Source organism: Callithrix jacchus, chromosome 6 (assembly GCF_049354715.1).
Source record: "Callithrix jacchus isolate 240 chromosome 6, calJac240_pri, whole genome shotgun sequence".
NCBI lineage: Eukaryota > Metazoa > Chordata > Mammalia > Primates > Cebidae > Callithrix > Callithrix jacchus.
The window spans coordinates 158,356,642-158,500,820 of NC_133507.1; the positions used below are offsets into that span (position 1 = coordinate 158,356,642).

At 44.2% G+C, this 144,179-nt stretch overlaps 1 protein-coding gene, 2 long non-coding RNA genes and 1 pseudogene across 3 annotated transcripts; 2 read left to right on the forward strand and 2 right to left on the reverse strand.

Annotated features, from left to right (window-relative positions):
- Window positions 1–32,116: 32,116 nt before the first annotated feature.
- LOC108592309 (uncharacterized) lies at window positions 32,117–33,990 on the reverse strand. The gene is made up of 4 exons (XR_001912411.4): window positions 33,497–33,990; window positions 32,957–33,077; window positions 32,615–32,699; window positions 32,117–32,232 (listed from the first exon to the last, which is right to left on the reverse strand). It is a non-coding gene; the product is annotated as an uncharacterized LOC108592309 (long non-coding RNA).
- Window positions 33,991–34,120: 130 nt separating this feature from the next.
- On the forward strand, window positions 34,121–46,769 carry COPS8 (COP9 signalosome subunit 8). Its single transcript, XM_002749955.7, has 8 exons — window positions 34,121–34,262; window positions 34,892–34,962; window positions 36,340–36,388; window positions 37,895–38,027; window positions 42,130–42,237; window positions 43,575–43,637; window positions 44,892–44,939; window positions 45,729–46,769. The coding sequence occupies exons 1-8, from the start codon at window positions 34,185–34,187 to the stop codon at window positions 45,806–45,808; spliced, it is 630 nt and encodes a 209-aa protein (XP_002750001.1). The 5' UTR covers window positions 34,121–34,184; the 3' UTR covers window positions 45,809–46,769.
- A 217-nt stretch (window positions 46,770–46,986) lies between these two features.
- Window positions 46,987–85,025, forward strand: LOC144576838 (uncharacterized). Its single transcript, XR_013519425.1, has 3 exons — window positions 46,987–47,123; window positions 57,262–57,352; window positions 84,786–85,025. It is a non-coding gene; the product is annotated as an uncharacterized LOC144576838 (long non-coding RNA).
- Window positions 85,026–86,408: 1,383 nt separating this feature from the next.
- Window positions 86,409–87,663, reverse strand: LOC100408410 (SH2/SH3 adapter protein NCK1 pseudogene; annotated as a pseudogene).
- Window positions 87,664–144,179: the final 56,516 nt, after the last annotated feature.

The following is a 144,179-nucleotide window of genomic DNA, read 5'->3' on the forward strand; positions in this document are numbered from 1 at the left end:
CAAGTTCATCATGTAATTGGTTATATGACAAAATGTTAACATTTTGGAAATACTGGGCTAAATAAGTTACAGTATTTAAATTAATTTAGCCTGTTACTTTACTTAAAGTTACTATGTGGCTTACATTATATTTCTGTAAGATGGAATTTCTCCTCATTCCCATATCTTCATATGCTCTGTATCTCTATGAGCTTAAACGTATAGAGTCCCTGCTCTCAACCTCAGCCTTCTTCCCCTGTAATCTCCCTAGAACAGTCGGGTACAAGTTGGCTGAGAAAAAGTGAGGCTAGAGGTGAGGGCGGTGCATGCAATCACAGTGGGGATATGAGGTGGACGAATGGACTTGTCTTCTCAGCCAACTTTTCGTTCCCTTCACTCCCTCATCGCTGGTAGGAAGAGGATCTTCAGTAACACAGAGTCAGGAAAGGGAGACTTTGCAAGCGGAATGTAACATCATCATCATGAAATGTGTGGTCCACCCCAGGTGACTCATCTTAAAGATCCTGAAGGGCTAGAACATCTGCTTGACTTCTAGATCATTCCCCTGATGATCCCAGGGACGAGTGGTCTCCTTCTTCGTGCTCTGTGAGAACCTCTGGTCCCAGAAGGTAGCTGGGAGTGATCCATGCCTGGGAAGCTCTGGAAGGAATGTGGGAACCAGTGAGAAGAGGGAGGAGGATGGGGCAGAAGGGACATGTAGGCGGTGGCCTGGTTCCGGCTGCCTGGGGTGAGCTGGATGAGGCACGGATCTCAACAGTGTGCACCATCTTCCAGCCTCTGTGTACGTCTGCGATTGTGCCTGTCTAGAAGCGGTGGATATAATAATGTGTCTGGCGATGGATATAGTAAGTACAGCTCAGTGCCTTCATTATAACTCTGACCCCTAAAATAGGAACTTAATTGACGCTTCCCCCAGTCTTAGCCAAAAGACAGCTGTCCAACAGCATTAGGTAATGCTTTAGAATAAACTTGGCTAGGTATTTTCTTAGCTCAGTTTATAGTTTGATTCTCACAGCTTTTTGTGGAGACCAACCCATTGCCAATGTCCACTTTCGCTTTTCCAGTAACAATGATAGCGGCTGGAGTGTGTAACGCTCACAAAAGACTGTCAAAATGAGACTAGGCCGCTAATTAAGCCATACCATGTCCATCCCATTAAGCTGAAAAATCAAGAAGCAGGAAAACTGGTTCTTATTATATGAGCTGGGAGCACAGCGACTGCTGGAATGGCACGGAATGAGGCGCACATGGCCAGCCAAGGCTTGCTTCCGCCAGACTTTTCCCCCTATGGTCAGAAAAGAAAGGGACCAAAAGCCTTAGAGATGAAATAATCCATTTTTTAAAAATCCAGATCACTGGCAGGGAGATTATATTATAACCCAAAAGAGTAGTTAACAGCTTAGGGTCTTTGTTTATGGAACCTCATGGAGTCATGTGACAGGATGGGAATGTATTCATTGGAGATGCATTCCAATGGGTCAGCTTCATGCCTAGGTGTTGTGGTGTGTGTGGGTCCTTGGACATGGCTTAATTAACAGTGCTGGCAGTGGGGAGGCCACCTGCATCTGTGCTCAGCCTGGAGTACAACCTAGGAGAACCTGCCCAGCTTGTTTTCTGGGGGCTGGGCAGCCTGCAGAGGGAAGGGGCTATTGGAGATTTGGCAAGCAGAAGGAGATTGCTGCAGACCACTGTGGGGGCAGCACTGGTTGACCCCGAAGTGGATAACACGAAGCCCAGCTCAGCCCCTACCCAGAGGGGGCGGCAGGGGCTGTGAGCGCAGGTAAGCCAGCATACTCTGCCTCCTGTCACTCTCAATCCCATCCCTGGGAGGTATCAATTCTGGAGGTGCTCAAAGTTCTGTCTACAGGAGGAGCAGAGGGGCAATAAGACCCCAGTCCTCAGTGGTTGGGGGCTCCCTCATAAACTTCATCACAGCAGAGGCAGCAGCACATAGGGAGGGAGCACAGACTCTCCACGCCCCCAGCAGTGTTGACCGGCGACCCCACGGATGAAAGGCAGGCACTGTGACATGGTAGGAAAGCCAAACCATGCGATGCTCTTAAAACATCTTAGAGGTACAAAACAACATACATTCCTTCTTTAAGAGTAAAACACAAAAATCATCTGTAATCCCATCACACAGAGAGAACCACTGATAAGAAGTTTTATGAAACACATCAATTTACTTTATATTTACTGTTTTTCACCTGTTATTTTCATTTCAGGTTATTATTCTATGCCTTTGGGTATTTTTCAATATTACCTATTTAATAGAAGTATAATGCTCATTTTCAGATATGCATAAATCCATCTCTCTATTGTTTAGATTTGAAGCTTATTTCATATTAAAATATATCTATGTGTATATATACATGCTTGTATATATGTATTTACCTTGATGTCAGCAGATTTCATTGCCAAAAAGAATTCCTTTTATATTATTTTTCATGATTTCCTTCTCCCATTGCTTATGACATTCCAAATGGTTGTGGATAGGTTTGCCTCTATGTCCTCACCCAAATCTCATGTTTGTTACGAATCTCATGAATTGTAATCCCAGTGTTGTGGGGGGCCCGGTGGGAGGTGACTGACTCATGGAGCCATTCTCATGAATGGCTTAGCACCATCCCCCTTGGTTCTGTATAGGGATGGAATGTTCACGAGATCTGGTTGTATAAAATGTGTAGGCTGGGAGTGGTGGCTCACACCTGGCTACTCCAGGCCCACCCAGCTTCCACTCTCTCAGGCATTTTCCTGATGAAATTCTTGCCTACTCGATCATTTCTTTGCACTGCATCTTAGGGGACCTTGGGTAAAGCTACCCGATTCCCACTTCTCACCAGATCTCCCCTGTGGATTGCTGTTCTGCAGGAGGTGTCTTGCCTCAACTCTTCCGCTGTCTCGGCTGCAGGGCACTGGGAGCCATCAATGCATGGGACACATCCCGGTTCCCAGGCTGCTGGAATGTGAGGGCGCCTCCCTTCTTCACCTGCATGGTGACTCCTGAGGCCACATTCCCGGGGTCTTCAGCAGCCCCTCCTCCCAGTTTCTATGAAGGTGCATCTTGACTGAGGTGTAGAAGATCGAGAAGTGAGCTGGCTGAGAGCAAAGACACGTAGTTGATAGAAATGAGAAGAAAGTCGTTCTGCTCAACTCACAGAAGCATCCAAGCAATGGAGTGTGGGCGCTGCCGAGTTCCCCTGGAGCACAGGCACAGGTGTCTCCAGCAGGGGCCAGGGAGGTGGGTGATGAAAAATGAGAACACATGGACACAGAAAGGGGAGTACTAAACACTGGGGTCTATTGGGGGGAAAAGGGGAGGGCCAGTGGGAGGGGGAGGTGGGGAGGGATAGCCTGGGGAGAAATGCCAAATGTGGGTGAAGGGGAGAAGAAAAGCAAAGCACACTGCCATGTGTGTACCTACGCAACTGTCTTGCATGCTCTGCTCATGTACCCCAAAACCTATAATCCAATAAAAAATTAAAAAAAAAAAAACACAAATAAGAACAAAACTTTGTGTAGGCATTCTCTGTGCTGGGAAACAAACGGAGGTCCCTGCATTTCACACTGAGGCCATTGTCTGGTATCGGGTCCTTTTGTTCCTCTTGGGCGTCCCTTCTTCCCAGCGTCTGCCTTGGGGAAAGGCCATTGTCTCAGTTTTCTTCCTGCGTTATTTTCACCTTCAACTGTGGAAAGGTAGAACGACTACACAGGGGGCTTCCTCCAGATGACATGTGAAGTAATAGCCATGGGAAACTAACTCCATCTGAAATGTTAATTTCTGCCGAGGGTTAATATTTTAAGTGGAATCCAGGAGCCCACATAAAGCGAAGCCCAGCTCAGTGGTGGAGCATCTGTAGGAGTCATCTACAGGAGGCAAGCATTTTCCATTTCCTGCCTAAAAACAGAAATCTTTTCCCTGCAGATTTTGTCAAGGTGTTCTGCAGGTAGTTGCACTTTATACTGGGAAACTTATAATAATGTGAACTATGTTTATTTTTAAATGCTGAATGATGTGGCAGTGTAGCTGAAATCGTGCATTTGGAGGCTGAACTGTAAGCCATTCTTGAAAGGAAGACAGTTCTCTGCAATAAGCATCTTGATCTTGAAACACTTGAAGAGCAGAAACAGAGCAGATAGTGCAGGTAAGAGTGGGAACAAGAGCAGCAAAAGAAAATGAGCAAACCATACTGGGAAAGCAACCCTTGGCCAGCCCCGCCAGCTATGAGCCATGTGCCAGGTGGAGTCACGGGAGAAGCTCTGGGCCTGCCCTGCCTGCCACATTCTGGCCTCACTCCCAAGCTGTCCCTGAGGGCTGCACCCCAGAATCCAAGGATATAAGGAGTGTGGTTTTGAGCCCTGCTCTGGTGAGGAAGGGACTGGCAGACTCTCAGGTCATGCTGAGGCTGTTCTCTTTTGCTGTTTCACCCATGTGTGTTTTGTGTGCATGTTGAAGGGAGCAAACCGTATGTCACTCATAAAACATGGGTTTAGTTCTTCAGAACAAATCCTTTTGGAGTTCTTACAAAGCTCCAAGTTATCCAGAAGCCCCAGGGACCAAACGCACATTTTCATTGGAACTGTGATGCCCAGATGGGGCAGTCCTGGAGATGGAGCTCATGGAAGGTGGTCTCGAAATGGTGGGTGGAGCAGGGAGGATGCCGGGCAGGGATCACTTGGCTCAGCCTGGCCAGGAGAGGCGGGCAGGATTCAGTAAGGATATCTCAGACTGCACTGAAATTATTATGCACATTCACACACAAACAACACACCAAGAGACATAAGACGGGGGAAAAAACTATGATAATTTGCTGTTCATGTGAGTTGCCACAGGTATACAAAACACTCTTGCATACAAAATTCGCAAGGCCTGGGCTCCTTCCCAGCGCACCTCTGCTCCCCACTCCGGGCTTCGCCTTGTGTGCTCACAGCAGTGCGCTGGGCAGGGTGAGCCCCACATCACTCTCAGCACCTGAAGGGGAGCTGCTTGTCTTGGCAGGACCTTGAGAGTTAATGACGCATGTAATAGTGTGTGGGGAAAGTGAGAGACAATGGAGGATGGTGTGCTACAAAAAAGCAAAACTATATGTTACAGAAATAGAATAATTTTTGCATAAAACTGAAATCCTCCCTATCCTGAGAACATCAGGACTAGGACAAAATCATAGGGTCACATCCTGAAGGACACCCTGCCCAACTCTGTTTTACCCCTCTCAGTACTCTGGGGTGGGAGTATCTATCTAGGAAGTCACCTATCACAGGGCATTTGTGTGTGTGTACGTGCTCATGTGTGTGCATGCCTGTGTGTGTTCATTAGTGTTTGCAGTCACTGCGAAGACACTCACTGTTTTGAACCAGACTTCCCAGTAATGCAGGACGAGATTGCCTGAAACTAACTAGAAATACCATAAAAACGGAAATGGGAAAGAATGTCCAGGACAGCCTCAAATGTCTTTGTCCATACTGCTGTTTTTGTAAATCTGGGGTGAATAAAAAGCTGCCACTCCACGGGTTTTAAGTGGTCCTGGAATTCTTTTGTGGTGAGCACCACCTTGTGGTCTGCCCTTTTCATTTTCCTGAGAACACTGTCAGGGTCTGGAGCTTGCTGCAACCTGGTTATCAGACTTGGGCTGGCCTCTCCTCGCCAGCATCCCACGCCTGCTCCATCTAGCCTCCTTCCCATCCTACCAGACCGTTCCCACTCCAGGGCTCAGACCCATCTCAGGCCTGCCCCAGTAATATCGTACCACTTTCTGGAATTACGACTGAACATTAAGTTGCTGGCCTGAGCCCAGGGCCCAGGTGTCTCATTAGGGCTGCTGTGCCTCCCACACGGTCTCTCTGGGGACACCCCCGGGAGACCATTCCCTACACAGTGCCCACCCACACTGCCCTTCCATATGCCCATTTTGCTCAAAACCTCTCTCTCCCCACTCCTACACCCCGCTTTGGCAACTTGCTGGGATTTTTTGGCATAACGTAGTGGATCCAGCCAATCCCCAGAACAGGAACCTTCCCAGTAGCATGCCACCCCTAGTCTCCAATCACAGTCGACTTCAACCACAAACCCCTGGAGAAAGTGCCCCCCCCCCCAGCCGCCGGGAAACTCCACATCCCTCCACATTACGACCCATCCTGCACTCTGGGCAGTACAGGTGTCTCAGCAAAGGCCACTGTGGATGCTGGCATAGCTCCACGTTGGAAAACCTCATGGAGTGCCATGATAAGCCCTGCTTCAGGCAGAGCTGGGGTGTCATCCCAGAAGGGAACGTCAGATGGAAAGCACAGTCAGAGAACAAGACAGGGAAATGGAGGAAGGAACGAGAACGAGGTGGCTCCATGCACCAGGTACAGTTAGGCACTTGGGCTGATCATGTTTAATTCATTCTCATAATAACTCTTTGGGAACTATTATTTTTCCCATTGTACAGGTGAGGATACTGAGGCTCAAAGAGGTTGAAAATGTGCCTTTTTATCTTGAATTTCCCTCACATGATCAGCTTGCTGTAGATACTCAAGTTCTACTAGCTTCTAACTCCTCCCACGTAAAGCAGCAGCCAAACTGCCCCGCCAAGGCCCCCTTTGGGGGGGCATCTCTGGGCACCTTTCCTTGAGCTCTCTTTGTTACCACCTGCTGGTCACAGAGCCAAGGAGGGCTGCATCCCCTCCACCATGGCTGCCAACGCCCTCTGCGAGAACATTCAGGGCCGACTCCCGAGGACCCAGGGTGTTGAGCACCTGTCCCTGAAGTGACTAGCTGCGCTCCATACCGAGGTAGGCAAAACGCCCTGTCCCCCACTGGGCATCATAGCTGGGAACCTGGGCACACTTGAAAACCGCTCCATCACGCTCTGTCCACAGCCCCCTCTCTACAGGGCTCAGGCTATGGGGCCACTTTGAGGCAGACACAGCTTTCCTCTGTGCCCTGTGTGAGTCTTCGCTTGCTGTAACTCATTGCCACAAACATTGTGGCGGAAAACAGCGCACGTTTATGATCTGTTCTGCAGGTCGGTAGTTTGGCACAGAACTCACTGGACTAAACTCTAAGTATTGGCAGGCTGCGTTCCTTCCTGGCGCTCTGGGGAGGGCCCATCCCCGCTCAGTTAGGCTGCTGACTGAACTCAGTTCCCTCTGTTGTAAAACCGAGGTCCACCCCGTCTTGCCGGTTTAGCTGTCATCTGAAGTTTAGAGCCCACCCCTTTCCTTAGCTTGTGGCCCCTCCCTTCTTCCTCCAGGCAGGCACCTGTGGGTCATGCTTTCTCTCTTCACGTCTCTCTGAACCCGCCTTTCACCTCTTCTTTTACTTTTAAGGGTTTGTGTGGTTGGACGGGGCCATATGGAGAATCCAGGATAATCTTCCTATTTTAAGGTCAACTGATTAGAAAACTTAATTCCTTCTGCAACCTTAATTCTCCTTTGCATGTAGGGTAACATGATGACAGACTCTAGGATTTGGACGTAAACATTTGGTGGGGCAGGGGTGTGCATTACGTTCTTTCACACCCCGTTTGTCCCCGGGATCCCATGGATAAGGTCAGCTCCTACCCACAGACACCTGCATCCTGGCTAGGTCCAGCCCTGCAGCTCCTCGCCATGGTAAGTGCCACCCCAGATAGCCTCAAATGGGGTTTGAATACAGGTCAGTGTTGACCTGCAGCCATCTCACAAGTGACATCCACAGAAAACAAGTGAATAACAAGTGAGATAAACAGGGAGTTTTTCCAGAGCGCTGTGGACCCCAAGAGCACATGGGCACAGAGTCTCTGGTTCTTAGAAACATCACTAAAATCCAACTCTCTGGGATGACAGAGAGCCTGTCCTCCCTGCCTATTTTACAGAAAGCAGATATTCTCCCTTGCTCAGTCCGTCTCCCCTGCTACTCTCCCCAAAGCTCTATCATGTCCCAATTTACCTCCAGACAGTCCCTGCGCACCGTGAGGCTCTCTCCCGTCAGCTGCCCTCCTCTCAGGCAGACACAAGATTCTGTGGGGTGGAGGCTGCTAAACAAGGCACCCCTTGCCCAAGGCAGTCAGTTTTCCTGGGACCCAGGGAATGGTCAGAGACAACACCAAATAGGGTGGACGGAGGGCAGTACTGATGATGGAAGTCAGGGGTGTGGGCTGGAAGGCTTGGAAACTAGGGAGACAGTGGCAGGCATTCTGGGGTATAGCACACACCAGGATCAGGAAGCTGAAGGACCAGGAAGCGGGGGTGGGGGGTGAGAAGGAAATAAGAAGGGAGAGGGTTAGGAAGAGGGTGGCCCTGGGTGAGTCTCCAGGACAAGAGTTGCTATCTGCTGCTGCCTTTAGCTTAGCAGAGTAAAAGAAAGGCAGAGGAGCTCTTTACATCACTTACAGGGCTGCATGGGGAGGGGAGGGGAGGTCGCCGCAGGGTGCAAACCACATTTTCCACAAAACAGGTTTGGCCACCCTCAAACTCTCAGGTGACTCCAGTGCTGAGAAGCCCACATTCATAGGCTGGGGTATATACAGTGGCCATCAAGACTCAAGGCCGATCACCATAATCAGGTATGGAGAATGATGTATCAAAAATGGTTGAAGAGAAGAGATTAGCATCAGAGATATGTTGCAAAAGCTTTGTAGACACAATAATACAACCAATCAGAGGGCAGTATGTTTTTGGGATCAGTGCTAGTGTGAAGACTGGGGCCAAATAGTGAGTTTAGCAGATCCTGAATTATGATTTTTAAAAAGCTTTGAAGTAAGTAAGATACATGTCAGAGTATAAGGGTGTGGGCAGGGAAATGTCTGGCGGATTTGTTGGTCATGAACTGCAACAGGAGAATCCTGTGAGATCGAGGAGGGTCTTAGTAGGGGCTGAACTCCATGGACACTGTAGGCTCCTATAAAAACGGAGTTCAGGGATGCGGGCCGCAGGGTGCATGGGGGTCAAGAAGTTTGAAGTAAATCTGACAGAGACACTCCCACCACTACAGAGCTAATAACCCCAAGTCTGTGGGCCTAAATTATTCCTCAGCTCTGAGACTTTGCTTACACACAGTAGTCAGGCAGCCAAGATCCTGTTCATACCTGACCAGCCGGCGGAGAAGACAGCAGAGGAAGGCTTTGCATGGCAACCTCCAATGGACTAGTGTTCTTTTTTTTTTTTTTTTTTTTTTTTGAGATGGAGTTTTCGCTCTTGTTACCCAGGCTGGAGTGCAATGGCGCGATCTCGGCTCACCGCAACCTCCGCCCCCTGGGTTCAGGCAATTCTCCTGCCTCAGCCTCCTGAGTAGCTGGGATTACAGGCACATGCCACCATGCCCAGCTAATTTTTTGTATCTTTAGTAGAGACGGGGTTTCACCATTTTGACCAGGATGGTCTCGATCTCTTGACCTCGTGATCCACCCTCCTCGGCCTCCCAAAGTGCTGGGATTACAGGCTTGAGCCACCGTAGTGTTCTGTTTCATTTTGTTTGAGAGAGAGTCTTGCTCTGTCACCCAAGCTGCAGTGCAGTGGTGCAATCTCAGCTCACTACAACCTCTGCCTCCTGGTGGTTCTCCTGCCTCGGCCTCCCACGCAGCTGGGATTACAGACATGTACCACCCACACCCCACTAATTTTCATGCTTTTGGTAGAGACGGGGTTTTGCCTTGTTGGCGAGGCTGGTCTCAAGCTCCTGGCCTCATGTGATCCACCCACCTCGGCCTCCCAAAGTGCTGGGGTTACAAGTGTGAGGCCCTGCGCCTAGCCTTCAACCAATTAGTTTTGAAGAACTCTCAGGACGTGCAATCCGCTGGAAGGGATTACTGATGTCATTAGGGGCCTCCCTGAAACGCCATGCAATGGCGGCATGGCACACACTGACCCCGGCTGAGCCCACAGTGGCCAGTTGCTTTGGCTTAGCTTCTGTTTAGATGGGAAGCAGCTCCCCATGTCTCTTGGCTGAAGGTTCTCCTGGTAGCTGACCGGGACCCCTGTGGGGATAAACAAAGCTGACACCTCAGCACCCGAATCCACACAGTTAAGCTCCGCTGATCCTGGGATAAAAGTAGACAGAGTGGGAGAGAGGACTACTTTGTTTAATTTCCCAGTGTCCTCTGATTGACTTAATGAAAACATTCTGATGTTAAGCTCCCAGAAAAGGATTTTCAGTGCTGAACTTCAGCTGGGTATACCACCTACATCCTGTGCTCTGTGTTCACAAACACAGAGCACATTCACGTCTCATCTGTCTTTCCCTGCCCCTCCTTCCACGTGAGAGCAGCCACTTGTGACCCTGTCCATTTAAAACAATATGATCACAGGCCTGGGGCTCCAGGCACTGGACGCACAAGAGAGAAAGATGTGATAAATAACATTTAAAGCACTGCAAAGTTTGATTTTCATGTCTAATATCTGCCCCTAGAGATTCTGCTAAATGTCTTTTTTCCCTCTTCATAAATTCTTATGATAACAACTTTATTTGGGAATTAATCCAGATTCCCATTATTCATTGAATCACATTTTCTCAGCATGTAAGTTCCTCCCTCGTTGTAAGTTACAAAGCCTTGAGAGCTACATTAACTCTTTCTGGCCGCTGGGATGACAGGAAGGTAATGCTAGCCCTCCTGTTTCAGATTTGTATCTGAAAAGCATTCATGCAGTTTTAAAGGGTTTCCAAATTAAAACCAGGGTGAAAATTGACCACTTGGAGAATTCTATTTATACTATTATATTATGGGATGCTTTAAATACATTGCACCCAGCCTACTGCCATTGGCTCTAATATACGGAACAGGCATCCCTCTTGCAGTAGCATTGTGGAATGGTTAAGCACCCAAACTCTGACGTCAAAATCCTGACTCCATCCCTCACTAGCTGTGTGACCTCAGGTAAGTTACATAACCCCTCTGGGCCTTGGACTCCTCATTTGTAAAGTGGAGAAAATAGCACCCATTTATGGGGCTGCCGTAAGGATGAAGTAATACGGTGCAAGAGGAGCTGAGACTGCTGCTTGGCAAACAGTGAACATTTGCTGAGCGCTTGCTGTGCACCTGGCACTGTTCTAAGTTCTTTTCATGTATTAATTCACTGAACTCGCTCAGTAGCTTGGAGGCTGGACATCATTATCCCTACTTCAGGCAGTGACCACTCCACAAATGTCAGTCATTGTCCGCTGACCTTGACGCCTACAACGCATTCACGTTGAAACCATCCACACTTCAGTTGGGAAAGCACCCCCTCCCTCTCCCCCCCCACCCATCCCCCACCCAGCCTCTAGGCCCAGGGATTCTGGGCAGGGTCCATTACATGACCTGGGTCTAAGCCAATCAGAGCATCTCACTGGCGTCACCACAGTGATTGGTCCATGTGGGCACACGACACCGCCGGGGCCAGGACTCCTCGGAAAGAGCCCGTCCCTCCGTCCTGCTGGGCTAGCCTGAGAAGATGTGAGGCTGGCGCTGTCACAGCACTGGGCGGAGGGCCTGTCTGGGAGGGGCCAATCTCGAGGAAACTGCGTCAGCAATAGACAAGCAGACACCAGCTCTGTGACGTCACGTGAGCCCACGCAGGAAGCCCACCTGCAGCCGGGACCCACTCTGCTTCGCTACTTGTACCCACCGACTCCCTTTGGGTTAAGGCAGTTTCGTTGGGATTCCTGGCATATGAGACAGATCGAGTCCTAACAGCTACTGAAATGTAGAAAATATACAATGTATCTCGGAGAATGATGCTCTTTCCTTCCTTCCCAAGCATCGGGGCTTCTCAGGGAAGCACTGGGGTGTAAGCTTCAGCCCCAAAATGCATCCCCACACTTTTCTCCCTCCAGTCGGAGCAGAGACCACTGGGGCCTGTTGGCAGCTGGGTGGAGCCGATGTCTTCAAGGCCAGGCTAATGCCTCACCGACCTCTCGGCTCCTTCCAGCTCCACTGGCAGAAAGAAGGGGGATTAGAGTACCAGCGTGAGGAGAGGCAGGGTGCAGAGTTATTGCCTAATGAGTGTGGACTTACTGTTTGGGTGATTTTTAAAAAGTGTGGAAATAGTAGTGATGGTTACACAACTTTGTGAGTGCTGCTAAAAATGACTCTTAGAACTTAAAAATGGTTAAAATGGAAAATTTTATAGTATATACATTTTACCATAACAAAACACTTTAAAGTTTTCTTTAAAATTCTTTTTAAAACTTTAAAAAGTTTAAAAATAACACAAATAATAAGAACAAAAAAAAAAGCTTGGCTGGGCGCAGTGGCTCACACCTGTAATCAGCACTTTGGGAGGCCAAGGTGGGTGGATCATCTGAGGTTACAAGTTTGAGACCAGCCCGGCCAACATGGTGAAACCTTGTGTTTACGAAAAATACAAAAATTAGCCAGATGTGGTGGCACGTGCCTGTAATCCCAGCTACTCGGGAGGCTGAGGCAGGAGAATTGCCTGAACCCAGGAGGCGGAGGTTGCAGTGAGCCGAGATCGCGCCATTGCACTCCAGCCTGGGTAACAAGAGAGAAACTCTGTCTCAAAAAAAAAAAAGCTGTACTGATGACAAGCTGTGGGCCTCTGGATGAGTCTCATACCTGATCTGGGCCTCATTTCTTCATCTTTACAGGGCAATAATAGAACCTACCACATCCAGACTTTCATGATGGGCAAGGGATCCCAAGGCCCAGCCCGCAGTTACCACTCTAAACAGTAATGCCCAGAGCAGCCCCAGAGCCTTGGTCCCCACAGTCAAGGCCTGGGAGGTCACCTGGAGTGACTGCAAACGCCGGGGCCAAGCTCCCCAGGGTAGCCACACAGACTCCCGCCTGCAGCACAGGCCCCTCCACGTCCTCTGCCTCTCCTGCCCACTGTGATCTGTGAGCCAGTGGAAGGAGGTCTGAGCTTGTCCCAGGCCACTAGCCCAACTGCAGGCCCTGCCTCCGAATCACCTTCTCAGTCACCCAGTCTCTGCATCATGTCCTTCCCACCTCTAGCTGTTGTATTAACAGTCATCTAGGCTGGCATGTGTGTGGGTGGACCACAGGATTTGCTAGGGGGTATATCAGGATAGTTATTTACAGCAAAGATCTGCTCAGAGACTGTTGCAAAGTTAAGTAGCTCTGAAAGGAAGTTATTATGTTTGTTTTTACAAACATAATAACTTCTTTTGGGCAAATGGGACAGTGTTTTGCTATCCACCCAAATTACGTCACCAATGATGGAACTCTTCAAAGAATTCAAATCATGTGGAATGTTCCCAGAGCCTTCTGGGAAGGAAGACTAAGTGTAGGTACCTTGACTGCACAGGATGGAGGGCTGGGTGTCATAGAGCCCTCCAGAGGGCCTCAGGACAGAACCTCAGCAGATGGTGGCAGCCGAAGACTCAGGCCAGTTCTCAGATTGACCAGACACCTCCCACCAGTCCATTCCTGCCTGTGGATGGCCCCCTGAGAACCAACTTCCGACCAGAAGGACACTGTGGGCGGTACAGGATGGGAATGAAGGACTTACAGGATCTTAACAGCCCCTCCACATTCCTCCGCCCTTACCAAGAGTCACAGGCTTTTTTGTCTTCCCTCAGGATTAGACTTGTCAAACAGACATAATGTCAATGTCCTTGACCATGGTACCTCCAAGACATTCTTGGATGAGTTGGGGCTCAGAAGACGGTACCCCATTATATGGCACTTTGGTATGCTGAGGGGTTTTGAGTTAAAGGAAATGAAAATGCCTCAGAAATAGCTTTAGAACTAAGGTCTCTTTCCAGTCTCCTTTCAACCCCGTCTAGTGTATCTGATCCACTTTCTTTCCTGAAGCACCAGGAGGGACTGTTTCTGAAATTTCTCTAAGTTTTGCCACTGCTCCTGGACAGAAATGTAATTGTCTTAAGACACCCATCCTAGGAACATCATCAAACAACCAGGAAAGATTACCTACTGGAGAAGAGAAGAGACTGGGAATCATCATCCTGCCAGACACACTTTTCACCTGTTCTTCTGAGGATAGCTCCAAGAAATTACCCAGCAGACTTTATCTGCAGTTCTGCCCCTCACCCTCCTGCCCCCTGCCCCAGAACTCAGAGGTACTTGGTCCCAGGCTATTATCTATTCTTTGAGCTCACTCATTTTCCTTAGAAATCATTTACTACCCCTCTAAAATTTCCTGCAGTCTCCCACTTCCCTGTCCCCTATGAAGAGGCTATATAAGCCTCAACCACCTGGACCTTCTTTGGGTCTCATGCTTGTAGGACTCCCACGGCCAGATGCACATTGAAAAATGTGTAAGCCATTTTTCTCCTATGAATCTGTCTATTGTCGGACATTCCAGTGAAACTTCAGAAACGGTGGAAGGAAAGCTTTCTCTCCACCCTACAGATGCACTGGCCATATTCAATATCTTTCCTCATCTTTCATATAATATCTGAGACAGGAGGTAGAAGCTGTTGGTCCCCTTATAGACTAGTTTTCTTAAAGAACTCAATTCACTTCCACATTCTTCTGGGCAAAGTAAAATGCAAGGTGGGCTCAGGCTGGTGATATGATTAGCAGCACGTGCACAGGGTGCCATCTTTGGACTCGGTTTTTCACAGCTGATGATGACATTGTTCACTCCTTTTTAAAGCCATATAGCACTGTATTGAGAGAATGTGCCGTGGTTCAACCAAGCTTCTATGTCTCAGCATTTAGGCTGTTTTCAATTACATGTGATGCCTTAGTGCATAAGACTGTGAATGCTATTTTTTATAGAGGTTTGTTGGGCCAAAGGGTAAATGTATTTGTTACCTGAGGCTGCCATAACAGAGTGCCACAAACTTTGTGGTTAAAAATAACAGAAACTTGTTCCCTCATAGCCCTGGAGGCTAGAATTCCAAAATCAAGGAGTCAGCCAGGTTGTAGTCTCCAGGAGGTTTCCAGGGAGGAATGCTTCCTTGCCAGTTGAAGTTTCTGGTGTTGCCAGCAAGCCCTGGCATTCCTTGGCTTGTAGCCGCATGACTCCATCCTCTGCCCCGTCATCCCATGAACATCTCCCTGTGTGTCTGCATCTGTTCCGCATGGCTCCATCCTCTGTCCCGTCATCCCATGAACATCTCCCTGTGTGTCTGCGTCTGTTCCGCATGGCTCCATCCTCTGCCCCGTCATCCCATGAACATCTCCCTGTGTGTCTGCGTCTGTTCCGCATGGCTCCATCCTCTGCCCCGTCATCCCATGAACATCTCCCTGTGTGTCTGCGTCTGTTCCGCATGGCTCCATCCTCTGCCCCGTCATCCCATGAACATCTCCCTGTGTGTCTGCGTCTGTTCCGCATGGCTCCATCCTCTGCCCCGTCATCCCATGAACATCTCCCTGTGTGTCTGCGTCTGTTCCGCATGGCTCCATCCTCTGCCCCGTCATCCCATGAACATCTCCCTGTGTGTCTGCGTCTGTTCCGCATGGCTCCATCCTCTGTCCCGTCATCCCATGAACATCTCCCTGTGTGCCTGCGTCTGTTCCGGATGGCTCCATCCTCTGCCCCGTCATCCCATGAACATCTCCCTGTGTGCCTGTGTCTATTCTTCAATTCTTACAACACCACCAGGCATATTGGGCTTAAGATACACCCTAATTCAGTATGACCTCATCTTAACTTGATCAACTCTGCGATGACCCTATAACTAAATGAAGTTACATTCCCAGGTTCCAGGTGAGCATAAGTTTGGGGGGTAAACATTCACCTCTTACAGGATATGCATGCATATGGTGGTTATATGGTGTCAAGTTCCCCTTCTTGGAATCATACCATGTTGTTCCCCCCTCAAGGACTAAGGGAGCGGCTCTGTTCCTGCAGCCACAGCAATGCAGCATGTGGTCGAGCTTTTGAATTTCTGCCAAAATGATACGTGAAAACCAGTATCTCTGTTTTTTATTTTTTGTTTTTGGATACAGTTGAGCATTTTTTCTTATGTATTCATTTGTACATTGGCAGGGGAGCATCTGTTCAGATGTTTGCCCATCTTTCTAGTGGGTTTTTGGTCTGTTTTCCTCAATTTCTTATATAGAATTTGTATGGGATTTCTATTAATCCGTTTCTGTTGTCCATTTTTATGTGTCATTTCCTTGACCGTTTAGAAAGAGTCATGGCTCACACAAGCTTGTGTGACTCCACAGAGCCTCCTCTGCTGTGTTATCTCTGTGGTGTGTTTTAAAAACACGGCAATTTGGCTTCAGAAGTTTCCTGGCTATGTTTCCGTCTTCCAGCCATATCTGGACCTTCTCCTGTTTCTCAACTGCCCCTTTTCTTCAAACTGTTTATTCCACCCCTAGACATTTCTTCTGGGCATGGGGCCCTGTCCTGGAAGAAACCCCTGGTAGGTGATTTTGATGGTCAACAGGGCCTTGACAGCCCTGGTCCCTTCAACTTCAGCAGTGACGGCTGCAATCACTGCTCCTGAAGCTGGCAATGCCCCTCCCAGCTTCAGCTGCTGTGCTCAAGTCATCTTTCTGTGCTTTACGGTGAAAACTTTTTGGCTATCTTGGGGTTCTCCCAGTCTCAGTCCTGTTGCTTTCTTATGTTAATTTCTTGCACACACATGCAAATCTACAAGTCTTCGGGCTGTTAATGGTTTATTCCCATGTGCTTATATTTTGATGTTCCTAAGAATGCCTTTTGACCTAGCTTTATTATTTATGTCACCCATGGCTTTCTGATTCCACATCTAGTTTTCTGTCTGTTCTTACGGGGGAATTCAGAGAAATTCAAAAACTGCACTATCATCAGGATGGTGGTTCCTCGCTTGTCTTTCCGCAATCTCTAATAAATCTTTATTTATTAGTGAAATTAACCCAGTGTCTCTGATATATATTGCAGCTACTTTCCACTATGTTTTTAAAAACAGTAGTTATGTCATTTTTTTCGTATATATAGGTGCTATGGTTTGAATATTTGTCCTCTTCAAAATCATATTGAAACTTAATCCCTAATGTGGCAGTATTGAAAGGTGGGGCCTCTAAGACTGGGTCATTAAGGCTCTTCCCTCTTAAAGAGATTGATCCATTCATGGATTAATGGGTTAATGGTGACTCTACAAGAAGAGGAAAAAGCTGAGTTAGTGCACTCAGCCCCCTCACCATGTGATGTCCTGCCCCCACCTGGGCCTCTGCAAAGTCCCCGAAAGCAAGAAGGCCCTCATAAGATGCAGCCCCATGACCTGCAGCCACAGCAATGCAGCCTGTGGCTGTAAGAAATAAATTCCTTTTCTTTAAAACTACCCAGTTTCAGGTATTCTGCTATAGGCAACAGAAAATGAACTAAGACAACAGGTTTCTCTGCGATGTTTATACGTCCTTTTTTGTTCATTTTATCTTTCTTGGCATCTCATCTGGATTTCGAGTCGTAATGAAAAAGCTTTTCCCCATAGGTGGATTCACTCATGTTGCCTCCAAGTGCTTGTTTGATTTTATGTTTTACATTTATATTTCTAATTCATTTAGAGTTTACGGTGTACCATGTGAGATGTTTATTTAATAGTCTCTGTCATTTATCAAAAAGCTAATCATTTTCCAGCACTTGAAATGTCAGCTTTGTCAATATTAAATCTCCACATGTACCTGAGTTATTTCTAGAGTTTCTATTCTGTTCCATTGATGTGTCTATCTAGTCATGCACAAATAACAAGGTTTATTTTTAAAATATTTTCATTTTAAAACATTCATTATGAAATATTAAAAGACATTCAAAATGGTTCAAAGAGTAAGATAATGATGACCCATGTACCTATGTACCTATCACCTAGTTTAGGGAAAAATTAATTACCACCACAGCTGAAACCTTGGTAAACCCAAACTAAAATTCTAAGCCCCCGCAACTGACTGAAATTGAATCCCCCCTCAGCTAAGGGCATTCCAAAGGAAACCTGAATAACTATTTCAGGCCATAATGGGAAGGGGGATTCAGACATGCCAAATTATACCCTCCTCCCTTTGGAATTCAGGCACAACTCACCAGCATTAACATTAAAACTGGAATGTTAATATGGACAAAACAAGCTCTTTGTAGCAATAGGATAACCTGACTCTAGTATAGCGTCACATGACAGCAGGCACTGAAAAAAATTAAAGTGTATAGGTTGTAGTGAGCTGAGATCGTGCCACTGGCACTCCAGCTTGGTGATGGAGCGAGACTTCCTCTCTCCCTCTGAGGTTCTTTGACGTATTTTTAATAGCCCTGGAAAGCTGTTTCTTGTGAGGAAAATCTGCATTCTATACAGAATCATCTCCCCATTTAGATCTTTTCCTGACCCAGGAGAGAATTAACTAACAGTTGGCACCTTTTAAGGCCTAAAAAGAGACATGTACCATCTATTCTACATAATAAGAACCTTGGTCTCCACAGCCCCTTATCTTAACCTGGACACTCTTTTCTATTGATTCCAGGTCTTTTGATAATATAATAACTTGATCAATTGCCAATCAGAAAATCTTTTAATGCATCTATGACCTGTAACCACACCCCCACCATGCTTTGCTGGGGTAGCTGCAATATATATAAGAGAAATATATATTTGTCCCATCTTTGCAGACCAAACCAATGTACTGATTGATGTCTTATGTTCCTCTGAACTGTATAAAACGCAATCACTCTGGGCCAATGTTCTTAGGACCACCTGGGGCTGTGTCATGGGTCATGATCCTCTCATTCAGCTCAGAATAAATCTCTTCAAATATTTTACAGAGTGTGACTCTTTTTCATCAGCACCATTTTGTATAGCCTTCCCCCAGTAATATCAGCAGACATCCTGCTGGGAGAAGGGTACAATGAATCCCACCGACAGCTGTATGAGTGATATTAGAATGGGATACCTCCCCAGTCGAGCCTTGAGATGAGACCACAGCCCAGACAACACCTTAATCACAGCCTCGTGAGTGACCCTGACAGAGAGAACACGGCTAAACTAAACAAAGATTCCTGAGCCACAAAAAGCATGAGATGACAGATGTCTGTTATATTAATCTGCTAAGTTTGGGGATTATTTGTTATGCCATCTTAATTGATATAGAAACAGACCTGTGAATTTTAGAAAACCCCAAGAGAACTAAAGGAATTCCTCAAGGCAATATGGTTCACTCTAGTGCGAGGGCTGAATGTATTTGCTGCTGTATCCCAGCTCTTAGTGAAGTGTCTGGCACACAGTAGGTACTTAACAAGAAAATGGCTCCTGGAAAAAGAAAAACAGACATGAGTGAGGATGAGCAGATCTTGGAACAGCGAAGTCGGCAGAGTGAATGCCAGTGTGGAGGCTGTCTGAAATTGAAAGGGGTATCAGGGAGAACATGGATTCACTGTGTGTCCTCAGGCATTCTGCTCTGACTGGGTATAAAGCCATTTCCAGGCTGCCTCTGGCAGATCCCCAGGAGTTTGGACATAACTGGAGAGAACACTCATTGGAGCTGTGGAGCCTCCTCAATCTGTGCAATGCTGCTGAGAACATGAGCTTTGGATTCAGAGAGCCCTGAGTTTCAATCCCTGAGAGTTGTGTGACCTTAGAGTAGTTATCTGACTTCTCTGAACCTTGATTCTTCATTTGGTATCATGAGTACTGAAAGTGAATCAAATGAGGTAGCTTAATGAATGGTCATTCAAAGCCATCCAGATCCACTTTAAAAAGCATCCTCAACTCTTATCAGATAGGCGTCTCCCAAGACATGCAACAGCCTCAAGCCGGTTCCTGTTGGCCCCTCCTATGGCCATGGTCTTCTATAAAGGCCAGGGACTCAGTACCCCTGGGGCTCACAGACCCCTTTGAGAAGGCCATGAACACTGGGGAAAGTTATGATGAACAAAAAGTATCTTTCCCCAGGAAGCTGTAGCAGAAGCCCCTGCTTTGGACTGCGTTTCTGCAGGGACTGGACTGTGCTCCCTGCAGGACCCCCTTCCCAGTGCAAAGACCTAGGAGTTTCCAGGGAAAAGCTTTCCTGACACCTCCCACTTCCACTCTCCCAGGAACTTCATTGAGTTTTCCCATGGATGCTTCGGGCTGATCTCAACATTTCCCCCCGCCTCACGGACAAGGACCAGGTCCATTCAGCTTGGACCACCTGATTCAGGATGGAGCCAAGAAGGGGCTGCTGCCCGAGGAAGCCTGCCAAGACTTAGACAAGCATACAGCACGTGGAAAGGGACTCCCCGAAAGCACCCTTAAAGGGATTGCCACTTTTTTAAAAAATGGGGAAAAGGAAAAATAAAGAGAGGAAGTAAAGTTATGCCCACCCCAAGGCCAGTCTGCATTCTTTCAGCGAGGGGTAAATTAAGGCTCCTGCACGGTGCCACAGCGCCCCCTGGTGGGAAAGACTCAGATTGCACCCAAGGTCTCCAGACTTGCCTGGCTTGACCCTCTCAACTCTACTTCGGAGGGAAGAACATTGGAAATTATTTCCCAAGACTGCATTCCCTCTGGAAAAGGTAAGTACAATGCTTGATTTCCACTATTAAAGGTAAAAAAGACATGTTTTAAAACCCTGTGTGAATAAGGTTATGGGACATCATCCCAACCTAGCATCCCTGTAATTAACAAAAATCACATTTGCCCACGTCCTGAGCCAAGAATAATCTAACGCAATGCTTAAGAGAGCCTTACCTTGCAGCCTGGCTGTTAGCTGTAGTTTTACAGGTGCAGGCATGGGCTCGGAGAGGGACTACAGGCTTGCCCAAGGTCACACTGTCAGTGCCAGGATTCTCAAGCCCGGGCTCTCAAACGCACCTCTATAAACTGCACAGGAAAAACATGACCACCTCTGCTGGTTCCCTCAAAATACATGACTATGTTTTTTTTTAATGCCTAACATTGTTATGTTTATTTCTCACTGGATATTGGCTTTCCATTAAGCACCCCAAAGCCTCATTTCTAGGACAGTATAAGTCACCCCTTTGAGAAGCTTCATTGATCACATACTGTTTTCAAGGTGGCTGGGCTAGGCACTGTGGGAAGAGTCCACTGGTGGGAGGCTCGCATTAGCCTAAGGTGACTTTGGTGACTCTGACATAAGGCTATGCTGAGATGCTCTGAGCTTTGAAATCAATGTGGGTCACAAGTATAAAGCCTGGATTAGGCTTGGTGGGGGGATGTCACTGTGACACAGACGGGCTTGGGTGCAACGTGTACTAGGCCTTGGAGACCCCTGAGTAAACAGAAGGCAGGAGAGGGGAGGTGACTCTGACATAAGGCTATGCTGAGATGCTCTGAGCTTTGAAATCAATGTGGGTCACAAGTATAAAGCCTGGATTAGGCTTGGTGGGGGGATGTCACTGTGACACAGACGGGCTTGGGTGCAACGTGTACTAGGCCTTGGAGACCCTGAGTAAACAGAAGGCAGGAGAGGGGAGAAACAGGCAATGCTCAGGATTAGGGCTCCTGATCAAGCAAACAGGACGTGGCAACCACGAGAAATCTGGGGCAAATAGTTTGGCAGCAGCCTTCATTTTAGCACAGAGAGGCTGACAGATTTTCCCTTGCACACCCACTCTGATCTTTTGGTAGGAGCAGGCTGAAGTTCTTTGTTGGGAGGACTCTGAACTCCCAGGCTCCATGGGAAAGTCAGCTGTGATTGATTAGTGATATCTGCCATGGTCAGCATCTGGGGCAGTAGCAGGATTCAAGCCTTGAATTTGCAGTTTCTGCTTCCAAGAGAGCCGCCTGCACACAAGAAAACTATGCCAAAAGGCTGGGTATGGAGGAAATGACCTAACCCAACAGGAGAAAATCTGAAAGAACGAGATAAAAGTACTAGATCCTGAACCCAGTGGGAATGGATAGGGTTCTAGGAGATTCTGTAGGTGTGTGGAAGACGTAAGGAAGTACTGCAGGACAGAATACAGATGTCTCTGGCAGACATACCAGAGATCCTGGGGAGGGCCGCTATAAGGAGAAGGGGACTCCTTGGGGTCAGCATGCTGTCCTGCCTGCAGTTCTGGTGCAGTTCCAAAACTGAGGTCTGGGAGAGCAGCATCTGAACGTGCTTTTGTCCTCTTCGTCAGAATTGTCATGGGAGCTGAAAGCATCAGCCCATCTGACATAGTGTGGATCTGTGTTGGACCAACTCTGGTGTCTGATTGTGATCCCCAGTGTTGGAAGTGGGGCCTAGTTGGAGGTAGCTGGATCACAGGGGCGGATTTCTCATGAATGGTTTGGTACCTTTGCCTTGGTGGTATTCTCATGGCAGTGAGTGAGTTCTCCTGAGATCTGGCTGTTTAAAAGTGTGTGGCAGCTCCCCACTCTCTTGCTCCTGCTCCCACCATGAGAAACGCCTGTTCCCCCTTTGCCTTCCACCATGATTGCAAGTTTCCTGAGGCTACCCCAGAAGCCGAGCAGATGCCAGCATCATGCTTCCTGCACAGCCCGTAGAACCATGAGCCAATTAAACCTCTTTTTAAACTAAATCATCCAGTCTCTGGTATGTCTTTATAGCCGTGAGAACAGACTTATACAACATCCTATTGCTTGAGTCCTAGAAGGCAAAAGGAAATGAGCAAGGGTGGATGGAAAACAAGGAAAGTAAAAGCAAGGTGAGGTCCTGTTCTCAGGGAATAAATTAAAGAAAAGTGAGCACACTAGTATTCATTCAGCAAGCATTTATGGAAGTCCTGCTATGTGCAGTGTTCATAATACAACAAGCTTCATGGGGCTCACAGAATTAAAATACAACTGGAAATCAAAAGCATAATACCTGTTCTATATTTCCACTCACGCCATTAGCCATGACACATTCCTGAGTGTCCTTATTCAGGAAACAGCTAGTGAGCGTGAGAGCGGCCTTCAGTGATGTCATTGGAAGCCGCCCTGCTCTAGAAACGCTCCTGCTTTGCTCTCGGGTCTCTCTGTGCCTGCGCTCTGCCTCCATGCTTTATTTATAACCCCTTTGCCTCCACCACTGCCATCATTTTTTGCAGCTTTTCTTTATTCCTCCAAACTCTCCCTAACATGTATCTGCCCTTAGCCCCAGGGCCCTTCTGAAGTTTTGCAAAAATGTTCTCTTTTATTATTCACTTGCGAACACAAGCATTAGTAAAAAGGAGGAGGAAAAAAGAAAGCCAAGTGTCCTATTTTTAAAGTTTGAATTGCTACAGTTGTCTAAGATTAGAAGAACAAAATCTTCATTGATTTGTTAATATTGTAAGGAAATACTTCCACCCGTAATCCGGGTCTTCAAGCTTACTGTCATGTTCATTTCCATGTTCCCTTTCCACATTTCCCCATAAATCGAGTCTGGATTATTATACAGAATGACCAAGAGATATACACAATATTATTTTCGTGTTTTTTCAAAGTTATTGCAGAAAGACTATTTTTACATAGAATTGATATTTATGAATGTAATAGCCCCAACACATTCCCTTCAGTTGACTGACGATGGCACGTTTAACCATTCACCTATTAGGCATTTAGGTCTCTTCAAGGGGTTTAGCTATTGTACTTTATGCTGCGGCCCCAGTTTTAGCTATAGCTTCTTTCCTCTTTTTAATGACTTACCAGAGACAGAGCACTAAGTTCAAGGCTAAGACTGTTTCATTGCCCCTGTGTATTGCTACCTGGCTTTGGGATGACGTTGTCAAAAGATCCATTGGAAAATTCACTGGTCATGGACATAAATGTCCAATGCAGTGGTCCAATGGCAGCACCCCCCAAACTCCAGTTCCTCCAGAAGACAACTCATCAGAGTTAGTAATCTCCTCTACTCTGCTGAGAGTTCAATGCCTCAGATAGGGTAAGGATAGGATGCATATAATAAAAATAATGCATCCTATTCTTACCCTATCTGTTCTTCTCACCCCAGTGGCCCCTGCTCAAAGAGGCAGCACATGCTCTGGGGCAGGACTGGTTTCCACCCTAAGCAGAAAGCCCAGGACTCCTGGAACAAGAAGGGCTGGCTCAGGGCCGGACTATTCCTGCAGCTGCTTCCCAGCAATTCTGACACAGGCCCTTGTTGGCAGAGCCACTGTCATCGCTTGGGGGCCATCCTCTAACCTCAAGTCCTGCTGCCTCCAGCCAGGTGAACCACTGGAAATCTTTCTCACTGATACCCATGAACTCCCCACCTCTTGCCTGCCTGCCCGGGCTCCAAACCTGACACACTTCACAGCTGCAAGTGATCTGTGTTTAGTTTCTTCTTGCAGGTTTGGCAGGGGATAATGTCACATTCATCTCTCTTTAGGTGACCTTCCTGCATGGGGCATTCGGGGGTGGGTAACACATGCTCTCCAGCACAGAGGCCACTCTACCATCACTGGGGCCCCAACGCCATCACCAGACTAGGTGTGCTGAGTGTCTTCCATTTGTCCCTCCCATCCACTCTCCATGCCCACTCCCCATTGTGCCTCAGAAGGCCAGCTGCATGAGCAACTGCTGTAGACTCCCTTCCCCACTGCTTCCAGTTGGGTCAGCCAATGGGAAGCCCCGGCAGGAGATCAGAGGGAGAGAGGAGAGGAAGGTCCTCTGAGTATTGACTCCTCACTCCCTCCCTGTCTGGCTGGCCCCTCAATGAAAGATCTGAGTCCCGGCCAAGCAGTCTTTGCTAGGCTCTACTAAATCTTCCCTCCATTTGTCTCGGAACAATTCACCCACTGAAAGCTTACAATTCAGTGGTTTTTAGTACATTCACAGAGTTGTACAAACACCACCACAATGGAAGTTTAAAATGATTTCATCACTTTGGGAGGCCAAGGCGAGTAGACTGCCTGAGCTCAGAGTTTGAGACCAACATGGCAAAACCCTCTCTCTACTAAAAATGCAAAAAATTAGCTGGCCATGGTGGTGTGCACCTGTAATCACAGCTACTTGGGAGGCTGAGTCATGCAAAACACTTGAACTTGGGAGGCGGAGGTTGCAGTGAGCAGAGATCACAGCACTGCACTCCAACCCGGGTGACAGAGTGAGACTCTTGTCTCAAAAAAAAAAAATTCGTCACGCCAAAAAGAAACCCCAGATCCATTAGCAGTAGTTTCCTATTTCCCCAAACATCCCTAGCTATGGCAACCATCAATCTGCTTCTCTCTGTGGACTTGCTATTCTAGACACTTCATGTAAATAAAATCATACAATATGTATTTTGTGCATCTGTCTTCTTTCACTTAATATGTGTTTTCAAGATTTAACTATAGTGTAGCATGTATCATCACTGTATTCCTCGTTATGGGTGAATAATATTTTGCTGTATGGATATACCACGTTTTATTTACTCATTTGTCAGTTGATGAATATTTGGATTTTTTCTTCTTTTTGGCCACTGTGAATAAAGCTTGCTATGAACATTGACGTACAAGTGTTTGTGGGAATACATGTTTTCCTTTCCCTTGGAATAAAAGGGAATATACCTACCTTGGAATATACCTACATAATATACCCACGAGTGGACTGCTACAGCATATGGCAACTCTACTGAGACTTGTGAGGAGCTGCCAGACTGTTTTCCAAAGCAGCAGCATGGTATAGTCCTTCCACAGTGCCTAAGGGCTCCAGCTTGTCCACATCCTCACCAACACTTGTTGTTAGCTGTCCTTATTATAACCAGCCGAGTAGGTGTGAAGTGCTATCACACTGTGGTTTTGATTGCATTTGCCTGATGACTAATGGCGTAGAACATCTTTTCATGTGCGTCTTGGACATCGGTCTACTTTGGAGAGATGTCTGAGCAAATCCTTGCTCCATCTTAGTAGCAGGTTATTTGCCTTTTTGTTTTTCAGTTTTAAGAGTTATCAGTATATTTTAAATTCCAGTCTTTTATCTGTCATGTCACCTGTAAAAATATTCTTACATTCCTTGATCCTTTCCACTTTTCGATGGTATCACTTTTCCATTTTGATGACATCCAGTGTGTCTATTTTTTCTTTTGTTCCTTGTGCTTTCAGTGTCATATCTAAGAAGTCAGTGCCTGATGCCTGGACATGAAGATTTATCCTGTTTTTCCTAAAACTATTGTAGTCTTAGGTCTTACACTTATGTCTTTGATCTATTTTGAGTTAATTTTTGCAGGTGGTGTGAGATAGAGATCCAACTTCATTTTTTTTGCGTGTGGATATGCCGTCATCCACCATCATTTGTTGAAAAGACTATTCTTTCCTCCATTGAATGGTCTTGATACCCTGGTTGAAAATCAACTGTCACTGCAAGGGCTCATTTCTGGACCCTCAATTCTATTCCATTGATCTTTATGTCCATTCTTATTATCCATTTGCCAAAATGTCTACCCAATATTTATGATTGCCACTTAATAGGTTTTGATATCAGAAAGTATGAGTTCTCATATTTCTTTGTTTTCACATTGTTTTGGGGTGTTCTGTGCTCCTTAAGTTTTTATATGAATTTTAGGAACACGCTACCAATTTTAGTATGCAGTCATACTATCAAGTCCTCCAACGCATGAACAAGAGACGTCTTCCATTTATCTAGGTCTTTAATTTCCTTTAACAATGTAGTTTTCTGAGTTTAAGTTTTACATTTCCTTTATCATATTTATTTCTGAATATTTTATTCTTTTTCATACTATTACAGGTGATATGGTTTGACTGTGTCCCCACCCAAATCTCATGCTGCGTTATAGTTCCCATAATCCCCACATGTCATGGGAGGGACCCAGTGGGAGGTAATTGAATCATGGAAGCAGTTACCTCCACGCTGTTCTTGTGATAGTGAGTTCTGAAGGTAACCGATGGTTTTTTGTTTGTTTTTTGAGACAGACTCTTGCTCTGTTGCCGAGGCTGGAGTGCAGTGGCACGATCTCAGTTCACTGCAACTTCTGCCTCCCAGGTTCAAGCGATGCTGGTGCCTCAGCCTCCCGAGTAGCTGGGACTACCACCACAACCAGCTAAGTTTTTTGTATTTTTTTAGTAGAAATGGGGTTTTGCCATGTTGGCCAGGCTGTTCTCAAACTCCTGACCTCAGGTGATCCACCAGCCTCTGCCTCCTGAAATGCTGGGATTACAGGCGTGAGCCACTGTGCCTGGCCATCTGATGGTTTATAAGGCAGTTTTCCCTGCTCTTCCTAGCCGTCTCTTTCCTGCTGCTGTGTGAAGGTCTGTGCTTCCTTGTCACCTTCTGCCGTGATGGCAAGTTTCCTGAGCCCCCCCATCCCCAAGCTGTGCAGAAGAACTCAGTCAATTAAACCTCTTTCCTTTATAAATTACCTAGTCTCGGCAGTTCTTTATATTAATAGTAGCGTGAGAACAGGTTAATACAACATGTGAAACTGTTTCTTTATTTGGTTTATTCATAGCTAAGGTACAGAAATAAAACTGATATTTGCATGTTGATTTTGTATCCTGTAACCTAACTGGACCCAATACTACGTCAATCAAGGACAATGACCAAGGCAAGTCTCAATCATCTTAGGACGTTTATTTGCCAAAGGTAAAGATGTGCCTGGGAAACAGGTCTATGCCTTTCTCAAGAGATGATTTTGAGAGCTTCAATATTTAAAGAAGAAAGGGTAAGATACTGAGAAACGTACAATTTTCATGTGAGAGGGAGGTAGAGAAAAAGAGTCATTCATGTCTTTGGCTTTGTGAATATGCATTTTTACTTAAGATAATGTAGACGATACGGCAGAGGAAACAATCAGATATGCACTTGTCTCAGGTGGGCAGAGGGATAGCTTTGAGTTCGGTCCTACGTCCCCGCAACTGCAAAGATAAGCTATCAATTTACATCACCATGACAAATTTTAACAGAAATGTTTTAGGGTAAAGATCTTGGGACCCACAGGGGAGGTGTGTAGCTTTTCATCTTTGTAGCCACCTAATTTAGGAACCAAAATGGGAGGCAGGCTTGCATGACCCAGTTCCCAGCCTGACTTTTCCCTTTGGCTTAGTAAGTTTGGGATCCCAAGATTTATTTTCCTTTCAGTTACTTCTACTTGTTTTTTGGTGGATGTCTTACATATAACATCATGCCATCTTTAACAGATACAGCTTTACTATTTCATTTCCAATCTGAATACTTTTCATTTATTTTTCTTGCTTAATTGCCCTGGCTAGAACCTGTAGTACACTGTTGAATAAAAATGGCAAAAGTAGACATTCTTGTCTTTCCTGATCATAGAGAAAAGCCATCAGTCTCTGACCATTAAATGTAATGTTAACTGTAGGTTTTACATAGATGTCTGCTATCAGTTTGAAGATGTTCTGTTATCTCCCTAGTTGATTGCTTTTATTATAAAAGGATGTTGGATTTTGTTTTATATATGTATTCTGCATCTATTGAGATGAATGTGTGTTCTGATCATTTATTCTGCTGATATGGCTTATTACATTGATTGTTGGATGCTAGAGCCATACTACTCTGGCACATGGCAGGTGTGGTAGCCTCTGGTCCTCTCAGCTTTTCTACTGGACACAGAAAATATGTTTACCTACCCCAGCAAGCAAGCTGGAGTGAGGGCAACTAGGAACTCTGTAGTCCAGGCCCGTTATGCCTAGCAATAGTCTCCATCCATGAGTGGGAACTTGGTGGAAAAAGGGAGCCTCCTGACTCTTGGCCACACTTATCTGGAATTTAGCCTTAAACCTGGAGTTGGAGTGGGTGAGAAATGCTTGCATCCTTCTCTTTCTTGTGAGACACTTTATCCCTTGTTTGAGAGAGGAAGGGAGAGCGAGCCCCATCTTGCTGACCTCATCCACCCACAGTGGAACTTCTATCAAGTTGAGCTAGGTATGTATGGGGAGGGAAGGAGCAGGTTATGGCTGAAATGCCACACACTCTCTCTGTTCTTACCAAGTTGTGATAGATTTTCTTGAATAAATTTTTTTCATTTGTTACATGCCTTTAAGACAATTTCCAGAAACTTTTAAGTTGTCTTAAAAATCATTTTCACCAACTACAGTTGTTTCAGTGGGGAGTGTGTCCACAGAAGTGGGATTCCCCTTCGTGTACTTTTTAAACTCTAGGGGTGGTAATGATGTCACACTATTGTGAGCCCTGGGGTGCTATCCTTTGTAGTTTTCCAATATCTTGCCAATTCCTTTGCAAATAGCCATTTTATTAAAATTTTCCTCAAACTGCCCAATCTGAGTGATATGGTTTGGCTCATCTTGAATTGTAATCCCCACATGTCAAGGGAGGAAGGTGACTGGATCGTAGGGACGGTTTCCTCCATGCTGTTCTTATGATAGTGAGTGAGTTCTCATGAGGTCTGATGGTCTTATTAAGTGTTTGAGAATTCCTCCTTCACTCTTCTCTCACCTGCCTCCATGCAAGATGTGCCTGCTTTCCCTTCTGCCATGATTGTAAGTTTCCTGAGGCCTCCTCAGCCAGGCAGAATTGAGTTAATCAAACATCTTTCCTTGACAAACTGATAAACTACCCAATCTTGGGTATTTCTTTATAGCAATGTGAAAACAGATGAATACACTGAGCATTCCATATATTTCTTGCTGTAATCCAGACTGACACAATGGGAGTATTCTGAGCATGGAGGTGACCAGGGCTGATCATCTGTTCTCCTCTCCCACCATTTGTCAACACTGGCCAACTAATTCACACCCCAGAGCTTCAAGAGCAGGTTCACTGGCCAAAGAGCCCCATGAAGGGCGATGGGCCACTTGATGAACACTTGCTGTGGTTTCTTTATGACATGAATCAGACTGATCACGTGGCCCTAGACCCAGTTATGAAAACTGTGATCCTGAAGCAAATGGACAACCAGTGTGAATCTGGTGGGAGAGGTCTTATTCATAATAAATGACTCTATAGTTCCCAGGAGAAAGTGGAGCAGACCACTTTGACAGGGTAGAAAATAGGACCAAAAAACATGAAATGTCAGTTTTGAGTTACCCATTGTGCTAGTCCAGTTCTGCATTAAAGAAATATTTGAGACTAGGTAATTTATGGAGAAAACTTTTTTTTTTTACAGATTTATTTTTAAAAAATGAAAACAAAGGTTAAAAAAGTCTGTCACGTCCAACCCTGCCCAGGGGTGTGGGTGGGGAATAGAATAAGCTCAGAAAGGTGCCTACCCCCTCCCTGCAAAGGACATGGCAGGTCAGAGGCAGACCCTCGCCCTTCCTGCCCTGTCTCCTCCGCAGGTAGCTCAAATTGCTGCTAGGAAGTTTTATAGAAAAAGAAGTGTGGGCGTGGAAGGCCGAGAGCTGCCTTCTTCACATCAACAGAAACTCTGGCTGTTCTCTCCCCTTAGAAGTTCTCCAGGCCCTACCACCGGGAGAACCCGGGTGGATGGGCAGGCAGGCCAGGAGGATCAGCCCTCTGGGCTACGTGGCCCAGCCTACTGCAGCTTTCTTAATGCTCTTTGTGAACCAGGAGGGCAGTCAGACTTGCTTCTTCCCAGTCTTGGCTCCTGATTCTGTTGGCTGTACAGGAAGCATAATGCTGGCATCTGCTTCTGGTGAAGCCTCAGTAAGTTTCAATTATGGTGGAAGGTGAAGGGAGCATAGACATGTTACATGGCAAGACAGGGAATAAGACAGAGAGGAGATACCCTGCTCTTTCAAACAGCCAGATGTCACGTGAACTGCCAGAGTGAAAAGTCACCGTCACAAAGTGGGTGGCACTAAGCCATCCATGAGAGATCCATCCCCATGATCCAATCACCTCCCACAAGGCCCCCCTTCCAACACTGGGAATCACATTTCGACACGAGGTTTGGAGGAGACAAACATCCAAACTGCAGCAGCCATTCTGGTACACTTTCCAGTCTCCTCAGTCACTGTGCTTCTCCCAGAGAAGAGTCATGGAAAAGGTGCAGAAGGGGAAAACCAGGGGTGGTAACGGGTCTGAGAAGCCCATCCTCCAGCCTCTGAAGTGCATGCTTCCCTTCAGCACGCTGACCCCATCCTCATTACAAAAGCAGTGAGAAACGCAGCCCTTCCCACTCCAGCACCAGCATCTCCAGGTCCTCTGGCTGCCTCTCTTTGACTACCTTGCTTCTTCCCAGTCTTGATCTCTCTTCTGAGTCGCACGTCCAGAGACGACAGCATTTTACACCACTATAATGTGAAAGCTTTGGCAGGTGCTTTGGGCTTCTAAGAGGCGGCTGCCCTTTACTGTACCCCTTCTCTTCTCTCACTGTCGAAAGTCTGGGGGAAAAGGTGGTTCCAGCACAGTAGAGTGACAACCCAAAACTGAATATCAACCATCACAGCCCTGAAGACGCTTCAGTGCTTCACTGCCACCTGCAGTTCCTGGTGTGCAAGCCACGGTCTCACCTCAGACCCCAACTGCTCCCAGAGACTCCTCTCTGCCTCCCAAGGACTCTCTTCCTACTCTCTCTGGCACCCAGCCTCCAAATCCCAAATTCCTATACTGGTCTTCTAAGGAACAGCTTGGTCCTTAAATGACACCCCAACTCTACCTCTAACCTGCAATATGTATTGAAAGCCTCACTGGGATTTCCTAATCAGCGAAGAGCCACCTTTGTAGGTTTCCACCTCTTAGAGGCCCAAAGCACCTGCCAAAGCTTTCACATTATAGTTTTTCCTTTAAATGATCAAATTGTCAAAGAATTGAGTATTTCTTTGACCCCAAAGGGTTAGAGACTATTATCACAAGTGTCAAAATCTTGATCCTCGTGGTTCTGTCAAATGATCTTAGAATCACACTGCCCTCAGTCCTTCTCTTCCTTGCAGCTGTGGATCAAACTTTGTTGCTTTATTCCTCCAAAATATCTCTAGTTCTGCTAACTATGGATGTCAGCGGCCTTTCCCAGCCCACTGGCTCAAATGTTATCTCCTTATGTGCCCGTCTATTTAATGTTGGCAATTCCTTGAAGAACATCGTAGTGTTTTCTTCTTTACATTCCATTGAGGGAGTTACTAAACAATCATTTCCACACAGAAATGTTGTGGATTATGCAAAAATAATCAAGGACAGCTGTTTCTGTCTTGAAATGTTTGATAATTCTATAAACTTGTGGTTTGTAACTGAGGTCCATTAAGACAACGAAGCATGGCCAGGGAAGCAGGCCTCTCTGTGTGGCCACTGATTCTCCATAAAGCACCCACAATGCACTGCGCACACTGAATTCCCCGCGGACCCCTGATGCTGGGAGGCCACCAAGACTCAAAGTGAGCACAAGGCGCTCATGCTGTATCTACAACTGAGTGAACTGAGTGCTTACATCCCTGAAGGGCCGCGCTTTTCCCCTTAGAGCCTAAACTTGCTTTGAAGGCAGAAAGGCGGCAATGGTGTCTTAAGAAACAAAAAGGAACCATGCTGTATTAGTCAGGGTTCTCTAGAGGAGTTTATTAAGTATAAACTTACATGATCACAAGTCCCACAATAGCCAGTCTTCAAGCTGAGGAGAAAGGAGAGCCAGTCCCAGTACCAAAACTGAAGACCTTGGAGTCCGATGTTCAAGGGCAGGAAGCATTCAGCCAGGGAGGGGAGAAAGATGTAGGCTGGGAGGCTAGGCCAGTCTCTCTTTTCACATTTTTCCTGCCTGCTTTATATTCTAGCACTGGCAGCTGATTAGACGGTGCCCACCCAGATTAAGGGTAAATCTGCCTCCCCGCCCACTGCTCAAATGCTAATCTTCTTTGGCAACACCCTGACAGACACCCAGGATCAATACTTTGCATCTTTCAATCCAATCAAGCCGCCACTCGGTATCAGCCGTCACACATATCATACATTTTCTTATTCATGCCCTTCTTTACATGAGACACCTGATTACGGCAAAAGGCCAGTCCACAGTTCTGCCTTCAGTCCTTCCTTACTCACCAGTGAGCCCCGGGCCGAGAGTGGAAGAACTTGTGCATATGAAACAAGTTCCCTTTGTGCAGCATTTGTTTTTACCAGCATGGTTCTGGGAAACACAAAATACACATGCATGTATAATCTACGAAGTACAAGTAGCGTAACTTCTGGGATTCCACAAATGAGTTCGGTGCACTTAGAATTTAAAACTGGCATTTCGCAACACAAAGATGGATGGTAAAATTCATGCTAACAATTTAAATCTAAATTTTTCTTTACTTAGAAAGATATTAAATAACACATAAAAACACTACGAAAAGTTAAGAGAGAACTGAGAACCAAGAGAAAGCGTTCTATTTTTATTACCTTCACGGCACCTTCCCTGTTTTCTGAACAAGGAGCTCTGCACTTTGAGCTTGCCTGGGCCCCACAGATTATGCAGCCAGCCTTGCAACAGGGAACACATCAGAGCCTTTTTCCTGGGGGTCTAGTGAGGGATGTAAAAAACAAATATGTCAATAAATAATATACAATATAATGTTCGCTAACCATCAGTGGTGTGCTAAACTAAAGAGGCCAGGATGGCTACAGCAGGCCAGAGGGGAGCTGGGAATTAGATACAAATGGGCCCTGGATGTTAGGGGGGTTGTGCAGAAGGGTCTGCACATCCAGATCTGCTCTAAGTTTCAGGAAAGTTAAAAGAAAAAAATCCCTCTGGCTGAGGTTCCTAGAATAGCCTGGAAGGAGGTCCCAACTGGAGAAGCGTGGCTCCGAGGGGGCGCGCAGGGCGAGCCCGGGCGGGCGCTGCCTAACGAGCAGGTTTGGGGAGACTGAAACCTTAGATTCTACGTTTTTAAGCTTGTCTCCTCAAAGTGGGGAACTCAGGAACGTCTCGTGAGCACCTACTGTGTGCAGGGCACGGTGCAGAGCCCTAGGGTAACTGACTTGACCAGGACAGCCGAACAGCTGCAGGATCCGTGGTGTTCCTCAGCACTTTGGGAGGCCGAGGCGGATGGATCACGAGGTGAAGAGATCGAGACCATCCTGGACAACATGGTGAAACCCCGTCTCTACTCAAAATACAAAAAATTAGCTGGGCATGGTGGCGCGTGCCTGTAATCCCAGCTACTCGGGAGGCTGAGGCAGGAGAATTGTCTGAACCCAGGAGGCGGAGGTTGCGGTAAGCCGAGATCGCACCATTGCACTCCAGCCTCGGTAACAAGAGCGAAACTCCGTCTCAAAAAAAAAAAAAAAAATGAGTTACTGTTGCTGTTATTTGTTTTCTATGTACTGGATGTCTTCATGACGAATCCTCAGTGGTGCAACAAACGCCTCACTGCCCGCGACCGTCGCGCATTCTGAGCCCAGCTTCCGGCGCAGCCAGCCAGGTCCTCCAAGACACCGAGAGAGCCGGCCAGAGCGGCGACGCCCCATCCCGGCCGCGGCGACGTCTGACGGCGCCCCGGAACTGACGGTCTGTGTACGCAGGGGAGCTCGGTGGCAAAGGCGGCTTTAAACGTCATCGCGGGCGCGACGCCCGAGGGACAGTCTGGGGTTTGGCTGTCCGGAAGGTGCGGCGAGACCGGCCGGGAAGATGCCAGTGGCGGTGATGGCGGAAAGTGCCTTCAGTTTTAAAAAGTTGCTGGATCAGTGCGAGAACCAGGAGCTCGAGGTAGCCCTTTGCGTTGCGCTGGGAGAAACTGCGGAGTTTTTCTTAGGCCCGGGGCGGCACCAGTTTCCAGGGTAACGAGGTCTGAGTCTCCCGGGGCGGGCGCGGGAGGTGGACTGGTGGAGCCCTGTCAGTCGCGGCGTGCTCCGAACTCGCCGGGACCTTTTCGTTATTTGTCTTCAGCTTGTGAGCCCGAAAACCCTGTGCGTCTTTGCTCCAGCACCTACCGCAGCTTTGGTGATTCTGTGTCCCTCAGTCATTCAGGACGCTTGATGTAATAGGCAGAATCAGAATACTTTAGGAATCTGTTGAATTTGTTTTTTATAATAGTAAGATCATTTAAATGGGAACTGGAGAACTGGGGAAGAGGATCCACTTACATATTCTTGAATGTATAAAGAAACTGAGGCCCAAAGGGAAATAAAATTGATGACGAATATAAACCATACTCAGGATTTTCGTGTTTGATACTTCTCTAAGCTGTTTCTAAATCTGTAATAGGACTATAAGATTCCTTATAATCTTAGACTTAAACGGCTTTTTAAAATAGCATTAATAAAATATTATCTTTTAAATGTAAGTTAATGGGAAAATGAGGTTTTAAAAAAAATTTTTTTTTTTTTAACTTCTAGGCCCCTGGAGGAATTGCTACACCCCCAGTGTATGGTCAGCTTCTAGCTTTATATTTGCTTCATAATGACATGTAAGTACGTTCACCCTAAGAGCAACAGCTTTCTCAAAGTTATATGGAAATATTTCTGCACTGAAGTAGTACCACTAAAACATAGGCAGAATGAGCTACCTCTTTTATTATAATAACTGTTACATCTATTTCCTATTGAATCATAGCTTAATGAATTATTATTAGGTCGTCGTCTTACATACACTTTCTAGAAAACATTTCCATTTATTATGAGAAACTATGTCAGTAAATTCCTTTCATTTAACCTTTTTGTCTTTTTAAAAACACTTTTATGACCTCTATTTACTTAACTTCATATATAATCAGTAGAACAAAAGAAGTGGAAAGAGAAGATGGCAACCAAGAAGAATTCATTACAAACACGTATGAGATTTCCTGAAAGTTTTTTTTTTTTAATTATTCTTAATTCATGTTCACATGGAAAAGTCAGAAAGCGTAGCTATGCTAGGCTGGGCCTGGTGCCACATGCCTGTAATCCCAGCACTCTTAGAGGTGGAGGAAAGTGAATGGCTTGAGTTCAGGAGTTTGAGACCAGGCTGGGGACTATGTGATGAAACCCTGTCTTTCCTAAAAATACAAAAAATTAGCTGGGTGTGGTTGCACATGCCTCTAATCCCAGCTACGTGGTAGGCTGAGGTGGGGAGAATCACCTGAGCCCAGAAGGTCGAGGCTGCAGTGAGTTGAGATTGTGCCACTGCATTCCAGCCTGGGCAACCAAAGTGAAACCCTATCTCAAAAAGAAGGTGTAACTGTACAAAACGTCTCCTATAGTTCTGTGACTCACCGATGATTCCCGATAAACTTTTATTTTAAATTCCTCCCAAAAACCTTTCTTTTATATCTTTTTAGAAACTAAATTGAACTTTTTGTTACACATTTATCTTTGCTTTTTTGTAAAACTGTAATTATATGGTTGTGGTAGTTCAAGCCTCGAAACCCTTAAAAACTCCTTCCTCAGAAGCTCTGCACTCACTGGTAGGAGGGGCCATAAGAGGGAGAGAAGTGTTGTGTGCCATGCTTCCTGTCAGGGAACTTAGAGCCTTGATAGCACATGAATTTGTTTACTTTTATAGCTGAATAAATTATTTGAGCAGTTCCGTAGGTCTTTGTGTTTTTAGTGTGCTGTTGCCTTAATTTGGGATGTGGATTATTTAAATTCACTAGAAATGGCAAAATATTTTGGTAAAAATATTTCATGTCCTTTTTTTCTGGAAAACCACTATTGTTTCCCCAGAACAAATTCATATAAAACTAAATTTTACTTTGTGTTATGTAAAGTATACTTCTGTACGTTTGCCTTGAGACCTGATAGTTTTTAAACATTTACTGAGATGATTATCTTTTTAATTTATTCTTCTTTGTGGTGGTGTAAATTAGGAATAATGCAAGATACCTTTGGAAAAGAATACCACCTGCTATAAAATCTGTAAGTATCCTTTAAACATATCTTACCGCTTTCATGTAGTGACATTCCCTTAAATGGTAACCTTTTATAAGTTTCTGTTTTCTAGGTGACGTCCTAGAAATAGTCATCAAGCTAATGTTGAAGTTTCAAAATAAATCTTCAGGGTCCTCTACTCAGAAATTTCGATTTTGCTGAGATGGTGTAGAAATGTGTGCTTAGTTCCTACTGATTAGATTTCTTGAGACACTTGTAAGTGCAGCTTCCCTAGTTAAAGAGCTGAGCCCTTTAGATGAAGGAGGGAGGTGGCGGAGACAGCGGAGGTGATTTTCGACTGGTTTTTATTGTTTCCAATAATGGTACTTATTTTGAAACTGCCATTGTTTACAAAAATATTCTAAGAATGATTAATCACAGCAGTAAGATTATTTTGCTAATTAGGATTTTAGATTTCTTATTTTGGATGGGAGATTAGAAGAAACAACCTTGGAAAAGGTTCTTTGAAAATGGAATGAAGCAAAATTTCAACTTCAAATGATTCCATGTGTCTAACATGAGTGTAAAGTGAAATTTTTTAACATTCTCAGAATATTACCAAGAATTCATCTAAACATTTGTTCATTGTCAATATTCATCAAGAGATCAGATTAATATTTTTACTTTTCTTTCCCCATGTATTCTGTTAAGTAAGATTGGAATATTCCTCAGCTTCTTTGGCTAAATAAAGAACAACTATAAATTATGCACATACGTTTCAATGATATTGAAACACTTAGAGAGGCTATAATGTATGACATCTTAGATTGACAGTCTCTATTGTTAACCATTTTGCTATTACTTTTAACATATATATATGGCATATCTATGAAATACAAATACAACATCTTTAAAAACAATATTAAGCTAATTAGTCCCCAGGCTTAATTCTTTATTTATTTATTTTTTTTTTTTTGAGACGGAGTTTCGCGCTTGCTACCCAGGCTGGAGTACAATAGCGTGATCTCGGCTCACCGCAACCTCCGCCTCCTGGGTTCGGGCAATTCTCCTGCCTCAGCCTCCTGAGTAGCTGGGATTACAGGCACGCACCACCGTGCCCAGCTAATTTTTTGTATTTTTAGTAGAGACGGGGTTTCACCATGTTGACCAGGATGGTCTCGATCTCCTGACCTCGTGATCCACCCACCTCGGCCTCCCAAAGTGCTGGGATTACAGGCTTGAGCCACCGCGCCTGGCCCCCCAGGCTTAATTCTAAAATGTTTTTTGACTAGTTTCTAATGCCTTAATTTGCTATTGTAATAAAAAATTTATATCAAGCCTATAAATAAATTTTACATTACTACTCATAGTGTTTAAAAATCCTTTTGCTAGTGATTTGACTGAAAAGGTAATTGCATCTTTTAAAATAAATGTTGAATTGGGTTTTGATGTAGCTAACAAGTTTTTATATCATTTCTGGTATTTTGTTTTAAGATACAGTCATTGGTACATTTCCACAGTGAATACCCTCTAAGGCAATAATATTTATTGCAGGCAAATTCTGAACTTGGGGGAATTTGGTCAGTAGGACAAAGAATCTGGCAGAGAGATTTCCCTGGGATCTATACAACCATCAACGCTCACCAGTGGTCTGAGACGGTCCAGCCAATTATGGAAGCACTTAGAGGTAGTGTTTCTTTGTGGTTAAAAATGAAATTAGATGAGACTTAGCCCCTAAGTGCTGCAGTGTTACAGTAGTAAATTAGTGGTGTGTTTTTAAGTAGATATGTTTGATAGGTGAAAAGAGTAGGTTTAAGAATTTTTAGATTTGCCCTAATTATCCTTTTTGTTTTTTAAGATTACACTGGCTGCTGTGCCTCCGTTGTTTCTTAATTCTAGGTAGAAATTGCTCTTGTCAGTTTTAAAAGAGTTTTTTTTGCTATTACAATGAAAGCTTGTAATATTGTAATACATCTAAGATATGGTTTGTAGATATGTGAAAGCAGAGGCTGCTGTCTGAGTTTTGTCAGCCTCAGCCTTTCACAGGTGTTGTCTTAAGCTTCTGGATTTTATAACTAATCAGTTTAATACATAGATGCTCAAATGCATTTGTAATTACTTTGAGAGATTCAGAGCCCATTGTGACAGAGCACTGATCCCACAGTAAAATCTCATTCTTGCCTCTCTACATTCTCCCACCCCCTAACATTTGCTTCCAGTCCTCCTGGTTCACTCTTTATAAGATTGTATAATGATCTTGTTTTATGTTGTGACATACTCTTATTTCTTATTGTTACCTTATTCCATAGTTAATATCCACCTGCACTGTATGTCTTCCTGCTCTGGAGAAAGTTGGTGAGCAGGAATTTTTTAATAACTATTCATCACTCTGGTAAGGGATATCCACTTTACAGGGCAACAGGGCAGCAAAGATTGTTTCTGAGATTCACATACAGTATTCTTAGCAGCATCAAACAGGACAATGTAAATGACAAAACAGGAGGCAGCTACTTGAAATGTGAATGAAATGAACAGAATCCTAAGGCAGGCAGATAGATGGGAAGGGAGGAGTGTGGCAGAAGAGTACATAGGTGTAGCAGGGGCAGTTTTAGAAAGCAGCATTGGAAGCCTCTTCATATAAGTCCCAAGGAATTGGTGTTATAGTGGACTTACATAGTATCCTTGTGATTCAGCCTTGTGATTGTGGTGGCGCAGTCACAGGGCTTGTGCCTTTTCCCAGTGTCATACACCCAGTTTGCCGGCAGGACTGGGCTTGGGGCTCCTTACTCGTTCAGCAAGTATTCTGTTGTATACCGTCAGGTCTGTAGTTTTATTCCCTCCCAGAGCCTCCTCTCACTGAACTCCATGAGATTGAGAATTCCTGGAAAGCAGTTCACTAGACCTAGAAAGGCTGTATAGCATACCATGTGGGAGTTTAAACTCTGGATCCACACTTCCAGAGTTCAAATTGCGGGTCTGTCACTTTTGGGGTGACTCCTCAGTGTCTCATTTTCCTCATTTGTGAAATGGGATTTGAGATAGTACTCTCTTCAGGTTATAAATGAAGTTATAAATAGTACTCTCTTCAGGTTATAAATGAAGTTATAAGTAGTACTCTCTTCAGGTTATAAATGAAGTCATAAGTAGTACTCTCTTCAGGTTATACTCTGTAACATGGACCTTGTTCTAAAGCACTACAACCCTGAAACTTCAGCAGATCCCCGGGTTTACGAACGGTGCCGTGGTTTCCTTTGTAAAATGTAGCCGGGTCAGGATGGTCCTGTAACAGCTTGGGCTTACTGATGAATTTAGTATTTTGCTTCTTAACGTATTAGCAACTTGTTTTCTAGTTAAGAACAATCTTTCTTAGATATTTTCCCTTCTGTTCTAAATTAGACACAGTCCTATTAGAAAACTGAAAATGACTTAATTGAAGAGAAGCTAGTGAAAACTGTTTTTGCAGGAAACCAACAAGGACTGAAGTGCCCAGGAGCTGGATGGACAGTAGCCATTCTCCTTTGAGGACTGAAAGGGCAGTGTTACCGTGGTTGTGAACAAGGGGCTGCCCCACAGGATGGACACAGAAGATCAGCTGGAGCAAGGCAGGGAAGGGGCATAGGAAATACATTTCCTGACTTTCCTCCCAGCCTCTGATCTGATAGAGCACCCATTCGCCAAAGCAGGAGAGCTCAGGTGCCACAGGCATTGGTGGCCAACCTCCCTGGCATGCGGCACGGCTGGAAAAGACAGGAGCGGAGTCGAAGGGGTGGGAGTGACTCGCTCCTCTTCCCTTCTGTCTCCGGCACTGGCAGTGATGGATGAGTGGCACTTGAAGATTTGTTAAACAACTGAATTTGCGTTCTGTTAGCACCTGTTTTCACCAAAAATGTGTTCCAGGAACAGTTTGTCACAGACATTGGATGCTAGCTCACTTTATTCCACCCTCCAAGGTGTCATTCTAGGGAGGGACTGAGGTGACGCATTTCACAACTTGAGGATCACATAGTGACTAGTCAGAATGTACATGTCATTCGCGCCGAGTGGATATTGCAGCTTCTGAGGCTAAGAAAGCTTAGCCTTTACTTTTGCTTCGTCAGCTCACTCCTGCCTCCCATTTTACGGTTTCTTTCCTTTTCCAGTTGTGTCTTTTTACTTTTTACTCTTTCTTTCGTCTCCTCCATTCTTACTGTATTCCTGTTTTATTCCCCACTCTGAAAATATGACCAGAATATTTGAACTGAAGTAAATGTTTTTAAAATATGGTTGACTTATCAAATGAATATAGTTTGACGGTATATACTTTTATTTCCCTAAAAAAGTATATATTTTTTCCATTGTTGGCTCAGTTCTTTTTCGTTGAATGTCTGCAGCCTTAATAGAAAAAATTTCTTGATGTTGTAAAGTCTCTTAGGTTAGAGGCTGGTTAAAGGAAGGACGGAATCTAGTGGAAAGAGCAGACGGGGCTCAGTGGAAGCCGGAGAGGATGTCGGGCTCAGTGTGAAGGGAGGGAATGGACTCTCAGCAGTTTTGAAGGAATGTGAGAAAACAAAGCCTAAGTCTTGGAGCCGTGCCCCATTTCGGTCCTCATGGAACCATCAACAAGCATGTGTTTGGCATATATTTCACTGGATGCTAGGTGTTTCGGGGATTATAAGGATAAGAGATTGCCCTTCCTGTGGAAGTTTAGGATATAATTGAAAAGGGGGTAGGTGGAACAGGGTCTGCCGTAGGGGGTAAAGTTGTCGGTTAAAGTAGAGGTGTAAACAATACTGCTGAGTTTGGAGGAGGACAGAGAGTTATACACAGACCCAGGCATGGCCGAGAGCAGACAGGAGGGCATTTCAGGCCACAGAACAGCATGGACCAAAAGCTCCAGAGGGAGAAGGTGTAAGTCTTGTCTGAGAGCCAGCGGACTAGTTTGGCACAAAGGGTGTCTGAGGGAATTGGTATAGTTTGACAATGTCCCAGGAATGGAGAGAAGATTTTAAATATCGGTGTTTCTTTTACATATGTACACTGGCCTATTAAATATGGAAAGTAAAATCCAGACTATTTCCTAAGCATGTTGACCACCAGGTGGAGGAGCTCTTGTGTTACCAAAGAGCACAGCGCAGGAAGATAGGCCAGCTGCTTTCATAGGGCTCAACTCTGCCTTACTCCTGTGTTTATTTAACGTGAGTATGTAAGCCTGGGGACAATCCCAAGTGCCATTTTCAGGGAAGGTTTTGTTGCAGGTGTTTGACTGTCCCTTCTCAGACTCATTCTTTCAGGGTGGGAATTTAGGATTTTGAACCATAATTCAGTCAAGAGTTTGATGCAGACTTGAAGAATGCTCCAGTTATAAGATTTGTTCTGTAGCTCTTAGGGGTGGTCCTGTATTAGACAGTTTTCAAAAGGATGGCTGATTACACAAATCAGTTTTCTCCTCCTTTGATTCCAGCATTTGTAAAGGAAATAAGATAAGTAAAATTTGTATCCCCATTGCATAAACGTTGCATTGTATTAGGGTTAGAGCCTTGGGTTTATTAACCGTTTTCTATCTTTGTGACTTCCATCATTATCTGAGATTTTTCATTTGAGAGGAAGTGTGAGAAATGTATTTTTTTATTCAGCGATATTTGAACCTCCTTTACATACTGGCCATATATATTTATGAGCACAGAAATCTTTGGGTTCATCTGGTCTTGCTTATGAAAACTGGACAAGGCCAGTGGTGTGACTTAACAGTGTGTTTTGAAAATGCCTGCTCCATTGGTTCACTCTGTGCCAACCTTCCACTCCCATAATAGATGCAACAAGGAGACGAGCCTTCGCCCTGGTCTCACAAGCGTATACGTCAATAATTGCTGATGATTTCGCAGCCTTCGTGGGACTCCCTGTAGAAGAGGCTGTGAAAGGTATTTTTGGCTTACTTTACTTACAAGGAAAATGGAAAATAGAAGTGTGAACTGTAGGTTCACAGTTTCCTCTGAAACACTTGGAACAGAATATGCTTTTGGAATCCAGGCTGTGTTTGTTTTTTGAAAGGTGATCTGAAACAGGTGTTGCAAAACACCCCAGCAGGCACCCTGCCACCAAGCTTACTAATAGTTCCATGGCGAGTACTTGTGTGAGTATCCACACAGCTAGTTACAGAAATACATCCTAATCGGCCTCTTTGCTCACACTTGGAACTCCTTCTTTCACCCTTATTTGGTAAAGGCAGCATCATCCCCACACCCCTTTTCAGCCCATTTTTCCTGCCAGTTCTGACCCATGCCCTAGGCACTTGCTTGCTCCCCACTCACACCTGCTGGTCTCTCCGAATGTACCTTCGCATTTTACTTCTCAGGTGATCCCCAGAGTGACGCTTCCTCTTGCTCATTGCTGTAGGATAGTGTATACACTTCGTTGCTTTGTTTTACCTTGATTGGCGTGTTTGATTCTCCAGCTGAACTATGAGCTCCATCAAGCTCCATATCCTCAATTTGCAGGGCCTACCCCAGTTCTAGACATATGAAGATAGGTTAATGAAAGTTGTTATATTCAGTTACTAAATACTTGTATTTACTCCTCCAAATATTTATTCGTTTTGGCTCTCAAAATTGATCCATTATTTGTTTTCTAGATAGAACATACTTCAGAAACCATGCTCTCAGCCGACTACCTAGATGTGAATCCTGGTACCACCCATCCCTGATGCTAGTAGCTATGTGACTTAGGACAAATCTCTTGAATTCCCTAAACTTCATTTTGCATACCTGTCAAATGATGGCCCTATATCCCTCTTAATAGAATTGTGATGATTATATAAAATAATCCCTATGAAAGCACGTAGTCTTGTACCTACAGGTAAACCTTCTGTGTATGGAAACTGTTTTTGTCCTTGCCATCTTTGTTATTACTGATACGATGGTCCCAAAAGGTGTCATATTAGATTTCCTTATGTTTGATTTAAAACAGGATTGATTAGGTTAATATTACAATGTATTCTTGGCAGGAAACTGACCATCTTTTAGTGATTACAGCAGTTGTAGCAACCTAATAGAGTAAAATGAGGTTTGATACCTGCTTCAGAAATACTGCAGTAAGAAATTTCCATGCTCTATTAATATACCTTTCTAGTAAAAATGCATGTGAAAGGTTACACTAAACACGTCATGTCTTCTATACAACTCATGTCATGGACAAGTTGTGGATTTTGTTGGGTATTTTTTATTATTTCCACATCTTTATGTGAAATACACTTTTTTAGGTATATTAGAACAAGGATGGCAAGCTGATTCCACCACAAGAATGGTTCTGCCCAGAAAGCCAGGTAGGTGGAGCTTTCACCCATTTATGCAACGCTGAACACTTCTAAGACGGCTTCAGGTTTTCAAGCTTTGATTTTTGATAATTGGATATAAAATTCTGCTATACTAACACAATGGAAAGAAGTCATTTTAAATAAAGCCTAGTAGACAGAGTAGAAAGGAGCTTAAAGGTCACCTACTTTAAACTCTTAAAAATGTATTTCCTGTATATAAACGATTTTATATAGGTGTTTCATGGTCCTTCTTCCTTCTTATGCCTTAGTTTTTACTAAATATTAATCTCTTTTTTTTTTTATTTTTTGGAGACAGAGCCTTGTTCTGTTGCCCAGGCTGGAGTGCAGTGGCGCAATCTTGGCTCACTGCAACCTCCACCTTCCAGGTTCAAGCAATTCTCCTGCCTCAGCCTCCCGAGTAGTTGGGACTACAGGTGCATGCCACCACACCTGGCTAATTTTTGTATTTTTAGTAGAGACAGGGTTTCACCATGTTGGCCAGGCTGATCTCAAACTTCTGACCTCAGGTGAGCTGCCCTTTTCAACCTCCCAAAGTGCTTGGATTACAGGTGTGAGCCATCACATCTGGCCAGTCTCCCATCATTTTATGGAATCGTTTGTCCATAAAATGAGCTTGTCCTTGACCGTTGTCTTTAAAAAAAAAAAAAAGTTTTAATATTCAACTGCCCCCCCACCTTTCTGCTTGCACTCAAGTCACATGGGTACTTTTCCTGTGGCTTTCACTTTCACCAAGTTAACTTCTCTAGCCTTCCTTTTAAGGCCTTAATTTCTGTGACCTGTCCTTGTGGTCTTAATCTGAATTCTCAGCCCCTCAGTCTTGCTGTCTGAGGTGAACCACACTTGTTCCCGCCTGGTTGTTTCTCTTCCTCCTGCTGACCAGGGGTATGCTTTTCTGCCAGGTCTTTAGAGCCAGGCTTAGTGCCCACTTCCATACACCCTCCTGCATCCACATCAACCCACATTTCCTCCCACCTACTCTGAATGCCTGTTGTTTAGACGTTGTTGAACATACAGTAAAGGCTTCTCAATATGCTCAGCCCGTTGAGGTACAGAGAGTGGGAAGACATGATCCCAGTCAAGTGAGATGGTGGGGAAGAGTAATATACGAAAGACTTGCAATGTTGCTGTACCTGTTTGAGAAACAAATGGCCCTAAATTCATGTTGTCTGCAAATAGCATGGTCTGTGAGAGGTCTTAACAATGACTTCTGTAAGTTGAGCTGAACATTTTTTTTTCATTTAGTTGCAGGGGCCCTCGATGTTTCCTTTAACAAGTTTATTCCCTTATCAGGTATGTATTTTCATATGCACATGTTTTAAATGTCTCATTGTTCCTGATTTCCTTTTTGTAGTATGTATGTATATGTGTGTGTGAGGGTGTGTGTATGTATTCCTCACCTGGTAAACAGAGGTTGCATTTCATAAACATGTACTAATACTTCTGGCTACAAGAGTGAAACTGGGCTCCCCAGAGCTTGCCTTGAGGTGGTGGCCTCCTCTGGGCCAGCTGCAGAGCCTTCTCACTGTCGTGTCAGGGAGCCCTGCCAGAGCTGCTCACCAGCACTCTTATTCAGAAGGCACCCCCAGGCTGATATGTAGTAACTTAAGTGTTGGAATGTAAATTTCTTGAGGTTCTTTGTGGGTTTTTTGTTGTTGTTGTTGTTCACTGACAATTTAATATTCTTCAGTGATGCCTGGGGCATGGGAGGCACTCTGATTATTTCTTGAATTTAATGTTGCATGAGTAAGGATGTTTTCAAGAAGAGCTGTGGTCTTTTAAAAGAGATGCTGTATGATGAAAGTGTCTTTAACCTTTGCATAGAGTACTTCAATAACAAAGCATCAGACATGTTTTGTCTGATGTCAGGTAAAACCATACTCACTAAAATTGAGATTTCTTGGCTTGCTTTTCAAAAATACCCAGGCCACTGTGATGCAAGGTTTTGTCTAAAACCAGGACAAATCTAAGAACGTGAACTTATTGTTGGAAACTGAAGGCAGTAGTAAAGGTGGGTGTTGAGGCCAAACCTTTGTTACAGTGGTGTCTAACCTGAAGCATGTTTGTTTCTTTAACATACAGAACCTGCTCCAGTTCCCCCAATACCCAATGAACAGCAATTAGCCAGGCTGACGGATTATGTGGCTTTCCTTGAAAACTGAATTATCACTGAGTTCAAGATTCACCTTCAGAATCCTGTATACTGACAAACATGGAAATGTAAAGTTTGTATTTTCGATTTATTGGCTGGATTAAGCACCTCAGCATTCCTTACTGAGTATGTGATAAAATACGTATATAATGTAATGTAAAACATACTGCATACATCTTGTCCTTAAACATTATGCAGAGCGGTTGCTGAAACAGGTCTCAGTTTGTAATATTTAATAATCTGGATGGAGCCTGTCAGTATTACAGTTAGTTTGTTTTCTAGTGACTCATAAAATAAGATTTCCTGTTTCATGTAGAATAGTGTTTGTCAACTGTCTTTTCTCTGCCCCAGCACGTGCCACACTGTTATCTGTACCATTTGTTGATAGTTGGAATAATTCATTTGGATTTGAAGAAAGACTGCCCCCAGGCACAGTATTTGAATTGCTGGAGATTATGATTCATCCCCTTTGGAGAATATACTTTCTTTTCACCCCCCACATCCTGAGAGCCACTAATGTAAAATACAGAGATGTAGCTGAGGAAAAAATAGACCATTTCCATACTAAACCAATTGGTTAACTTTAGATTTCTTCCAATAGTGTGAGTGTATCCATTGCTGGCAGTGAGGGCTTGCCATGAAAATGCAACCTATTTAAGGCATTCATGAGAAGTATTACGTTGTGCTGTCTCCTTTTACAAGGGAAAACTTAAATGTGGAATGCATTCTATGGGGAAAGAAGCTATGAAGATGTGTGAGACACTTTGTACAACTATCCTGCAGCCCATTGGTTGCTTCTGTTTATCCCTTGGCTCAAGTTCTGCCCTTTGGAGAAATGCTGAGCGAGTCTTTTATTCTCTGTGTGACAGCCCTCTGAATATTTGAAGTTGTTTGTTTTAACTTCAGGTTATAACAGCCCTTAGTTCATTTATTCTGCATTTGTTCAATAAATATTTAACTGAATTCTTCAACCATTTCATTCAAGGTAGTTTCTAGAAATTTCACTATCTCAGTCTTTCTGTGGACACAGTCTAGACTAGACTCTTTGTCATTGTCTCAATATGAATTTCTTAATTAAGTAGAAATGAGCTATATAGTGAACTGTGTAGTGATAATTACATTATTTATTTTAAATGCATTTTAGTGGCTATTTCAGTTTTCCTTAACATATATGGGAATACTTTTCGAATTGCAATTTTATTTAACCCGGATAGGGAAGTCATATTAAAATTCCTTGTTTTACAGTTGAGGAAATGGAAATTCAAGAAGTCAGAGGATCAGTAGAGTGATCACGAGAATGACAGAGCCAATTTTTTAACTTCCAGGTATTAAGTACAAATTGTATCCGTGGTTATTTTTAAAAGCAGATTAGAGTCAATCCAAATGTTCATTAATAGCCATTGGATGAATAAACAGTAGTGTAGACTGTGCAGCCGTAGAGGAGTGAAGATCTCTATACTGAACTGGAATGATCTCCAGAGTGAGAACATAGAAAGTACATGTAGTTTATATGCGTCTTTAGAGGGTAACAAAAAAAGAACGATTACAATTATATTTACATACATATTTCCTTATATTTCAAAATGAAGCAATTGAGGGATATATACAAAATCAGTAAAATAGTTCCCTAAAGAGGAAGGAGAGGACAGTGAACTAGAGAAAAAATAATCTCAAGCGACTCAAACACAGTATTTCCAGAGACGCATCCTGCTGGCAGAAACACCTTAGACTAATGAATGTGGTTTTTCATGATTAATTTCCCAAAATCTTGATGTCATCATTATTAAAAGTATATTACAGATTAAATTAGTAATCATGCAACAGTAGACCCTAGTAATCTTAAATTTGACATGGAAACCTCATTATATGTTTTATTTTTCTTTGTAAACAGTAAATATCTCCCACTCCTGTCTACTGAAAAGGTCTAGAATAACTACAGTTCAGTAACCATGAGCACCACTAGTACCTAGATTGTATTCTCTCATTTTCATTTGCAATTAAAAGGAATAAGAACTTATTTGCAAAACAGCTAATAGGTCCAGGGCAATAAACGTACAGGTTCATAGCTGGTACAAGATGTCTAGAATTCAAGGAAGCTCTTAAAGACTTGGGATTCTGTCAAAGGGTTACACGAGCCAACGTGAAGGGATTTCTGCAGGCCATGTAAAAAAGTACCTGCAGCCCTTAATGAAACAGAAGGGATCTTGGAAATAAATATTAATGCTGTTGAGACCACAGCGTAGGAAAATGAGAATGAGCATAACGTATGTCCCGTACATCCATCAGCCTGTCTTTGTGCTCTGGCTACTTCCAAACCAGCCATCTGCATACAGGTGTAGCCTGACAGCACCCTGCTTCAGATCCATTGAATAGCTCTTCAGTCTTGCCCTGGAACTTACCTGACACTACCATCAGGATGCCCACACAAACCTGGGTAAGAGGGTGTTAGCCCATGGGCAGCCCTTCAGCAGCTGTGAACATGACATGGTGGATAAGCTCTCTTCCTTGTCTCAGAGTAGACTATTGCAGATGTACTGTATACCTAGTTCCTCAAAAAGAACCCCAAAAAGATTGAGCTGTGGTGTCCCATTGTCATAAACTCTCTAGTGCAACCTTCAATTGTTTTTTCCTCCTTCCTTGTTTTACTTTTCCTGGTTCTCTGTCTCTCGTTTCCAGACATCAAGAGAAGTGATCTATCTACAAATCTGTACATATCTATACTATTCTGCCTTGGGGCAGGGATTGGGGACCTAGTCAAATCAAAGGGGAATGTGTAATACAGGAATCTAGCTGAAAGCACCTTAATCCACTCATTCGTAATAAACAAGCCTGATACGATGGCATAGTAAGCATACTGCATCAATCATCAAGCTTTCTTGTCCAAAAAAGTTCACATATATATGTGTATATATGTATATATAACTCTAATCAAAGTTTTATACTTAAAACCACCTCCAGACAATGAAATGGCATTTTCAACATGTTGAAAGTAAAACAAAATCCTAACTGCTACATACAAAAGATACTCTTAATATTTCTGTATTACTTATATATAAATAACTCTAATCCAAATATATATATATTTATATATAAAGCTCTAATCAACACTTTAGATTTGCTAGTTTACATAACATGAAAATTAGTGGAGCAAGTTAAACATCCCACTAAGAAGCAATCAGCCAGTTCCAGAATGTGGGAAATTTAACAGGAGTAGTGAGTTTCCTTGAAAAATAAATGACAGAAAGTCAGGGGGTAGTGGTAAGTATGAAAATTTCTGCTCCTGGGTTCAAGTACCTTGAGGCCAACTCAGAATTGTGCCAATAAATATAATAGGTGAATACACACAGTTATCCCTTGAGACACATCAGCCCCTAAATCAGTGAGGAATGAGGAGCCAAGAATTGACAGTACCATAATGAGGTCATCTGCAACAGCTCTTTGCAGGTGGGGGGTGGTATTTGCTGATTCCACTGGGCACAGCAAGATCCAAGCTTTGCCTGGCGAGGGGTCCACTGCTGGGTAACCTAGCAACCTGTAGAATTGGGTACTTTACAGGGCTAGGGTGATAAAAATGGAGACTTGTGAGGACTAAACCACATACTGTTAACCCTTCAAGATACTTGGTGAACTTACAAGCTGCCTAGGCCAAAAAGCAAGTCAAAAACCTTTGAGAAACAGTTTCATCTTCCTGGAGTCTTGCTATGCCAGGGCTCCATTAAACAAGGTTGGTGGGTCGGGGAAGGTGTTTGCTTATAAGTATAAGCCAGAAGTAGAACATTAGTAAAACTGCTCCTGGAAAACAGGTCAATATAAAATACTAAACTGAAGTACAGAATGGAACTTAACTGGCAGTCATGTTAGAGACGTGGTACACAGCGTAGCGATCTACCATTTATCTAATTGGAATCCAGGGAAGAGAGAGAAAACAGAGCAGAAAAATAGAAGTGCCGGCCCAGAATTTTCTGAAACTGTTGAAAGAAATCAAGCCACAGATTCAAAAAGCTCAGAAAACCCCTCCAGAGGATAAGTGAAAAGAAAACCACACCCAGGCAATAATAGTAAAACTACTGAAAACCAGAGACAAAGAGAATATATTAAAAGCACAGAGGGAGGACCAGGAGGGGACATTGTCTTCAAAGAAATAGTGATAAAGCCAGACAATGAAATGGCATTTTTAACATGTGGAAAGAAAAAAAATCCTGACTGCTATACAGGAATAAAAAATACTCAATATTCCTGTGTTCTTACATTTAAAAGTTGGAAAAAGATACACCACTGCAAATACCAAAAGAAAGCTGGTGTATCTTGAGAGTTGGACCTCCATATATGTGGGTTCTACATCTGATTTAACCAACTGGCTCAAAAATATTTGAAAAAAAGTGATTTAAAAAATACTTCATAACAACTATATATTGCATCATATTTGGTATTAAATCTAAAGTATACAAGAGAATGTGTATAGGTTATTTCCAAATACTATGTCTCGTCCACACATTTTGTATACCTGGCAGTCCTGAAGCCAAGTATACCCCCTGTGGATATTGAGGGGCAATTGTATTAGACAAACTAGACCTCAAGGCAAGAAGCATTGTTAGAGATAGAAAGTGATTTTTAATGAAAAAAGTTGCATATAGTTTCCTTCTGTAACAAATTGCCACAAACTTAGGGCTTAAAACAACACAGATGTATTATCTTACAGTTCTGCAGTTCAGAAATCTAAAATGGGTCTCACTGGGCTCATGTCACTAGGACTGCATATTTTTCTGCAGGCTCTAGGGGACAAGCTGTTACCTTGCCCTTTCCAACTTCTAGAGGCCACCCACTTTTCTTGGCTCATGGCCGTCTTTCTCCACCTTCAAAGCCAGCAACATTGGGTAGAGTTATTTTCACACTGCTCACTCTCTGGTTCCCTCTTCTGCCTCCTTTTCCACTTTTAAGGACCCTGTGATGATATTAGGGCCACCTAGAAATTCAGGATAATCAGTCTCTTTTGAGGTAAGCTGATTAGCAATCTAATTCTGTCTGCTATGTTCATTTCCTTTTCCCATGTAACCTGAGATTGTACAGATTAGAGTATCAACATCTTTGGAGGTTCATTATTCTACCACAGAGATCAGTCCAAAAGGCAATAGGAATATGCAGCAATTCAAAATTGATAATCAAAATATAATCAAGTGGAAGTTGACAGAAGTAAAAGGAGAAAAGGGTCATCTATGATAATACTGGAAGACATTAATATACCTCTCATATCAGCTGATGGCATGAACAGAGAGTATCACCAAGAACATGGAAAAGGTGACAGACTTGATCTAATTAGGATACATAAAACACTAGCCAACAGTGACAAAATGTGTACTCATTTTATGCTGTATAAACCATTCACCAAAATTGAATACATAAAAGACCATAAAGCCCTAATACATTACAGAGTAGAAATCAAAATGAGTGCATTCTCTGAAAACAGTATAGAAATCAGTAAAGCCCATAGAAATTACTAGGAAATCTCTATCTGCTTAGAAATTATGTAGTAGGCTGGGCACATTGGCTCACACCTATAATCCCAGCATTGTGAGGCTGAGGCAGAAGATTGTAGAGCTCAGGAATTAAAGACCATGCTGGACAATATAGACCCCTGTCTCTACAAAAATATAATTTATGACAAACCCAAAGCCAATGTCATACTGAATGGGCCAAAACCAGAAGCATTCCCTTTGAAATCTGGCACTAGACAAGGATGCCCTCTCTCACTACTCTTATTCAATATAGTATTGGAAGTTCTAGCTAGAGCAATCAGGCAAGAAAAAGAAATAAAGGGTATTCAATTAGGAAAGGAGGAAGTCAAATTGTCTTTATTTGCAGACGACATGATTGTATATTTAGAAGACCCCATTGTCATAGCCCAAAATCTGCTGAAACTGATAAACAACTTCAGCAAAGTCTCAGGATACATAATCAATGTGCAAAAATCACAGGCATTCTTATACACCAATAACAGACTTAAAGAGAGCCAAAGCAAGAATGAACTGCCATTCACAGTTGCTGCAAGGAGAATAAAATACCTAGGAATACAACTAACAAAAGATGTAAAGGACCTCTTCAAGGAGAACTGTAAACCACTGCTCAAGGAAATGAGAGAGGAAACAAACATATAGAAAAACATCCCATGCTCTTGGTTAGGAAGAATCAATATTGTGAAAATGGCCATACTGCCCAAAGTAATTTACAGATTCAGTGCTATCCCCATCAAGCTACCTATGACCCTCTTCACAGAACTGGGAAAAACCACCTTCAACTTCATATGGAGCCAAAAGAGAGCCCACATAGACGTCAATTCTAAGCAAAAAGAACAAAGCTGGAGGCATCATGCTACCTGCCTTCAAACTATACTACAAGACTACAGTAATCAAAACAGCATGGTACTGCCACCAAGACAGAGATAGAGACCAATGGAACAGAACAGAGGCCTCGGAGACAATGCCACACATCTACAACCATCTGATCTTTGACAAACCTGACAAAAACAAGCAATGGGGAAAGGATTCCCTGTTTAATAAATGGTGTTGGGAAAACTGGCTAGCTATGTGCCGAAAGCAGAAACTGGATCCCTTCCTGACACCTTACACTAAAATTAACTCTAGATGGATTAAAGACTTAAACATAAGACCTGACACCATAGAAACCCTAGAAGAAAACCTAGGCAAAACCATTCAGGACACAGGCATAGGAAAGGACTTCATGACTAAAACACCAAAAGCATTGGCAACAAAAGCCAAAATACACAAATGGGACCTAAACAAACTCCACAGCTTCAGCACAGCAAAAGAAACAGTCATTGGAGTGAACCGGCAACCAACAGAATGGGAAAAAAATTTTGCAGTTTACCCATCTGACAAAGGACTTATATCCAGAATTTACAAAGAACTAAAACAGATTTACCAGAAAAAAACAAACCCATTCAAAAGTGGGTGAAGGATATAAACAGACACTTTTCAAAAGAAGACATATATGAGGCCAAAAAACATATGAAAAAATACTCATCATCCTGGTCATTAGAGAAATGCAAATCAAAACTACATAGAGATACCATCTCACGTCAGTTAGAATGGCGATCATTAAAAAATCTGGAGACCACAGATGCTGGAGAGGATGTGGAGAAATAGGAACACTTTTACACTATTAGTGAGAGTGTAAACTAGTTCAACCATTGTGGAAGACAGTGTAGTGATTCCTCAAGGACCTAGAAATAGAAACTCCATTTGACTCAGCAATCCCATTACTGGGCATATATCCAAAGGATTATAAATCGTTCTATTATAAGGACACGTACACACAAATGTTCACTGCAGCACTGTTTACAATAGCAAAGACCTGGAACCAACCCAAATGCCCATCAATGATAGACTGGACAGGGAAAATGTGGCACATATACACCATGGAATACTATGCAGCCATAAAAAACAATGAGTTTGTGTCCTTTGTAGGGACATGGATGAACCTGGAAACCATCATTCTCAGCAAACACAAGAACAGAAAATCAAACATGCATGTTGTCACTCACAGGTGGGTGTTGAACAATGAGAACACACGGACACAGGGAGGGGAGCATCACACACCAAGGTCTGTTTGGGGGGAATAGGGGAGGGACAGTGGAGGGTAGGGAGTTGGCGAGGGATAACATGGGGAGAAATGCCAGATACACGTGATGGGGATGGAGGCAACAAACCACACTGCCATGTATGTACCTATGCAACAATCCTGCATGTTCTTCACATGTACCCCAAAACCTAAAGTGCAATTTTATATATACACACACATACGCACAGGTCTGAAATGAAAATTTCTCTGGATTGTATTAATATCAGAATAGACTCTACAGAACAAAATATCAGTGAATTATAAGGAACAGGATATATCTTAAATGAAATTTAGAGGAAAAGAAAGAATTAAAAGTGAGTGGGCTTGTAGAATAATGCCAGGAGGTCTAATACAAGTGTGATTAGAGTCCCCACAAGCTAAGATGAAGTAAAACTTTCTGAAGAATTAGCCAAAAATTTCTCAAACTTGATGAACAGTATATAATCTCACAGATCCAATAAGTTCAATCAACCCTAACTAGAACAAACACACACACACACACATCATACAAAAGAACATCATAAAATTGCTGGACAACTGATAAAGAAAAAAATTCCAAAAAAAATGTAAAGCAGTTGGTGTGTAGAGTAGGGGGAGACACATTACATAAAAAGAAAGATAAGAATTTACAGATACCAGAAAGTATGCAAGCAATGAGATAATGGAATGACATCTTTAAAGGCCTAAAAGAAAACAACTGTCAAACTAGAGTTCTAAAGCCAGTAAAAACGTCCTGAAAATTTAAGGTCAAAGGAAAAAAAGAACTTGTTTTTTTGACAAACAAAAAGTTAAAGAGCTCATCACCAGGAGACCCGCGCTGAAATACGTGTTAAAGAAATTTCTTCCAACTGAAATAAAATTATATCAGATCTAAATTTAGATCTATATGAAGGAATAAAGAACATCAGAAATGGTAAATGTGGGTAAAATGTCTATTTTTTCATTGCTTTGAAAGATTGCTATTTGAAGTAGAAATAATATAGGATTTTTAATATGTAAAGTTAAAATATATGATAATAGTGCAAAAAATTGAAGAGGGAAATGGATATACTTTTGTAAGGGTCTTACATAATACAGTGAGTGGTAAAATACAGTAAAGTTAAATTATAATAAGGTAAAGATATTAAAGCTTAGCATTGAAATGTCCAATATGGTGGCCACTACCCAAAACTGACTAAATTTAAGTTTTAATTAATGAAAATGAAATAAATATTCACTTTCTCAGTTGCACCAACTACATATCAAATGCTCAGTAGTCACATGTGGCTACCGTATTTGAGAGCATAACTATAGAACATTTCCATCATTACTGAAAGTTCTATTGGACCTCACTGCTCTTGAATAACCATGAGTAAAGAAACGTTAATGTAACAAGTAAGTCCAATAGCGCACATAAATGAAATAACAGTTTAAGAAACATTCCATTCAAAATAAGGCAGGAAGTGAGGAGGAAAGACGCTAAGAAAAGATGAAACAAACAGAAAACAAATAGCATGATGAGAAATTTAAGACTTTCCTATGAATAATTACAAACACTCCAACAACAGAGCTTCTAATATACTTGAATCCAAAGCTGATAGAACTGAAAAGAGAAACCAACAAAGCCACAATTATAGTTGGAGATTTTAATCCTTTTTTTTCAGTAATTAACAGAACATTAGACAGAAAATACCTAAGTATATAGAAGACATGATCAGCACTATTACGATGCAGACCTAATTGACATTTTACCCAACAACAGCAGAATGTGTATTCACCAAGATAAACCATCTGCTGGGCCACAGAGCAGGTGTCACTATATTTAAAAGGTTAGAAGTCATGCATATGTGTTCTCTGATTATAATAGGATTAAATTAGAAATCAATAGCAGAAGATATATTTAAAATCCTCAAATAGTCAATAATTTTAAAATGTACGTCTAAATAACCCATGGGTCAAAGAAGAAACTAGGAGGATAACTAGGAAATATTTTGAAATGGATGAAAATCAAAACAGCCATAACAAAATTTGTGGGATTCAATTTAAGCTCTATTTGGAGGGATATTCGTGTTTTAAAATGCTTATATTATTCGAATAAAATCTAAAATCAGTTATGTAAGCTTCTGCCTTAAGAGCTTAGAAAAAGAAGAGCATATTAAAATAAATAAGCAACAGAAATAACATAAAAACCTTACAGAAAATAGAGAAAATCAATAAAATCAAGGCTATTTCTTTAAAAGGAAACAGGACTCCTTGAAGAAATAGTTGGTTTCAGGTCTGTAAGTAGAGAACCTCTTAAAACTGCTTGTGCCAGAAAGCAAGGAATAACTTAAAGAATTGGAAGATGTACCAACAGGACACTAGAGCCAGCTTGAAAGGGAATCCCTCTGACCAAATTAGGGACAGATTGAGCATCAAAATAAATGATATTTAAGGATTATAACCTGTTCAATTAAATATGAATTCATTATTTCATATGGATATAAACAAATAAATAGGGTTGAAGGACAATTCCAACTAACAGATGTAAAATGAATGGACTTGCAACATCACCACTGGGAAACCATCATGATAATAATTAATACAGGAAAGGTTCATCAATGGATGTTAAACTAGTGGGTTAAGGCTTGGGAATTAAAAATATTTACAGACCCAAACTCTCTTCCCACAAGTATTTTCTAAAGAAGAATATCCTAAAATCCAAAATGAGGGATATTTTACAAAGCAACTATCTTACATTCTTCAGGAATGTCAATTTCATGAGCGACAAAGAAAGACTGAAAAACTAGATCGAAGGAAAACAAAGAGGCACAACAACTAAACACAATGCTGTAACACACATGACGGGGAAATTGGCAAGATCAGAATTAACTCTGTAGATTAGATCAGGAGTTGGCAAACTGTAGCCTATGGGACCAAACCAGGTCAATGCTTGTTTTTGAAAATGTTTTTTTGGAACACAGCCACACCCATTAATTTATGCATCATCTGTGGCTGCTTTCACACTACAACGGTAGAATTCAGTAGTTGTAACACAGACTATATGTTCTGTAAAGGCTAAAATATTTACTCTTTGGCCCTACATAGAAAGTTTTCTGTCTTTTGTATTAGAACATTTTATAGTACACGAATTTTCCTGATTTTACTGTGGTTATAAAAGAAAATGTCCTTTTAAGAACATAAACTAAATTTAGAATATCTCTCTATATAATATATATGCATATATATACACAAAACTGTACTATATAGTTTTGTCTATATGTTTATATGTTATTTGTTAGATGTATAGGTCAGTATTAGAGCAAATTTTATAAGAAGATGATTTCATCAATGAGAACACCAATTCTTAGCATTGTTTGGCCTTCATATTATTAAGATGTACAACACATTCATTACATGTAGTAACACTTGAAAAAGTCTTCTGAAGATTTTCAGCATCCCTACCCTTAATTGAGAATCATTAAATTAGAACTATTTAAAAACAAGATGGTGTCAAACTTGTAACTGTTATTGTTCAGTATATTAATCCTAAATCTTTGAAATGTTCAGATGGGGGAAAGATACAGATTACTTTTAGACTTTAAGTTAAATAAATAATGGGGGAAAGATACAGATTACTTTTAGACTTTAAGTTAAATATGCATGTTAAAATGTAAGATTAACATTTGTTTCTGCCAATATACTTAACCAAATGTCTGGAGAAAACCTCCCAGTCTAGAACAACTAAAATGCTGCTTCAAGTATTAAAGTTATTTTAAAATATGCATCGATGAGCTGACGGTAAAATAGGGACATTCTCAAAGGCTGGAAACAACTATACTCTAGCACTGAAGCCTACATTTGTTCTAGGGGCACCTACCAGCCTTGATGGCCTAGAACTTCTGTTATTTGGGGCCACTGACATGAAGGGAGCAGGAGACAAAACCCTACGTTTGATGAGGTAAGTAAGATCACTCAACTCACATACAGTAGGACATCTTAAAGATAATGCCCTCGAAAGATGAACTAGAGAAAAATACTCTCCCCCTCCAGGAGACTCTGCAGTAGGAGAGCGAGTAAGTAATGGCAAGCGGGTGTGAGTCCACGAGTCTGTCTTCAGAAGGTTGGCCAGAATCAAAAGCAAATATCTGGCAGTGTATTTTGCTCAATGCCCGAATAAATTGCCATAGATAGGGTTCCAAGAATGATAAGTTCACAATCCAAAACTAAAACATGCATAATAAATAAACCATTATGAATAAGAATCAGCATAAATTAAAAGCTATAGATTCAAAGCCTCAAAGGCATTGGGTATGAAATTATAATTATAAAATGAAAATGTTTTATATGTTTAAGTATGTTAAAATGTGTTTAACAATGTTTATTTTGTTAAAAATAAACTAAATTTACATTTAAATAATTTTAAAAAATATTTTTAAAAGTCAAGGCGTTAGAAGTATGAAGAGTGAGCAAGAGACATCAAAAAATACCTGAAATATATGAAAGAGAATTAACTAGAATTTATCCAAACGGAAAACAAAATTAGAATGTCAGTGGGTCGGCTGTAACTGGCTATTTTCATATTTAAAAGTTTGTGAGTACAGCAGACACACTAAAAGCTAGAAGAGTTCTGGAAAACTGCCATCTCTCCAGGACGTGTATTCACCTTTGCTGCTTTCATTTGGGTGGATGGGGCAGAGGGGATGGACGCTATCAGGTGGAGTTCTGTTCTTCCTGCTTTTGCTATAAAAGGTGGAGATGGGTAAACTTGTGAAAATGGCAAATTTGATGGCAGATTCAAGCAGGTAAATTACAAACAGCTAACCAGGTGACCCAGACTTTCACAGCTCTTACCTCTGTTCTACCAACACCTTTCTCTCAACTCACATGTATACTTTTATGGGAGGTTTCTTCTGACTTGTTAATGGAGGAAGCAAAAACTCAGGCCTCATTCACAAACGCGTCCGCTTGACACATTGATACAAGCCTAAAAATGCGCTGCTGCCATATTTCAAACCCACTCAGTGCTGGACATAAGGAGAGTAGTAAGGGGAAATACTCCAGGCGGGCAGATTTGTGAACCGTTCATTTGGCTATTCGCTTTGAGCAGCGCTGATGGCAGCCAGCAGCATGGACTTGAAGACACTGGCAGGCAGCTAGGCTGGCGGATCAGAGGCCTGAAAGGAGAAAGGTCAGAAAATTGGAGACAAAGAAGTCTGGGCAAGAGATCATGGATGGACTTGTAGGAGTGGGGCACAGTAAATCCATGTGTTTCACATTAATGCCCACCAGAGAACACTCACCAGACAGGAAAAAGTCATCTGTCAAGTGGACAAGTTAACTTGTCTTTTGCCTGTGGGCCAGGCTGTCTTCAGTCATCCCTGTGTTGGCACAATGGGCCCATAAGTAGAGTCATAATAGTGGCGGGAATGGGGTTTCCACGTGGGCCAGTGAGTTCTCCACCGCCAAGGCTGCTCTTGCTTTTTCCTCTGTGGACCTGGAGTCACTGGAGAGAGATGTGAAGCCTTCAATTATGGCTCTGTTCCTAAAGGAAACTAGATACCACTTGTCAGCTCTGACGATACCATTGAAGTTGGTTATATTGGCTTCTTCTACCATGGAAAGAACAGTGCCACATCCTTCCTGGAAATGGCACCCACTCCAGTTATGGGTTTGCCTTACATGCACTGTGAGTGCCTTCTCCAGCACCGCCTTCTAAGAACATAAGAAAGTCTCATCTGTTAACAATAACTCCTACAGAGCAGCACCTCAGTCCAAGAAGCCTATTTTATGAAAAAGGAGATGTGACCATGGGTGCATGACCATTCCATTGGTTTTAATTCTCCTTAGGCAGAAATATCTAGCTTAACAGAATGGTGGAATGGCCTATTTAAGGCTCAGCTCTTGTACTAGCATGATAGGCTGGGATGCTTTCTTCCAACAGGTGGAATATGCACAAACAATGTGGAGCTGGGTCTCCAACAGCTAGATGCAGGGGCATGAGAAGAAGCTCAATTTAACACCCGCACATGGTACCCAGAGATCTATTTGCAGAATTTTTGCTTTTCATCTCAGATTATAAGAACATTTCTCACTCTCTACTTTCTACAAGTTAAACTTAGAGCAACTCTCTAGAACCAATAAGGAACCAGATGTTTTACACCCTGTAAAATCAAGTTACACTCCCTGAGAGAGCTCAATGAAGGTCAACTAGGCGTATTAAACACATTGTCCAGAAAGATAATAGCAATCATTTTGACATTTTCCAAGTTTTGTATAAATAATTTTTAACACATGTCATAGAAGGAATGTTTGCAAAAGGAAAGGCTATTCAGCATGAGAAGAAAAGATGGGGTGGGGATGATGATTGTCTTCAGATATTGGACTGACTGTCATGTGGAAGAATTTTGTTTATTGCTTCAGAAGGCAAAATCAAGAAGGTTAGAAAAGGCCAGTTTGACTCAACACAAAGAAGAGCTATTTAATTGCCTAGACCAGCACTGTCCAATAGAGCTAGAAGACACACCACATATGTAACTTTAAATTTTCTAGTAGCCACTGTAAAAAGGTGAAAAAGAAAAACTGATAAAATTAATTTTTAACAACAATCTTATTTAGCCAATCAAAATATTATTAGTTCAACAAGTCATCAGTACAGAAATAATAATGAGATATTTTACATTCTTTTATTCATACTGCGTCTTTACATCCCACGTGTATTTTACACGTGTGGCACAGCCCAATTTGGACTTCTATGTTCCAAGTGCTCAGTAGCCACACGACTTGTGCATATGAGGTAGTGGTGGTCTAGATGAGGGTCCCATCAGTCAGAAACCATTGAAGACAAGTTCAGTAACCACTGATCGAGGCTGTTTTGAAGGAATATTCAGCACTGGCTACGTTAGGGACAGTTACCAGGTCTCCTTTCCCCTTACCCATCTCCACCTTTTGTAGCAAAAGCAGGAAGTACAGAACTCCACCTGATAGCGTCCATCCCGTCTGCCCCCATCCACCCAAATGATAGCAGCAAGGGTGAATACACCTCCTGGAGAGATGGCAGTTTTCCAGGAGTCTTCTAGCTTTAGTGTGTCTAAAGTTTTTTTGAGATTTTTACAACAACCCACAATTAAACTCTGCATTGAAAAGCAGGGGGTGGGGGGGAGGCATCTATTGCCTCTTAGCTGAGCAGCCTATGAAGTGGAGTTAAATAACATGGTTCAAAAACTAGATTAGGGTGTTCGTGAGGCTGGGCAGTGAATGAGGTCTGAGGAATTCCAAATCCGCTTGGCAGCCTTAAGCCTGTTGGATGCCTCCCCTCAGAACCCTGACTTTTAGCAGACTGGTGCACAAGATTTCCGATGTATTTCCTATGTAAACACAAAGAATGTAAATGGAAATATGGGAGCCTGGCCCCAACTGCTTTAACTTTGCCTGAGGCCGTTTAATATGGACCAACTTCAAAAGATTAGGAGGCTTTCGTTTTCAACATTATGTTACATTGTCAACATTATCTTGGATAAATGTTTTGATGCTGTGTCTGGTGTCTTTCATGTGACTGGAGCTGCTGATGTAGATGCAGGGATCTGTGCAGGGTAGCTTTTCTGTATTTCCACCCATCCCTTCCTCGGGGCAGCAGAAGGGTTCTGACGAGGAAGACCAAACACGTAGGGTTGACGCTGTGTTTGGAAACCCTTTTGAGTTGAGATGTGTAAAGCATGTGCTTACCAGAGCCAGACATCTGCTTGATTCTCACTCCTCTCTGTCGCCGGGTTTCTGATTGTTTACAATCTGCTGCCACAGCTCACTTGGTGTTTCGGGTCATTCCTACCACTTTGTTCCTTGAATGTCAGATCACCATCACGGCTGGCTGAAATATCGTCCCTGCAGAGGCCTAAATAAGTCTTTTCTAAGGGATGGAGAACCACTCTTGAGTTATTAGATATTTTTGAAGAGAGGTTTTCTTCATGTTCTTGGTTTTTAAATAGCTTATTTGGCTCTTGAGTCATCAGTCCTTTTGTCATATGAGTGGAATGGATGCATTTACTAAGACTTGGCGAGAAAGAAGATCTGTGGGGAATTAGAGGCTGAATTCCTAGTAATTAAGAACAATTTTAGCATTGACGTTTAGGGGTACATGTACAGGTTTGTTATATAGGTAAACTGTGTCATGCGGGTTTCTTGTACAGATTATTTCATTACCCAGGTATTAGGCCTGGTACCCATTAGTTATTTCATGAGGATCAAGAGAACAAAAATTATTTAAAAGACTCATCCAAAGTGTTATTCTGGGAGCTTGTCACACACTTGTAACTCACCAGTTTAGATGATCAAATCCACATGTATGCTAAACTTAAGCAAAAATTGCAATATACAAAACCTAACAAAATTATCCTGGTCACTGACTAAGAATAAAAGTCGGTCACCTGCAGCGTTGGCATAAGTGTGGCTGGGGGATGAGTAGTGCCATGGCCCCTCTCCTTGGAGAAGTGCAGGGGCTTTAGCTGCAAGCGCCAGACCTGGTCCAGCCTGTTAATATCATCAGAGACCGTTAGGTTGCCCTGAACATTCAAACCGTGTGGCCCCACCTTTGACTGCAGCACAGGATATGAGAGCACCCAGCTCTCATCAGAAAATTAATCTCAAGCACCCTGCTATCCAGATTTTATGAAAGGTTCAGTTGTGAAAAATAATATTCTCAAAGTGTGCTTCCTGGACCACAAATTGAGCATCTCCTGGAGGCCCCAGTCCAGACATACTGAATCGAATCTGCATCTGACAAGACTCCAGTGATTCTTGAGCACATGGGTGCTAGGGGTGGCAGCTCTGAGGACTTAACAGTCTCTCCATTCCAAACCACACTGTGCACTTGCTTGGGGCCTGTGCCTCTGAGGAGGCAGTATGCGAAGGAGGTGGAGAGAATGGCTCGTGCTCTCTGTTGAAATAGGGACAGGCTGTACCCTGTTATCACCAAGTAATGTTTGAAGTGAGAAATTGCTCTCTGATACGGGTATCAAGAGAGGGTCTTGTGGATACTGTGTGTCTTACAAATGGTTACTTCCATCATTGTGCCTTGATGTGTGGAGAGCTCAACCTAAACACAGAGCCCAGGAGCTGCTGATGGGCGTGTGGCATCCATTGTCCTTCTTGTGCAACTTGCCAGCTCCCCTTTCCCTCTATCTACTGCCCACACACCCAGCTCGTGTACTTTCATTCTCTTTCTCCTGAATGTTTTTGGTAAACACCTTCCATATTTTTTGTAAAACATGTGGGGAAATATATTAATATATTAATGCCATTAGTGAAATCTAATGGTCATCTCTGATGGTGATGATGGTGATGTGTCCTCAAGTGATGAAGGAAGCTTTGTGAGATTTCTCAAAGAACCACTTGCTAACTCTCTCAGCCCCAGCCTTTGGCCTTCATGTCCACCCTGACACAGCTGCTGGGAGTCAGGCGTGACCGTGCCACATGCACCAGGAGGTTGTGGTCATTTGTCCTTTTGTCATTAGAAGGGGAAGAGAGACTCCAACTCTGAAAGCTGGTGATTTTTGCATATGTACGTATTGCTTGAATTAAGTTCTTTATTTTAGTTTAGTATGCTGCTGCAACCTTGCAAAACTATGGAGCTGTGTGTCTCCATTTTGTCAGTGGCAGAAGTGAGGCGTTTGCTTGCCTGGGTTCCTGCAGAGGTACGGTGGAGCCATCGAGGCAAAAATGGTGACCTTAGTGATCTTAGCTCTCTCACCAAACTGACACAGAGGAAAGAGATCAAAGAGCTCCCTTGAGCCTTTCTCAGGCCACGGATAATCATGATCAACTGGACATGAAGTTTCAGAAAGAGAAAACACAGACATCTTTAAATCCTTAGTATCAAGCGTCAGCAGCTGCTCTCATACTAGATAATGAAACAAAATTCAAGTATGTATACCTTACGAAATGACAAGAAAATTTGAAAATTAAAGGAAGAAATTTATACATCCCAGATCAAGAATCAACAAAAAGGAAGTATTATTGTATTACCAATTAAAATAAGCAAACAGATTTTCCCCAAGAAAATACACATTTTACCCAAATTCTCAAAATTGTTGGCAAAAAGGTATTCATAGTTGTGGTAGGCAGAATAACGTTCCCTTAAAGGATGCTGAAACCTAGCCCCCAGCAAAGAAGCCCACTGCGTTAGGACTAAATAAAAATGGTAACCAGGAAGACATGAGAATTTAAAGTTGCATTATTAGACGGCACATTATCAAGTAAGTAAAGGGAAAAGCACAGAATTATAGAGGCACTGACAAACACGCACTCATAGCTGAGATACTTGTCTCACATTGATCTAAAGTCAAACCTTTGTGGCGTTAATTCCCCCAGCATCTCTGATCTGTACAGATGTGGGGCCGAGTGAGTCCAAAGACCTCTCCTGCCTCAGGAGCAACAGGAAAGCCAGGGCAGGGGTGGGTAGGATGAGCAGAACATAAGGAAGGTTCTGTGAAGTTGGTCCAAGTTCCTGCAGTGAATTCATCTTGGTGGCAGGGGCAGGGACACGGACAGATGAGGCCAGGAGAATCTGAAATGGGTTCAAGAGCTGTGTAAATCATGAACATGCACTGAAAAACAGCAAACTGGGGCAAAGAGAGGGACCCCTGGCAAAAGGGACTGAGCTCTGCGTCTAAGTCCGGTCCCTGAAATCACTGACTTTGGAGCCTGTAGTTAACTAAACAGTGACCCACTGAGATGTCCCCATCCTATTCCTGGAACCTGTAACTGTGTGACCTTACACAGTAAAACAGACTTTACCAATGTGATTCAGTTAAGGGTCTGCCATGGTCTGAATGTGCCTCCTCAACCATCATATGTTGAAACTTAATCACCAGAGACAACATTAAGAGATGGGGTCTTTAGGAGAGGATTCAATGATGAAGCAGAGCCCCTCATGAATGGGTCAGTGTGCTTACAGATGTGCCTTTCCATCCCTTCTGCCATGTGAGGACACGGCGTTTGTCCCTCTTTCCCTTCCACCGTCTGCCAAGTGAGAACCCAGCAGCAAGATGGCATCTTGCAAGCAGAGGGAGCTCTCACCAGACACCTTGATCTTGGACTTCCCAGTTCCCAGAACTGTGAGAAATACATTTCTATTATTTGTAAATTACCTAGTTTGTGGCATTTTGTTTTAGCAGCACAAAGGGACTAGGATAGCGTCTTAAAATAAGGAAGATGACCGTGGGCTATCCAGAAGAGTCATCTATGTAATCACAGAGTTCTTTATGAGAGGTGACAGGAGGAAGTAGAGAGAAATGAGAAGGCCACATGATAATGGGAGCAGAGGTCAGAGCAATGCACTTCAAAGACAGAAAAGAGGCCATGGGCCAAAGAATGCAGGCAGCTCTCAAAACGATAGCAGATAAAGAAGCTGATTCTCCCTTGAAGCCTCCAGGAGATGGCCCTGCTGACACCTTGACTTTAGCCCAGTGAGACTGATTTTGAATTCTCCCTTTAGAACTGTAGGAGAATGAGTATGATGTGGTCGAGCTGCTGCATTTCAGCAGCTGTTACAGCAGCACCGGAAGCTCATGCAGAGCCCTCCCTTTGATTCCAAGAGCTGCGTCTGTGCCCTCCCTTCTTCATAGCAAGTCGCTTCCTTTTGTGTGTGTGGGTTTGCATTGGAGAGAACGGAGAAGTCCTGAACTGTAATCAGTATGGACTCTGGAAAGTGACAGAGGCAGATCTCTCAGGAGCTGCCCCTGAGGGCAGGGCTCCACCACAGGCTGCCCAGGGAGCCAGCACAGGAAAAGGGCAGCCCTCTGGTTGCCTCCTCTGCATCTCATGGTCTTGCTTCTACTCATGCAGGTGATTCTCACTAGTACATCTGAGAGAAAATGCACTGCCATGAGCAGCTGCTGCTCTTATAGTGAAAAATATTCCTGCGGAGTCGACACAGGTGGAGTGGATCTCGGAGGGTTGGGCCCGACTCAGCCTCCCTCAGCGTGTGGGGATGTCATGGGTCGGGGCTCTTCTTCCTTTGGAGAGGTTTCTGGGGCCAAAAAGATGAGCAGGGACTGGAATTCGTTACTGGTCTTCAGGTTCCAAAAGAAACCTCTGAGATAAGCCATGTAGGGTCATTGCTGCAGGTTTGTTCCTGAGTGTGCAGAGACAGAGCGGGGAGAGATGGCTTTTTCGTCCATCAGGTTCTCTGACTCCCACTGTGTCTATGACAGACCTAAAAATCAAGGTACATGTGTTTATAAAATGATGCAGAAAAATTACAGAATCTCCTAGTCTCTGAAGCATGGCTTCTAACAGCCTTGACTGGTTTATATTCAACTTCCAAAACTATCTTTGGGAACCCAAGTCTTGATGGTTTTAGAAAAACAGCCTCAGACACCCGATGACTCCTCACAAGAATTTCCATCCATACTCCCCCATATCCTGATCCCCCAACCAGTTCCAGACGTCTGAAAAGAGACAGGCATCCTTTGATGGTGCATTCCTCCAGCTGAATTTGTTCTTTGGTGTTTAACTTAAAGTAGAAAGAAAGCTATCTAGAAAGGAAACCCATTGTTTTCAATGTTTTTAAAGCAAAAGAATCACTCTTGCTTCCAGAGCTACCCTGAACTGCTCTAACTAAGCCAGCTTGCTGTAAGCAGAGCACCCCAACCGAGGTCTGCCAGTGGAGTTAGTGCCACCGGCTGCCCTGCTGTCCTAGTGTGAAGCTGTGCTCCCCCGTGACATTGGTTCTGCCGTCACCCTGGCCTTACCAGAGACGCTGATCTACCTCATCTCCTCTTTCCCAAATCCAAAAGAGTAACAGCAGAAACCAGTCTACATAGTTTAATATGATTTTTGTTCAGGGATAATGGCAGAAAAATACAACCCAGAGTTTACCTTACCCTGACATAAGAGACTTTTCTCCAGATCCTTTCACAGGCCATCTGGCTACCTACCAACATTTCACAAGGTCTTAGAGGTTCATCTTGAAACAGTGGCTGGGCCAGAGGAGCTCCCCCTCAGCTCCATGCTATTGTTTTTCAGGTTTTCCCCACCCAGGGTCTGAAGGTCTTGGGTCCAGCGCCACAGAGCTGCTCTGCCCCTTCAGAGACAAATGTATGCACAGGAAACCGAAGAACTCTCCTCCAAGCTCCTGCTTCATTCCCACTGGGCTTTCAAGAAACCCAGGGCTGTGGAGAGCACATTTAGAAAGCTACTGGCTATTTACATGAAGCTATATTCTCCCTCAGAAGGTACACTGGGTTTGCTTTCATATCTTCAGCCAAAAGAGCGTATTTGATGAGCATCACCAGGGGCTGGCAGAGTCCCTGGGCTCACCCCATACTCATTGGCAAGGCTGAAGGCTCCAATACATGTCCTTTCAGAGAGTCACTGACAGTTATGTGCCAGCCACACACACCCAAACTTTCCTGTGCTGTCACCCCAGTACCCTTGTCTGTGTGTCCTCTCAGAGGACAGGAAAGGAGGGAGGTACCTGCTTGGAATGAGAGCATAGACTTTTTCCATCTAAGTAAAATCACTGGGATGCTGGATCTACAGGCCTGTAGTGGGCATGGAGATGCTTTGTAAATAGAGCTGGTATGTTGAATCATTTGTCCAGGGAGTCTGCGCCCCTCTTCCTATCTCCTGCGCTTTATGGAATTTGGCTAACACCAACCTGAATACGTCTGCCTAAATCACAGCCTGGCTCCTGCTACAGCGCCTTCCTTTCTTTCAGATACGCGAACATTGGTAAGAGAAACCAGAACTCAGGGGTAATGAGAGCAATGGCTATGCGTAGACGCCGGCATTTGTCACCTCTGAGGCGAGAGTCCTCTTTCTCCCTGTGCTCTTTTCTGCCAGGGAAGCAAAAGTTTTATTGGAGAAACTAATCATTGAATTAACTTCGAAACACATTCAGAACCTTTGGCATTTACAAACCCATTCTGTAATTAAAAACACAAATAACTGAAGATTTTTCCATTGTTCAAAAGTATTGGTTAATTGAATTATTTTGTTGTCATTTTTTTGTGTCTAGTTTGGTCTAGACAAATATTGGGAGGGGCACGAAGTATTTCATCTGTTTGCTAACTTCATAATAGAATTGAAGAACCATCACATATGTGAATTTTGACACTCCGCATATCCTTAATGTCAATCCCTAAAAAGAAATTTGCTGTACTTGGGAAAATTGAAAATTAAAAACTCCCATCTCAAAATGGATTTATTCAGCATTACAAGAAAAAATGATAGAACTGTTGTTTTTGTTTAATTAACTAAATTTTCCTAGCACAAAAAAGATTTGTTTCTTTCAAGTTTGGAGTGCACACCTTGAGCCACTCTGGTGCCATCCAAATTCCAAATGTGCTCATATTCAAATAAATCAAGAAATACATACCTAAACATGTTCACACGTAAGTGTACGGAAGCACTGATGGCATGGCAGAAATCATGAATCAAAGCTTGCTTCCCTCCCTTGTTTTCTCTCTCTTTTCTTCCTGTGTACCCTTGCCGTCTGGGCACTAAAGCACAACCCGAAGCCGCACCCTCTCTGAGACAGCAGCACCCCCAGCAGGCCTGGTGCATGTGTGAATCAGCATCGGGGGCTGCTGGAGCCCACCTGAAAGCTTCGTGGCCTCAGCTTCACTTTGGGGGCAGATAAAGGGTTCGTGTGGGCACCAGGCTTGAACCAGGTTCTTGTTTCCTTTGGGGCCAGGACCCCTTCCTAGTGCAGCCTCACCCTCCTGTGTGAGTGGCAGCTCCTCTCCAGTCCTGGATGTAGGAGGCCCCATCTGGACCCTGGGGGCTGCGACATGGGCCCTGTGTGCCCAAGGCCCACGCACAACATGGGGACACCAGCTCCACAGGGTTGTTCCCTGCACAACCTCCCTGCGTGCTCCTCTCTACATCACTAGTAGAGAAGACCCTGTTTTCTTTCTACCCCTTTCCCCTGCATGCCCCCCTGCTGCCTAAGAAAGCCCCTGGAAGAAACCCAGCTTCTTGAAGTGGTTAAATAAACAGGAGGCTGTGATTCATTCAGCATGAGGTGGCAGGAGATGGAGGGACCCTGCCAGGCCCGTCATGTGGCGCCTCTTCCTCCTGGGTCTCTGAGTCACAGGGCAGCAGGGGTGGCATCCTCAGGGATGAAAGCTGAGGAGCCTGTGAGCAAGCGCATGTGAGTCTGTGAGTGTGCATGTGATGTGCGTGCGTGAGTGCATGTGAGTCTGTGAGTGTGCACGTGATGTGCGTGTGTGAGTGCATGTGAGTCTGTGTGTGATGTGTGTGAGCGTGTGAGTGCATGAGTCTGATTTGTGTGAACAAATGTTAGTACATGTGAGTGTGCATGTGGTGGTGAGAGTGTAAGCAAGTTTGTGAGCACATGATTAGTGTGAGTGTGAGTGCATTAGTGTGTGTATTTGCAAGTGTAAGCAAGCTTCTGAGTGCATATGAGTGATGTGTGAGCAAGTGTGTGAGTTCATGAGTGTGATGTTTGTCAGTGTGTGAGGTATATTTAATTTGATGTGCAAGGTTGGTACTACAGTTAGCAGGAGCAAGGACAGAAACTCCTATGCACTCATATCACACAAGCATGCTTGCACACACACATCACACACAAACACATGCACTCATACTTGCTCACACATCACATACAGACATGCACACATACACATCACATGCACACTCAGAAACATACATTCACAGACCTGCACTCATGCACTTGCTCACACATCACATGCACACTCAGACTCAGATGCACTCACACACTCACAAACATCACATACACAGACTCGCAAGCACTGACACTCTCACATCACATGCACACTCAGACTCGTGCACTCACGTAAACTTGCATATCCTATGCACACACAGACACAATGCACTCACACTTGCTCACATATCACATGCACACTCAGACACATGCATGCACACAATTACACTCATGCATATATGCACATTCAGACTCACATGCCCTCCATACATCACATGCACACAGCCTCACATGCTCACTGACACTCGCACATCACATGCACATGCAGACTCGTGCATGCACACACTCATTCACACAAATTACATGCACACTCAGACTCACATGGGCTCACACACGAACATGCAGGCTCATGCACACACACTTGTTTACACAAATCACAAGCACACTCAGACACATGCTGTCACACAATCATGCTCATATCACATGCACAGTCAGACTCATGCATTCACACTGACACATCACATGCACTCACACACTCATTTAAACTTGCACATCACATGCACACTAGATGCAAATGCACTCACACGCATCACATGCACACTAACAGACAGGACTTGGAAGTCTTGCGCCAGCTTAGTTTCCTCTCTGGTCGCCATCAGCTCTGGACTTCTGTAGCCAGCTGGGGGGTGAGCCTTTATCTCTTGTTGCCAACTGACCTGATCGGGGCAGACTTCAGCAGCAGCTGCACAACAGATTTGTTGTGCTCCACTTGGGGCACCTCCCCACCTTTCTCTACAGGTGGTTAATGTGGGCTGTCGTTGCCCCCAGCGCAGGGCTGCAGTTGAACAGAAGTTCATCCCCATTAACCACACCACTGTATTCTGCAGCACCCCTACAAAGTGTAAATGGTGGAATAATCCACCTCCTCTCGTCCACCCCTTTTTTTCCTGACACCATTTCTTACTGCAAATCATCACAGTTGAGGAATTTGGATGGCTTTTTCCCTACTCCTCAGTGGTCATAGACTATTTTCCCTGTTAGTCTGTTAAGTTATGTTAGTAGGAATTTGGTAGAATGATGAATATCAAAACTACAAAAGGTAAAGAGGTCATCTTGAACAAGAAAATTAAGTGGAAACTCAGTGATAGAAATCATCTGTTTTAACTGTATGCCAAACAGTAAATCCAGAGATTAGGGACCAAATGCAATTAAAATCCAAGTTGACATCTCGACTTTTGCTCATTGCTTCATCTTATGATAAAACCCATAGCCAGTTGGAGCATCTCCATCATTAGCTCATTCTCTAATCGTCTGTACTTTATATTTACCCAAGTGATCCAGCAGCCCTGGCTTAATTGCTGATGACACTGAAGCTGACCTTCAGCTAGGAGCGCTCATTGACCAGCTCTAATTCAGCTGTAGGGACTCAAAGACCAGTCTCTGCAAATGTCTTGATTGCACACTCTTGTGAGAGTCTAGACTAAGTTTCCTAAGTGTTTCTATAAATGCTAGTTTGAGTTCCTTTTTAATCAACACAGCATGTTCAAGGATTTATATAATTAGGTCAGCTTGACCCCTCTCTGGTCAGTCCTGTTAACTTTAGATGACTATTAGCTCTACTGCTCACCACTAAAATGCAGTCACTGGAAGCTAATTTTAGTACCAAGATTTTGGTTTTCATTTTTATGAGACAAAGTCTCACTCTGTCACCCAGGCTGGAGTGCAGTGGCACGATCTCGGCTCACTATAACCTCTGCCTCCCGAGTTCAAGCAATTCTCTGACTCAGCCTCCAGAGTAGCTGGAATTACAAGTGCCCACCACCACACCTGGCTAATTTTTGTATTTTTGGTAGACACAGGATTTCACCATGTTGGCCAGGCTGGTCTTGAACACCTAACCCTGTGATCCACCGGCCTTGGACTCCCAAAGTGCTGGGATTAATTACAGGCATGAACCACTGTGCCCAGACCCAGATTTTAAAATAAACTCCATTTTGTTAGTTTTTAAGAAAGAGACCAACCCACGTGACCTAATGAAGGACTAAGTATTGTTAACATAATCAATTTTCTCAAAATGATTAACAAATCAGACTCCCAGTGGAAAAAAAACTGAAACTACAAAATCATGTCAGTATTTATGTTTAGGAAAGAAAAGATAAAAAATAAGAAAGTGATATTTTATAAAATGATAATGGGGGTATTGGCACTGTCAAATACTTAATGATACATATAAAAGGTATACTGATTAAAACATAGCGATACTGGCACACAAAAAAAGAGAAAAAGAAGAGAAAATCTAAAATCGAGTACACATATGTATTTAGGACAAGACAGAAATAATAGTTTAAATGAGCAGAGAAAAGACATATTATTCAATAAAGGGTGCTTGATAAGTTGTTAAATAACATAGCCATAGCAAATATATTTGGCAAGCATTTAAAATAGTAATTAAGTTGGTGAAAGTACCAACAGTAAAGACTCAAAGAAGACCGTCTTTCTGAAGGGTGTTGGTACCCTGAACAAGTAAATATTATTAATACTACAATTGCAGCTTTACGACTCCGTTCAAATAGAGATGTGAAAATCTCTACAAGCCAGAAACAGTCATTTTAGAATGTCATCTATAGTAGTGAACAGGGAAACCAGAGACTTAGAGAGACTGATGGGGTAGCAGGAGGAATGTGTTTAACGTGATCATGGACTCTGGAATCACTTCCTAAGACCGAGCCCAGTACAAAGAAACTGAAGGTCTTTTAAGTATCTTTGTGATACAGGATGATGAAGCAGGAAGTAGTTTTACAGAACCAAGAACAAAGAACAGTTAATCAACCTGTAACATGTCTCGTGGTGTACGTTACATTTGAAAAACAGCACCTTGAGAAACGCATTGTACATTCTTTGGGTGTTATCTTGCCCTGTGACCTTGCAGCGGGTCAGCAAGAAAAACGGGAGTCGTAAGATGGCTGAGAACTTCGCTGAGAATGTGAGGAAGACAGATAAGGTAAAACGCTTGCAGAAAATTCGTTCATTTCAAGTAGTGCTGGGGAGTAAGTTTCCTGTTGAGCTGGTAAAATTTTGCTTTATTGTACAGCAATTGCAAATTATTAATTTCCTTTTTTAGTAGGAGAAAGATGGCGAACAATGTAAATGTTCAGCAGTACAGGTTTGAGTAAGTCAACTCGCCAGTCCATACAATGGAATAATATGTAGCCATTAAATCATGTTTTAGATTTATGATATGGGAATATGTTTACAACAAAGTATTGCTCTGGATGCCTCTGAGGGAAACAGCACAGATGTTTGTCATTTTCTTCTTTGTCCTTTTCTGGTCTTTGAAACATTAGACAGTGAATATTGTTTGCCCCAATGCCATTTTTGAGGAAGAAAAAGAACGTGTGTAGACAGACACAATGTTAATTGATCGAGGCGAAACCAAACAAGGGAAGACATTTCTGAATAAAAAGAGGTAGTTAATTCCCTTTACAGGTAGACATAATTTGGAATTTGAGATTTTTATACAAAGTTAAAAACGAAGGAACAAACAGACACATTATTTGTTAAGCAGGTCAAAGGTCTTGGCCTTCAGATAAACGGACTGCCCACCTTGTGCTGCCTCCCAGGGCCCTGCAGGGCTCGGGACTTCCTTAACATCCCCTTCCAGAATACATGCCTTAAAAGCCTGTCGCCTCTTCAAGATAGACATGAAGAGAAAGGAAAACAGCCCACTTCTATAGGCCATAGCTTTGTGAGTAATGATGTCTTTGATGCTTTTCCATGTTAAAATGTCTTCAGTCCACCATTTTTTCAAAAAAACATCTTATCTTGTAAAAGGAAGGGGAAGAACTCAAGTTAAACACAATATTTGGTTGTGGCAGCAACTAACTCGATCACTTTTTTTTTCTCTTTTGGCTTCTTATTTTGAAATAGTTTTAGACTTACAAGACAACTGCAAAAGTAGTGCAGAAATTCTATTATGCTCTTCTGCCAGCTTCCCCAGAGTTAATACCAAGATGGCCAATAGTTCATTATTAACGTGAAATTGCCGCTGATATAACACTGTAGTTATATAGGTCTATCTAGCTAATCTGCAGACCTTGTTCTGATTGCATCCGTGTCCTTCCTGTCGCCGTTTGCTGGTCCCGGGCCCACTCCAGAAGCCCACGTTTAGCTGTCAGGTCTCCCTGGCCTTCTCAAATCCAGCACCATTCCTCAGTCTTTGCCTTTCACAATCCTGACACCATTGATGAATGCCCGTCTGTTATTTTGCAGATATTTTCTCTGTGAGACTGAAACTATGCACTTTTGCCAAGGATACCCCAGAAGCAATGCTGTGCCCTTGTCAGTGCATTGTACTGTGAGGTGCATGAGATCAATCTATCTTATTACCAGTAATGGTAACTTTATTCGGTGTAAGTGGTGTCTGCTGGGCTTCTCCATTGTAAAGTTAACTGTTCTTTCCTTTGTAATCAGTAAGTACCTGCACAGGGGATACTTAGAGGCTCTATAAATACTCTGATTTTCATGAGTCTTTCACTCACTCGTTTTAGCATCCATCAAATGACCTTTGCCTGCAATAATGAGTACTGTGGTGTTTGCCAAGTAATGATTTCTCTGTTTCCATCATTCTTTCTACTAGAATTCTACCGGAAGTTAGAGCTGTCCTTCCCCTCCTATCTATTTATCGAGTTATTCTTTGTAGTAGTGTGGACTCAGGAGTGTTTTCAGATTCGAGGAGTTCTCATCTGTTGCCGTCATGATGTATCTTGTTGCTCCGTGCATGCCGGGCTCAGTCACGGGGGAAGCCTTCTGGTTTGCCCCTGTTCTGGGACCTCCCTGTCATTTTTGGATCCATTTCTTACTCTCTAGCACCACAAAATGTTCCTGGCTAATCCTGCACATTCCTGGTGTCAGCCATTTCTCCCAGGAGCCTTGGTCCCTTTAACTAGAGACCATTATTTAGAGTCCAAGACCTGCCCGGGCATCACTGCGTCTCCGAGGTCAGTTTGTCACTGTGTGTTCTGCTTGGACCTCTCAACATGCTGCCTGTGTGCAAAAGTTGAGACGCACTCCAGTCTCTACCGAAGCTGTGTTTTACCTCTGTCCGCTAGAGTCAGAGTCCAGTACTGCCACCCCTCCTGCTCCTCTTCCCCACTTTCTTGCATTCCTGTCACTCTAAAGTGCACTTGAAAAATCTCATGCAGCTCATGGGAGCTGAGTGGGGCTGTGGTCCTAGTGACATGCTGCCCAAAAGCTGGGGTTGCTGGTGACCACAGGCCATGGCCTGAGAGCTCAGCAGACGGCCACCTGCCCCTGTGCCTGTGGCTCAGCTCCAGCCTCAGACACAGCTCTCAGGAAGAGAAGGGATTTGTCATGCCGAGGGACAACTGCCCTAATCCATAGGGTTTAGGATCGCTCAACCACCAGTGAGCCTTAGGTTTTTTGTTTCTCTGATTTTCTTCCGTTCACCTGATTAAACAACTCTACGCCTTGGGCTTGTGAAAGAGATTTCCTGTTGAAAGGCGTGGATGGATATTCCCATCACCACGTGCATCTTGTTGTGTGAAATTATTTTACAACAGCAGGTTATTTTTCCTTTTCTCTGCACTCTGCTGAGGTGAGCTTGCCCAGAGCTAGAGAAGGCGTATACAATAGAAACCTTCCTACGCTGTTGGAGGGAATAGAAATCTCTTCAACATTTTTGGAAATACATTTTGCAACATATTTTATGAGATTAAAAATGTTCATATGCTTTCACTCATTAATTTCTTCTCTTGGGATCTATTCTGAAAATATGAAAAAAAGGCAAAGATTTGTTTCCACATTTGTATAATAATCAACTTGAGTAGAAAAACCCCAAAGTACTCAGTCATAGGAAAGGTAAAAAATTATTACAAATGTACGTGATAGAATATTACAGAGGCATTAGGCAGATTTCCCAATATATCATATTAGTAACATGGAAAAGCACTTATGATATAATATATTAAATTTTAAAAGGAAGATACTAGGTTAGTTGTGAATTTGGACAACACACACATGGTGATTTATGAATACTTAAAAGACACGGGGGAAAGGACCAAAGTATACATAGTAGTTACGTTGTGGTGCTTCGTGTACTTTTCTTTCCCTTCTCCTTTTTTGTATTTTGTGAATCTTCTTGAAGGAGCCCAAACGACTTCGATAACAGAGTGCATAAAATAAGGTTTTTAAATTTCTTGTAAGAATAGTAGATTTGGTCTTAGGGATATTAAAGATTAGGTTTAATATTGAATTTTAAAATAATTGTTCTCAATCAAAATGCCATCTGCCTAGCAGAATTATCTGGAAAACCTTTCCAAAATACACATCTGCATATCCAGCCCCCATGTGCACCCAATGCACATGCATATGCACACACACGGACAAACACACACACATGCATACACACAAAGGCACATGCACGCGCACGCATGCACACACGCACACACAGAGTCACTGGGACTAAGACTCATAGTGCTTGTTCCTCACTGCAAGGCTGTATCACCAACAAGTTGGAGAACTCAGCTGAGAGAGGGGGTGACCTTCCTCCCAGGGTGGGGGATACAGAGACAGACCAGGGCTCACACAAGCCTTTACTAATAATCCTACTACATTTGTTTAAAAAATATAAAGGAATATTTGAAAACAAAAGAAAAGAAAGAAGTTTAACTTAGAATCCTACCTGTCTAGAGGGGACAGTTTGCATTTTTGTGTATTTTATACCAGTGTTTTTGAAAAAATATATCAAAGCCCTTAAAAGAAAATCCTTCCCCATTCCTTTCTGTGCTTGTGAGGCGGTGTGGCATGCTGCTTTGGTCGTGGCCCCTTGGGCTGCTGGGGCTGAGCCAAGTCCTGACATTTTTCAGATGTGTGAATTTGGACACATTCCTTTGCCTTTTTTGAGTTACTTGTCTTTATCTTTTCTGAATAAAATATGACTACAATAGTTTCTACAGACCTCGTAATATTGTAGTGAGACTGAACATGGATGCCCATGTAAGACACTTAGAGTAACATCTGGCTCACGGTGAACACTCAGTACCTTTTATCATTAACATTGTCTCTTTCGTTATTATTACCAAACAAATGCTTTATTCCTAGCAGAGGTCACAAAGGGTGGTCTTAGGGTAGGTTTGCAGATGTGTTTTGTTTTGTTTTGTTTTGCTTGTTTTGTTTGAGTCTTGCTCTGCTGCCCAAGCTGGAGTTCACAAGATCTCGGTGCACTGCAACCTCTGCCTCCCAGATACAAGTGATTCTTCTGCCTCGGCCTCCTGAGTAGCTAGGATTACAGGTGTGCATCACTGTGCTCAGCTAATTTTTTTTTTTTTTTTTTTAAGTAGAGACAGGGTTTCACCATGTTTGTTAGCCTGGTCTCAAACTCCTGACCTCAGATAATCCACTATCCTTGGCCTCCCAAAGTGTTGGGATTACAGGCATGAGCCACCGCTCCTGGCCTCTCACCATGTTTTAAAAATACTAATGAATTAACAAGTAAAAAGCGGGAGACTTCACAGAAAATTCCAGATTTCTCACTGCTCTTGAAATACTGTGAGCATTTGACAATCTTGAGCCTGTTTTCCTGTGGAAACTGGCAGGAGCTGGGCTGCTGCTGTCCCCTGGGGAGATGTGCAGCCCTCCCACTGCTGTCATTGCTATTGATGGCCCTGTGTCTTTGGGACACTGCTGATACATGTTCACCATCATCTCTTTTCCAAAAGATGCTCTTTGATTTGTAAAAACCAGGGAAGGTCCAGTCTGGAAGGTCAGGCAGCTGCACAATGTCAAGTTAGTGCTGAGTGTGGACAGCCAAGGATGCTATTAGCTGAGATACTGACTGAAAAGTGCATCTCAGACTGGGAGCTGAGTGTAAGAGGACAGGCCTGGGTTGGGGTCACAGGCAAGGCCAGAGCAGGTCCCAAGTCCAGCCCACCAATCCAAGTGGACCTGGAGGAAACCTGACTGGTAAGAGATGGTCCCCAGAAGAGGCTTCCAGGACTCCTTGCACAGGTTCTGGAATTCCTAGTTCTGAGAGAAGGGCCCAGAAGTATGGGCTCAGCTTTAAGGCTACAAACTAGTCATTTGTCCAAAATGCTCATGGCAAGACCTATGGTGACCCTACTCCTCTTTAAGCCAGAGGTCTGTGGGGACCAGACCTACTCTGCCTCTTTGAGCTGGCCCTCATGGTGATGGGGTTTCTTTGCATGGTGGAGAAGACCATGGGTTGGGAGAGGCAACAGATGATTAGGCAAACAGGACATGGCCATTGGGGTGGGGATACAGCCTCCCGTCACAGATCAGGGAAGAGTGAATTGACTGGTGTAGGGACTGAGCCTGAGGCTGGCCTCATTCACACTGAGATTTCCCAGAGCAGACCATGACCCTCAGAATGTCACTCTAGTTTCTTAGAAACCTACGTGCTCTTCCATAAATGCTATGTCATTGTGGGTTTCCTGACACACAGGTTCCAGTAGATTGAGGGGGGAGGGAGAACAGGCTGAGTGATCCTAACTGGAGCCCTCCCCAGGGCCAAGACCACTGACTCATGTTCCCACAGGCCATCTTTTCCTTGGTTTGAGGGAACTGCTGTTGGCTAGTAGCCCTTAGCTGTAGGCGGGAAAACTGCATCTTCAGGACATAGAATACTTAGTACTCTTTATTTATGTATCCTTTCTAACCACAGAAAAGGCAAAACCAAATAGAGAGCTAGAGTTTCCAACTATGGCCACACCCCAAGTCTTTGCCCCCATGTCCTCGTGTTCTCATGGGAGAGCTGCTACTTCGCAGCCAAGTAGAAAAATTGGTGTGAGCAGCAGGGCCGCTCCCAGCCTCTGTTCTCTGTGCCGGGCTGCCCAAAACCCTGCTCTCCATCCCGAATTAACTTAGTCACCAGAGGAGATACTTTTACCACTAAAAACCTCCAATTCATGATTCAAGATGGCAAGCCCATAAGTCAAACTTACTCTCTCCAAAACTCCTGTGGAAAATGAGCAAATGTAAGAATAGTGCTGAGAAGTGAATTCATGCTGGAAAACAGAGAAGGTTGACGTCCACCAGCGAGAAACTTCAGAAAGCGTCTTCAACATACTGCATAGATGGACTGGACGGAAGGAGAGATGGACCAACTGGTGCACATTGGGCACCTATTGGAAAAATCCTGGGAAGAAAGTGGAGGCCCTAAAGAGCCTCAAGCTTGGAATGCCAGGCTTCTAAGGGCACGGGACTGTGGAACAATTTTGGAAAGGGCAGTGGGGGTTAGCACATGGGTGGATGGAAGCCGTGGGTGCTCGGAGTGGCCCAGCTTACATCAGCTACAGCACAAATCACCAATGGGGACCCCTGAGTGCCATGTTCTGTTTCCTACTGCATGATGCCCCCTATAGGAGCTGCCCTCTTCTTACCACAGTCTGCCAGGTTCTTAATCAGACTCAGACAGACAATACCCTCAAAGGCACAGCAATGTAGAGGCAGACTGGCAGTGGGGCAACTATTTGACAGGGCAAGGGCAAAGGTGGCAATTTATCCAGAAGCTCATAGAATAATCCCCCTTAGTTGGTGACATGCCATCCTTCACCTGTATGTATCCTGGGCTGAGACAGATTGTGGTAGGAAGACTGAGGAATGAGAAAGGATACTTTAGATCCTGAAGATCATCTTAGATGTGGCCTCAGAGACAGCAATGCATACATTCTTGTGCCAGGTCAGCCACTTACCAGCTGTGTGACTTTTGGACCTCATTTCCTTGTCTGTTAAAATAGGTCTAATCTCAGCATCTACTGCATAAGCTTTTCATGAGGATGGTGTGTGATATGTATAAGCCACTGTAGCATAGTGATTTCAGGGTTACTACTCTAAACCATTTCTCCTAGACTCAGTGCTAGGCATGGAGAACCCAGACAGAAGTGGATGTTTAAATAGTATTTGTTACATTTATTATTATTTGTTCAGTTATCTGATGCTACAGAACAAATCCTAGTGACTTACCCCAAAATGTAGGGGCTTAAAACAACAAAATGTATTTATTACCACACGTGGTTTCTTGTGAATCAGGAATCCTGGGCACGTTGGCTTGGTGGCTCTGGCCTGAGCTTCGTGAGGAAGGTTCAATACGATGTTGGCCAGGATTGCAGTCATCAAAGGCTGGAGTTGTGCTGCGGGAGTCACCTTCAAGGTGGCTCATTTGTGTAGTCAGCTCATTGGTGCTGCCTGGTGACAAAGGCTTCCTTCCTCCACGTGGGCCTCTCCATGTGGCTTGGGCTTCCTCATATAATGGTGTCTTGGTTCCAAAGGTGAGCATCCTGACACCCAGAGAGAGAAAGAGAGAGAACTAGAAGGAACAGCAAATGTCTGCCATACTCCATTGGTCAGGCAGTCACAGTCCCTGCCCCGATTTGAGTGGGGAAAGCTAGACTCCACATCCCACTGGGAGGAATGAGGTAGGATAAATGCATGCGAGTACAAATATGTGCCCTTGGAACATAAAATCTGACACATTATTGTTCTCCTTCTTCTTATTAGAAATTGAGAGAGAAACTTCATATCCATCTTTTGTATAAGTTACTGGCAGTCAGAAACTGCTCTTGTCTGTCCCATGTGTGAACAGAGGTGGACCTTTCTTGCCAAGCCTCCTGGATTGATAAACAACGTCTGGAAATTTTTTAAATGAAAATCTTGGCTGGGTTAGTGAGGGAGCATGAGAAACAGAATACAAAGAGCAATTCAATGATTCATCAAATTTATATCATATTGCAAAATTCTTGCACTTAAAAAAACTGGCTGTGAAAATCAATGTCATAGTTAGCCATGATACGTGGTTTTAAAGGAGAAGAGAGGTGGAAACACAAACTCCAGAGAGTGTCTGGAGGGAAACTCCCTCACTTGGATTTCTGGTCTCCAGTCTAGTCCACCTCTGACCCCAGTCAACCCCTTGCTCTCGACATAGGTAGGACCTTGTATCCTTCTTCTCAAAGAAAATAGTAACCATCACGTGGAGCACTCTCACCTTTGCGCCACCAAATCTGCACTTCCCCTTGTGTCTTTTTAAAAATTTCATCTTCCTTCCCCCCATTACAATGAAAGAGTGGTCCCTCCTCTGACTGAAGCCAGGTCTTCTTTGCCTGCTCTGGATCCCATTCCACTTTTTCATTCAAGGGCCACTAACATGTCGACTCCCACCCTTGTTGTATCTTTGACATTTTGTTTTCATTGTCCTCTTTTCAACAGTTCATGCCATTACCATTTTTAAAAACACCCATGAAATCCCCATCAGCATTACCAATCAAAACTACCACCAACACCAGTACAAACAGTCCTCTACACATGCTGTACCCCCCACCACTCCCATCCTGTCCCCTTCAGATACTGTCCTGTCTTCCTGCCCCCTTCACAGATAAACTTGCCACAAATAATTGTCCTCACTTACTGTCCCCATGTTCTCATATCTCACTCCTTCCTCAATTCACTTCAGTCTAGTATTTGCCTACATAACATCACTGGACTTGCTCCCACTGTTGTCCTCAGTCAATCCAGTGGACACCTGTGGTGCTTCCCACCATGCTGGGTCCCTCTGTAGCAGTCTGTGCTACTGACTACACTCTGTGTGGAAATCATCTCTTACCTAGGCTTCTGCAACTCAACAATCTTGGTTTGCCTTTTAGACAGACTCCTCCCTCCTCTGCCTAACCATTAAGTTTTGCAGTTTCTCATGCCCCCTCTTAACAGAATCTCCTCCTCTTACTTCAAACAGTCTGAGGAGAGATAGACTGAAATGAAATGAATTCAGGAAGTTCAGACCCCAGCAGTGTTGCTCTTTTGGGGGAACCTCCTCCTATGGACATTCTCCTCTTCTACTCACCCTTCACCAGCTCTCCTGAATTGGCTGAATGGAAGCATTTGAAGGGGATAGCAGGAGTACATATTCGGGATCCCTATTGTGGGCACAGATTGAGTCAGCCTTTCCAGTTTTATCAATAATAAAACATCTGTTTTATTTCCACCTGACACCTGTGCCTTATCTCTTAAACATTAAAGGAAAAGAAAGAGATATTGTCTATGGTTGTATTCAAACTTCAACATATGTAATTACTATCTGGTTGCCCTGCCAGGCAGTCAACTCCGTGAGATCAAAGACTATCTCTGTGTTGTCCACTCGGTCCTCGGCATCCAGCATGGCCCCCAACACATTTAAGGCAGTAACATTTGTATAGCATATTTCAATTTTCAAAACACGTTTGCATAAACATTGCATTTAATTTTTACAGTAATAGTAGTGCGCACTCCCATGTTCCCCAAACCCACTGTTAAAGTCAGAGATTCAAGTCTGAGAGAGATTAATCAATGGAGATTGAGAGCCATTGAACTAATAAATTTTCCAGGATGTAAAGAGAAATTTTCCTAAAATTCATAACATTTTTTCTAAGTCCTGTTATTTCCATAATTGTTATACAACATGGATATGCAATTGGATCTACATGAAATGTTTTAAAATAAATTGGCAATTAAGAGATTTGTCAATGTGCTCAGTAATTTTCAGATTTGTTGGCTTCTTCATTTCTGGAATGGCAGAATGAGGAGACTGTCAAATCCTCTCCCCCAAAAGTAAAAACTAGACAAAATTATCAAAAACAACCATCTCAGGAATGAAAACTGACCAAAACCCTACAACAAATTGAGAGACATTTATTCAAGATAAACTACTGAAACTCAGGTAAGAAAAATAGTCGGTGGTATTTTTAAGCCTGGGATTATTTCATTTTCCCATCCACCAGCTTAGTCAATGCAGTAATTCGACCAGGGAAAGCATACCTTAAAATCCAGCACCTCACCTGCCAGAGGTTGCTTATTTGGTTAAAAGCCGTGCACAGAAAAACCCCATGCTCAGATGTGTTGCCGAAAATCAATAGAAATCTCGGTGGCAAATGAACAGGAAAGGAAATGTCATGGCTAGCCCAAAGTGTAGATACTACTTGAAGCAAGCAAGACTGTCAGACTAGCCAGAAATTGAACAGTGAGGGCCAAGTCATGAGACATTCCTGGTGGACTTTGATAAGCTTCTCCATATCCCTGAAAGTATGGAAGGTTGTGCACATGTGCAAAGGTGTGAGCACGTTCAGGAAGGAACAGAGAGGGCCTTAGCTCTCTACACAGCCTTGGCAGAACAAGAAGCTTGGACACATGCAGAGAGAACATGAGATGGTTCTGAGGAGAGTAACGACCAGGACGACACGTAAACGGCCTCAAGTCTGAGTGCATCTCAAACCCATAAACAGATCTGCCAGCAACGATTGGAAAGCTTACTGAATCAAGGTGTTTGAGCACAAACTCTGACTGATAATTGCATGACCGCTGTGCTCTGCTGAACAAGGGATAACTCTGAGGAAGTCAAGCTTCAAAGTAAAAACAACAATTCTTAAAAACCCGAGCAGAGACATTAGCAGCCACACATTGATGGGGAGAAACTTAAGAATTAGTGCAGGAAAACAACTCAACAAAAGCAAAGACAATCAATACCCAAGATCATGGGAAAACCAAAGTTGCTACAATATGTTATTTAAAACACCCAGTTTTCCACAAACATATGAGAGTTGCAAAGAAACAGAAAAATGTGATGCATATGCAAGATAAAAAGCAGTCAGTAGAAACTGTCTCTTGAGGTGCCCCGTTGTTGGAATTAGCAGATAAGGACCTCAAAACAGCTATTATACATATGTTCAAGGAATTTAAAGCAAAACATTTAAAAAGAATTAAAGGAAAGGATGATGACAAGACTCATCAAATGCAGATTATCAATAAAGTTAATTTTTTAAAGAGGTACATAGAAATTATAGAGTTGGATCAGTATCTAATATTAAAAATGTACTTGGGGGCTGGGCATGGTGGCTCACGCCTGTAATCCCAGCACTTTGGGAGGCCGAGGCGGGTGGATCACAAGGTCAAGAGATCGAGACTATCCTGGTCAACATGGTGAAACCCCGTCTCTACTAAAAATACAAAAAATTAGCTGGGCATGGTGGCGCATGTCTGTAATTCCAGCTACTAAGGAGGCTGAGGCAGGAGAATTACCTGAACCCAGGAGGCGGAGGTTGCGGTGAGCCGAGATCGCGCCATTGCACTCCAGCCTGGGTAACAAGAGCGAAACTCCATCTCAAAAAAAAAAAGATGTACTTAGGGAGCTCAACAGCAGAGATGAGATAATATAAGAAGAAAGAATCATCAGATTGAAGATGGATCAATAGAAATCTGGACAATCTACCTAGAGAGGCTCAATGAACTTCAAGTAGGATAAACACGAAGATTCACAACTAGACATATAGTCAGACTTTTGAATGCTAGTGTCAAAGAAAAAGTCTTGAAAACAGAAGGAGAAAACTGACTCATGATGTGTAGAAAAATTATAAGATTATTAGCAGATTTCTCATTTGAAGCAATGGAGACCATAGGATAATGGGATGACAGGTCCAAAAGATTGACACACACAAAAAGCCTGTGAACTAAGAATTCTGTATCCAGCAAAACTATTCTTTTCACTCTGTTGCAGTAGTCCTTCATTACCTTAAAGTTTTTAATTTTGATAAAGTCCAAATTATTACTTTTTTCATCTGTGCTTTTGGTGTCATATTCAGGAGATCATTGCCAAATCCTATGACATGAAGCTTTTCCCCTATGTTTTTCTCCAACAGTTCAAGAGGTCCTTGGTTAAGGACCTATGGAGTCCTAAGAAACTATCGGGAACACTGGGTTAAATATAACTTAAAAGACTCTTTTTGTTCTTCTTCCCAGCCCCATTAATGTACATGTTAGAGCATTAGAAATATTAGAGAGTGTTCTATATTGTCAACTTATTATAGGGCCACAGAGGAGAGGGATGGTAAATCAGTGTTCTGTGAAATTCCAGCCCAAGAAGCACTGCACCACGTTGCCCTCTGGATCCTTCTCACATTAAAACTGTACAATGTTAAGAGGCAGCTGCCATTGTTATCTCTAATTGATGAAGAGGGAGCTGAGTCTTCTAGAGGTTCGTGATTTGCTCACTCTCACCACTAAGTGCAGTAGCCTGGCTCCAAAGCCCAAGGCCATAAGTCTATTCCCAGAGATTCTCCTCTCCCACCTCAGTGTAGGGCCTCTGGATATTCTTCTAAGACCACTAATCAGGCCCCTCTAAGTGGTCCCAAGGATCAGTCTGAGCCTCCTATCTCCTTTAGATCTTGCATTCTCTATAGTCCATCTCTGGAAACCACTTTGCTCCACCAAACTGACTGCAGAAAGGAAAGACGCCCTGTCCACTAAAGAGAAATGAACAAAAGTATGCTTTGTACTAAGGCTTTATTCTCATCAACAGCGGATGTCAGTGAAGCATTTACTATGAACCTGGCACAATGCTAAGCCCCATGAGTTATGACATCTGTAGTTCTCTTTCTTTTTTTCAGCATTATTTATTGAAAGTATCATGACATCCTCAGTTATGTGGCTTTAGTATATTTCAATTAAAATATGGACGGGTACTTTGCTTAAACTTAAGTCTCCAGAATAATAGGGGTACAAATTATTACCATAAAATGCAACTGGTTTTCTTCTATGGCCTGTTACAGAAGTAGATTAGCCTCTCATCCATACGCCCAAATTCCTACTTGTTAAAAAGAATGTAAATAACGTCAATTTCCCTAACCATGAGCACATTTTACTTTTTCCTCAGGTATGCATCAGTTGTAGCGTCCAGATCAACAAAACTCAAAGCTGAAGAGGGAATGAAAATAGGTAATACTGTTCCTGACAATGACCAATATTTAGTGAGGAGGAAAAACCACGTATCTCACTGCTTCCTATTTTTGCAAAATTTGGCCATAGCCTATTTCGCACTGGCATAAATAGACCATGTCCTAATACAAGATGCTTTGGTAAAATAATACAAGAGAGATAAAGAAAAAAAAAATAACACCAGAGTATCTATTTACAGTTTGAAAAGCTAGCCCAGGCATGATGGCTCACGCCTGTAATCCCAGCACCTTTGGGAGGCTGAGAGGCAGATCAGGAGGTCAGGATATCAAGAGCATCCTAGCCAACATGGTGAAACCCCATCTCTACTAAAAATACAAAAATTAGCTGCGTATGGTGGCACACACCAGTAATCCCGGGTACTCAGGAAGCTGAGGCAGGAGAATTGCTTGAACCCGGGATTCAGTCAGCAAAGAGGGTGCCACTGCACTCCAGCCTGGCAACAGAGCAAGACTCTGCTGAAAAAAAAAGAGAGAGAGAGAGGAGAGAAAGAAGAAAGAAAAGAAAGAAAGAAAGAGAGAGAGAGAGAAAGAAAGAAGAAAGAAAGAAAGAAAGAAAGAGAAAGAAAGAAAGAAAGAAAGAAAGAAAGAAAGAAAGAAAGAAAGAGAAAAGCAAAGCTAAATATCTCAGAGACTGTTTTGTTTTCTTGAATAACCAGATGAGGGAGAAACACTGGAAAAAAAATGAAGAATTTAGTGATTTTTGTTTCCAACAGCTGTAAATTAAAATTATACAACATGTTTTCTAACCTATGTCTCATGTTTCTTGCTGTATGACTGAAGACAATGAATGAAGTTTTAAAAATCGTGGCAGACACAATATACTTGGTTACAATGGCCTGTGACATCATACCTGAAAATAATTTCTAATTTTCCATTTATTATTGCTATTTAGTCACAGAAAAGATTAACACTTTCCAAGAAATTTATTTTAGCATATGTCATATCTAGATATAATAATTTTATATAAAGAGAGACCCTAACAGAACTAACAGGTTGCCTTTACAAGGAAATAAAGGAAAGGCAATAAAGGATTTCTTCCATATAAAGATTCTGATCTGCATTATTTGATTTTTTTTTTTCAAAATACAAAACAGTAATATTAGAAGCAAAGCAAAAACAGCAAAGAAGAAAACAGTAAAACAGAAAACCAAGGATAAGGACCTGTTCTCTGCAGATGCACTGCATACATAGTATATATGTATGGGCTGAGTTGTAATAAAAATATTATTATAGTCATCCTCACATAGGGTCAGAAACAGTAAAACAGAAGACCAAGGGTAAGGACCTGTTCTCTGCAGATGCACTGCATTCATAGTATATATGTATGGGCTGAGTTGTAATAAAAATGTTATTATAGTCATCCTCATATAGAGTTAGAAACAGTAAAACAGAAGACCAAGGGTAAGGACCTGTTCTCTGCAGATGCACTGCATTCATAGTATATATGTATGGGCTGAGTTGTAATAAAAATGTTATTATAGTCATCCTCATATAGAGTTAGAAACAGCAATTTCCAATCAAGCACAACTGGACGCAACATTTCCTCAGTCTTCAATTACACGCTAAATTGCAGCTATGCAGCAGTCAGTTCTGGTCAGCGGTATCATGATAAATGCTTGACAAGATAGAATTTTTCTCCTTGTTCACTTGTAAAAATTGGCACCTGTTTGTGGTGTTCTACAAGTTCTTCCATTCTTCCATGGTGCTGAATTTGCACTGTCCAATGCAGCAGGCAGTTTCTTTTAGTTGGACTTTAAAATGCTTGTTTTTCCCTTGTGCTTTTAGTGACACTGAGAAATCATTTGGCGAAGATTCGCTATCACGAATGAGGAAATCCCCTTCATGTCCTCTTTCATTTAATGCCAGTTCTGCTTGATGCCTGGTGACTTTGCCATAATACCAAGGATTGCCAGCAAACTTTCCAGTGGGTGAAGGCCTACTGTGATCACACTGTGGAGGTGATGTTCCAGACCTGAGGCTAATGGATTATTCTGCCTAATGGTAACATCGTTTTCTGGTACTGGACCAACCATACCATTGATCTTCCTGCATTTCCAGCACTCTGGGTCATTTTCACGTTTTTCAGTAACATCCATTATATCTCCTTTCTCGAAATTAAGTTCTTCATCGTTAGATGAGCTGAATAGCTGAATGGGTAAAGAGCCTGCACCACATGCAACACTTGCCCAGTATTTAGGTTACGGACGACGGCTGCTAATTTCTCTGACGGAGAACCCACATGGTCACCCAAGGGACTGTCACCTTCTTCAGTTACATTGCTTGAAGGGAACCATCCAACTTGTCCATTGCAGCTACCGTGCCACCACCCATCACTGCATTTCTCCATGACGATCACCTTTGTCCCCTTTATCAATGATAATTCATCCTCTCTCTCAGCCATGTAGTTAAATTTCACATAAGCGGGCATGTGGAGGTCAGAGAGACGTTCCACTGGGTCAACAAAACTATCATCAGCAGGAGATGCAGAGTCTGGCGCACTAGGTTTTCTTTCCGCCTTTCCAGTGCCTGGGGTGTCTTTAGGTTTTCTACAGTACACACTCTCCGAGCACTGTTTTTCCTTTCCACAGAGTTAGAAGGCACAACCCTGTTTTATTCATGGAGTTTCGAACTCGCCACCAGGACTTAGAATCATCCCGAAGCTGTCATCTCTCATTCTTCTTGATGTCCAATTCTTGTTCTTGTTGAGCCACATAATCAAATTTGACCACCGCCACCATTTCTGCACCAGCAGCTTCAGCACATCAGTGCACTTGTTTCCAGCTTCCGGATTTTATTCCTGCTCTCTCTTCTTCCATTCTCTTTACTTGTGTAGTTCAAGTCTTCTCAAAGTACCCTTTACTGTCACCTTGCTGGGCTGAGGAAGGCACCGGGCCGCCACCGCGGTGCAGTTCTGTGGTTCTGCCCTGAGGTATGTCAGGGCATGGAGAGCCTCAGTTCGTGGAGCAGCCCCGCTCTACCAGCCATCACCTTAACCCCAGGCATAGTGAAGCAAGATGTCAGTCATCCTTATCAGAGGTTCCTTTATACAAACAGGTGTGCTCAGCCAGGCCAGCCAGCATGCACCCCCCGCCTGTCACGTACACGGAGGCCTTCCTGGGAACACACAGGAGAGCATCTGGCTCTTCCTGCGACCCATTCCCTTTCTTTTGTTAACAGCTCCCTACTACTCCTTAGGAGAGCTCTCCTCTTCTATGCCATGTGCTTCTGGAGGGACTGTCCCTTTGTGCCACCTGCGCTTCCTGCCGCACCCAGGGTCCAATCACGTCATCCTTTCGGAGGGTTTGACGTTGAGCAGAGTCACAGGGTCAGAGTGCAGAGCTCACTTCTCTGACGGCAGCACCTGTAAGTCTGTGCCCTGGCTCCTGTTGAGGCCACTTTTCACATTTCTGTTAAATGTGTTGGCTGCTACCAACACTATTATTTGTTAATCAGCTAAGCTGAATGGCTATTTTATAGTAGCGGGCATTGCAGGAAAGCTCCAGAGTGAATGCAAATGGAGTAAATCATTGCGTTCACTGACCTGTGGAGGAAGGGGCTCTGCCGATTTCATCTTTCTTGAGCCACTTCCATGTGTTCTCCATCCTCCACACTGACATCCCTGAGCTGGTTGCCAGCCCACCATGACTGTAAGAGCAGAAGAGCCTTCTCAAACTGTATGGCGAGACTCAGATAGAAGCATGTGAGCTTATTACCAGGCCCCCAGGGTCTGACAGGGTAAAAGAAATGGGAAACAATGCTCGTTAGTAGCTGACACTGACTTCTGGGCAAGTCTGACTTAAGCAAACAGTTCAAGAGCAAGAAGGCCGCAGGTTTCACTCCTCTGAGCGTCAATACATGCATTTAGCTCCTCTCCTTGTCCTCACTGTTTTGAAAAAACAAGTTGATTTATAAGAGCACTGGAAAGTAGACAGATTTGCTCTGAGTGTTTGCTGAGGTGGGTGTGGAAATTCTTGAGGAAGAGTGTGTGTGGCTGGCATGGGTAAGACTCTGAGGTGTCTGTAATCCCAGCTACTCGGGAGGCTGAGGCAGGAGAAGTGCTTGAACCCAGGAGGCAGAGGTTGCGGTGAGCCGAGATCGCGCCATTGAACTCCAGGCTGGGTAACAAGAGTGAAACTCTGTCTCAAAAAAAAAAAAAAAGACTCTGAGGTGTCTGGGGACAGTGGGTTAGAATGTCTGAACCAGAATGAGCCACAGCATGGCTTCTGCAGTGAGCAGCGGGGCTGGGTGTCAGGCTCTGCCCTTGGCTGGCAACCCCAAGAGGGCCATGTTTGTTTGTGTGTGTGTGTGTGTGTGTGTGTGTGTGCATGCGTGCCTGTGCACACACATGCCTACCCGGCTGCTCACTGTAGGAGTGGGAGAGAGTGAGAGAAATACCCCCCACCCCAAGAGTAACCCCTTCAAGGCAGTGCTCACCTCCTGAGAGCCCATTCAGGCAGGCTGTGAATGCAGGTCTCTGCAGGAAGGTGCTTCCGTTTGGTTTAATTTGGTATTGTTTCCAGAACACTTCGCAATTTCAGAGCAAACATTTTCTCCACCACCACTGTGTGGCCTGTATTTCCCAAACTAGTTCTCTAATAGGAAATTTAGGCAATGTATTTAGGAAATGTGTGTTAGGGACAGGAAATGCAGGGGACAGACTGAAAACCTTCCCAGGAAAGCTGAGCCAATTGGAAAGGAAATCCTTCTCTCATCTTGGGAGTCCTGTGAGCAGCTGGGAGGAAGACAAGTAACACTTTCACATATCCATGTCCCAGGGTCGTGGTCACCACCCAACCTGTCTCTGGCCCTTGCCAGGGATGCCCCACTTGTCCATAGACCCTCCTCCCAGGGCTACAGACCCCAGTAAGGCTCCCACAAATGACTGGACATGAGGCGGACACTGGGCAAGGGCAGCCCATCCAGCCACAGGGCAGTGACCTGGACCCTGTCCATCCCGGCTCCTAGGCCTGAGCTGGGCAACCAGTGCTTCCCTTAAGATGTGAATTAGAGAAGCCTAGGGGATGAGACTGGGTCATGGGAGCCTCAGGAAAGGGCTGTGAGTCCAGGCCTGGAGGCCCAGGCCATGTACGTATAATCTTGAGAAAACCAGGGAGAGGGAGATACAAGGGAAAAAGAGGAGAATGGAAGAGAGGCTGGGGAAGAGGCCACAACCACGTGGCCTGAGAAGGAGACGGTCAAATGGACGGGCAACTCCAGACCCACACTCCAGGAGCCCAGCGGTCTTGGGCTGTATCCGTGGATACTGGGGAGATGCCCCCGTTCCCGAGTTAGCTTGCAACCGAGAGAACCCTCGTCGGAGAGCACAGCATTTTTCTTTTATTTTCACAGCTGCCTCGTAGGCAGTGCTGATTACTCTCATTTTATACATGAGTAAGCTGAGTCCAGGAGAGAAGAAGGCATTTGCAGGAGGCCACAGAGTCCATGAATGGCGCCACCAGGAACTGACCCTGTGTCTGGCCAACTTGGGGGTGGGGGTAGGCAATGCAATTAGACAGTCTTGGGTTCTACAGGGTCTGCCTTGCTCTTCTGTCCTCAGTTCCAGTTCGGACACATAGCCCATGACTCTTGCATCTTTAGTTACAGCGACAGGCAGAAAGTCATCCAGAAAGTGTATTGCTGTGAACTTCAGAGTACATGTTTTGTTCCAGGTACTTAACCTGCTCTCGGGGCACAAAAGCCATGCAGCAGCAGCTCCCAGGGAGAGTGGCTGTCCCCGAGTGCTCCAGCTCGGTGCTAGGGGAGAGTCTGGGCTTCGGAGCAGGGCGGCCGGGGCAGGGCAGGGAGGCTGCACCCGCTACCGTCCACGGTAGGAAGAGCTGGGAGACCTGGCTGGACTCCCGAAAGTCTCCGGAACTGAAAGGCTCCCAGGCTGAAGTCACTAGCTCTTCTCTTTTCTCTTCCCACCCCACCCTCACCCCTGGCTGTGGCTCATTTCAAGACCCTACACAATTGACTGGGGAGCACCGAGATTGCTCGTATTTTGTGCCAGCAACCTCTAGGCTCCCAGGGGATTCCCCCTCCTGAGAACCCTCTCCCCAGGCTCGCAGATCCTTTGAATCTCCACAGCTCTCTGCTCACAGCCTGCCCACCCCACCTTTCCATAGCTCACCGTCCTGAAAATACTCCCTTTACTGGCTCCTCCTTATTTGTCCTACCTTAAATGTCTGCCCAATTTTTCTCTACCTTCTCCCTGTCCATCCCTTTTCTCAGTCAGATGCAGCGTGGCCTTGTGAATTCATCCCCAGCCCCAGGGCCCAAGACTCCCCACCGCCCACAGACTCTGAGACCTTGGGCCTGACCTTGGTGTGCCTTCATGCCCTCCTTTCTAACTACCCTAGAAAGACTTTCTGAAGTCCAAATCTTGCAACTGAATCACATTGGGAAGATGAGAAGGAAATGGAGTTGAGGTGGGACTCAGAGAGCTACACCCTTATCTTTCATTCCAGACACTCGGTGGAAAGACGATGTCTAGTGTTGTTACCCAGGAGATACCAAAGTGAGCATGTTATTTGGAAATGCAAGAATAGAAGTGTCCAAAGGTTTTGGTGATGGGTTACTTCGTTTCCATTCAAGCCCTGTAGAATTCCCGACCTCCTTCAGTTCTGTGCATGTACAATATTGCCCAGAATTCAAACTAATTTTTGAAGAGAGTTGGAAGAGAAGAGGGTTTAGAAGGAGATTCTGGTCTGTCAAAGCCAGATGCTGCTCTGTGGAAACATGGGCCTTGGGTAGAGAAAGACAAGCCAGAAATTCTGATCTACCCATGAAACATCATGAGTTTTAAATGGTGGCTAATAATTCAACAAAGACTTTAAAGCAATGTGAAGGCCACAGACACCCCAGGCCTGCAGGCCATATGCCCCTCAGAGTGCCAGGGTGATGCCTCTATTTGTCATGTTCAGACAGCATTAGATTCCTGGGGCTGCTGCAACAAATTACCACAAACTTGGTGGCCAAAAATAATACAGATCGAATCCCTTGTTCTGCAAGGCCCAAAGTCCAGAAACAGTTTCGTCAGAGGCATTGGACCAGAACGACTCCATCTTGAATAGGGGCTGGTGAAATGAGGCTGAGGTCCACTCTGCTGCACTCCCACCAAGTCAGGCATCTTAGCCACAGGGTGTTTGTAGTCAAGGAAACAAGTTAATAATGTTTACGCAGCAGACCCAGGAATTAACAGTGGCAGAAACTGTCCCGATGGCCTGATATCTTAGGTACAAAAGCATTCTTAAGCTGCTTTCCTCTCCTAGATTCCATCTTTCTGGATTCTCTCACTCAGTGTGAGAGTTAGCTGTTTCTTTCTCTCTCTTTCTCCTGTTTCTCTCTCTCTTTAAATAAACCACTTTCCACAACAGAAAAAAAGAATAAGTTTACTTTATGGCTGGGGGCTGAGGTGAGTGCATCACGAGGTCAGGAGTTTGAGACCAGCCTGGCCAAGTCGGTGAAACCATGTCTACGAAAAATACAAAAATTAGCAGGTGCCGGTAATCCCAGCTACTCAGGAGGCTGAGGCAGGAGACTCACTGGAACCCAGGAGGCGGAGGTTGTAGTGAGCTGAGATCGCACCACTGCACTCCAGCTTGAGTGACAGAGCAAGACTTTGTCTCAAAAAAAAAAAAAAGAATAAGTTTACTTTAAAGATATTAATGTAGATTCTTGTAGACAGTAGTTACACAAAGATGAACAATCCTTTGTCACAAGCCTTGTCGTAGAGCACGTCTCCCCATGGTTTCCTTGGCTTTGCTGTCTTACATATAAACAGGCCCTGTACCTAAGTGGGCGCCCTCCTCCTGCTGCTTTCAGGGATGCCCTGCTCTGTCTAGGGAATAAACACTCTTTTATTCCTTTGCTTTCTTAATAAACTTGCTTTCATTTTATTCATTTCATTTTCTTCTGTGGAGTCACCCTGAATTCTTTCTTGGGTGAGATCCAAGAACCCTCTTGGGGTCTGATCTGGACCCCTTTCCGGTAATAGTTTGACTGGGCTGACGTCCAGGTGTCCACAGAATTGATTTCTTCCGGGGCCTCTAGGGAGGATTCATTTCCTTGCCTTCTCCAGCTTCTTGAGGCCACCTGTGTTCCTTGGCTTGTGGCCTCTTCATCTTCAAAGTGCGTCACTCCAGTGTCTGCTCCAGTGGTCTCATTTCTCTTCTGACTCTGACCCTCTGGCTTCCCTCTTTATGAGGACCCCATAATGACATGGGGCCCATTTAGATCATCTAGGACAACGTCTTCATTTTAAGAGCCTTCACTTAACACATCTGCAAAGTCTCTCTTGCATGTAAGGTGACATTCAGATTCTGAGATTAGGATGTAGATATCATTGGTGGGTGGGACATTATTTGGCCTTTCAAACTGTGGGTCTTTACTGCTAATGGGTCATGAAAACAGTTTAATGGACATACACAGCATGTTTTTTTTAATTGATGGAATAGAATAATAGAGCAATCAGAGGCTCAGAGGCACCACATTCGGTATGAAATTTATTTCTGAGTACTCATCTATAGGTCTACATACCCAAGCACATGTGTCTACAGAGTTCCAGAGCTAAGGGTTGGGCAAAAGTTGGAAAAACATGGCTGTAGAGTATCTGTTGAATCACGTTGCCTAGGGTGACACAGGGAAGACAGAAGAGAACTTGGAGTGAAGCAAGTGACCATGCCTCCCGTCTGCTGTGTGACCTTCAGGGAGTCAATTAACCTCTCTGAGTTTGTTTCCTAGACTGTAAAACAGACACAGTGATATGATTGCCCACAGTTATTGTAATGATCAAATGAAAAAAAATGTGCAAGTTCTTTGGAGACATACGAATGTGAGGCAAGGTGGTTAGTGTAGTGTTCAGGAGGGAATGGATTCCCTTGAATGAAAGGGGTCTCGTACTTGCTGTTCCCTTTGCCTTCCACACGATGGCATCATTGAAACACAGGGAGGTGGCCGAGGCTGGCTTGTTGTGGCAGCTAGAAAAAGGTGCCGAGGATATGGGGACATGTATTTCAAACTTTAAAGGGCCAGGGTCTCCGCATGAAGGCTCCTCTCAGGAAAAGCCTATATTGGTCTGATTTCCTTTTCCCTTGCAGTGGCAAATCCCCTTCTGACATGCAAGTTCTTTGCTGAAGAGGGATTTTCTAGTCCTCAGAGCAGCTGCACTAATTATAAGCCGTGCTTAAATAAAGGATTGGACCTGGTCCCTACTGGGTCAGTTAGCCCCTTTCTCACCTGGTTCTTTCCACCAAATTTCCAAAATGCTCAGTCTCCCACCACCCAAAACAAACAAAGAAAACCCTGGACCCTGGACTCAGAATTACTACCTTAAAGAGATGGGGTCTCACTACATTGTCCAGGCTGGACTCAAACACTTGGGCTCAAGCGATCCTTCAGCCTCAGCCTCCCATATAGTTTGGATTACAGGCACTTGCCCCTGCACCTGACTTCAAAATTGCTATCTCTTTTCTTCCTTCCCTCTGCCACCAGATTTCTAGAAGGAGCAGGGCACCCTTGCCTCTGCTTCTGCCATTTATGGACTCTAACTTTCAACCCCACAATTCCACACACTGAAGCTCCTTTTCTTCATGCCTCCTAATTGCAAATTCCACATTTTCGTTGCAATTTCTTACGGCGACTTCTCTGCTGTGCATGGTGTTGACCACTTTCTCAGGAACTCGGTCTTCCCAGCTTCACCCTGCCCCAGGTCCTGGCTCCTCCCTACATCTGCTCACATCCCGCCTCTCCACCTCAGCCCCTCAGATCTGTCCTCCCTCCAGTAGCTGCCAAACATGTGTCCCTGGGTTCTGTTCTCCACACAGGGGCCCCAGACAATGGAACTGGCAGACCCACCCTCTGTTCCAGCCGCTCGACATGCGCATCAGAGTCTTCATCTGCCTTTTCCATAAACCCAGACCCTGGGATCCTAGCAAGAGAGGCTGCCTGCTCAAGGTCATGAGGAAGTGGCAAGTGAAACAGGAGGATCTCCTTCCTCGGGAGGGGGCCAGCCTGAGGGAGTTAGCAGAGGGAGTTAGCAGAGGGAGGAGGTATGAGGAGCTCTATCCTGGGGTTGACCAGAGGCCAACAGTGCAGCCAGGAAGTATGACATGAAGAGCTCAGGCCATGCACAAAGACAGGGCTCATGCTGGAAGTTTCTTATGGCGATGGGCGCTTCACAACCTGCCTTAGCAGGAGGTGCTTCACACACATTGCTTAGCCTCTGTGTTTCCCCTCAGGAATGAGCAATGCAGTTCAAAAATCAAACTCACTGTGTGGCTTTTGGAGGGGGTAGCACACAGGCTGCCTCACAGCCAGCACAGGTGAGAAAGTCCCTCCAGGGCTCAACGGCAGTGGGTTTGCAGGGGGCAGGTAGCGTTTCCTCTGCCTTTACCCTAGGACAGCTCCTGTGAAGAACTTTCAGAGGACTGTCTCATTCAGTCTTTCCAGCAGCTTCAGGAGGCATCATTCCCCTCCCCATTTTGCCATGAAGGAAACTGAGGCCCAGAGAAGCAAAGAAGTTCCCTAAGGCCACACAGCTGGCCCAGGGGATCAGAACACAAGCCCAGGTAATACGGCCCCAGACGCTAATCAGAAAAGCAGCTCTGACGTGGCTTCAGGTTTCACTAAGAAACTTCTTTAGCCCATGGACACACATTTTATTTTTTTCTAGTGCAGGTTAGGGCTTAACTGGAACTGAACTGGAAAGGTCTGTGTACATCTGTATACACAGAAAAATGAAAACTTTAGCAATCAGCTGCATGTCCCAGAGAACAATTTTCCAAAGATAAAAGACACTTCGTGACTTCACAAGCACAGCACTGTAATGCCCCCTCCCTCCCGCTTTCATTAAATTCGAATGTCATTAGAGCAGACTCCTGACGGTCCTTACCACATGGACCAGAGGATGGCTCACTGAGGGGCTGCTGTCCATCAATAATCAAGCCCACGCACGCAGGTGTGTACAGAGGGAGCTGCTCAAGGGAACCACAAACAAAGACCTAAATGTGTCCCCTGTCCCTGCCCACAGACAGGGAACCGGGTATTTGTTTTGCTTCCTTTGGGGAAGCATGCCCTGGGCCAGTGGGTCTGGGGTGTGAAGGCAGCCACCTCCCCACTCCAGGCTCTGTGGCTGCAGGTAGGGAAGGAGGCTGGGAGGAGGCCCTTCCTCACTTCCAAGCTGATCAGCGCAGCGTGAGCGCCAGCGTGCAAGTGGGCGCCACATCCAGACGGTTTCCATTTCCCCGGATAACCACGGAAAACATGAATCAGGCCGGCCCCACGCTGGCCCAGCTGCAGTGTGGGGGCACACGCCGGTGAGTCACAGCCTGTGCTGCCAGAGCTGTTTTTCCCATTTCTGACCAGGGAACAGTTTCTCACTGGACGTTCAGTTTCTCCAGTCCTCTCTTCCCCCAGGACGTTTCTCAGACTGTGGCCAAGGGCTCCCTGTGCCTGCAGTGAGATGACAGCTTTCCTGCTGCTGGTAACACTGAAGAAGGCTGATTGAGCACAGCTCCGGGACGAGGTCCCTGCAAGTCAGGGACACGGAGGAACTCCTGGGCCTCAGCACAGCCCCGAGAAGAAGGCGCCTGGCAGACCCATTTCACACATGAAGGAAGCAAGGTCGAAGCTCTGGCCTAGCCACTCATCCATCAGCTTCCAGGGCTCTACCCTCGGAGTCCACGCTTTTAAGCAGGGTCACATGAGGCATGGCAAACCCAGCTCACCCAGCACTGTTCCCAAACGGCCATCTGCTGCACATGTCCCAGCTTCTTCGGGTGGCAAAGGCCACAGAGATGCTAGTGCTGTCCCCCCTGAATGCAACAGAGGGGCTAAATGCCCACTGAGCCCAGGGCAGCAGAGTAAGATTTCTCCAAGCTCGAACAGGCTCTGTAGCATCCCAAGACTCTGTGCCCTCCTTAGAGAGGGAAAGATGCCACCTCCCTCATGACCCACTGCCAGGCCTGTGCCTGTACTTTGCACACCTTGTCACCTCCGGTCCTACAACAGCCCTCAGCGATGGGTACACTCACTATCCCCACTTTACAGGTGAAGAGACTGAGGATCACCAAGGATACGTGAGTGGGCCATAACCACTCAGTGACTGAGCCACAGCGCCAGCATCTGAATGGAGGGCTGGTGACTCCAGCATCCGCAGTCCAGCTGGATTCTGACATCCCTCCCTCCTCTAACCCTCCAAGGCTGCCCGCACCTGTGGCAGAGAGCGCCCAGCTGCCTTGGCATAAGCACACTCTCACACCATGCTCTGCTTTTCCACGGGGCTGTTTCTTGCTTGACTTGGCAGAATTCCCAGTCATGTGCCACAGAGAGACCGACCGCATTTGCATTTACGGAGGTGGTTTCGTAGATGATAGTAGAGCTGAAACATTTCTACTGCCTACTGACATCAGAGCCACGGTAACACTGTAGCACAATTACTGTATTTTAAAACATTGATTTCACCCAAATGTCCAGTGGTTAAAGTCTGCAGTACTGCCCGGTCATGGCTCAGGCCTTCCCATTCACTAAGCACTCACTCGCTGGCCCAGCCAGGGCAGTGTCCAGTCCAGCAAGCTCCATTCAGGGTCAGTGTATACCATGTTTTATCTTTTCGACCATATTTTTATAGTACTCTTTCTATGTTTAGATATGTTCAGAAGCACACACACTTAGCATTGAGCTGGCCAAGCGCCCACTCAGCTGTCCCAGCTCAGATCATCAGGCATCATAAGGAGCACACAACCTAGGTTTCTTGCATGCACAGTTCACAGAGAGTTCATGCTCTTATGAGAATCTAATGCTGCCACTGACCTGACAGGTGGTGGAGCTCAGGAGGTAATGCTCCCTCACCCGCTGCCTACCTCCTGCTGTGTGGCCCAGTTTTTAACAGACCAAAGGACTGGTACCAGCCTGAGGGTTGCAGACCCTGGGCTACAGCACATAGGTTTGTGTAAGTACACTCTAGTGTTCACACAATGATGGAATTGCCTAAAATACATTTCTCAGGACACATCCCTGTCTATTTTTTATGTATTGAATCTGAACAGTGAAGTACTATATAATGGTGTGATACAGTGTGTCTCTTCCCAACTCGTGTCAATGATACAGGTTGGTAGCTTAAAATCAGCTGCAGTGGAAGTATTTACACTATGGAAATTGGCAAACACTAAACATCAGGTGGGTCTTTTTCTCCATTTTTCCTGAAGAGCAGGTTATGAAACATTTATTAGCACCCCAGTGGACATAGCATGTACGCAGTATCTTTTGCATTCAAAACAGCATTTACAATATTATCCATGTAAGTAAACATGGATTGAAAGATGACTCTTAAATCTAGAAATCTAGACTTTTGGAAAGTCTACCTGAAGATAATAAAATTGTAATTGAGGATTGGGAGAATAAATCATCCTCACAGCATTCCTTCAATTAAACATGGGAAGTGAATGGGAAAAGAAAAGAACTTTTATCTGAGGAGTAAGAGTCCTCTTAAATTATCAGACCCAGAGAGACGTTGAGATGAGACAGCAATCATGTCCTGCTCCCCGCTTCGAGCTGTGTCTTCCCCTTGGAACTGCTTCCTGCTGCCACAGGTGGCTACACATTAACCCAATAGTGCTGCACCGGACACTGTAACTTACACCCGTGGCTGAGCAGTGGGTAGCCAGTCACTCATGGACGTAAGCCAATGACAACCTCAGACAAAGGACTTGGTATCAGGCCACGTCCTGCCCCCACCCCCCACCTTTTGCCTTTAAAAACCTTCTTGTGACAAAGTCCTAGCAAAGTTCACATCCAAGGTCACATCCAAGGTCACTTGGGATTGAGTTTCCCAGGCAGCTGTCGCCACTTTGGCTCAAGTCAACTCTCAGTGACGTTTTATGCCTGACCTCTTCCTTTTAGGTTGACACGGTCTACCCTCACAAGAGGCCCCTGAGTGAGCCCCACAGCGGGTACGGCTGCAGCGTCCTCTCAGAGGCTCAGACTTCCTCAGTGCGGATGAATCAGATCAGACATACGTCGTGTTCATCAGCAAGAAAGCGGACGGGATTCTGGGGTTGTCCCTTTGAAAGACTCCAGAGGAAATTACAAATTATTTTTCTGTGGGGCCACCCTGAAGGGCTTCCTGCCTCCGCTCTGGACATCATCGGGCTTTAGTCATGAGACTCGCCCAGTTGCTGGAAACTGGGCACACATAAGTATGTGGCCAACTTGGAAAAGGCGATGGAGACACTTCTCGCCAGTGCAAGAGCAGAGAGATAAATGAGAACAGAGTAGGGCTTGCAGCTGGGAGCAGGAAGCGAGGCCAGGCACCCAGGGCTTTCTGAGTACAAGAGGGCTGCCTATTTTTTTAAATTATTTTTGAAAGAGAAAATGCTAGATAATAGGACTGGAATTCCCTCAAGGTGCCCCTCTTCACAGCTTTTGTTTTTTTGAGAAAAGCCTAGTTTAGTTTAGTTTTGTTTTGTTTTTGAGACAGAGTCTCACTCTGTTGCCCAGGCTGGAGTGCAGTGATACCATCACAGCTCACTGCAGCCTCGACCTCCAAGGCACAAGAGATCCTCCTGCCTCAGCCTCCCAGTAGCTAGGACTATAGGTATGCACCACCATGCCCAGCTAATTTTTGTAGTTTTTGTAAAGACAGAGTCTCACCATATTGCTCAGTCTGGCCTCAAACTCCTGGCGTCAAGTAATTCTGCCTTGGCTTCCCAAAGTACCGGGATTATAGGCATGAGCCACTGTGCCTGTCCAGAAAAGCCCAAATTTAACAAAGCCTCATTCTAAATTCTCAGGTGTTTCTTGATGACCTGACCTGTGTAAGAAAGTCACAGAGGCGTTACATTACAAGGTGTCGGGGAGTCCTGGGGGAGCAAGTGGGGAGGAGAATGCTGTCTGCATGCACTCAGCGGGTATGGCCAAGATCAGGCAAGGATGGCTGGAACAGGAAGCAGAAACAAGCGGCCAGGCCTGGCCCCCCCGGCTCCTTTGCAGTGGCCAGAGAACACCTCTTGAGAGCAGAGTCCAGGTGTCTGGGCCCAATCCTGATTATCCACAAGCCCTCAAGATCCTCCAGACCACTTCTGTGGGGCTTGGCAAAGTTCCCTGCGTGTGGGCGGGAAGGAGACAGAGAGGCCTGACTTCCCCTTCAGGAGACAAAATACAGAGCTCCATACTGATCAGGGAAAGGCTGGCGTAGGCTGTTGAGGCTGGCAGGAGGCCCTGGGGCAAGCCTTGGTGGGGCCTAGATCTGAAGTTTTGAAGGGTCCCACCATGGGCCAAGGCCAGCAGTGAGGCCCAGAGGTTTAGCCAATAGCTGGGATGTGGAGGGGCTGTGATCTGGGGAGCCCAGGGCTGCAGAGGAGCACTGCAGGCTCATAAAGAGAAACGGGAAGTGTGATTCTCACATGCCAGCGGGACAGTTCCCACAGAGAGAGAAAAATGCTCCACACGACTTAAAATGTTTGCCTTTGATTATTTCCAATTATGAATGATTCTTGGTTCCTTCATTACATATTTTCGTCTATCAGACTATTTTTTAAACAACCAAAATGGGGACTAAGTTAGAGTCATTTGTTAAGTGAAGAGAGAGGTTTGGAGGAAAGGACATGGGCTCCCGGGTGAGGCTCCCGATGGAGACTCTCATCACAGACACCTCCAGCGTTTTCCCACACCCCGTGGCGGCTGATCGCTAGGTTCTATGGAAACTGGAAAAAGACGTGCCACATAAGGGCTCATTTTAATTGGGAACTGACCTCTATAGTTTAGTACAGAAACTTGGAACAAATAAGCAACGAATATCCAGCCAGCATCACATGAGAAATCATCAGGAGGAATTAGGAAACAGCAGATCCGACTTCTACCCAGCAACTTCAGCACAGCGTCCAAATGCTGCACACTCTTTCCCTCTGGAGCCTCCTCAGTGTGTCCAAATGATGAAAGACCTTTCCCAAAAGGTTAGGATCTGGAGGAGAGGCCTAATGTGTCCAGAGGGATGGGAGCGTCTGACATGGCAAGAGCAGGAAAGAAACAAAGTTAGATTGAAAAGCCAAAAACGTCTTCTCCCTCTGTAACGGGAGCTTTAAGGAAAGTGGGCAGAACACCCAGGAATCCCTTACTAATAACAAATGCAGGGGGGAACTGGGATGGGAGGCTGGTGAAACCTGGACCTTCTGTAGCTCTGTGACATGGATAGCAGCTGCCAGAGGAGAGAGGCCAGGCTCCATGACAGCCCTCAGCTTAGGTGTACAATTTAAGAGGTTTTCCCAAAGAATCCCGTCTTCCAAAGATCTGCTTCACGGTTGGGCTAGGGTCTGAAACTCCCACTCTAGACACTCGTTTGGATGAAGTTACTGGAGAGCCCTTCCCCATGTGACCATGCCGCCTGGACGGTCATCTGTCCTCATCTGGAGGATGAGGTTGTCACAGAATGGAATGAGTTAGTACCTGCCTCCAACAGGGCATGATATTTTTTAAAAGCTTAGATTTGAGAACCTAGGCCAGTAGTTGTAGGGCTTCAGGGCCCGGGAAGGGGTAAAAATGGGAGCAGTGGTAGATCCAGGGTGTCCTTTTCAACAGTTTCAGCAGCAGGTACCTAAGGCCATGTATGGTATTTGTAAGTCTAATGATATTTGAGAGCTAGTCAAAAACCTGTGCAAAACTAGTTTTGCTTGATAGTTCTATTTTTTAGTGCCTTATGTTAAAATTTGGCCATCTGGAAAGATGAGAAGTAGATCTCATCTCGTTTTAATTGACAACTTGTGAGGCTGCACGTCTTTTCAAAAGTTCGTTAGCCATGTTGGTATATTCTGCTCTCAACTGACTATTCATACTTTTTGTCTGTTTTCCTATTAGGGTGTTTATCTCTCAGTATATCTTTTTTCTTTTCTTTTCTTTTTTTTTGAGACAAATCTCATGCTGTCACCCAAGCTGGAGTACAGTGGCACAATCTTGGTTCACTGCAACCTCCGCCTCCTGGGTTCAAATGATTCTCCTGCCTCAGCCTCCCGAATAGCTGGGACTACAGGTGTGTGCCACCAACCATGCCTGACTAATTTTTGTATTTTTGGTAGAGATGGGTTTCACTATGTTGACCAGGCTGGTTTTGAACTCCTGACCTCATTATCCACCCGCCTCGGCCTCCCAAAGTGGTGGGCTTGCAGGTGTGAGCCACCACACCTGGCCCGTATCTTTTTCTTTCTTTCTATCTATCTATCTATCTATCTATCTATCTATCTATCTATCTATCTATTCATTCATCCATCCATCCATACCATCTGTGTTAAAGGATTTCTTTATAGAATCCAAACACTAATCTTTGATCAGATCATAAATGTTTTATGTAGCATCCCTTAAACAGTGACTTAACTTTGGCATTTCTTTGTGGTGAAGAAGTTCTCAATTTCTAGTTAGTCAAATTTATCTTTCTTATTCTCAGTGTGTGCTTTCTTTAAGAAATGTTCTTTTACCCTAAAGTTCCAATTTTTTTATAGTCTCTTCTTAACCCTGTTAAGAGTTGTATTGTGCTGGGCGTGGTGACTCATGCCTGTAATCTCAGCACTTTGGGAGGCCAAGGCGGGTGCATCACAAGGTCAGGAGTTCAAGACCAGCCTGACCAATATGGTGAAACCCCCTTTCTACTAAAAATACTAATATTAGCTGGGCATGGTGGCGGGCACCTGTAGTCCCAGCTACTCAGGAGGCTGAGGCAGGAGAATCCCATGAACCCAGGAGGCAGAGGTTGCAGTGAGCCAAGATCACACCACTGCACTCCAGCCTGGGCAACAGAGTGAGACTCTGTCTCAAAAAAAAAAAAAAAGTTGTATTGCTTGAGCATTAAATTTACACACTAATCTGGGAGAGAATTTGAGTCTTCCTATCCATGAATATAGTCTTTCTCCTTCTCCGGTTTTCTCTTCCTCTCTCCATTTATTTAAGGCATGTTTTATAACCTCCAATGCAGTTTTATTATTTTGTCTCTAAACAGCTTGTGTTTTTTCTTATTCCTTGAAGCTTCTGAGCTTTGTTATCATGTTATATTTTGTGATTTTCTTTTCTGGTGTGCAGGAATGCTGTTGCTTTTTGAATATTGATCTGCTATCCCAGAGCTGTTGCTTTTTGAATATTGATCTGCTATCCCAGAGCTGTTGCTTTTTGAATATTGATCTGCTATCCCAGAGCTGTTGCTTTTTGAATATTGATCTGCTATCCCAGAGCTGTTGCTTTTTGAATATTGATCTGCTATCCCAGAGCTTGCTGAACTCATCTCTTAAGAATAATAGTACATAGAATCGTTTAATTTCATATGTCAGTGATTATTTCCTCTTTCAATAATAACAATTTGGTTTCTTCTTTTTCAGTTTTTTTCCCTCTTATTTAATTTTTCTTTTGCTATTTCAATGCCTGGAACTTCCACTAAAATGATAGACAGAAACTGATACACTAGGAGAATTGTTTTTTGTCTCTGACATGTAGCAGAATTAAAGAGAACGTTTCCTTAGCCTCACCATTTAACGTGGGGTTTCTCGTGATCTCCTAAAGCCTTCACCAGGTTAAGGAAATTTTCTTGTATTCCTGGTGATATGGTTTACTAAATGTATTTTCTATATATATTGAGTTGATCATGTGATCCTCTCTTTTTGTCTGATAATTTCGTGAATTTTATCAATAATTTTGTCATGTTTTGCTGTCCTCGTATTTTGGTATACATATCCGTTATGCTTTAAAAAATCTTTTAAACACATTGCTGGATTTGGTTCACTAATACATCACTTGGAGCGTTTGTTTTCATGTGCGTAAGTGAGATCATTTCTTTTGTATCATCTGAGTTCCATCACCTAACTTGTAAAATGAGCTGGAACGTGTTCCCACTTTGGTTTCTGGACCAGTTCAGAGGACAGGGATAGTCTGTTCTCGTGTTTGAGAAGACTTCCCGTAAAATTGTTGCAAGTGAGATTGGCCCGTGTATTTCTTTTCTCGTGCTGTGTTTGAAAGTCGAAAACAATGTGAGACTCCTTTAAAAGCGAATGTGATCCATGTTTATGGACACTGATCCCGTTTAATCCTACCGTCTGGTTTGTGGGTTCCTAACTCCCCTCTTGCACTCATCCTTCCCCTGACTGCTGTGGGAGAACGGGATCTGCCCTTCCCCTTTCCGCCTCCACATTTGTGCTTCCCTTCGTGCCTCTATCGGGTACAGCACGTGTGCGTGTGATGGTTCTCATCAAGTCTTCGCTTCTCTTAGAATCTCACACTCCCATTGACTCCACTTCTCCATCTCTCTGTGCTACCTTCAAAATGATTTCCTCAAATCTTTGCTCCTGTTTTTTTTTTTTTTTTTCTACTCTATAGCTTAATCCTCTCCTTGAGTTTCCCTTGAAATGACTGTATTTTTCAATAAATCTTCAGCAGGTTTATTATTCGACTTCTTTTTTAAACTACCAGCTTTTCCTTTGTGGTTTGTATGTCTTCTTTTACTCTGTAACATTTTTAAATATGCCATTTTGGGCCATCTTTAATAGATTGTCCTGGGATTTTTTATTTCTTAACCATTTATCACGTGTACTGATCCATCCTCGGTGGTGAATTTCTTTATGTATTTCATATTTTTTATTGTGAGTTCATGGTCAGTGGATGTGGCTGCATCTCTGAGTCCCAAAACCCCCAACTAGGAAGCTTTCCTGGCAGAGGTTGTTATTTGCTTCGGGATCTAAGAGGGTTCACTGGACCCAGACCCATTATTCTGTTCATTTCTAGGCTCAGGATTTGAGGTGATTTCCCAGGGGGGTGGTTTTTCTTCCACTGGAGAGCATTTTTCCTTGCCCTCTCCATAGGAAGCTGAGTCTTTCTAGGCCCCTTTTTACAGAAGAGAAGCCATTCACAGGCCCCTGCTTCATGCAGGTATATTCCTCCTGTCTCCCTAACTGGAATGCACCCACAGTCCTGTCTCCTTCCCTGTATGGGCATGAAAACTCAAGCACAGTGCTCAAGCCACTTTGTCCACACCACCCTAGCATCGGCTGCAGAGTGTCAGCTTAGCTTGGAGCTCTCTACATTTGGGGCATCTGACGCTGCCCCTTCTTGCTTTTAAGTGTGGCTGTGCACTTACTTTGAGCATTTTCTTCTCCTGATCCAAAATCCTTGTGTGCAGTAGTGGAGGAGAACACATCGGGCTGATCTGCCTTGCTTCCAAAAGTCCCTCCATTCACTCCTTAACGTCCTAGAACCTGTATCCATCTGCACCGTTCTATCCAAGTGGCTGCAGACCCAAAACACCAATGACTCTCAGCCACTAAACTCAGCAGCCCTGTGCTAAGCCTCCCAGGGGCCGGCCTTTCAGCACCATTCCAGATGGTGGCTCACGTTCCTCTGAGCACACTTTTCCCAGGACTTCCACGCACGTCCTCATTTTGCTCCAGTTCTGCTTAGTTTCCCTTGAGAACTCACTCACCTCCACCAGTCATCTAATACTTGACCCCTTGACAGTATCAGAGAGTCCAGTGACTCCTTTTCTTTTCTAAATAGCACAAAAATAATCAAGAGCCAGCTAAATGCTTCCAACAATTCTGAGAAATATTTTCACTGTGAAGCCATCTATAGATAGGTAAACTCTGCAAAAAGGCATGGCTTCTAGAACTATATCCTAAGAAAAATAAGGTAAAAGAAAAAGGTGAGGTTGAGTATATGGGTCAATAACTTTTCGTTTTGTTCTTTCTCTAAGTTTTGTAACCCTGTTTAATGGACTCTTTGGTCAAAATTGGAGCAGAGCTGCAGCTCCCTGACCCTGTCTCCGAGGCTCCAGCAAACGTCTGGCGGGTACTATTTCCAATCCCTACAGTCTCTCTCTGGGTGTTTATCTCTGGATCTGGATGTTCGGAGGTTGATGTGAGAGTCGAATCATCCATGTGGTGCCGCAGGGATGTCTGCCTTGCCTTTAAGGGCCCTCTTCCCTCTGTTCACAGCCCAAGCTCTCTGCTGAGCTCTGACCTCTCTGGAGGCATATGCTCTTCACACCATCTGCTCTGACGCGCTCAGAAAGCCTCTTTGTTCTGCCTTGGATGTGTCTTGCTGTTGCCACTTTCTAATTACGGTCTCGTCTTTACCTCCTTATGTTAAGTCCTGACATTCACCAAGTGATTGCCCATGGTCTGGGCACCAGAATCTCGATTTTAGAGACTGTAAACTCAGGTTTTTATTCTCTTCTCATCATTTTATCTCCTGGCTAATCAGATGCCTTTTGCTCTTTTAATTTAACTTCCAAGACTTGTGCTCAGAAACCCATATTAGAAAGTAGAAACCTACTCTGGCAAAATGAAAGGCTATCAGGCAGCCCTGATATCCTACTACAAAGGTCTCCAAAACCAGACTCAGGCAGAAACCAGGAGAGGTTGACCATGAGCAGCATCTCAACAGGAGATGTGTGCTTGCACGGGGCTGGTGGCAGTGGGCACCACCACGCTTGGCTTGGCATCGCTGCAGCGATCTTTCCTTGTTGCAGCCAGACACACACAATGCAAAGTTCCAAGTGAAGCCACCTGATTTGCTGCATCTATTTGCTGCCTGGGTGCAAGGTGGAGTCCTGCCTGCTACCTATCTTAAGATTTCCCTGAAATACGTGGTGTTTGGATGTTGAATAGCCTCAGTAAAAAATATCCATGTAACAGCATCATAAATACATTTGCACAGGTGTCTGCTGATCACTTCTTCCTTTCATCTAAGAATGCACTGTTGGTAATTGACTGACACTGTTTTCATCTGTGAGGATATGTTCAGCACTTAACTGCTCCTTCCTTCCCATCTGGACTCCCTACTAGGTTTGAAGGGGTTTTGTTTGTTTGGTTTTGTTTTTGTAATTCTATATATATTCAGAAACAGAATGCATATGAACTATATGATTTCCTTTTTGTGAAAAAAGTATATGCCTATATGTAGATGGAACACAGAGACATTGTTATTTAATGTGAAAACTTGTCTATAGCCACTCATTCCTTTTAGTAAAAGCAACAACACCCCCATTTGTAGGGAGATAAATTTCATTTTTTTAAAACTTTTGTGTTAGGTTCAGGTGTGAGTGTGCAGGTTTATTACGTAGGTAAACTCACAACACAGGGGTTTGTTACACAGATTATTTCATCACCCAGGTACTGAGCCTAGTACCCAATAGTTATATTTTCTGCTCCTCTTCTTCCTCCAACCCTCTATCCTCCAATAGACCCCAGTGTCTGTTGTTCTCCTCTTTGTGCCTGTGTGTTCTCTTCATTTACCTCCCACTTATAAGTGAAAACATGAAGTATTTAGTTTTCTCTTCCTATGTTAGTTTGCTGAAGATAATGGACTCCTTCTCCCTCCCTGTACCCACAAAAGACATAATCTTATTTTGTTTGTGACTGCGTAGTATTCCATGATGTGCACATACCACAGTTTGTTTATCCAATCTGTCACTGATGGGCAATTCAGTTGATTCCATGTCTTTGCTATTGTGAGTAGTGCTGCAGTGAGCATCCACGTGTGTGTGTTTTTATGGTAGAATGTTTTATATTTCTCTGGGTATATACTTAGTAACAGGATTGCTGGCAGTTCTGTTTTAATTCTTTGAGGAATCGCCACACTGCTTTTCACAATGGTTGAACTAATTTACACTCCCACCAACAGTGTATACGTGTTCCCTTTTCTCTGTAACCTTACCGGCATCTGTTATTTTTTGACTTTTTAGTAACAGCCATTCTGAGTGGTGTGAGACGGTACCCTCTTGTGGTTTGGATTTGTATTTCTCTAATGAGCAGTGATATTGAGCTTTTTTCATATACTTGTTGGCCGCATGTATGTCCTTTGAAAAATATCTGTTCCTGTCCTTTACCCACTTTTTTATAGGGTTGTTTGGTTTTTTCTTGTAAATTTGTTTAAGTTCCTAACAGGTACTGGATATTAGCCCTTTGTGGGATGCACAGCTTGCAGATATTTTCTCTCATTCATTAGGTTGTCTGTTTACTCTGCTAATAGTTTCTTTTGCTGTGTAGAAGCTCATACGTTTAATTAGACCCCATTTGTTCATTTTTGCCTTTGCTGTGATTGCTTTTGGTGTTTTCACTGTGAAATCTTTGCCTGTTTCTGTGTCCAGAATGTTATTACCTAGTTTGTCTTTGAGGGTTTTTATAGTTTTGGATTTCACATTTTAGTCTTCAATCTCCTTGAGTTGATTTTTGCATATGGTATAAGGAAGAGGTCCAGCTTCAATATGACCAGCTATGTCAGCACCATTTATTGAATGGAAGTCTTTTCCCCATTGTTTGTTTTTGTCAGCTTTGTTAAAGATCAGTTAGTCATAGGCGTGTGGCTTTATTTCTGGGCTCTCTACCCTGTTCCATTGATCTATGTGTCTGTTTTTGTACCAGTACCATGCTGTTTTATTTACTGTAGCCCTGTAGTACAGTATGAAGTCAGGTTACACGATGCCTCCAGCTTTGTTCTTTTTGCTTAGGATTGCCTTGGTTATTCAGATAGTGTCCCTTCCACTTGCAGAGATTGGGACAGAGAGCAAGCAGGTAGGGAGCCTTCCAGACACCCACCACTACTTCTCACCAATGTCAAAAAGGCATCTGTATAGGCCATTGTTTAGTAGAGCATGAATGAGACTTTGAATATACACTGTGAACTATGCTGTACATGTGAGTACAAGTGAAGGAGAGAGTAGAGACTTTTATAGGGAACTCAGTGGGGAGAGACCTCAGAATAGTAAATGTTAAAGTCTTTGGAAGGCGAGAGAGCTAAGCAGTAGGATATGCAATTCCTCAGTTGTCTGCTGATTAGCAAATCTGCTAATCTGGATGCTGTTTCAGTGACAAGGTTGAGTGGAAACCAAGGGGAAAGAGCTGTGAGATATTTAACAAAATAATATTTGTGTAAATTTAAAATGCACTTGCAATGCAAAATTACACATTTTATGATAACACACATACACGAGAGGATGCAGATTAGGGAAAACAATGATTTAACTAACAGGGAAGGAGAATAAGATAAACTTTTTAGTGAGGAAAAAGGGATGGGTGGATGGATGGGCAAATGGGTAGATAGGAAAAAATGGGTAGATAGGTAGACAGATTAAGTGAATGGTTGTATAGATCGATAGATGATAGATAGATAGATAGATAGATAGATAGATAGATAGATAGATAGGCAGACAGGAAGACAGACAGAGAGGGGACCCAGCATAGACCACTTATAATAGTGGACCATAAATTAAAGAGTAATTAAGTCAAACTTTTGCACCTGGGGATTAAGAGTAATATTATAATATTCAAGATAACAAAGTAGTTATTCCCTGAACTAATTAGGCAAAAACTGAAGCACAAAAGCAGAAGGAAAAAAGGTGTCTATCCCCCTTTCTCACAAAACTCCAAGACTGACTAGGAGGAACATGGATTTCCCACCACATGTGGGAAGAGGCCTCAGCCAATTTTATTTGAATCCCAAAGGGCACATTTCCTCATCTGACATCTGGTTTTCATGTCTGTGTGTGTGTGTGTGTGTGTTTGTGTATGTGAGTATCTGCATATGCATGGAAGAAATGCATGAATGGAACATTTGAAACTATTAAGAATGGTTATCTCAGGAGAGCGGGGCTGTTGGCGAAGAGATTTAACTTACGTATTATATTCTGCTTAAAACACTTCCAAAGAACATGTATTACCTCTGCAATAATTTCGCATCCACTCCGCGGATACACTCAGTTCTGGGAAGTATTTCTTCATTTTGGTTGCAGCATTTGGATGTCATTTTGAGTGTTTAGTGATTACTCATTAATTTTGCTCTCTGACCAGTAAAGCACGAGCAAAGAAGAGTCAAACTATCAGCATTCCAGCCATCTGCCCACAGGTGGCTTTTTTTTAAAACAAAGTTTGGTGTCTTATCTTAAAAATAGCCCTACCCTGGCTGGCACTCTGGGAGGCCAAGCATCACCTGAGGTCAGGAGTTCAAGACCAGCCTGGCTAATATGGTACAACTCCGTTTCTACTAAAAATATAAAAAATATCCAGGTGTGGTGGCACGCACCTATAATCCCAGATACTTGGGAGGCTACAGCAGAAAAATCACTCGAGTCTGGGAGGCAGAGGTTGCAGTGAGTCGAGATCACGCCATTGCACTCAAGCCGGGGCAACAAGAGCGAAACTCCCGATTCTGGATATCCAAGACATTAGACACTGCTTGAATACACCATTTGATCCGACTGAGTCACTTGAAATCCTAGCGTGATTTAAGCTGACACAACTAGGGTAATGCAGTGGGGTTTTAAGTATCTCTCATTTCAGAAATTCCTGTCGACAGCTTCCTCCTTGAAAGACCATTGTCATCTAGCATAAGAAAGTAAATCCTGACGCTCTCTGCTTATTTCTTCAGACACTTGTGCTGATGTTGCATTCAGTAGCTGGGCTTTGATTTCTTTTTTCCATTTTCACCCTTGTTTTATCCAACATTGAATTAGGAGCCAGAGAGCCAGGGACTGAATAAACTGAGAAGCCTGTGGGTTGGCCATCCAGGGTTTCCCTCCTGTATTAATAAAGCCGTACCTCCCTCACTGCAGACCGTTGTAGACTCTACTGTCAGTACGGTGACCACGCATGATTTTCAGGCCACAACAAGACTTGCACAGCCTCTGGGTTTCAGTGGGAACAGAATCAGCAGTCTTCCTACGCAGCAAGGAGGAGCGGACTGACGCTCTGCATATCACGGGCTTCGTTGAGTTGTAAAACAAAACCCTGACTGGTACCCACAACTCATATCATGCAACACCAAATGGTGTCATTTGATCAAAGAATTTTGCTAACTGAAATGTCAGGTTTTTCTTTAAGCAAAATGCCTTGACTTTGTGGCTGATCGTGCAAGAATCTCAGGAATTGAGAAAACAGTATCTGTGTTGCTCCACGATTGCAGCTTTGAATAATACCCCTCTACTTTTAGTTTCTTCTCTGTCTTTAACTTCAAAATGTATTTCACACCCCAAAGAATTATTTACTGTTTGTTTCCTAGAACCTCTAATGTCATTTGTTTTTAACAAAAGCCACTGTGCTTTGTTGGAAAACAACCCCAAACTTGAATGGCTTCACGCCGGTCATTGAAAATATTTTACAATAGACCACTTTCTGGAAAACCTAATAAAATCATACTGAGCATTTTTATTCCTTTTCACACTTGCAGAGAATTATCACAATTTAAATTCTCTTCATCCAGCCCGAAATTGTAGCGAAATGTAGCTTCATATTTCGCAGCCAGCAATGAAGCTCTTCCCACAGTTTACATTTATGACTTTCTTCTGGACTGTAGTATTTATGCTATGTTTTTATCACTACTCTTCTTTTGTACATTTTACCACTTTAAAAAAACACAGTAAATTGGGCCGGGCGCGGTGGCTTACGCCTGTAATGCCAGCACTTTGGGAGGCCGAGGCGGGTAGATCACAAGGTCAAGAGATCAAGACCATCCTGGTCAACATGGTGAAACCCCGTCTCTACTAAAAATACAAAAACTTAGCTGGGCATGGTGGCGCGTGCCTGTAATCCCAGCTACTCAGGTGGCTGAGGCAGGAGAATTGCCTGAACCCAGGAGGCGGAGGTTGCAGTGAGCCGAGATCGCACCATTGCACTCCAGCCTGGGTAACAAGAGCGAAACTCCGTCTCAAAAAAAAAAAAAAAAAAAAAAAAACCACAGTAAATCTATGTGTTTTGACAAATGTGTGCAGTTGACTAACCACTACCAATGGTCAAGATATAAAATATTTCTTTTTCCATAGAAATAATTTACTATGAAAAATTTCGATTTCTCTCAAGCCCATTTCTGCTCAATCCTCTCTCCCCATCCCCAGGGCTGATAACGGCTGATCTGTTTTGTCCTTCTGGGTTTGCCTTTTCCAGAATATCATATAAATGGAATCAGATTTGCAGCCTTTCAGTGCTGGCTTCTTGTATTTAGTATAATGCCTTTGAGATTCTTCTGCTTATATCAAGAGTTCATTCCTTTTATTATTACCCAGTATTGAGTCATATGGTTGTATCAGAATTTATTTATCAGTTGAGGGACACTTGGGTTGATTCCAGTTTAGAGCAATTATGAATATAACACTGATGAATAGCTATTCACTACTGTGTCATCTGGTAAGTGTATTTTAACTTTAAGAGCTGCCAAGCTGTTTTCCAAAATAATTATACTATTTTTTTTCTTTGTCTACCTTTTTTCATGTTTTTCTGGTAAAATGCATGTAGGATTTAGCATCTGAACATTTTGAAGCTCACAGTTCGGTGGTATTTACTGTATTAATAAATAATACTGTGCAAAAAAATAAAAAAATAATACTGTGCAGCCGTCACCACCTTCCATCATCGTAACTCTTTTCGTCTTGTCAAACTAAAGCTCTACTCCCAGTCATCAGTGACTCTCCACTCTCTTCTCCCCTCAGACCCTGAGAACAACGATTATACTTTCACTGCAGAATAACTAAGTATCTCATATAAGTGGAGTTAGTGGAACTCTGTAACATTTGTCTTTTTGTGACTGGCTTATTTCACTTAGCAGGATGTCCACCATGGGCATGTTGTAGGGTGTGTTCATCCATTTCATATCATGTGTTATAATTCCCTTTGCTTTAAGACTGAAATAATCCATTATATGCATATACTACATTTTGTTTATCCATTCATCCATAAATGGACACTTGGGTTGCTTCCATGTTTTAATTATTGTGAATAATGCTACAATGAACGTGGGTGTACAAATATCTCTTCAATACCTTGCTTTCAGTTCTTGTGGGTGTACTCCCAGAAGTGTAATTGCTGAACCATATGGGCAATTATATTTTTGATTTTTTAAGGAACTGCCTCACTCTTTTCCACAGCAGCTGTATCATTTCACATTCCCATCAACAATGCACAAGGGTTCCGATTTCTCCACAACCTTGTCAACACTCGTTATTTTGTCGTTGTTTCAGTGGTAGCCATCCTAATGGGTGTGAGGTGGTACCCTATCGCAGTTTTGATTTGCATTTACCTTATGATTTGTGATATTAAACATCTTCCCATGTGCTTATTGCTATTTGCCCGTCTTCTTTCCTGATATATCTATTCAAGCCCTTTGCTCATTTTAAAATCTTTTTTTTTATATTGGTGAGTTTTAGGAGTTCTCTATATATTCTGGATATGAATCCTGTACTAGATACATTTGCAACTATGTTCTTTCATCCTGTTGGTTGCCTTTTTACTCTGTTGATACTGTCTTTCATGCACAAACTCTTAACTTTCATGAAGTTTAATTTGTTTCTTTTACTTTTGCTGCCTGTGCCTTTGGTGTCATATTCAAGAAATCATTACAAAATCCAATATGATGAAGCTTTCCCGATGTTTTCTTCTAAGAGTTTTGTAGGTTTTGGTCTTACATTTAGGTCTGCGATCCATTCTGATCTGATTTTTGCATATACGTGTTAGGTGAGGGTCTAACCTCATTCTTTTTTATGTGAATATCCAGTTTCACAGCAATATTTGTTGAAAAGACTGTCCTTTCCTCAATGAATGATCTTGGAACCCTTGTCAAAAATCATTTGACCATACATACACGGTTTATTTCAGGGCTGTCTATTCAATTCCACGGGTCTTTATGCCACTACCACACTGTTTTGAGTACTATAGCTTTGTAGCAAGTTTTGAAATCAGGAACTGTCAGTCCTCCAGCTTTGTTCTTCTTCTTTCAAGATTGTTTGACTATTAAAAGTCCCTTGAGATTTCATACTAATTTTAGGGTGAAGTTAGTACGAAATAAGGATTTCATACTAATTTAGGATGGATTTTTCTACTTCCTCAGAAACCTCATTGAGATTTTGATAGGGAGTACACTGACTGTGTAGATCATGTCGGGTAGTATTGACATCTTAACAACATTATTGATATATTAACAATATTAAGTCTTTTAATCCATGAATATAGTTAAGTGTATTCCAGGGAAATAGATATCCATGGGGTATACTTAACTATATTCATGGATCCCAGGGATATCCATAGGATATACTTGACTTACTTATATCTTCTTTCATTTTTTAAATTAATGCTTTGTAGTTTTAAGTGTATGAGTTTTTTCGCTCCCTTGATAATTCCTAAGTATGTTATTCTCTTCGATGCAAATTATTTTTCTAACTTTTTCCAGATCATTCATTATTAATACATAGAAATGCAATTGATTTTTAAGCTGGTATAAATTTAAATTAGAGTGGCATAAGTTTAGGATATAACCTTAGGATGTTATATGTAATCCCCATGAGAAAATAGCTAGAGAATATAAACAAAGGGGATTGAGAAAGGAAACTAAACATTTTTACTACAAAAATCAACAAAACACAAAATAAGTTTATAATATGGTAAATGAAGGACAAAAAAGGCATATGTAAAATAAATCTCAAAGTGACAGAAGTCCCCCCCTTACTTTAAATGTAAATGTATTAAACTATCCAATCAAAAGACAGATTGGCAAAATTAGGGGGGAAAAGCCATGATTCAATTATACATTATCTACCAGAGATTCACTTTAGATCCACAGACACAAATTGCTTGAAAGCGGAGAATGAAAAAAGATATTGCATATCAATGGCCATCGAAAGAGAGCAGGGATGATAGTCTCCAAATTTATCCTAGCACTAGTTTCACCACTTCCCATAAGTTTTGGCATGTTGTGTTTTTGTTTTCATTTGTCTCTAAGTATTTTCTTCTTTAAAAGTTTATTTTTAATTAACAAATGATAATAGACAGGAGAAATACATTCTGGTGATCTACTGCACTGGATGATAACTATATTTTAATAATCATAAATCATATATTTCAAAATTTTGAAAATAGTGAATTTTAAATGTTGTCACCACAGAGAAATAAGTATGAGAAGTGATGGATACATTAATTAACTTAAGCATTTTTAAATTTCTTTTGTGATTTCTTTTTGATCTGTTTGTTAAGAGCGTGTTGTTTAATTTTCACAAATTTGTGACTTTTTCCATTTACTTCTGTTATTGATTTCTAACTTCATCCCTTTGCCGTCAGAGAATATGCTTTGCAAGATATCTATATTTTTTAATGCATTGATACTTAGTTTGTGGCCTAACACATGGCATATCCTGGAAACTGTTCTATATGCACTTGGGAAGAATATGTATGCTATTGTTGTTGAATAGGTTGTTCTGTGTATATCTGTTAGAGCTAGTTGATGGTGTTATTCAAGTCTTCTATTTCCTTATTTATCTTTTGTGTCATTCTATTCTTTATTTAGAGTGCAAGTTTGAAGTTCCAACTATTTTTGTAGAACTGTCTATTTCTTCCTTCAATTCTGTCTGTTTCTGCTTCATACATTTAGTGGTCTATCACTAAGTATGTAAATATATATCATTGTTATATCTTTTTTTTTTTAGACGGAGTTTTGCTCTTGTTACCCAGGCTGGAGTGCAATGGCGCGATCTCGGCTCACCGCAACCTCCGCCTCCTGGGTTCAGGCAATTCTCCTGCCTCAGTCTCCTGAGTAGCTGGGATTACAGGCACGCACCACCATGCCCAGCTAATTTTTGGTATTTTTTTCTTTTTTAGTAGAGAAGGGGTTTCACCATGTTGACCAGGATGGTCTCGATCTGTTGACCTTGTGATTCACCTGCCTCGGCCTCCCAAAGTGCTGGGATTACAGGCTTGAGCCACTGCACCCGGCCATGGTTGTTATATCTTTTTGGCCAAGCCTAGTATGAGAGCCTTAGGAAGGCAGACTTTTCATTCCAGGTAAGATTCATTTCACGAAATTTAGAGTTTATGTACAGATCATATGGCATTGCTGGGGTGACATAGTTCTTGCTGACAGGTTTTATCTTGGTTTGTTAATTGGTTGGTTAATTGGTTGGTTGGTTGGTTGGTTGGTTGGTTGGTTTGTTGGTTGGTTGCTTGGTTTGTTGGTTGGTTAGTTTGTTGGTTGGTTGGTTGGTTGGTTGGTTGGTTGGTTTGGTTGATTGGTTGGTTGGCTGGTTGGTTGGTTGGTTGCTTGGTTCGTTGGTTGGTTAGTTGGTTGGTTGGTTGGTTGGTTGGTTGGCTGGTTGGTTGGTTGGTTGCTTGGTTGGTTGGTTGGTTGATTGGTTGGTTGGCTGGTTGGTTGGTTGGTTGCTTGGTTCGTTGGTTGGTTAGTTGGTTGGTTGGTTGGTTGGTTGGTTGGTTGGTTTGGTTGATTGGTTGGTTGGCTGGTTGGTTGGTTGGTTGGTTGGTTGGTTGGTTTGGTTGATTGGTTGGTTGGCTGGTTGGTTGGTTGGTTGGTTGCTTGGTTCGTTGGTTGGTTAGTTGGTTGGTTAGTTGGTTGGTTGGTTAGTTGGTTGGTTGGTTGGTTGGTTGGTTGATTGGTTGGTTGGCTGGTTGGCTGGTTGGTTGCTTGGTTCGTTGGTTGGTTAGTTGGTTGGTTGGTTGGTTGGTTGGTTGGTTGGTTGGTTGGTTTGGTTGATTGGTTGGTTGGCTGGTTGGTTGGTTGGTTGGTTGGTTGGTTGGTTGGTTGATTGGTTGGTTGGCTGGTTGGCTGGTTGGTTGCTTGGTTCGTTGGTTGGTTGGTTGGTTGGTTTGTAATATTTCTTTCCCAAAAATACAGACTCAGTGTTAAATAACAAAAACACAAACAAACCTCAGTTCTGAAAGATTTTGGCTACATCAGAAAGTTGGTGGAAAGTAGTCTCAAATTCTATTCCACCTGGCACTATCTGAAAAAGAGAGCATGATTTTTAGTTCTGGAAGGATCTGGGGAGCATGGTGTCCAAAACCAACCTCTTGATGGCATGTTTTTTCCTGCTGAGTTGGATTGTGAGCAACTGACCTCCGAGAAAGGCTCAAATCAAGATTCCTTTTATTCTTAGTTTCATGTCTGTCTTATTTCTTCTAATAATCATAGGTCTCTGCTAGTTTTTATAGCAGGCAAAACAATAAAAGACTATCATTTCTTGGGAGAAATGGTGTTGCTGCACAATTATACATCATGAGGGTTTACTATTTGTTCCATGGTTTCACATTTTGAGATATTCAATATGCATATTGAATTTTAATATTTGTAGTAATGAAATAGTTAACATTCATAGTATTGTTTCCATATTTGTTATTTTGGACTCTGAAACTTAGAAAAAGTAAACACATAATAATGTCTCATCCTGTTTCCTGAAAAAACCTTTCATTGCTACTCTTATCTTTTACATGTAAAGTATTTACTTACTGGTAGAATACACAACAACTTCAGAAACTAGTTACTTGTAGAGAGGGAGGGAATGCAGAGGAAGGAATGAGTGCACTTTGGCTGTAACTGTTATAATTTATTTTTCTATTTAAAGGAAATATGAAGTAACTAAAGCAGAAATGTTGGATTAATTAAACTCTGGAGTTGTTAACAAAATCATACCCATTCTACTGGATGATGGTTTAGAATAAATCTGATAAAGAGAAAATTCACATTCTTCCCTAAGCGAGTCTCCTGTGCAGCAACAGCAGAGAAGACAGAATTTCAGACTTTCTTTGCTTTTTAATCTATAAAGTGAAGAATATTTTATTTGGGTTTTGTTTTCCAGAGAAGAATAATACGAGAAGGCTCAGATTACTCCAATTGGGAACATTTCTTATTGTATTATGATTATTTGACATCACTGTATATCTTAATCTGAGTCCCTCTCAGAAAACAGAGCTAAGACAAGGCTTGCATGTAAGTAGTTAGATCAGAGATGTGCTCCCAGGTAGCAATCATAGATGGCAGGATAGAGTTAACCAGGGAAGGAGGGGAAACTCATACAGGTGAGATCACTAAGTTGGTCCCTAGGATTTGATCTAACCAGATTCTTTTGAGAAGCCATTAGAATGGACCTCAGAACTGTCTGCTGATAGATGGCTAGGGAGTATCATGCATCAGCTCTCATTCCCTATGGATCAAGGTTTCCTCCTGGGAATGTTAACTCAACTGCACTTCCAGGTTGAGGCAAAGGTGAATGCCAGGCAGCTATACCTTGGCCCTGTGGCAGAAAGCCAAATAAATGTGACGTAGCTGTGGAGGGCAAGAGACACCCCAGAGGGTGACTAACAGGTGGGCTGAGAGGGCGTGAAGCAGGGCACAGTGTTCCAAGTATACTGCCTAGCCTGCGGTATGTTGAAGGACGTGGCAGAGAAAGAGAAAATGAATAGAATTCTGACTTGGAGTGTGATTTGGATATAGACTTAATTAGTATCTTGCTTTGACTTATTTCCAAAGGTTCTGAGGACAGTGGACTTGTTGCCCCTCCGGTGGGAGCAGGTCTGGTCTGATATGGTGATGTGGACTCTTCCGTAAGGAAGTTCAGTGGTAGCCTTCTGACCAGCTGTTGTTGAGCCCAGTGGGTGGCAAGAGACCAGAATCAGGAGTATGGGGGCCACCAGAAAAGATTAACCTTTCTCTTCCTTTCTCCACATTTCTCTCCCGGCCTATGGAGGCAGTAAGTTCTGGCTCTGTCTCCTCATTGGAGATGTTGAGGCCTGGGAGTGGGAGAAAGGAAGTATTCTCCCTGTATGTTCCCTCACTAGCTCCTCTTTAACTGGAGGGGGTCAACTACCAGGTCAGATCCGGACTCTTTCTGAACACATTTGTTGTATCATGAGGTACTATGGATGGTATGTTTGTGTTCCCCCAGATTTGCATGTTGAACACCCCATCTTCAATATGATTGTGTTTGGACATGGGTTTTTTGGGGGTTAATTAGGTCATGAGGGTGAAGTCCTCTTGGGATTAGTGCTCATATGGGAAGAGAGAGCGTGAACCCTCTGTCTCTCTCTCTCTCTCTCTCTGCCCTGTGAGCATACAGAAAGAGGGCATCTGTCTGCACTCCAGGAATAAGGCCCTCACCAGGAACTGACTGTTGGCATCTCGATCCAGCTTCCAGAACCATGAGAAGTAAATTTCTGTTGTTTAAACCACCCAGCCTATGGTATTTGTTACAGAGGTCCATACTGAGCCAGACAGGATGAGTCAGTAGGGGTGGGCCGGCCCCCTCACCTCACTCCTCTGCCTGCCTATCTTGGGAGTCAAGCACATCAGGTGGCTTAGATGAGGGTCCCTTGCTTGATTCTGCCTCCCAGTTGGTCAGGTGGACTTCAGATCTCCTCTACAGACACTGGGTGTGGGGGGGGCACCTCTCCTAAGCCACATCCTCTAACTTGATGTCAATGGAGGTATCCTGGAATCTTACGGGTCTGGGGAAGATTGCCAGCCCCAGCTCTCCTGACCCCATGCTGTTCCCATTGGCTGTGGATCCTTGTGTGAATGATTCTCTTGGAAGGGCCACTGGGGGGAGGAGGAGTCAGTAGTGAGATTTGGGCATCATTGCTCATTTTACAGGACTGCCTGTGTAAACAGGTGGTCTAGAACTTAGGAGTTCTGAGTGCTGGATGTCTCTCCGTAAACATTCCAGATGGAGATATGACTAACATCTGGCAGGGATCTACAGCCTCAGGTAAATAAATATAAGGACAGGGAATGGAAATGTTGTTGGTTGACTCACTCGGGAACCTGAAACTTCAAAACAGCTGCTCTTCTTACGAGCAAAGTGTGACAGACTGGAAGAAATAGACACAGTCTCAGTAAGGATATGGATTCTTTGAAAAACACTTTCAACCCACCTGAGTCGGTCGGCATTTGTAGAAAATTCCATCTCATCACTGCAGAATGCATTGCTTTTAAATGCATGTGTTTTGTTTTGTTTTTTCTTTTCCAAGAAGGGTCCTATGCTGGGCCATGAAATAAGTCAAAATAAACATTTTGAGTAAAATGTTGTAGAGCCTGTTTATGATCACAACAGGATTGAATTAAAAGTCAATGAAAATAGAAGATCTAGAAAGCCTTAGAATATCTTAGAAGAGGCTGATACAGTTCAGAACTGTGGTTGTCCCGGGGAGAGATTAAGTGGAAGGGACATAAAGGAACTCTCTGGAGGATGGAGATGGTTTGTCTTGATGGGGTATTGGCTCCACAGGTGTGTGTATTTGTCAAAAGTCACTGAATTGTACACTAAAGTAATGTGCATTTTACTGTGTATAAATTTCATCTTGATTACAAAAATAACTGGTGCATTTTCTAGAGCTCTTGCTGACTAAGATGCTGGCACTAAGACACTGACAAATATCCTAGACGACCTTATGTGTTCATTTGTATCTGTCATCACAGCATCATTATTTATATTCCCTTCCATACCCAAAAGTGTCTTACCCCACGGCCACTCTGCCTCTGATGGCTTGGTTACTAAGTAGGGCCTAGAGGAGGAAGATGCTTCCAGTGCCCATTGGGAGCAGGAGTGGTCAAGTCTAGGTCCAAGTTGGACATTAGATGTCACTACTCTGGGAGGGGAGGTCGGCTCGACTTGGTTTGAACAGTGAATAATATTGGGAGACAGATCTCATTGTTTTTTTTATATCCATGACTTTGGGGCCCTCGCTCAAGGAAATCTAAAGCATGCGGTAAAAAAACAATGGATTAGCCCAAAATGAGATGTAAAATTGGCACACAAGCAATATGGCCCCATGTCCAGGGTTGTGAGTGATAGCAGATCAAAGACTAGAAGGGGCCCTGGGGAGCAGAAGAGTCCTGTGCTCACCAGGGACGGCCCAACTGAGTGAGCTGTCAGGAAGACCTGGACCACGGGTAGCCTCTAATCACAGAGAAGGACATGGGATCAGGGAGCGATCTCGAAATGGACTTAGGATTGTTAGAGGGGGACACCCCATCCTCAGGAAGAGGCAGAACCTTCAGAACTGGAGAGGAACCTTCAGAACTGCTTTGAGACTCAGACAAGAGGCTGACCATGGAGGAAGGAGAGAAGCCTGCTGGAGGCTGGGGGAACTGGGCCAAGTCAGTGGAGAAGCCTCCAGGGATGGCTAAGGGATTGGTGTGTCATGGACACTTTGAAGGTGGGGACTTGCCGGCCAAGGCTCATACACGAGGCAATCCAGTTTTAAACTTTGAGGTGAAGGGAGAAGATGCCGGATTTGTGGGGACTTTTTAATCTAACAGAGGTTGAATCACTGGTTGTCATGAATGTGTTCATTAGTAGATGATAATGACGGATATATGTAACAGATTTTGCATCTCAAACTTTACAAGTCACTGAGAAACCAAGAAAGACCCAACACAAACATGAAACCCAGCTGCCCAAGCCCAGGTCCTATTCCCTTCCATGGGAGCCTCTGGCCACGGTCTCCTCCTGAGTTGATTGTACACAGTATAGCAGTGTTCTTCAATCTTGACTCGTGCATGAACTGCTCTCAAAGGAAAAATGCTTGCTGACCCCCAAAAAGTGTTAAATTACCTGCATTTTAATGTTATATAAATATGCATTTATTATCCTGTTATTTAAGCACATGAACATGTAGAAAAAGAAGCACAGGTACAAATTCCTTATACTTAACGGCTCAAGTTCCTTATAAAACCACATGGACAAAATTGCGTTCATGTGATGCATTTATGATTTGTGGAAAAATCGTGTGCCTGGTTATGACTGACTTCTTCACCAGTTCTCCCAGTGTCCCCATTTTACCTCTTACGCTGTTTATATAGAGGGCTGGGACTTCATCTACCTCACTTGGAGCAAACGTGTTAGGTACACTGCTCTTTTCTCATTAGTTTGTAAGCAAATTGAACACAATTAATAAAATTGTGACACAATCTCAGACATGTACATGGGGAGCGTGTGACAGCGTCAGCATGAGGTAGTTACACACATGCTCCAGGAGATGCCGACGTGCGTTGCATTATGCTATCGTCACCTCAGCTTTTACTAAGTAGGAAACTAACCTCCACAAGCTCAGTGATTTAAAGCAACACTTACTCACTGGCTCGTAATTCTGCGATTGGTAATTCAGGCTGAGCACAGTTGGGCAGTCCTTCTAATAGACTTGCCATGGCCCTCTCGTGCGGCTGTGGTCACTGGATCATGGAGGGCCTCACTCACGTGTTTGACAGCTGGCAGGGATGGCTTAAGTCCAGCTTCTAGCTGACCAGCCCTGCCTTCTTCCCATGGCTGCTGAGTTCCAGAGTCAGCAAGAGAAGACGAACCCTAAGGGTCAACCCTTCTCCAGCTACTGCTCATGCCATATTTGCTAGTGACTTATTGGCCAAAACAAGTGGGGTGACCAAGTTTAGCTTCCAGGGAGAAATAGACTCTGTCTCTCAATGGGAAAAAGAACGAAACTTTACAACTATATTATTTTTTAAACATGCCAAAGTTATAAAAGTAAAATCTTCAATTTAAAAAAAATATTCAGGCTAGGCATGGTGGCTAGTGCCTGTAATCCCAGCACTCTGGGAGGCAGAGGCAGAAGTATTCCTTGAGGTCAGGAGTTCAAGACCAGCCTGGACAATATAGCAAGACCTCCCTCTCCAAAAAAATAAAAATAAAAAGTATACAAATAAAAATATTCATAGTCTATTTATGGACCCCTGAAAACGCTTTTTTAAACATGCTTCATAATGAACACTGAGGAAAAGGAGTCCTTATGCAAGGAACCCTCTCCGTGGAAAAGAACGAGCACATCTTGTTGTTGTTCTATGTGATGTTCCAAATGACACTTAGAGGTTGACAAGTGACCCTTAAGATTAAGTAGTATTTGGACTCAAATGCTGCCACGTAGCTCTTTGCTGTGATGTTAGAAAACACAAGGCATAGGGGAAAGGGCTTAATTTCTGGGTTGGCACTAACAGTCTTCAGAGACAGAGGGAGGGCTCCAAACATAGCAGGAGATGAGACAGTTCAGATCGCTGATGACTCACTGCTCAGGTCCCCCACAGCCTAGGGGAAGCCTTGGGAGTTAGGGAAGTGGTGGGTGAGAGCTGCGGGAGAAAACGAAGCTTTGGTGTCAGGCAGAAGGGTTGCATCTTCCTTGATGTCAGGTCAGGGAAGCCATAGCTAGATCACTCCTCAGGTCAAGGGCTGTGGAAAAAAAATCTACAATCATTCCCAGCATTCATAGATTTTTAATTGTGATTTTTTTTTTCCAAGAGAAACAGAGCCCAAACCTCAATGCTGCTTACATGCCAAACCTGCTGGTCCTGGGCAGAGGTGGTGGGCTGCCCACCAGCTCTACCCACAGCAAATGTTAGGAAAAATTGTCATGTTCACCTGGGGAAATATGCCACCCCACAGCCACTGGGTCTAGGCCAGATAAAGATAGAGTATGGGAAGGACTGTGGCCTGTGCTATTTATTTATCACTGAGCTCTCCGGAACACTGAAGTGAAGATTGAGTGGCGTAAAAAAGCCTTCTTGCCAGTTTCTGGGAAATTATCCTGCATGTTGCAGAACGAAAGACCCAGATCCAAACTCATAGGTTTACAGGCTCAGGGAGGACATGCTCCGAGGTCAGTCGTGTTCCGGATGTTCAGAACTGTCCCCCGCTGTGTCGTAACCATAGCCACATGTGGGCTGCACAAGCAGTTTGAAGGTCCGGGATGATCTACGTGGAAATGACGGTGCCTCAGCAACATCCCTCAGCTCTACCAACCAGGCAGGGAAGTCTGGCACCGGAGAGGAGGGCATGTCATGGGACTGTGGGACCGCGCGGTCCACTGTGGACACCAGGAAGAAGCAGCTATAGGGCATGTTTGTGAACAGGTTTCCATGGTGGGCAACGGAAACTCAGCCCCACGGAGAAGCTGTGAGCAGCTCGCCTGAGAGGGCAAGGAACCTGGGGACTGGATACCACCTCCCACTTGCCTTTGGCTTAGGGTGGCTTCCATGGTGTTAACTCCGTGGCATCCTGGCCTGCCACGTGCCATGGATGGGCACATGTCTGGCTAACAACTGTCTTCGGGGGGATGGTTTTGAGCACCTGCAACAGATGGCTGTCCACGTGGAAAGGAACAGGACAGGCTGAGGGAACAGAGGTGGGGGACTGACTGCTTCTGCCACATACTGCCCAATACCAGCAATGCCCTAGGGGGTGGCTTTTCTGTCTTATGGTTTAATTAGGTTAGCGTGTCGGCTAGCCAGTGAGTTGCAAGTCACTGGAGTTTGGGGTCATACCTGTAGTGTACACTAGACTGTTCTGACTGATCTGCTTGGAAATAAATTCAAATGGACTAACTCTCTGCCAGTGGGCACAGAAGAATGAAAGCTTTTTTCTTGGTGGAGGTGAACAGAGTGGGTGGAAGTTTTGCCTGGTGGGCAGGGACATTGACAGTCCAACGCAGAGAACGGCAGCACAGCACGGCGGCTACAGTGTGGACTCGGGTTTGAATCCCGGCTCCCCATTCGCCAGTGCTGTGTCTTGGGAAGTTGGCTGATGTCTCTATGCTCTGATTTCCTCCTCAGTAAGATACAATAGTGATAACAGTAGGTTTTGAAGGTCAGTTAATATTTGAACGCATTTAGAATACTCTCTTGTGATTAAGGGCTTATTAATCACAAACAACTAAAGACAGACACTAAGAATTCACCGCTTCCCAAGAAGTCCAGAAATTGTGGACCCAGGTGTTGGCTCAGCCCTCAGGGAAAACTGCAGGATAAAGCTGTGTGAGCTGACAGACATTTCCCAGACTTCCCTCACAGCACACCACCTTTACCCCTTCACAGTCTAACCGAGAGACCAAATACTACAGAAAGAAATAATCGCTGAGTGTAACTTGACTGGCTCTCCAGAGTTTGGGGTGTAAGCACCTTCCTCTAGCCACTTCTCAGCGTGCACTGAGCCCATCTGCTGCCAACGACGCAGAGTTAATAGCCCCCAGAGAAGTCCACCCCATGCCCCTCATAACCTCTCGCCTCCTTTCCCCCAAACTCTCCAACCTCCCCACTTGTGTGTCCAGGGATCCCAGAGCAATCATGTGGTTCTGTCCTTGTGAACACAGCAATAGGGTCAGTTGGAATCAAAAACATTTTCATCTCCACCTGGGTCCAGGCCTCAATTTTCAGGAAATGGTTTCTGGATGTTTGTTTTTTCCCCCAAATATGAGAAAAATAAATGGAGTTTAGTAGAATGTCTCTACCTCTTTTGCACATCATTTTGCTGTTTCTAAGAAGAGGTTACCTCCCGTCTGTGCCTCTCCTTTGCTATGTATAGGGTTTCTTAGGGGCCAGGAGTTCAGTTCCTCTGACCAGGTATGGAGGCTCTGCATGCTTTCAGCTCTGTCCCAGGCTCTGGAGATGCGCTGTTGTGGACCATGGGTCTCTCTGTGGTTACCGGGTCAAGGTCAACATTCATAAGTATACCGAGATGTAGAGTAAAGGCCTAATGTGAGTCACCTCTGATTCCCTCACCGCTTAATCACTAAGGGAGTGGAAAAAGGAGACCCTTATTGAATGCAGTAAGTGACCACCACGGGTACACTTGGTAGCTCCTCCAATTAGCATACAGCTAAATTATTTACACAGGAGACAAAACTTTTTACCCAACCTGACTCAAAGAGGAAACTGAATTGCCTAATTCAAAGAGGAAAAGGGGTAATTACATTCAAAAATTTTTAGACTAATTAACTGGGAGCAGAGTCTCTTTTTCTGAGATCAGGTTTTGATAAGGCAGAAGCCAGGAGGAAGAAGGCATGAAACCCTTAGCTACAGAAGGGTGTGGTGCCCGTTATGTGGACGAGAGAGCGGCGCAGATCACTTGGGATGTGGAGTCATTATTGAACATGCCAGAGAAAAACTCCCACCATTAATGATTTGTTTTGGGGCTGTTTGGCAAGGATAAACAGCTTCCTATCAAACACTTCCCATCTGCTGTACTTCCTTTGTTCCAGAGGAGATTGTACCAACATATGGATTCGCTCTTCTTCTTAGGAATGTTCAAACTGAGGAAATGAAGAGAAAAAAAAAAATATCCTTGCTTCAGGTCAGGAAATAAATTGGCCACTCCTCAAGAATGCTGCCTGATGCTCAGCCCAGCAGTGAGCAGGGCTTCGGTTCCATCGCCCACTTTTGAGATCTACGTGGAATGTCGGGAAGGAGAAGGAGTATGTGTCTGAAAAGGGAGTCACGCCGGTTAATTTGGAAGGTGTTCAGCCTTCCTCCTTGGGAGCTGAACTTGGATGCTTGCTATTAAAAATTTGTTATCCAAGTGGAATTTAACCAAATACTCCAGAGTAGTACTTTGTATTTTCATATATCCTAGAAAAGTCTATAAATACAAGTCGTGAGAGCAGCGGATCGCACACCTATAGCTGCAGGTCTCAAAGCTGCCTCCATCCGGAGCACAGAGGTGAGGCTCTGGTGTCAGATGGACCTGGGTTTTCCTGCAGACGTTGACACTTTCAGATGTGTTATCTTTAACAGTTGTGTTAGTTTCCTGAGGTCTATGTTTTTCACCTGTAAACGGAGATGGTAACTGTGTCCTCCCCGAAGAGTTATTTTTGAAATTTAATCTGATAATTCATATACAGAGCCTGATACAGCCCCTGATACTTAAGACACCCAAGTTCAAACCACATCGTTGATGAAACTCAACACCTCTTATGCATTATCTTCTTTGACTATGAAGAAAGGAGGAAGGAGAAGGTACTTCTGTGCTGTTTCTCACATTGAGATGGGTGAATAAGCACACAAGCGGGATGGTTCTTGTCTCTTGTCTCTCTCACAGGACTCGCAGCCTCAGTGTTTCACTGAGACTCCTCTCTGTCACCCTTAATCCCCTCTGTGCACACCTTTAGAGAGAGCTGTTTGAAACCCAACACGTACTTCCCAGTTTCCAAGACATACTGTTATTTATTTAAGAAGCCAGTACAGGTCGTGTTAGGGGCAGAGGTGCTCTTTGTGTTGGGTAAATTTTCACTGAGGTCCTGGGAAAGTGGTAAAAATGAAACAAGATAATTCTGGCTGATGAGAAAAGCTGGCTGCCTTTAAACATTTGAAGTCCCTCTGAACGTCAGAGGTTTAAACTGAGGTTTAAAGCAATTTGAACTTACTTTGGGGAGTAGTTCTTTTTATGGCTTTTGTTCTTGAATTTGTTGAGCTTCTTGGGTCTCTATTTTCATTCGTTTTGATAATTTCTGTCCATTTCAACATTTTTATTCAAATATTTTTTCAATATATGTGTAATTGCAAGCTCCAAAGGGAGTTTTGAAAGATCATTGTGCTCCCCTATGGTGAAGAATCGGCAGGCATGGGTGAGCAGGGGGTAACGTAGATGGGGGGGGTATTATACATTAGAACACTGCTGTAGGAGTTTAGGTGAGTGAAGAGCACGGTGACACTGACCAGGGCGATGCCAACAGAAAGGAAGAGAATTCAGCTGATTTGAGTGATATTTGTAAGGCAAACTCACGATCTTTGTAGTCGTGGATGTGAATGAGCTCAGCCACGGTGAACTGTATATTCTGAGTAGGAGAGAAACTAGGACCAGGCATTCAGCAATCGACATTAAATATCCGGGCAGAAGAGGAGCCTGCAGGAGAGTGAGAAGCGTCAGTAAAGCCGGGAGGAAAGCCAGGAGAACGTGTTCCCACAAACTAAGGAAATAGAGTGCTTCCCAAATCACGGAGTGCTCAAAAGGGAAGCAGAAAGCACTCTCTTGACGCCATCTTTGCACCCAAGGTGCAAACCTGCCCCTTGACTGTACTGTAGAGGTTTTTCACTCCGCCTGCAGACTTTCTCTCGCCTTTGACTTGAATTCAATGTATGTCTCTGCTTTTCTCCAGCTACCTCCCTGTTCTCGTCTATCTTCATCTTTTAATCTTAATCTTTTTCTCCCTCTCAAAGAAAACTTGCCTGGAATGTTGTTATAGATCTTCAAATTCACAGAAGTCCTTTTTCTACTTCATAGTCAATAACATTTGGAGAAAAATTAATACAAATCAAACCGACAACTAAAACCTCACAGTGTAAAAGTTGTCACGGACTGAACCTTTGAATAGAAACATTTAAAGCATCATCTCGCTCTGTGGGGAGATGACCCTTGGAAGTGTGATGGGGCTTCTTTAAAAGGGTGAGGTGGTGAAGACCCAGCTTACCTACAATAATACGGTAAACCCATATAAATGCATTTAAAATGGGCAAGTTCTCTCTTAGAGACACCACTTTATGCTTTTTATTTAATTTTACCATTTGCATAAAGCAAATTTTCCTCAAATTTTGATATTCAAAAGCTGGCAGAAAAATAAGGCTGGATAGAAACAATGGATAATGGCCACAAAAGACAAATTTATAATGTCAGAAGCAATGACAGGTGAACTTAACATTAGTTGGGGATTCAGATAGTGATCTTCGTGATAAATGAAGAAAATTGGCCTCCAGAAGAATTATTTCGGTAAAATAAGAATAAGAAAAAAAAGAAAAGCACTTAATTCTGATGCATAGGAAATTGAGCAAAGAATTATATTTCTAGTAGAATTCACTCTAGACAATAACTATTTCACGACAAATCCATCAGTGCTCTCGTGACTCTGATTTAAATGTTTCTATTCAAAATATTCTCAGGGTAAAAACGTTCCTCGAGTCAGAACCTCGTGTCAACCCCAGTTTCGTTTCAGGGAGTTGTACAAAATGATCTTCTGACCCAAAAGTTTTAATCATTTTTCTTTTTTCATTTCCAGTTTTGTTTCTATGCTTTCTCTCTTCCATTTGCGGCTAACGTATCTGAGCACCTTTTATAAGGTTAATGTTAATTTGGTAAAGAAATTATTTACACATATGATGTTTTGTTTATGATAGAAAGTTGAAATATTTCCATCTGAATAAATAAAAAATTAACTAGTCTGTAAGTGTACAAAATCTTTTTTTACCTATAAAATCCATCGAATTGTATTCCATTTAAATGCATTTTAAATGGGCAAGTTTTCTCCTAGAGATACTACTTCATGCTTTTTAAACAGAGCAATATTCTCAGTGAAGTACATTTCACAGGATTATGTGGATTGCTTTTAACTTGTGCCTGTCTTTTAATAAGAAAAGAAAAATATTCTCCTGGCCTAAAAACTGGGCGGCAAGTCTGGGGATGATGTTTTCCTCTTATTCCCTCTGCGATTCACCGTATTGTTTTAGGCAGCTTGCACCGTCTGGGTCTTCACTATCTCGCTTTTTCAAAGAAGTCAAATCGCACTTTTAAGGATCATCTCTCCTCAGAGGTTGAGAAAATCTAGCAGTCGTGCTTTTGAAGACAGAAGATGGACTTTAGGCCTGAGCTATTCCTCCCATTAGAAACCAGGTCTTGAATGCCCAGAGGGCTGGAATTCTGTCGTGGAGTCCCCTGTAGCTCCCCGAGGAGACCGAGGAGGGGTATGAATTTCCACCTTACTGTTGGCTGCATTCTGGAGTTGGTGGATGAAAAGGCCCTTCCTGAATGGAGAAAAATCATCTCTGAGATGAGGGATGTGCATTTGCTTGTCTGCAGACACCCACTGACAACAGTCCTTGGGGCCGCAATGTCGAGATGTTATTTATAATAATTTACGGGCACAGATGGTTGGCGTGAGTGAGTGTGATAGAGAAAAGCCACGGGGAACTCATCTGGGCCTCCCCAGCATGGCTGGAGGCTGAAGCCCCCTAGTTACCTGCCTGAAACCCGCTCATCAAGGTGAACTAAAGGATTTGTGTCCTCAGCCATGTCCAGGGCCTTCTTCCTATAGGTATGGAGTCCACGCTTTTTTTTTTTTTTTTTTTTTTTTTTGAGACAGGGTCTTGCTCTGTCACCCAGGCTGAAGTACAATGGTGCCATCACAGCTCACTGCAGTCTTGACCTCCTGGGCTCTAGCAATCCACCAGCCTAAGCCTCCCAAGTAGCTGGGATTACAGGCTGGCACCACCACTTTCAGCTAATTTTTCTGATTTTTGGTAAAGATGGGGTCTTGCTGTGTTGCCCAGGCTGGTCTCAAACTCCTGGGCTCAAGCAGTCCTCCTGCCTCAGGCTTCCAAATTTCTGGAATTATAGGTGTGAGCTACCATGCCCAGGCCAGAGTCCTATGCTTCTACTTTCCTCAAGATCCGAATAGAAAGTCTCAGATCTCAGCTCCTGATTCTGGGATCTTAAGGAAAACATCTCATCCCTTCATAGCAGAACCAGACTGTAAGTCAGTATGGTGTTGCCCTGGCTAAGGAGACCTTTGTCTTCTTGGGTCAGGTGAATGGAGCCCTGCTTCCTCAGAATTGGAGCGAATATTCCAGGCTCGAAGACCGGTGGGAGAGGCAGCCCGACCCCTGAGCAGCAGGCTGTGCTCAGCCCGCAGGGCCCAGCCACGCAAGAACAACCTTCTGCGCTCTCCACCAGAGACAGCGGCACCCCTACCGCTCTCCGAGTGCCTTCGGTGTTGCCTCGACATCTAACTTCAGTTCTGCTTTTCAGGGTGTCAGACAAGTTGGAAAAATTAATTTCATAGGTTTTGAGAATAAATTTGTGTTACGACAGAATTCCAGAAAACAAATAGTTTGGAAGTCGCTCTCCATCTTCAGGAAACGCAGAAGTCCAGTTGCCGACTCATCTTGTTAGGGAGAAGGAAGCTTCTGTAAATCCGGCCCGAGGATTTCGTTCCAGGCCAGCTGGCTGCACCGCATCGATATCTGTTCTCGGACACACATCCAAGCTCACAAACCAAGCTGTTTTCAGAAAAGTTCAGCTAAAGGCTGACAAATTCTACTTTTTTATTTCCCTAGAGGAAACGGTCTACTTTCCAGAATACTCATAACTAGAAATGTATATACATTCTGCTGCAGAATGGAACCTGCTTTTCTGACTGTATAAAACAGGCGTAGTGAAGGCGGTGTCTGCGCTCAATCCACGCTGAGGCCGCAGCGGTCACAGCCCTCACAGTGGCTTGGTTGCCACTGCTGTCTGGACTGTCCCGTCTGCTCACACAACTGCCAGTTCATCCTCTCAGGTTCTCTGTGATTAAGGACAGTCTGTGGGATGCAGGGAAGGAGGAACTCAGCCCCTCCTTGGGAGCTGGCTCCTCTTTCTTACTCCCACTGCCCACGGGCTGGGAAATACCCCTCCCTGCCTCACCTTCCTGTTCAGCACAGTGGCTCAGCAGTGAGGGTCTGGGAGGTATCTTTGAGTTCTGTCTGATTTAACTCAAGCAAAACTTGGGCCCCAACTGTTTGAGCTCAGCGTGAAGTCCATTTAACGAAACAATCCAGAAGTGTTCCAGGCAGCTCAAATCTCCCCTGTGTCAGTCACCAAATGTCAAAGGAAGGCGGTGAACCCTAGATTCCTACAGACTGTGAGCGCCCGGTGGAGCTGGGCGTTGTAACACCGAGCTCTGCTTCAACTTTACCGCGCTGCTCATGGGAGGTATCGAGCTTCGGTTCAAATGCCGTCATTTCCCCCAAAGAAACGTGTGGGTAGAGATTTAGTCAATCAAGTCATTCTTTTAGATGCCAACCATGTATGGGCATGGTGGCTCATGCCTGTAATCCCAGCCTTTGGGAGGTTAAGGCAGGTAGATCACCTGAGATCAGGAGTTTGAGACCAGCTTGATCACATGATGAAACTCCATCTTTACTAAAAAATATACAAAAATTTAGCCGGATGTAGTGGCACATCCCTGTAATCCCAGCTACTCAGGAGACTGAGGCAGGAGGATTGCTTGAACCCAGGAGGCGGAGGTTGTGGTGAGCAAGAGTGCACCATTGCACTCCAGCCTGGGTGGCAAGAGTGGAACTCCGTCTCAAAAAAAGAAAAAAGAAAAGAAAACCCACTATAGGGTTTCCCGTATTACTGGGAATAGAACAGGAATCAAATCATTTTTTTAAAAAACCCTCTCCCCTCAACGGAGCTTATATTTTAATAGGAAAGATGGACAATAAATAAAATAACTGAGTACAACAAGCAGGAAAAGTGGGTGTGAAGTGCTGGGCAGGTGATGAGGTTCAGCCAGGAAGCGGAGGGAGCCCGCCCCCAGGAGTAAGTCCGAGCATGCCCTGCCAGGGCAAGGAAGAGGCCGTGCTGCCAACTGGGCAAGGATGTTCTGGGGGAGCTGCCGTGCAAAGGCCCTGAGGTAGCACTGCTCCTGATGTGTGTGAGCAGCTGCACGGCAAGCTCATGGCTGGAGAGGGCGACTGAGGGAAGGTTGCAGGAGGCAAGGTGAGCGTCATCGATGCTGGCAGCAGGATGGTGGGGGGGCACTGCAGGGGCTTCGGCTGTTTCCTGAATGCAACGGAAGACATTGCTAGATTTTGAGGAGAAAAATGGTATCACCTGAAATGTGTGTAGCAGAATCGCAGTGAGCACTGGTTGAGAACAGACTGATGGGGCAGAGGCAGAAACCGGGAACTCAGCAAGAAGCTCGTGGTAAGAATCTAGGTCAGAGCTGATGGTGGTGGAGGCTTGGGCTGGGGTGGAGGTGGTGGAGGTGGCAAGGTGCTCAGATTCTGGATTTGATGTGAGGGCAGAGTGGACAGGGTAGAAGTGAAGCTTTCTGGCCGGATCCCCTGGAGGAATGGAATTTCCCTCAGCTGAGAAGCACAAGGCTACGGGATAAGCAGGTTTGCAGGGATGGGTGGTGGGGAGCTCGGTTTTGTATGTGTTAGGCGTGCCGTGCGTGTGAGCACATCGGAGAAGGGGCACTACATAGGCAGGTGCAGACACAGCAGGATCCAGGGGAGAGGAGCGGGTGGGGTGAGGCTTGAGAACCATCAGCCCTTGTGGCTATTCCAAGTCCTGAGGCTGGATGAGATCACATGGGTTTTAGTGAAGGGGGGACAGAGAAGCAGTCTCAGAATCCGGCCCCGGGCCACTCCAGCAATCATAGACCAGAGACATGTGCCAGGCCTACAGGGGTCTGACTGGCCCCGTCGGCTGCCCAGCTCCACCTGCACACGTGGCTTTACCTCATGGGGTGCTTTCTCCCTCTGCGACCCACTTCACTCCAGCTCAGCCCCCAGAATGTGGGTGGTATGAGAACAGAAAACCTCTCTATTCACAGCTGGTGTGAGACATGAAGAAGAGCACCCTGTCTGTGGTGGGCTCTCAGTGAGGGTTTATTTGATGCAGTGGTGCCGTGGGGCTTGGCCCAGCCTCCCTCTCCTGAAGGGACTCACCTGCCCCAGCTGCTGGGAGCATGGGTGGCTGATGGCCACATCCCCCACCAGGGACTGCCCTGAGGAGCTGCCTGACTCAGGGTTCTCCTGCTCCCAAAGGTGCTCCACGGCCAGTGACTGGCAGCCTGGGGACACAGGACATGGAGGCACAATCCCTGGCCCCAGCTGCAACAACCATGAGAGACCCTCCCAACTGCAGGGCTGGTTTGTTGGGCTTCATTTGCAGCCTCATGACAAGCCAGTTCCCACTGTGTCCATTCCCGCCTCCCCGGCCCCTACATGGAGGTCTCCCATGAGCACTTCTCAGTAATCCTTCCTCAGGCGGGTGAGCACCTTCGGTTCTGTTCCAGAAAACCCAAGCACATACACTATATGAATGAACACAAGAACGCCCCAGGCTGCAGCTAAAATTCCACCTTCTTAGAAAAGTTTTATCTGTCTCCCAATACATCAGGGCCCCTGTTAGATGGTTTCATGGCTCCCCGTACTTTTCTTCCCAGCACTGATTGTTCTGTTATTTGTATGACTTTTTTTTTAACTAATGTCTGATTCCCCCAGCCTGTGTGTTCCATGAGGGCAGGGACTAGATGGGTCTTGCCTGGAACCTGATAGAAATTTAGAAAATATCAGTTGATGGAGACAGCCTAGGTGTAGCTGAGCCAGAGGCGCCCAGGGGCACTGCCCTTGAAAGCGCGTCAGGTCAGATGACAGTATGAAAATGCCGGCAGGGCTCTGCTACCTGGATAGGCCCCTGCTCTAGCCCTGGGGACGGGCTTCTGGTGCTCCAGCTGTGGCTGTGGGTGGGACAGGGTGGGGTGGTGGGGAGGGGGTGTTCCTCAGCTGGCCCTCCCTCACTCGCCCTGGGGGCTGGCATTTCTTGGCATGCTCCCCACCTCCCAACTGAAACTGAAGCCCCCAGTGTGAGGCTGCAGCAGCTGGGATATGACTGTGTTCTGCCTGACGATAAATATTGGGGAAAAAAATAGAGGGAAATGACAGCAACCTCTCAACAAGGAAGTGGAGAACAAAAGGCCAGGAATGCTTTTCCAGAACAAGGCGTCAGGGTTTAGGGAGACAGAGCCGGGCTCCATCTCCATGGGAACACAGTTCCTCTGCCCTGCTAGCACGTGGGCACTCTCCCAGGTGGTCTTTGAGATGCATGTTCAGGGCAGCTTCGTGCAGATGTCCTGATGACATTGCACTCAGGGGTGTCCTGATGACATTGCACTCAGGGGTGTCCTGATGACATTGCACTCAGGGGTGTCCTGATGACATTGCACTCGGGGGTGTCCTGGCGACATTGCACTCGGGGGCTGTCTTCAGTGTCATTTGGCCCTGAGCCATGTGTAAAGACTGCACAGGAGGTGAGCCTGGTTTAGGGGACACAGCAAACCGGCTAGCCCTGTCTTCCGTCAGCAGCCTGGAGAGGCCTTTCTTGAGACAGTTGTTTGGCTGCCTGAGTCAAGCGTGCCTTTCCCCTGGAACCCATGGTTCTCAGTGAAGTCTGGTTCAAGCCCTGGTCCAAGCTCTGCTACGTGGTACTTCCTCCTCCAGGCAGCATTCCATGTCACCAGATTCTCCTTACTGACTACGTGCTGTGCACCTGCCATGCATCTTCTGTGCCTCATCATCTTAGCTGACCTCCGCAAACACCTGTAAGGCGGATGTCATTACCTTCACTCTACAGACTCAGAGGCTGAGGCTCAGATAACCGAAGCCACATTCCTGAGGCCACAGGGCCAGTAAGAGATGGATCCAGGTGGATGACCCCGACAACTGGGACTTTAACCCCTTTGACTTATGGCCTCGGGATGGTGGCTTGTGTGGTTGCTTCACTGCATAATCTCCAATTCCCACAAGTTTAGTGTGTTCATTTAGAGAGGAGGAAATTGAAGCTTTAAGCAACTAAGTGGCATATCTGAGACCACAACATTACCTGGGGGAGACAAGATTTGAGTTCAAACGCCTCATTCTTTTCCATATGATCATTGTAGCATCCAAACCTTGACTGCTCGCTGGCGTGAGCGACCCCATCCACCAGCTCGGGTAGAGGAGAATCTCCACTGTGACCGTGCTCTTCATGGGCTGCGTCTATTCCTGATTTTAGACTTTTCAAGCAGTTGTCCAGCCAGAGCTTTGAACTAAAGACCTCAGTGCCTCCACATCAGGATAGATTGAAAACTGAGGACTCTGATGTAATAGGAGCAGTGTCAAAAGCACAGTCCACCTCATGGCACCAGAACAGCCAACGATCATGGAACCCTGAAAAGATCCTTCCTAACCAGCTCACCAGCAAATCTACAACCATGTGTTGCCCCTTAAATGAGGCAATCATCCTCACAAACCAGGCTTCACATGGTCCCCAGTTAAAGAGCTCATAGTCAGGCCAGGCACGGTGGCTCATGCCTGTAATCCCAGCACTTTGGGAGGCCGAGGTGGGTGGATCACCTGAGGTCAGGAGTTTGAGACCAGCCTGACCAACATGGAGAAACCCCATCTCTACTAAAAACACAAAATGCAAAATTAGCCAGGCATGGTGGTGCATGCCTGCAATCCCAGCTACTTGGGAGGCCGAGGCAGGCAAATTGTTTGAACCCAGGAGGCGGAGGCTGCAGTGAGCTGAGATCATGCCATTGCACTCCAGCCTGGACAACGAGAATGAAACTCTGACTCAAAAAAAGAAAAAGCTCATGTTCCTGGCTGCTAACCACAGGCTGGTCTAGTTCTAAAGCAGCTTGATCCCTAAACCACTCAATGAAATAAGACAAGTTTTAAAGGGATCACTATGGAATGTTCCATTATCAAAGTGATAACATAAATTCTCTAAGAAACCTATTTTGTTGCCAAATGTACATCAAATTATCAAAGAATTGCTTTGGATAAATATTGTTCTTGGGGTAGATTTCAGAGAAGAAAGAAAGTGAGCAAAGGAAGCAGTATCTGCCCGGCCTTTTTAGCTCCTAGGAAGGAAAAGTGAAAAAGCCACTGCAGCTATCAAATCCCGCTAATAACAGAGGTCAGGTGGGCAGGTAAGGAGACATCAACAAATGAAAGAGCTCATAGGGAAAGGGTGGACCTCAGCCCATGAGCACCCCTGGCACTGCAGCAGATACATGCCTTTACATGAGCACCCCCGGAGCTGCAGCAGATACATGCCTTTACATGAGCACCCCCGGAGCTGCAGCAGATACATGCCTTTACATGAGCACCCCCGGAGCTGCAGCAGATACATGCCTTTACATGAGCACCCCCGGAGCTGCAGCAGATACATGCCTTTACATGAGCACCCCCGGAGCTGCAGCAGATACATGCCTTTACATGAGCACCCCCGGAGCTGCAGCAGATACATGCCTTTACATGAGCACCCCCGGAGCTGCAGCAGGTACATGCCTTTACATGAGCACCCCCGGAGCTGCAGCAGATACACGCCTTTACATGAGCACCCCCGGAGCTGCAGCAGATACACGCCTTTACATGAGCACCCCCGGCGCTGCAGCAGATGCACGCCTTTACATGAGCACCCCCGGAGCTGCAGCAGATACACGCCTTTACATGAGCACCCCAGGCGCTGCAGCAGATGCACGCCTTTACATGAGCACCCCCGGAGCTGCAGCAGATGCACGCCTTTACATGAGCACCCCCGGAGCTGCAGCAGATGCACGCCTTTACATGAGCACCCCCGGAGCTGCAGCAGATGCACGCCTTTACATGAGCACCCCCGGAGCTGCAGCAGATGCACGCCTTTACATGAGCACCCCCGGAGCTGCAGCAGATGCATGCCTTTAAAAGGCCCCAGGGAAGTTGGATCACAAAAGCTCTGTGTATAGGTGCAGCTGAATCATTATTCCTGTGTTTGGACTAGACCAGTACAATGCTGACCTCACCCACTGGACAGACACCCTATCTGTCCAACACTCACACAGCAGCCCTAGGAGGTGGGAAGTGCTGTCTCTGATTTTCACAGAAGGGCTTTAAGCAGTCTGATAGTTTGCATTATTGTTCTCAAATATTTACCTACTTTGCCCCCATCCAGCTCCTTGGGAGGAGTATATTCCTGAATCACCACGTTGATGTTGGGCTTGGCTGTGGGACATGCTTTGTTGGCAGATGGACTGTGGGCAGATGTGAAATGAGTCTTCAATGCTTGAGCAGTTTGCTTAGCTCTTATGCACTAAGACCTGCTATTAGAAGGCCTGAGTGGCCACTGTCCTGAAGTCTGGACCTTAGAATAAAACATGTCACAGACCCAAATCCGACCAAAGCCCAGAGCCATGCCCTGCTGAGCCACAGTGTGAAGCAGAGCTGCCCACCGAGTCCCAGGCATATCAGCCCAGCAGAGCTGCCCACCGAGTCCCAGGCGTATCAGCCCAGCAGAGCTGCCCACCGAGTCCCAGGCGTATCAGCCCAGCAGAGCTGCCCACCGAGTCCCAGGCGTATCAGCCCAGCAGAGCTGCCCACTGAGTCCCAGGCGTATCAGCTAAGCTGCAGGCAACAAGTAGATTCATGAGCACGAGGGAAATGATCCACCAAAGTTTCACATTTTCTTAGGCTGCAGTAGCAGTTGTTACAGAAAGGTTGTGTCATTAACCAATTTCAAGAAGTCTGATTCTAAGCATTCAGATTTGCCTCGCTCCAAATCCCATGCTCTTTTAATTAGAGCCTGTAGATTTTAATTAGACCACGTAGAGCAAACAGGCTGGAGGTAGGAAGTCAGGACAAGTTTGGGGAACAGTCGTCTCTGCCGTGAAGCTGGGTACTGAAGTGTTCAGATGGTCTACGGCAAGAGAGGAGCGCTGTACAGGAGATTCTGCAGTAGAAGGGTTTGTGGATGAATCTCTCTAGATTTAGGTTTCCAGAGGATGTTCCACATGAAATTTTTGGCTCCTTCCGCCCAGTTAAGAAATTACACCTACGCTGATTCATGTGTTTTATTGGTGAAACTAAAACATTTTGATAGGCAGTTCTCTTCGTATTTAATCTTGGCTGAGATCGCTCTTTTCAACAGTGTAGATAAAATCCATGTGCTTCAGTGTAAAAATGGTAGTATTTTACAGAAATAAGAACATTGCAAGAAGTGGGTAGCACCTAAAAACTATCCTTTCTGCTACTAGCAGCCCTGTTTGACCCATAGCCTTCTCGTTTCACCACGTGGAGCAAATGGTGTGGGGAGGAATTGAGGACAAATAGAAGGACTGCTGAGATCTAGAGAACTTATGAAGCTGACGTTCTGGGTTCATTTGCTTGTATCTACATTTCCATCCATTTGCTGTGAACGTGTCTCTCTTCTGTTCAAGACATATATTAAGGAAATATTTATGGTAGTTCCACAGTAGAGAAACAGATGTCTCTTGATTTCTACTTTGATTTTAAAAATTCCATTGGACAATAAATATTATGTGTACTTATTTTTAGACATCTCATGAGTTTTTATGAAGTTTTCCCATCCAAAAAAGAAATTTAAGATTACTCCCATGTTCCACAATCTCTAGATTTCTGCCATGAATTTGCAATTATTTGGGGAGTCTGAATGGAATTGGAGTATTTATTAGCTATTCAAACATGACAGGCACTTTATTAAGTGCTTTGCACACCCATGAGTCAGGATAACACCCCACAAGATCTGTCATATTATCTGCATTGGCAGATAAGGCCCAGAGAAGTTAAGTTACTTTCCCAAAAATATCACTGATAAGAGGCAGAACTCAGGATTGAACCCAGTTGTATCTGGCTTCAAATTCCATGCATTTTCCACAACCCCAGACTGTCTCCTTAATGAGGAGGAGGCTATTTCCTCCTCATTAAGTCCAGGAGTCAGCAGAAATATTTCTAACCCTCCGACAAGAAGGGCCTTGTTCTCTGGGTTAGGGACAGATTTATCAGGATAAGAAGGACTTTAACCCCCGGGGTCAACTCTCCATCACTCATTCTGGACTTTATCCAGTCTGTCTCTGTCCTCTCTGTTTTTAAATTAGGGCTTTTGTTTCTACTTAACAGCTTATCTAGTGGAGAGGTGTGTGAGAAACTAACTCACTTTGCCTTTTCGTTAGAAATCAAACTAAACCTTTGGTTTTAGAGGGGGAAGCAGATGGGTAAAGAAGTAAAGCAACGCATGTGCAGAAAGCAGAAACTGGACCCTTCCTGACACCTCACACTAAAATTAACTCCAGATGGATTAAAGACTTAAACATAAGACCTGGCACCATAAAAACCCTAGAAGAAAATCTAGGCAAAACCATTCAGGACATAGGAGTAGGTAAAAACTTCATGACCAAAACACCAAAAGCCTTGGCAACAAAAGCCAAAATAGACAAATGGGACCTAATCAAACTCCACAGCTTCTGCATGGCAAAAGAAACAGTTACTAGGGTGAATCGGCAACCAACAGAATGGGAAAAAATTTTTGCAGTTTACCCATCTGACAAAGGGCTGATATTCAGAATTTACAAAGAACTCAAACAGATTTACAAGAAAAAAACAAACAAGCCCATTCAAAAGTGGGCAAAGGATATGAACAGACACTTTACAAAAGAAGACAAACATGAGGCCAACAAACATATGAAAAAATGCTCATCATCACTGGTCATCAGAGAGATGCAAATCAAAACCACATTGAGATACCATCTCACGCCAGTTAGAATGGCGATCATTAAAAAATCTGGAGACAACAGATGCTGGAGAGGATGTGGAGAAAAAGGAACACTTTTACACTGTTGGTGGGAGTGTAAATTAGTTCAACCATTGTGGAAGACAGTGTGGCGATTCCTCAAGGCCTTAGAAATAGAAATTCCATTTGACCCAGCAATCCCATTACTGGGTATATATCCAAAAGACTATAAATCGTTCTACTATAAGGACACATGCACACGAATGTTCATTGCAGCACTGTTTACAATAGCAAAGACCTGGAACCAACTCAAATGCCCATCGATGATAGACTGGACTGGGAAAATGTGGCACATATACACCATGGAATATTATGCAGCAATAAAAAACGATGAGTTTGTGTCCTTTGTAGGGACATGGATGAATCTGGAGAACATCATTCTCAGCAAACTGACACAAGAACAGAAAATGAAATACCGCATATTCTCACTCATAGGCAGGTGATGAACAATGAGAACACATGGACACAGGGAAGGGAGTACTACACACTGGGGTCTATTGGGGGGAATAGGGGAGGGACAGTGGGAGGTGGAGCTGGGGAGGGATAGCATGGGGAGAAATGCCAAATATGGGTGAAGGGGAGGAAGGCAGCAAAACACACTGCCATGTGTGTACCTATGCAACTGCCTTGCATGTTCTGCATGAGCCCAAAACCCAAAATGCAATAAAAAATTAATTAATTAATTAATTAATTATTTAAAAAAAGAAGTTAAGCAACGGCCCCTAGAGGTTGGAGGACTGATGGTTTCTTCCAGGCTTGCTTTCATTAAAAGAGTTACTCATAATTTAGCTGCATGATCATGGAGATGTATTTTACAAATTAACCTTGACTGCTTTCACTTAGAAAGGGGAATCTGATCTTTCTTAGAACACATTTTTCCAGACAGGATGCCAGTGTCCATGGCAGCTGTGCTGAGTCATCAATGGCTTGGTAAAGACTAATGATCAAAGCTAAAAATTAACATACAGAAAACTAATATTTTCTCTAACAACTTCAGGCACCACTTTTTGTTATTCATATAATTTACAATTGCTCGAGCCAAAAACCTGGGAATTATTCTTGGTTATTCTTTTTTTCTCCACCCTTGATGTTGTCACAAGATCCTCGGGGTATTGCTTTGCCAGCCAGAAATCTCTGTGGCCAGCGGCACCTTCTGCCTGAGTATTTCTCATCCCCACTGGGCTTGTTCTGCCCCCTCAGCCCAAGATACTGACCCAGATCCCACACCTGCCTAGGGTGACCCAGGCACACAGTGGCAAGGGGTGTGTGGGCGAGCAAGCGCGGGGTCCAGCCACTGCACACAGCCAGGCACACAGGCTGCTGCGACAGGGCGGGCAGTGCCAGCACAGGCGTCAGCTCCATGAGGCTGCAGCTGGACCAGCTGTACTGTATGCGGCTTATGCTGTGGAAACCTGCATCTGGACGAGGGGAACATGGTGGTGCCTGGGAGCTTGGAGACTCCGGGAACTGCAGAGCCCCAAAGAGGGTGTCACAGCCCTTGGCTTGGGGAGTCCCTAGGTCTGGGCACAAAAGGGCCACAGCTCTTCTCTCTTCTCATCACCCGCTATGTGGCAAAGCAGCTGGCATGTTTCAGCCCTGTTTGTGTTATGGCTCTTTCAGTCCTGCCATTCGATGGCTCTCAAGTTCTTATCCCACATCCAGGAAGAATAAGGTACATGGAAAACTGGAGGGGGAGCAATGTGGAGAGGAGCTTCATTGTGTGACAGAACAGCTCTCAGGAGATCCACAGTAGGCAGCTCCTTTCCGCAGCCAGGTCCACCCAGTGAGCGCCCAGCTCTCAACGGAGAGGAGATCCACAGTAGGCAGCTCCTTTCCGCAGCCAGGTCCACCCAGTGAGCGCCCAGCTCTCAACGGAGAGGAGATCCATAGTAGGCAGCTCCTTTCCGCAGCCAGGTCCACCCAGTGAGCGCCCAGCTCTCAACGGAGAGGAGATCCACAGTAGGCAGCTCCTTTCCACAGCCAGGTCCACCCAATGAGCGCCCAGCTCTCAACGGAGAGGAGATCCACAGTAGGTAGCTCCTTTCCGCAGCCGGTACTCCTGACCTCTGTTCTAGTTTTGCTGAGTTCAGGATTTTTACAGGCTCACAAGGGAGGAAGTGCAGGCTGATTGGTCCATGGGTGGCCAGGGGTGGGCCTGGAAAAACACCATCGGCTCTCACTCCTGGCTGCGTTCTCTACCTGGAACTGACAGCCTGGTCCCCATGCTTCAGGCAGTCCCTGGTTTGAAGGTGGGGCTTCACCAGGGACCCCTCCCTTTGCCACCCAGGAGCTTGTCTGCCTCCTACCTCCAGCCATCAATGATGTTGTCCACAGTGCCCAGGCTGTTCATGGCAAAGGGCACCTGCAGGCCCATCTCTAGCCACCTCGGTGCCCCCTCAGCCTCCCTCCCATGCTCATCGGCACCCAAAGTCCAGAGGGGACCGAGGTGGCAGGGGGCCGGTGAATCAGCACTGCCCTGAGCATATGTGCATACCTGGCCAGGTTGTGACAATGCCCAGGCTTGGCCACAACCTTGGCCCACCCCAGAGTGGGCACCGGGAGCTGTGAGAGGCCAGGCAGCAGGTGCAGGCATTTCTGAGCCTGTGGGAGAAGGAGGGCTTCCTGGGCCCCTGAGAGTAAGACAAGAATTCCGAAGGAGCTATGTGACTTTTGACAAAGGCATGCCGAAATTTACTGACCCACCACGCTGTGTTTTACTATGGATTTTTCTGTCCAGACTATATGCTCGCTAAGGGCAGGAGTCTGGTTCGTGTCATTGTTTCCCCAGCGACTGGAACCACACCTGGTATATAATAGGTACTCCTCAAATGTTGGGAGACGCTGGAAAAAAATCACAAATACCAAAGCCCCTAACTGTCTTTTTTTGTTTTTTTAAATTTTTTAATTTTTATTTTATTTTATTTTTTTAAATTTTTTATTGCATTTTAGGTTTTGGGGTACATGTGCAGAACATGCAAGACAGTTGCATAGGTACATACATGGCAGTGTGTTTTGCTGCCTTCCTCCCCTTCACCCACATTTGGCATTTCTCCCCAGGCTATCCCTCCCCAGCTCCCTCCCCCCACTGACCCTCCCCTATTCCCCCCAATAGATCCCAGTTTGTAGTACTCCCCTCCCTGTGTCCATGTGTTCTCATTTTTCATCACCCGCCTATGAGTGAGAATATGCGGTATTTCATTTTCTGTTCTTGTGTCAGTTTGCTGAGAATGATGTTCTCCAGATTCATCCATGTCCCTACAAAGGACACAAACTCATCCTTTTTGATTACTGCATAATATTCCGTGGTGTATATGTGCCACATTTTCCCAATCCAGTCTATCATCGATGGGCATTTGGGTTGATTCCAGGTCTTTGCTATTGTAAACAGTGCTGCAGTGAACATTTGTGTGCATGTGTCCTTATGGTAGAACGATTTATAGTCCTTTGGTTATATACCCAGTAATGGGATTGCTGGGTCAAATGGAATTTCTATTTCTAGGTCCTTGAGGAATCGCCACATTGTCTTCCACAATGGTTGAACTAATTTACACTCCCACCAACAGTGTAAAAGTGTTCCTATTTCTCCACATCCTCTCCAGCATCTGTTGTCTCCAGATTTTTTAATGATCGCCATTCTAACTGGTGTGAGATGCTATCTCAATGTGGTTTTGATTTGCATCTCTTTAATGACCAGCGATGATGAGCATTTTTTCATATGATTGTTGGCTTCATATATGTCTTCTTTTGTAAAGTGTCTGTTCATATCCTTTGCACATTTTTGAATGGGCTTGTTTGTTTTTTTCCTATAAATCTGTTTGAGTTCTTTGTAAATTCTGGATATCAGCCCTTTGTCAGATGGGTAAACTGCAAAAATTTTTTCCAAAAAAATTCTGTTGGTTGCCGATTCACTCTAGCAACTGTTTCTTTTGCCATGCAGAAGCTGTGGAGTTTGATTAGGTCCCATTTGTCTATTTTGGCTTTTGTTGCCAATGCTTTTGGTGTTTTGGTCATGAAGTCCTTGCCTACTCCTATGTCCTGGATCGTTTTGCCTAGATTTTCCTCTAGGGTTTTTATGGTGCCAGGTCTTATGTTTAAGTCTTTAATCCACCTGGAGTTAATTTTAGTGTAAGGTATCAGGAAGGGTCCAGTTTCTGCTTTCTGCACATGGCTAGCCAGTTTTCCCAACACCATTTATTAAACAGGGAATCCTTTCCCCCTTGCTTGTTTTTGTCAGGTTTATCAAAGATTGTATGGTTGTAGATATGTTGTGTTGCCTCCGATGCCTCTGTTTTGTTCCATTGGTCTATATCTCTGTTTTGGTACCAGTACCATGCTGTTTTGATTACTGTAGCCTTGTAGTATAGTTTGAAATCCAGTAGTGTGATGCCCCCGCTGTGTTCTTTTTGCTTAGAATTGACTTGGCTCTGCGGGCTCTCTTTTGGTTCCATATGAAGTTCATGGTGATTTTTTCCAGTTCTGTGAAGAAAGTCAATGGTAGCTTGATGGGGATAGTGTTGATTCTGTAAATTACTTTGGGCAGTATAGCCATTTTCACAATATTAATTCTTCTTAACCATGAACATGGAATGTTTCTCCATCTGTTTTTGTCCTCTCTGATTTCGTTGAGCAGTGGTTTGTAGTTTTCCTTGAAGAGGTCCCTTACATT

Coding starts and splice junctions, on each gene's coding strand:
- COPS8 (XM_002749955.7), top strand. CDS start 34,185: ATGCCAGTGGCGGTGATGGCGGAAAGTGCCTTCAGTTTTAAAAAGTTG. Junction 34,263..34,891: donor GCGAGAACCAGGAGCTCGAG/GTAGCCCTTTGC, acceptor TTTAACTTCTAG/GCCCCTGGAGGAATTGCTAC. Junction 44,940..45,728: donor CAAGTTTATTCCCTTATCAG/GTATGTATTTTC, acceptor TTTAACATACAG/AACCTGCTCCAGTTCCCCCA.